Raw genomic sequence first — 144,179 nt, 5'->3', positions numbered from 1 at the left:
GAGGTAGGTGTTTAAGTCAGTCATAGCTTATTAATAGTTTCATTTTAATACTTTTCTTTTGCTTTTTGTTCAAATTTAATCTGAAATGAACTAATTAAGAAAATAACTGTTCTTTTTTTTTATAAATGATTTATGCTGTCATTATCATTTGCTAACATTTACTCTACTAGTAAAAGTTACTGTAATGCTGATTGTGAAGTTTCACTGCACATAACAGATAATTAAATAATCAAGTCTGATATGAAAACACTCCATCAACCACCAGGTAACTGAAATAAATGCACCATTGTTTTGGTTTTATCATACAAACAGGCTCCGACAGTATAATTATTAATGTTAATATGTGTAAATTCAACATTTTTATTCATATTTATTCTTTTCTTATTCCAAATTGGCACTTTCAGCCAGAATGACAGCTGTCCTGTGCCTATCATTCGATTCTGTGGTTTTTATTCCAGATGCCGAATCATTAGGATGAATTGTTCAGCCGCAGCTTTAGTTCATCTCTTACATGTTTTTCATCAATTTATGTTGTTTTTGATTATTCGTTTTGAATAAAATGTTTGGTTTTAAATAAGATCGTCAGCTGGTGCTAAATCTATAAATGCAGAAGGAAATTAATGTATCTACATATGCAGATACAAAAAACGGAAGTTAGCAGGAGTGTGATTTTGATAAAAAGTAGTTTCATTACAGAAGTTTTTGAAACCGGAATTTAATTTGACGCAGGACTAGTAACCTATGAAAGCTCGGGAGTGCGTGAGACGCTCTAAACAGCTGTCACTGTGCATGTGTGTGTGCACATGTGGGTGTCTGTGCATTTTAATAATAAGGTGTTGACTCTGCCCTCTAAGCCTCACCTGTGGGGATTTCCAGTAGTGTGTGCTTGTATGTGTTCTTATTAATGTTTGTGCGTGTGTGGGTGTGTGTGTGTCACTTTGGGAAACACATATCTGTGCACTACAGCGCAACACCTGCCAGAGGCTGTGGCTGTTTATGACAGAGGCTGTGTGAGCTGGAGAGGACACAGTGGAGCTTTGCCAGCTCCATGCGCACACACATGTTCATACACACGCACACGCACACACACACACACACACACAAAACAAGACGCACAAAAACTGTTGTGAATTTTATTGCAATTATTCATATTGTACAAACACAAAATTCACACAAGCAAACACTTCTTAATGGCCAGACATCGCACCTAGACTGTAAAAACTATGGGAAAACACTCTCTTGTACGCACACACACATACACGCAAAACACACACTTGCACACACACACAAACACACACACACACGGGTAAATGTAATAACCACAGGGCCGGTGTGATCTGTGTCTCTCTCCCTAGGTCTTGCTGGCTGTGCAGGTCCCCAGCAGCTCCTATATTACAGCAGTAGGCAGGGGAGCCTGGCAGAGCCACCGGTCTACAAAGTTCAATATAAATGAACAGTGGGATCTCCCAGGGACCTGGCAGGGAAAAGCTTAGCAAAGTTAAAGCCTCACCAGCCCTTCCTGGCTGCTCTAGCTAATGGAACAACACACACACACACACACACACACACACACACACACACACACACACACACACACACACACACACACACAGGACATATGGGCATACAAACCTGCACACACTCAGACATTCACACCAAAGCACACCTATTCTGCCATGGAATGAGTTGCGTGCCATTTATGTGAGGTCGCAGGATGTGCTTTGTGTTAATTTGCAAAACATTGATGGATGATTTTAAAAAATATCTTCTAAAATATAAAATAATAATAACTATGACACGATATTATTCATAATGGACAAAAAACACTGATCCAAGGAGTAAGTTTAAACAGAAGTGGTAGTCAACCGAGTAACTGTACTTGTCCAAAATTAAATTTATTTTTATTTGTTTCTTTGTTATATTGTTTGTCATAATGTGGGGCATCTAAAGTGAGATCCTGAAAGGCAGGATGCTAGAAGCAAATCTTGGTCAGCACTTTATTCTGGCTGAAAAAAGGACAAACAGAAGTTCAAAACAGAAATCAAACTATGCAAAGTATTAAAATCTTGACAATGTAGATAAATGCATGGGGAAACAGCACAATGGGGGGAAAGAACAAATGAAAGACACAGTTAGGGCAGAGGAAATGGGCGGGAAATGAAAAATGCAGAAACTAAGTGAGGGGAAGTACAACAAAACAACAAACAGCTACCAAAATAAAATAAGAAGTCAGAACTTAAACATAGAGAACACTAGCAGCTATAAACAAATAAACTCTGAACACAATTCAAATGGAAATGAAATGAAGCTAAGAACTAAAGACTCAAGATGGATGAAACCAAATAAAAGATCGAATAAATAAAAATAATACAAAGTCCACTAAAACTTTGGGTGCAAGACTGTATTCTCTCAGTCACAATCACTGGAAAGCAGAGGGGGCAAACCCACAATCATTCTGTTATCATTCATAATACAACAGATGAAGAAGTGAAGACTATAAAAATGCAGATAAATAGCATTACCTGCTTTATTTAGCTTTGAATTGATCTTCCTTTCCACTATCTTTCCCCTTTTGTGTTACAGCAATACAAAAATAACTCTCTGACTTGATTTTATCCTCCTTCTCTCCCGCTCTCTGCATGCACTCAGCCTTTGCTTTGCAGGGTTGCTCCCCTGTTCAGATGGCTGCAGATGCAATAATGACCCAACAGATGGGTTTATTAGAGGGCGGTTAAGGCAGCCAGTGGGTGGTTTGTTCAGAAGGAACCAAGAGCCGGGATGCCAGGAGCTCTGGGTGAAAAGGAGACTGACAGGAAACAAGTGACTCTGCCTCTTTCCAGTTGTTGATCCAATTGGCAGAATCTCTTCCTCGTAATGATCTCAACCTGAAGGACTGAGCGCAATTGTCTGTGTCAGTGTGCGCTTTTGTGTCACACCCACACATATGTGCACTCTTGCTTATGTAATGCATTCATGCTTTGGATTTGTACATTTTTGGTACATATGCCTCGCCCCGAAGCATGTGCGTCTCTTTGACATGTAAATGAGATTGAGCTGGCTTTGTTCAGTACCTGCGTGTTAATGCTTGTTTAAGATGTCATCTGTCTCTTTTTGCCTCTCCATTCAGTATCGCTGGTGGCATGCCTTGTGTCCCCAGCCCCAGGTGTCAGGAGAGGTTCTTCGACCCCTCGTTAGTGTCGTAGAGTGGGCGTGTGTGTCTGCATTTGTGTGCGTGTGCGTGCCCTGCTGGAACATGCCTCTCTAGATCACAGGACAATATGGGCCACATCAGATCATACAGAGACCTCATTATTCACTTTGCACTTCAAGGCCTCTCCAACAGTTGTTAGCTTTTACTGGTCAATTGGGCTCAATGCGGTTGATTTAGCAAATAAAAGCAAAAAAGTGCGATGCTAGTTCTGGCGCATGGATAGGATCCAACCATGAATGGAGAGGACATTTGTAAATGAGCTCGTAATTACCAAATTAAAAGAAGATCACAGGTTTTGTTTTGAATGAACTGTAATGAAATGTTAGCAGTATCCGGATTCTTTTTAAATTCAAGATGCAAAAACATTTTCCTTTAAAAAATGTAGAGATGATAGGAATTACAAAGTGTTCCTTAAAAGACTAAAACTGCATCAATAATGCTATTTTGTAATTAAAGTAGCTGTGATGCAATTTTGAACTGCAACTGTGACAGAAGTGCAACAAGCATTGTCACAGATTTTTATAAAAAATGTATAGCATTTTGTGCTCAGTAAAGTTTGATCTATATTTTGTGCATCAGTTTTTCCTCCTGTATCTGAACTGCGTAAACACATGTTTGTGTTTTCTACAGAAGCCTATGCTTGAGTTTTGTTTCATTTTACACTTACTTTTCATGTAGTATGTAAATTTATACTACTTAAAAAAAAAATCGATCATTTTACTAATTCCTAACTTGGAGGAAGTCATTAAATAGATTCCTGAATACTTAATTTTCATTTGAAATTTCTACGCAAAAGTTTTTATAAAGTAATATTTCTTTTGCAGTTCTTTTCAATCTTTCTTAGTATATTAACAATAACAAAATCATAAGCACAATATCAGTAGATTTAGTAACTGTTTCCACTGGCTTCGGCAACGCAGACGAGACCCGTCTTCCGTGGCGTGTAAGGCACACACAACACCTGGAGGGAAAAATCAACCACTTTTTAAGGCTCGGTGGAAGTCCCTTCATGGTCTCTCACCTCCAAAACCTCAGCCCAGGACCAACCACCCCCAACCCCACCCGGATGCTGGTGACCGCCCCCACCCTTCCCACTCTTCTACCGCCCCCCTTCTTCCCTCTTCAAAGGTCATCCAGCCCTCACCGGTGCCCCACACCACCCCCCAAAACCACGGAGAGAAACGGAATGAAGGGTATGAACACTGAGCTTTTAGCCCCTTGTCCTCTCTAGCTCTCCTTTGTTGTCACACTTGAGCAATGTATACTACACCATCACTCCCCATCTGTCATTTATGGAGACCATGATCTTTGACAATCCAGAGTCTCTCTTCGCATAAAGACTGAGAATATGACAGGAAAACAAAAAAAACAAGAGGACTCAATTCCAGGCCCCATATTCAAAACTATACACCTTATGGGCACCCCTGCAAAGACTCAATTCATCCACGTCTGTAATCCTCCTAATCTGTCACTATGACCCAAGGTAATGCGATGTCACCACAAGTGTTTTGGCTTTGGTCTTGACTCAGCCATGTTGACACCTTACGTCTCCTCAGAAACTCTCCCTGACCCTGGCTGTAGCCCTCTGGCCTCCCCTCGGTGACACCATGGCTCCGTCTGCCCTGTCTCAAGCAGCTACATCGTCTCAGGCACAGTTTGGCCTGGAGCCGGCGACACAGTACACAGCAACCCTCGTTCAGGTAGCGTAAATATAGTCTGGCATGACACTGAGTGCACACTACGTGCACCTGAGATGTAAACAAACTTAGGAATCAAACAGCCCCAGCCTACAGCATCGCTCACAAAAGCTTACAATATCCACCCTTGACACAAGACGATGCCAGACTCCCTCTCACACCTCACTTTTGCCTCTTCTTTTTCTTTGCATGACACTAGCGTTTGCACCGAGCACCAATTGGCATGACAGTGTGACCCCCAACCTTTTTTCTGCTTGTACCCAGATCTCATCCCCTCCCATATCTGTTCTCCTTTTCCTCATCCCCTCATCATCCGTGTCTCCCCTCCTCCCGCCTTACCCTCACCCACACCCCTGCTCTTCCCTCAGTGACAATATCCTGGTAATGGTGGCCTTTGTTTTTCTTGGCCCGGGCGCCTGGATTTGTCAGGACGCATTTCCTGCCCGCAGACTGAGGGGGCTGCTGCTGCGTGGCAATCTGGGCTCACTTCTCAGGCAGCTAAACCCTTTGACACTGTGCTTTTTAATTAAAATTACATTATGATTAATCAGGCAGAAGGAGGGGCCCTCCCCCTCACTTGCACTCCCTCCTCATCCTCTTCCACCTCCTCCTCCCCTTCTCTCCTCTGTCCTCCCGCTCAGTTTCCAGGCAGGTTTGATTACAACCTGTGACGGACGCTCCTCACTGCCAAGCCGCTAAAGATGTGCTGGCAGATGCGGTGGACTGGCCAGCTTGTCAAGCCCCGGGGTTGCAGGCGGCTAGGGAGAGTAGGACAGAGTGACAGAGGAAGGGAGTGAATGGAAAAAGAACAGAAGGAGCAGCAATTGAAAGAACATGGAGAAGAGATTGCATTGAAAGACCACTAAAGTGGCAAGAGAAGGAAACAAGGAGAAAAGAGAGAAGACAGCCAGAGACCTAAAATCTTCCAGAAACACTCAGGCTGGTTGACAGGCAGGCTGGCAGGCAGAGCTCCTGGATGGCTATATTGATCTGAAGAGTACATACACTGCTTCCCAGAACAGAGAGCTGAACAAGATGAATGTGTACAAGAGGGTACTTTGGGTTGCTTGTATCACAGGTGGCATGGTAAAATGTACCCTGGGCCAGTGCGTATGGGTATGTGCTTAATCAGGCTGAAATTATCATGTTAGAAGTGTGCGGAGATCTGTAAACAAAAGGTAGAACAATTGAAAACACACCAGTGACAGACCGCAGCAAGACTAAGTGACATACGATGATATGGGGAACGCAACAACCAGGCACCCGTCTAGCCTCGCTTTATTTTACACAATCCTTCAACATTGAATAGTTTTATGATAACGGAAGGTATATTTTTTCTGTTCTCTTCACGTTTATAGCAACTCGTGACATTAGCTGCTTTACGCTCACTGTATTAGGCCATATATCATGTGTGACAATATCACCATGGCACGTACTTTTTGGGCTTTGGGTATTTAGGATAATTTAGGAGGTTCTCATCTTGCACTTGCATCCATGAACGTCTGCGTAATGCTCATTTTAAGGGTTAAGTGAGTGAGATTGGACAGTTCAGTCTCATCATTTAATAGATCTCCAATACTCACTGAAGTCTACCAGTGTGTAAAATTCACACAGGATATTGCAAAGGTCTGAGATGTTATATCCTGTATCACACCAGTGATGCAGTATGCATATAAATTATATTGGAAAGTCTTTTGTAAACAATAATCAAATACAGATGAAGACTTTTAAGCTCCAAGTCTTTAATTCAATTGGTCTAATCACAAGCAAACAATTTGGCTCAGTGTAGGATATTGTTTTTGATATATTCATTGATTTTTATAATTTCATGGTTGCTGTGGAAGGTGATGCTGCATTACAGTTTATTTCCCCCCCCAAAAAAATTATATTAGAATGGCAACTGTTCCTTACAATTAAAAAACAATCAGAAACAATCAGCATCAGAATTCATTAAAAAAATCATATCTGTTTTCTATTTTGTACTATTTTCATGTTGTTTTTCCATTTTTTCTCTCTTTATTTCTCAGCATTCACCTTCTCAGCAACCTGAGCTGAACAGGCCTGTATTGAATGTCCTTTGGCCACACTGACAGGCAGTATTAAAAGCCAGTAGGTGGTCTTTCACTGTCACTGGGCAGAAGCCCCTCGTCACAGCACATTAATTACACACTCTCACCAGCTCAAACTAGGCTCGCCAGTTCGTGCATGAGACAGATTAAGAACATAGCTGAGTGTGTGTTGTTTAAAAATCTGCATTTACTCCCCACGTCGTGCAAATGTTGTTCGAGACACACACCTGGAAGTGAGCAGTCACTATTTTAAAATGTGAAAAGTAGTTCAAACTCAGTGGACCTTGTGACGGTTCTCGATGAGTGGGCTGGAAAGAGAGTACAATCTGGTTGTGTTTGCCATTTTTCGTTAACTCTACAAACACCATGCTGCAGCCGCATGCGCCAAAGTAAACCACAGTGAGGTTTTGCTGAAGAAATCAATCTCCAATGCCTCCTACTTTGGGTCCATGCATATGAACAAATGTCTATATGATCATGTGCATGTAGTTACACTGCTGTTCGTGTGTTAGTTTGTGTACACTGAATATAGGTGGGCGCATGCAGGTGTGCACATCTTTTTGTGCATGCGTGGATTGTCACGTTGCTCCCTCTGACCTGACCCAGCCATGAACTCTGCCGCCCTTGCGATCCATATGTATCATTTACCCGCTGCCCTCCCTGCCGTCTCGCCTAATGCACAGAGGCGTGAAACACCTCGTAATGCTCAATCACAGCAGGGCACAGCATGCTAGGAACCATCCAGAGTGACAGCACGGAACCAGGGAGGCAGCCAACTGAGGGAAGAAATGCCACATCGCCCTCAGGGAAAGGAAGAGAGGGACTGGAGGAGGAAGGGCGAGACAAGTGAAGGACTTGAGGGGTTATGGAGGCTCGGGGAAAGGGGGAATATATAGAAGGGGTACCAGTGGGGTTTAAGGTGGTCTGGGTCCTGAATAGCAGAAGACAGAAACCTTTATAAATGTTGTAGCTTCTATCTGCATGTTTTCTTTGCAACAAAAAAATAATTATTGATTAATTGGAGTGGCTAGACAAGGCCTCTTAAACCTATAGCTGTGGAGCAGCATGTGGCTCTTTTGTCCAACTTCCTATGACTTCAACAAAACAAATTAGATTAATATAAATATAGAAATGAAGAATGGTTAATTTTTAAAAGTTTTTTTGTTCACACCATCAGGTTTCCTGATTTACAGGTGCACTTTATCTGCAACTGTAGCCACAATCAAACTGAAATTGACCAGTTGTTTTTCTTTTGCTATATTTTTTAAAAAGCTATTAGGCTATATATTTGATTTTTTTTTATAATAGTGAGCATGACTCAAACTGGTCTGCATAGCTTTACTCATTTTTGGAGTAGGCTCATCCCAGGGATAGACTTTAGTGACAAGGATGACATTATCAATGTCCAGGCAGGCTCTTTTTTGTTGCCTTTTACATGCACTTTGTCTTTATGTCTTTATGTAGCTGGGTGTAGGTGTTATAACCGACATTACTGACATTATTACAGCTCACTAGGCAACACATGGCATCAAATCAAATTTTAAAATTACAAGTAAGTGGCTATGCACTATTAGATATCCTCATCTAATCATGCATCAATAGTAGGCATCTATAGCAACTACAGTCATGCATACTACCCATTAAAAGTTGATTGCAAAGGAGTGATGACAGACAGCTTTTTAATGCTGCTATGCAGAAGTGCTCAATAACAGATAACAGCTAACGATCTTAAAGCAGCAAAATAATCCTTGTTCCTTTGCTCACACTCCAACCTCGGATCAGCACATTTAAATCCATCCCATCTGGAAATGCAGTTTCTCATTTTGTTTTCCAGGGCTCATATATAAAAATAAATAAAAAAAATATTTCTCTGATTTTCTTCGGTTGACGTGAATATGGTCTGAATTCTGACTCATTCTTTGATGGGCACCATGATGATGTGAATGATGGCTTTCTTGCATAGCCAATGCGGTACTGGAAGTGAAAAACGGTGCTGGAAGGAAAAGAAGAGAAGCAGGAGGGACAGAGAGACAAGATGGAGATAGAGAGAAGCAACAGACGGAAGTCACACTTGTGAACTTGAAGGTGTGACAAACTTTATCATCTTTAAAGGCAGCTTTTTGGACTGCTGTTTTAAAACCCACTCTTTCTGTTCTAAAACAGTTCATATGTGTAAATATTTTACAAACTCTAATGAAGTATTAAAAAAATACAGCACACTTTAAAAATGTGTCAACTTTTAGTGTGGATCTGTGTTAGTCATGATGCCTGAAGGTAATTACTAAAACTGAAAGTCAGCAACATTATTTACAATTCTTATTTACACAAATATCAAACACTGAAACTTAAGAGACATTTTTTAATACTAATTGTTGCATATACACTAAACATGGGAACATGTTAACCATCACCAAGGACCATCATTCTGACTCACCGGCACCTTCTCTACTTGTAAAAACCAGACTAGCTAGCATCTGAAGAATTTTACACATAGATACATAAGCCTCAGAAAGTGTGAGACGCTGATGTTGGCAGAAAGCTCTATCTGATGCAATTGAGAACAAAAATTATTATTTTTTGCCTAAAGTCAGCACAATTTTGCAATGAAATGTAAACGAGAGGGGAGATGTGCTTCCATCCTGGAAAAACCTTGCCTGTCCTTGCCCTGTGGACTCATGCCCAGGCCATGGGCCTCTTCTAGGCCAAGTTGCCCAATGGTCCAGTTAATCATATGCAGTGCCGCGAGGAAGCTTATGCTGGCCTATGCCAGTTTGTGCCTCCATAACAGCAGGATATTGAAGCCAGAACTACAGTAAGAGGGGGGCCCTGACAGACTGGCTTGGCATCTGAGACCTTGGCTTGGATTTGAAGATGAGTGGACCCCTCAGAACCTGAACCCCCTCCCTATGTTTTTCCTAGTGTCCAGGTCCTGCTGTGGGGCCACTAACCCCACTGACTGTGTGTACAGAGACCCTGCTGACCAGCACTAACAGTGACATTACTTCCTCCCAGCAGGGAGACAAAACACTGAAGGACAGTGTGGGTTTATGCGAGTCATGCAAGTGTGCATTCATCAGAAATTGAAAAATGCATCAGCGTGCTAATATTTCCACTACCAGACCCAGCAACACATGCTAGGTTAACTTGTTAAATGCTAAGACTTTCCCTTTAACCCTGAACTAGCTAAGTGGTTAAAAGCAAGCATGGCACTGAAGCTGATACAAATTGTTTTTACAAAGAAGGAAGAAACTTGTTGGGATTCAGCAGAAAAAAGAAGTTTTAAAGTAATAAAGTAAGTCAACATTCAATAAATGTGCTGTAACCTTTTGATTTAGTAAAAAGCTGTTAACACTGTTAGCTCGTTGGTGGACTACTCATGGCTAGAAATAGAGCATAACCCTCGCAGGACAAAGCCAAGCTAAAACACCAGATAACCTTTAGCCTGTTTAAAGTGGGCATGCTAACTAGCTAAAATGGGACATTTTTTTCAGGTGTTATTGCTCCATTTGTTGCGGTTTTGTTTTTTGTTAAAGAGTTTAATTAAATTTTTACTGTAGCATCAAGATTGCAGAGGTCAAAGATTGCCGTTCCAGGTAAGTGCACAACTTGATCTTTATGTGATAGGTCTACCACGCTTCAAAGGGTAGCAGCCTCTCAGTGCTTGTGTCAAAATGATAAAGCTATGATGTATAACTGGTAATGCTTGTCATGATCACTTTACTTTTAATCTAATATCTTTCAAAAGAGAACAGATGAAGCCAGTGCGTATGTAATTAATTTAGTCAGTGTTTTAATTTTGATTTACTGAGTGCACCAAATGAAGCGATATGGTCTCACCGAAGGAATAATTAATTCAAAGTAACAACTTTCTCAAAATGTTCTTTTAATGGTGTTAGGGGACCACAAAAGTTTTTACATAGTACAAAATTTGACACCATCACGCCATATAAAAAAGATCCTGATGTCTTCAAGTTTTGCTTTTGGGAGAGTGCCAATAAGGCCACTGCTTATGTTTATACAAATGCTTTTTGTTCATTTACAACTACCAGATTTGAAAATGGCTAAACTGAACCTGTATGATACTTTACAAAGCACACAGAAAGAAAGACATCTACATTGCGGCAACTGTTGCTTTGATTTGGCGCTACAGAAATAAAATTGAAATGAATTGAATTACCTACTTACAACAAATTAATTTCTGACAGTTAAGAAGAAATTGCTGTATGTGTAAATACTATGGATGTTTCTGGAACTGATACTTACTATTGATTACTATTACTACCTTTTGATACCCAAACCCAAAAAAAAAGCTAAGTTAGGCCTACTTTGGCTAAAGAAAAAACAAAACAAAAAGAAAACCCACCATAGGTACTGTAGGCGGTGTATGTACTTCAGGAAATGAAGCGTACCTGTCTGACTTTTGTAACCCCGAAGACAATTTACAATGTAGCAACTGCTCATGCGCCCCAGGTGACGTACTTCAAGTGCTGATTTTGTGACTGCAGAATTGATTCTGTATTGTTGTAAGGTCTTTACCTTACAACATAAAATGCCTTGAGGCAACTGTTGTTGTGGTTTGAAGCTATATAAATAAAACTGAATCGAACTGAATTTAATTCAATTGAATCTTTGTATGACGTAACCTAAGTGGCGGACATGGAAACAGACAGCGCTGGAGACGATGAATGAGTAGTTAATCCTGGTGTACATCTTTGAATTCAACTTGTAGGGCCTTGGGCACATGTGTAGTTGGTGCATTCTCTGCAGACAAGTCCCCAAAGCCACAAAAAATAAGCAGGCATGCACACACAAAATGTCACGCCTGGTGGACGTGTGGATGGTACAATTGAGGCTTAACAGGAATGACTAATGTCTGATTTAGACTTCTTCCCTTTAATTCAATGCTGTAACTGTCCATGTGATCTGACTACATGTCAGGTGGACGCAGCCGGCAACGGCTGAATGACTTGAAAGATTAGGGCATAGGGTTACACCCTTCCTGGTTATAAGATAAGATAGAGAAAGTATAATCAAGGCTTTAAAAGGGTGGGAAAGGTCAGGTATGGATGTATTTTGGCTTGTTATCTAATTTGCAATTTTTTTTAGACAGTAGGAATTTGCAATTGTGTTCAAAATTGTTTCGTAATGGCTAATATTTTATATGCGTAATTATTAGATATGCATATCTTCAAGCTAAAGTTATGTTGCAAACATTATAACTTTTAGCAACATTTTTACGCTACACAGCAACCTTTTAAAATACATTTTAATAAATAACAGGTTGACCAGCATGTCAGTGATGTAAACACTACATTTTAATAAGTGAATTTATGGTATAATCCATTTAATTAATATTTTTTTATTTTCCTGTGACATCAGATATTACTGAAGAGTCATATAATCCCCCTGGTATTAGTACTAAATTTCAGGTTTGCTTTCATTGTGACCTTCTGAATTCATACATGAATTTTTAAACCACCAGTATCCTGAAAGTGCATTTGAGGTTTTATACATGCATCAGTGATGTGGTGTAAACTAAAGGTGTGGTAAAAATAGAGAGGTATAATAAAACCATGAGTGCATTATATCCGTCTGTTGATGTGTTTTGCATCAATGAACGCTGCAACAAAAGAGCAGCTTGGATTGACAGCGTAGTGGGGCTGGCCTCTGGCCGACTGTGACCTTTGACAAGTCTCTGTCACTTCTCACCTCTGCAAGATAAGCTCTGTCATACCAATGCACACAACATCACATGCTCCTTTCCCCCATCCTACTGTCTCTTCAATTAAAAGCTTAATGGATGTTTTAGCACTCTGCCACTTTGATGACAGCATCCTAATCTGCCACTGTTGGATCACTGAGAAGCTGAAGGAAGGGAGGGAGCGGAGGAGGCAGAGGGGTGGGGATATCTTACAGGTTAGGAGGGGGGCACTGACAATATAATCATGCCGAGACACTGCGGCGTGAGGATTTTTTTTTCCTGTTTTCACACGAGGCAGACCCAAAGGGGTGGTCCTGGTCAGGGCATCTAGCCGGAGAGGCTAGTCTCACCTCACTGACATGGAAGCCACCCTGGCTGTCACTTTACATCTCTGACGCCTAGAGAGGGAGACCATGACCAGGCTGACAGGGGCAGCGGAAGGTGAGGACCCAAAATGCTTGAGACACCCTTGGCTCACAGCCAAACTCCGCTCCTCCCCCTCTTTTTTTCTTCCTGACACCTCACAGTGTATATGCAAACTTTTATACTTTATGATATTTCTAACCTTTACATTTTAGGATTAAATGCAACAAGGATTCGAAAGACTGATTAGTTTCTCTCTTAAGCGCCCATCGTGCTTTTTGAAACCTTGAGAACTGAAAGTTGTTGTTTTTTTAACATTAAATAATACCTGGTATATATAAAGATATAAAGATAAAGATATTGAATCAAACAAACAATTTTTTTAAACACTTTAAAAAAATCTGACTCCCTGAATACTTTTAACTCTGGGTAAAACTACTCTGGGTGTCGTATGAGTCTGGTGTCAAACCCACAATGAAAACTAGCATTATTGGTAGCATGTGACTTATCAGAAATCATATGAGAAAGCCTAAACCTGTGTGAGAGAAAACACACACACACACCAACCCCTACACACGCACACACACAAAGCAAACACTTGTGACACTGGAGCAACCCCTCAGGACTAACAGATGTGACAATGACTAATGTTTTACCATGTGGGTGTTGCAATGCGAACAAGGGATTCCACATTTTCTGCAAGGCAATCGAAATGCTGTAGGTGGACCAGTTTCTGTGGTCTGTTTGATCAACTTTCTTCTGAAAGTACAAAGCTAAACACTTTTTATGACATCAGAATATTTTAGGATAAAATTAAAAAAATTTAAAATTGACTCCACGGCATTTGAAAATGAAAGTCACATAGAAGCTGATTAGCATAAAGATAATTGGCAAACAAAACAGCATTGGGCATGACTGTTTTTTTACTGTTAAAAACATACTTTGAAAGTTAATTTAAATGCACAAGTGAGAAGTGAGACTATTTAATGTGATTTGTTTAAATATTACTCAGACCAAGTAAGAGATGTGAAAACCTATTATCTCAAACAGTAGTAACTTCTAGCAAAAACAACAGCTTAGACTTGTTCATTTCATTTGCAATTTAACAAGCGAAAACCCAAACGGTAACTACTGGGCAGAGGATGATCGCATACTTGAAAGCACCCCTCAGAAACAAAAATTCACCTGACTCAGAGTAAGTCAATACACAGAAAACTGGGGGGAAATTCAGAGAGCGTGAAAAGAGTCAGGTATTCCAGGAAAAGAAAACAGGTACATAACTGATTGTTTGCCACACTTGCAAAGCAAAGGTATAAAGACAACGAAGGAAAGGGAGATGCGCAGTTATACTAGAAAAGGAGTGATGGTAAGACACAGGCCTAACAAGGGCAGGAAACATGGACTCCAAAAAGGCAAAAGAAGAGATTTTATTGAAATAAATCAAGAAATAAAATTGATCAAAAACTTGAAAAAAGGGGGGAAACAGGAAAAAGCAGAATGAGCTGTTCCAGAAAAGTCCCTTGCACCAAAGCTTTAAATTTATTCCACTTTTACTGATTCAAAATTGTTTGCACAGAACACAGGAACTTATTTTTTTAATCATTTATTGCGGAAAAGAAATCCGTTCAACCTCATGTTGAAATCATTAGTCCTGATACCCAAATGACTGTTCTAAAATGATTCATGCGAGAAATGATTCCACCTATACGGTTATGATTTGCAGTCATCATTAAGAGAAACCAGTAATCAGTTATCTGTAACTTTTGGTCATAAACAGCGAAAACGCCCATGTGAAATGTGATAATCCGCTTAACCCACCAACCCAGCTCTACCTCTCATTACTTTAGCCTCAGCCGTGAGACGTGATTTGTACAGTTTCTAGTGAGGGCGTTCTGATTTAAGTTTCAGCATAAGCATGTGTCATAGGGGAAAATTCGCTGAAACAGGTGATACCTTTGTTTGTCTTGGAAATCCATGCTCATCAAAAGAGTGAAAAATTACAACAAATTGCCCAGATTTCACACAAATGCAGTTTTCCCTTATCCATCCATCCACACTTTATTTCATTCATTCATACGTCTCCACTCCTCCATTCCTGATCCCGTCATTCTGTGTTGCACAGTTGAACTTGTGCCCCCCTGCCTTCTTGTTGACCTCCTTGCTAGAGTGCTGTGAACCCTCTGCTGCCCCCTCCCTCCATCCACTCCTCCTCCTCTCCACCCGCTTGTTCGAGCTCTTTCAGTGAGGCAGATTGCTGATCCCGCCTGGCCGCCCCTTGCCGTCTCGCAGAAGTGCGAAAATAAGATGGCATTGGATCTATTAACACATTGGGCTGAGTGTTAGTGAGGGGGTCCCAGCCGAGACCACTCTCTCACAAGGTCCGCCGACCGTCACACTGGCCCTGCTCTGGCCGGGGGCAAGGTGGAAGGTTGTGGAGGGGTGGGGTGAGGTTGGAAGGGTGTGTATTCTGTAGGCAATTAGAGACATCAGAAGGCCATAGGAGGGGGGTTAACGAAGAGCTAGCGGTAGTGCTCGAGTGTTGCGTACGGGGCATGCTGACACTCGTCCACTGGAAATTTCACCTGTTCTTCAACAGCCTACCAGCTGATCGATTGATCACCATAAAATGATAGCTGCATGTCAGGACTTGCGCGGATGAACAATGAGAGAAAAACAGAGTCGCTTACGTTTGTAAAGAAATTCAACAGTGTGACATTTCTATTAATTTCAAGGGGATCCCAGGTGGTTGTCGATGGGGGTGTGCCAAGGTGTATTTGCAGGCATGTATTCATAAGAGTGTGTGTTGTTCACTTGCGAGCGTGTGCGTGCGCGCATGTGCAAAATCCTCCCAATCAGTCAGCATATTTTCTATTCATGAAGGTAAAACATAAACTGCCGTATAAACTGCCATTTCTCAGATAACCTTGTTCCAATGTTATGATGACTTTACATGTGCTCACATCCACAGGATTTCACTCCTGAACTTGTTGGCACGGCGAGATGTAATGTGTGCCTCTCTTCGAGTGTCTCTACCTCGGTGCGATTACACGCCCACAGATCTACCAGCTCCGTCGCAACAGCAACAAAAAATAAATAAACCTCACAACTTTTTGTCACACTTCAATCACATAACATTACCCAACCGCATGTTAGCAATTAATAGATGGTGTTTGCTGCTATTTATTTGACTTTTCGTTTTTAGCAAGTGATGAATGAAAAGACTCGCGGCCACAATTGCTAGACAACGAAACAAAAACAGTTTTTGTGCATGTGTATACATAAATACATACATATATACATATATATATATACAGCTCAAGATCTCTTTTATAATTTAAGCAGTGCTATGTACAAGATAATTGTGTGTTCTGTCTCTTATTCTGGCAGCAGAAGCAAATTCCCCCGTCGCCCCTCTGCTGTACAGCATGTGGCCCTCCTTCAGAGGGGCTGGTTACCAAGCAGATTAGACAAGATATTTACAGGTGTGAAAAGATGCATTTTTCTAATACAGTGTGAAATTCTTCTGTTAAGTGCGCTCTTTCCAATAAGCCTGTTCACAATGGGATGAGAGAGAGTAGGAGAGAGAGAGAGAGAGAGACAGAGAGTGAGGGAGAGACAGAGAGAGAGAATCCAAGAAGCGAGTTGTCTTGTTTTTTGGCTCTGTATTTTAAAAGGAGCTGAGGCGTAGCTGAGCGCAAGTCTTAAGAAAAAGTGATAAAATATACAGTGAGAAAAGCTTTCAAAGTGTCGGGAAATTAAAGCGGAGTGCAGCAGCAGGGCGGGGGACGCGGGGTTTGGGGGGGGGGGGGGGGCGTTGGTTGGTTGTCGGTGGGTGGTAGTAGTGCAGCGTTCAAGATGACGGCAATCTGCTTATGTGACTCCAGAGAGGAGCCGTCCTCTGCGGCCTCCGAGCTCTACATTACTGACATCATGCTGTCTGTACAGTTTGGGTAAAAATAAAAATGTTCTTGATCTCAACAGTTTACTTGCAGCGCGTGATATTGTTTTACAGCGATGCTGAGACCAACAGCAACGGAAAAAGCCTCTCTTTTTTATTAAAGAGCAGAAAGAACAGGGGCTCGATCCAAATTAGAGCGGAAGCGACGAGGATGGGAGGTTGAAGGAGATGCGTTTGGATTTGGGTGAAGGCAATAGAGTGGTGGAGGAGGGTAGGGATGCGGGGCACAGGAGTGTTGTGACCACACACCCTCACCCGTAGAGCATGGCTTGGAGCCCAGACAAGACTATGCTGGGCTTGCCTGTCTCGCTATGGAGAGAGGGCCATTCTGTACAGGAGTCAGGAACAGCAGCGTGGGGATCAAAATGCCGCGGTGCCAACTCTCCACCCTGTGAAAAACAAACAAATTATCCTAGCTGGTAAATTCCTGTGACTACAATTTGCAGCGTGAAGTCTCAAGGTGGAGAAAGTATTAATGTGTAAGCGTGATAAAGATAATACTCATGGCAAATAATGAAGAAAAGTGGGAAAAGCATCAAGAAAATCAAAAAAAGAACAAAAGCGTGTAACTTTAAAACCTTTAAAACAAAACTTGCCCGTTTCCTTGAAGCATCACGTCTTCATCTCCATTCCTACCAACAATTATGAGTTTTTTACCAAAGAGCAGAGTGCACTGAAGCTTGTACAAGCATGCTTTCTTTTGATGCCTTGCTCAATAAAACCCTGGCTCCTCTTTTATCCATTTCTGCCAGTTGTATTAGCAGTTTGTACGGCCGGTGGCCCCCTGTTTCTGCAGCCCTCTCCCACCATTTAAAAGCGGTGACACACGGCTTGGCGGGCAGCGCTACGGGGCAGAGAAACCCCCTAATTAATGGAGGCAATCTTGCAGCTTTCAACCAGCCTTACATTTCTTTTAATGAAAGGATTAACGCAGTGCATTAAGATGTATTTAACCTCCAGCACTAGCTCTGTTTCAATAAGTATTAAACAGGCCATTAAAAGAAGCGGGGGGCTCAGTTAAAGCAGACAAAGGCTAGTGTGCTGAATGTGGTGTAAGGGGTGGATCTGGGGAACAAGGACGGAGTACGCTGTTCACGTTTAGCATCTGCCTAAACAGCTCATGTTGAGCTGAAAGAAAAATGGGAGCTGGCTTGACACGGCCTGCAGATTTATAGCCACAGATTGCTGAAGGCCTACCAGAAGCGACATAGTGGTTAAGAGAAATGTAAATACAAAATCAAAATGTTAATGCAAATTAAAGTCCCTTTTGAGGCTTTTTTTTTCCTGTTAAAGCCATTATTTACTTCCTCTGTGCAGCTTGCGTGGAGAGGTGACATTGTTTTAAAAGATGTATGTAGCCTACTCACTTTGCAAACCAGAGCCAGAAATCTCAGAAATCTATTTTCTAAGTTGTTGATTTTACAAAACAATCAGCCGCCACCATGTAAGCCTGTGCCAGAGCCCCTGCTGAACAATGTTGGTATTGTTCACTTGGAAAAGAAAACTGGCGTGGGCTGCTGCATTTATCAATTTTCCCTTTCTCTTTTCGCCCACTACTTGTTTGTCATGGCATGGCGAAGGCCCATTTTGGGCCCAGCAGGTTGTCCTGTGCGCATGGCATCACCTAAAATTAGTTCAAGTCAGCGGTGGCCATTTTGCAGTTTTTCCACTGCGGATGTTTGCGGATCCAAAAAAACAGCCATGTCTCACTTGCTTTTCGTGTTTGTGGCAAGCCTTCTTTCCTGTTTTTTTTTTTCTTAGAGGGAATACATTGGAGGAAAGTAGTGACAAGTCTGACAAACTATTACAGTACTTATAAACTGCACTTAAATCAAGAACGACAGGAAGTCACTCACGGTATATTTTATATATATGAACCGAAGAAAATGCAAATTGAGAAATCGAGTCAGAACCAAACTGTTAAAGTCCACAACATAACAGACGTGACAGCCTTGTCATGTACTTAAGTGTTAATTAGTTTTCAGATGCGCTGCTCCCTCCCCATCTATGTTCATCATGAGTGTATTGAGAATGACAGGGCTCAGTAGTTAAATAGATTCCCTATCGCATGTCATTAGCCCCCTCCTACTGCAGGATGTAGTGGAACAGCTTTTCTCGGGTTGTCTTCCATTGAGATGATTAGCCTGAAACTATATTTCGAAAGTGTTTGTCAGGGTACCTAGCATGCTGCAGCGAATGTGAGTAACAGATGGATTTGCTCATGGAAGAACAGGATGATCATAGTGTGCCTTAAACGAGCTTAGGCCGTGGCATGAATGCTCGGTCCATATTACATTTATGGTTGCCCGAAGGCACACGTTATGGTGCCTCATCTGGAGCTAGAGGAAATGAGACTGACAAGTAGCAGCGAGAGTGAATTACAAGCGTTATGGATGAGCAGACATTGATCGGATAACCTCCAGTTGTGTTAAATGCCTTGTTTGATAGCTTTTTCATGCTGGTGGGTCATTAGAAATCAGATGAAGAACTTGTTAGCACTGAACAAAATGAATCTATCTATCTATCTATCTATCTATCTATCTATCTATCTATCTATCTATCTATCAGAAATAACAACCAAGTGACTTGATGATAACCTATGAACAAATTTGTTAAGCAAGATTTGTAAAGTGATAAAGGAAATAAGGTTATTTTAAAAAGTACTTAATTTTAAAACATGAACTTCCTGCTAGATCTTGCTATGTTTATTATATTAGACAGCGGTGGTGGATGAGGACTTTGATTAGTTTTCAGGGGAGGATGTGCTTTAGTGTTATGAGAGTATAAACGTAAGTTTTCATTAAGAAAAACATGCTTAAGAGACTGCAGTGTTTGAGTAAAACAGAGAGCATCTTGTGCTAAATCCTGTTAGGTTATTTTCACTAACCCTTTTCCCTTTGCTCAGTGCACCTCTGAACTTTTCTATGTGAGAGAACACGAATATCTGAATTTGTCGAGTCAGGTATTAAACGGACCTTATCCTGCGAGCTCATGAGTGCAGTGTCTGCAATTGGGATCATACTCGAAGCAGGTAATTGTCCAGCGTTTACAGTACATACGGCATGATGACAATGTTACATATTTGATTCCAAATAGAAAATGTAACCTTTTTTCATTATGAATTCAGCTTTCCTATCTAAGATGGTGCTTCTTAAACTTGTTTTCTGGATTATCCCACTTCAAATGCTAAAAAAAAAGAATTGCACCGACAATTTATTTTCAACCATGAACACAAACAAAAATTAAAATTTAATTTCGGTGAAACAAAACAAATCTTTTCCCTGAAAAAAACCCCCCCATATCATATATATCAGTATATCATATAAATGTCTTTTCACCACCTCTTGCTGTATACCTAATTAGTGGTATAGATGTCCGATGACTCAAGATAATATTCAGACATACAGGAGGACTGCATTTATACATTTCAGGATCCATGAAAGAACTCTGTTTTAAAGGGGTTTTCAGAGGCAGTTCAGAATGAGTATATTCAGGCTTTAATGGAGTTGGCTGGGAAAGTGCCAAGACTGGCAAATACCACTCCTGCTGTGTTCTTTGCACCCCGGTCGCAGCTCTCAGAGGTATTCCCAGCCTGTTGAGCTTGTGAGGGAAAGAGAGAGGACCAAACGAGAGGAAAAGGAGGAGAGAGAGAACATATGATATGGGAGAGAGAGTGGGCAAGAGAGAGAAAGGGGAGGAATGGAAGTGTTAAACAAAGAGATGCGTGATGAGGTAAGACACACCTTGTATGCCGCTTGCTACAGCCCGAGCCCTTAGGTCTGAGTTTTAGCTCCCTCCTCCCTCTCTGCTGTTTCTCTCCTTCCCTGAGAACTGTCATTAAGTCATATGATAGTGTAAAGTGTAAAAGTGACCCACTCAGCAGAGTGCCAACCATATGTGTGTGTGAGTGTGTGTTAAAGGCCTCTTCTTCTGCTTAAAAAAAGGGAAAGGACAGAAAAGAGAGAGAAAAAAAGATTTTCTCATCCTTGTACGCATGTGTAAAATTCTCAATATTTCCATCAATTTACCAACAATGCGCCTGTACTGTTAAGCAAACAATTAATCCATTACTATAATAAAAAATTTTGTAGCCTAATACTATTAAGTATTGTAAATTAATGAGTAACACAAATTTTACTAACCAAGCAATTATTACTCACATTAGAGAAGTTCTTTGATTATTTGTATGATGGGTGGATAAACAAAAACAATCAAATGTGCCAGTTTCCTGTATGCATGCTACAGTCATCTGGCTTCAGTTTGTGTAGTGAAAAGAGAAAAGCATTTTAGATATGAACATTACTTTCAGTGTTATTGCATGAAAGGTCAAAAATATGGCACCCGAGTGCAATCTCCACCCAGGCCAGAAAAAACTATCCACTGTTGCTAACACACTGTTGGAAAAGTTGCGTACTGATAGAAAGTAGTAAGTAAGCCTGGCCCCAGGAAGATTTAAGATGTTCTCCACCTCCATGCCAGATACATGAATGGATGAATGAATGCTGTAACATGAAGTGTAACAAATTACCTCGGGGAAGATAGAAGTAAAATAATGTAGTGCTTTTTTTTAAGGAAAAATAAGGCATCATGTAATTGCTTTTTGAATAGTGACTCAAACACTTTTTAGACATCGTTCCTACAAATAATAAAGTCAAACTAGCCTCAGAAGTTACAAGTGTAGTAATTCAAGATTCAAAGCATTTATTGTCATGTGTACAAAGAAAAGCATTTCTCTCATGATCCCTTGCTGGCTTGGTGCTGGCTTAGCACCAACAAATATTGCCACTTATGATTTTTGGCATGCAAAGCCTCAAGCCGCCAGCAGAAAGTGAACCTCACCCTTGCTGGTGATAGGTGATAATTTTTCCCGTGCATCCTATTTATAGCATATTTATAGCACAAGCACACACATATATTCTAGCTGTCAGCTGCACAATTTATGATTATTTCTCAAAAGCTTTGTGATGCGTGTCAATAGGCTGCTACTGATTGACTCGTTACTGACCATCCAGAAGGTAAAGATTTAATCAACACTGTGACTTACTGGGGGAATAAGGGAGAGAGAGATGCAGACAAACATATAGATGTGTGTGTGTGTGAGTGTGTGTATGTGTACTGCAGTGTGCTTGGTTGAACAGAGAATCACACGAATAAAAGGAGTGAAGTAGGGATTTATGTTCTCCTCTATAAAGTTCTATGAACTCTGACAAAGCTGCCCGGCTTCCCATTGTGTCACTGTGCTGAACTGTAACAAAGTTGAAATGGCCGAAGCCAAGACTGGAGGCCTCAGCTGTGGCTGAGCTGAGCCAAAGCATGGTGAAGGCCTTTGCTGGGGTGACAAGAGCAGGGTGCAGGGAGCCAGTGCATGTTAGCTAGCTAGAGCGTTTGGTAAAAGTGCAGACAGCTTGGGAGGTGCTAATGAATGCCGGGCATTGCTAACTGTACTGTACCCAGGCTCCGGGCGCAGCCTGGCAGCCTCCTGTCCCTCCTGCCCGTGCAAAATGTGAAAGATCAACCGGTTGGAGGGAGCAGACGGAAGCAAGCACACACACATACGCACACATACTTGTTCGACTGCACACACGCGTGTGCATGTGTGCACGCGTCTCTATGCGTACACATAGACAAATGCACCCACACTCTGACACAAACACACTCGGGCCTGGCTCACTGTGGTATCACATCATGAGGGCTCCAGCCAGGCCAAGCCATGAGGCCTCAGCTGAGATGATTCAGGACTCCCCGCTGAGTCCTCACTCAATCAGCCAGGTGGAGCTCCACAGCAGAATGGCAGCACAACTCCAACACTCCATGCCGTAGTCGCTAAGTGTGGAAATAAGAACAAGAATAAGAAATACTTTATTTATCACAAAAGTTGGGAAATTACCGAGTTTTAGCAGCCAAAACATAAAAAAGCAAAGCTCATGGAAATAAACAAAATATCATGAAACGAAATAGCTCAAAATACACAAAAGAAGGAGCTTGACTAAATAGAAAATACAAAAAGGGTTAATAAAGGCATATAAATAAGTTTAAAAAAAAATAAAGAAATGCCTATGAAAGTAGATGCGGGGGATATTTTATAATAAACGTATGATATTTCATATCAGGCAGTGCTGGAGTTTGTACTCAGTAATTAATTTCTATAAATTTTAACTCTTGCTTTCATACTGAAAGAACCAAGAACCGACCTCAAACCTGCTCATTTATTTTTGCCATTTATAGAATGAAAATTAAACTAATAGATGACTTTCAGTAAGTAAACAATTATTTCAAAGGCAACACATTGAGGTGTACTCATATTTGTACACTCATATTAGCCAAGAAGCATCCAAGTGTACAAATATTTAAAATTAAAGTCTAAAGACTACACTTGATCCATTACTTGACACATACTGTAAACTTGTGTGATAGTGAATAGGTCATACAGCTGATTCTCCTTATTCTTATGCTGTTGTAAGTGTAACTATCAAAGGAAAACAATCCTCATTTAAAAGACAGGCAGTTAGTGTTGCTCTCCTCTCAGCAAGCTGCGTTAGATTCGACTCAGCTTTGAAGGGGATTACTGCAGAAGCTTTGAACTCTTATCACAAATACATTGTGCTAAAAGAGAGAACAGCAGCTCAAATATGTAAGAACATGGTGATTTTTTTCCATTTTGACAAGCCGACAGGAAGGCTCTGCTCTATTCTACACATTGGCTCTGTGAATAATGGCCAGCTGTATAAGATGAATCATGTTTACCATTTTTTTACTAATGAATATTCATAATGTAATGTTTTGCATATAGCTTTTCTAAATAGAAATGGATGGATGAGGGTTTCAAAATCACAGTTATGATCTATATCCTACCATCTGTAGTGTTCTTTCATATTATTACAAATTACCGGACAAATTTTTTTTAAAACAAACTTTTTATTCAGTGTGAAAAGAAGCGCACGTATAATTTAGTCCAGAGGAAGCAATGAATATGCATGTGGACCACTTTCCGGCAGGTCATCGACTCTGTTATAGTTTAAATGATGTTATTGAATTATCAAGTTTTAATAACTCTCACTTGACTTTCAGGTACAAATTGTAATGCCTCTGATTTTCTTCCTTGACTTTCTTCACAGTAACAAGCATTCTTGAGTAAGTTGGGTCTCATTAAAAGCTCTTTGCGAGTTGTCTGGAGATGTATCTATTCATTAGCTTCAAAAGGGTGTCATGTGTATGAATTATGCTAACAGGATCTAATTAGCAGATGCAAATGAGGTTAGTCAAAATTGTACTGAAAAGACAGAAGAAAAGCTCCATGGGATAGTTGGAGCTCGACAGCTCACCAACCGCCCCCACGCTGGGCACCAAATGTGATGGTTCGCCCCTGCTGCTGAACTATACAGGAGACAGGACTGAACCATAAACACAGACACGGGGAGGACGGCTGTTCAGAGGTGTTGTCATCGAAATCAAAATTTTTCTTTCTTTAAAACGCTCATTTTACTCATATTTAGTTCAGGATTCCCTAAATGACTCATTCACGCTAGCTTAAAGCCGTGACTGTTCTGCGGCTAAATGTCCACTTACACTGCTCAGCGTAGAGCCAAAAGTTAGCCCCCAACTCGTCATGCCTCCCCTCCTCTTGAATGCACAGAGTAACACACACATTCCCCCCCGTCCCCCGTCCCACAAGAAACAAGTTACACAACCAGCTTATGGAACTCCAGAATCCGGCGTGAAGAGGACTCACTAATAGCAGCCGCCTACAAGCTCCTGCCATTCTGACATCAGTGGCCCCAGACTGTGGAGAAGCTGGCAGGACTTGGGGAGCATGCCTTCTGGCCTCGGCAGGGAGGAAGGCCAGCAGGCTGCAGCATCACACACACGTACGCCACACACACACACGCACTCAAAAACACACTCTTTTTTCCTTCAGTAGGAGTTGCGATTAAGCTCGTTACGTTCAGGGTTAGAGCCTAGGAACAAGTGACACAGTGTTTTGAAGGAATCAGAGAGCTGCAAAGAGCAGATTGTGGAACATTGTTAACTGGCATGAGTTGCTTGATGCTTGTTTACCTATTGTGTTGAGCCCCCACTCATGTCAGCTCTGCCAAGACTGGTAAAATGTCACGAGTGCACAATGGCCTTCAGCCTTCTATGCCAGCTGTGAAAGTGTAGCTGCTATTGGTTTAACCTTGTGAGTTTGTGTGGGGATGTGGGGATGCGTAAAATGTTTTCTTTCAGTTATGATGTTGCATTGTTGACAGTTCGGTAGGTGTAGGTTTGCCTTTGTAAACCACTGCAGGGCATTTTAAATTAAACAATCAATTTGCGATTGAAGTGCAGACTTTAAGCTTTAAGAGGTTTAGCAAAGAAAACATTAGCATTAGAAGTTCACGAGTTGCAAACATTTCTGTACACAGTTCCCAGGTATAAAATTTCTTTATTTTGCTTTTTCATTTTGTTTTAGGAAATTATTCGGGTCTAGCCCAGGTTTTTAATCACATATACACAGTGGTGTAAAGAGGCAAAACTATAAATATCAGCTCATTATCCAACAAATAGTAGACCTAAATGTACCTTGCCTCATTATCGTTCAGGTTTAGTAGGTCTTACACCAGTTTCCAGTAAAGATGCTTTCAATTGCTCCCATATAAAAGTTTATAAGAACTTTACAGTTCAGTTTTGTTTGTTTTTTAGCTTTGTAAACTTGGTTAGGTGTGTAATGGCCATGACATGTAAGCTCCAAGTTCAAAGATGTGTTTTGTGTGACCCACGAGCACAGGCCGCTAACTTTCACAGTAGTAATGAGTACAATGATGACACTGCTGGTGTGATACTTCCACGAGAATGTTTCCTATCAACATACTCTCAGAGCTGATAGATAGTCCCAATATTAAATGAAAGGTCAAAGAAGTTACATGGAGACAAATAACCAAACATGAAATAAAATAAATAAATAAAACTTTCCCATTTGCACATTTGATGGACCTGATGATCAAATCAAAGAAAGCTCCTGGGTTTCATTGTTATCATTAAAACCCTCATTTTCCTGGTATCCGGTCGTTAAGTCTGACGTCACTAGCCGTGTCTGGGCCTAAACTCCGCTGCAGGTCCATATATCAAACGATCACTATGGCATTACTGAGAGTTGAAAAACTGTCTAAAGTCTTTCATCTTTAATAAAATGATCAGCGTTCTGCTCTACCAGGTGTAACAATTGAGTTTAACATCCAGGCATCCATGAAAACGGAATTTATGACATTTAACGGAGTTAGAAGTTAGCAGGAAGTTAGCTCGCTAGCTTCTATCTAAATACAATATAGCATGTCCTGACTGCGGGGTTTTGGAAACAAATTAAAATGTACAGCTCTATTATCACTTCCAACATAAATGAAGACAGAAAACTAAACAGCAGTGACGTTTGTAGGGTTACTGAAGTTTGGCTAGCTGGTATATAATGATGTGTTACGTGACCGCTAGCGACACAGCTATGTTAGCATAATATAAACAAGCTAACTTTTTTTCCACTCGATAAAAGTTAACGTGAGTGTTCTCGGTGGTCAGGAGCAAATGTAATCGCATGGCAGGATGCTGTAAAAGGACCAAACTTCAGCCAGGAGAACAACTGAGATAATCCATCCACAATACGAGGTTAGTCATTCATATACTGCTGCATGGGCTGGGCCATAGTTACATCCTAAGGTTTTAAAAACTGAGCTTAAATAAATGATTAGTGGTAATAAAAGCAGAGGGAGGTCAACAGTGATCACTGACTGTTTTAGGAGCTTTTTGAGATTAAATAGAAGAAAATACAAAACATTAAACATGTTAACAACACAAAAGCCATATTAACCACAGACTACTTTAGGCCCGGAAGTAAGATTCGTCACGTCATCACTTAACGACCGGATTCTGACATCTTCTGTGCTACTTATATCAGCAATCACATTATAAACACTACTAGCCCAGGTCTTTTTCTGTTTGAGATTTGAGTTTTACTTATGTTCACCTGGCACACTGTATTCCTGGCAGTCTTGTTTGGAAGAGTTGCGTTTTTGTTGCATCTGTTAAATACAGCGACTAATTTGTAGTTCTTCCCCTTCATGTTTCTGCTATTTACTATGGTCCCAGAGCCAACTCATGAGGAAAAAAAAAGATACATTGTTATGCTTTACATCCTTCTTGACACTGTTTAAATTACTGCATTCTGCTAGCTCTGAGCATTTTGACAGAAATGAGTGTGAAATCTTGTGAAATGCGCTTCAGTAGTCTTTCTCACAGACTGATGAGACGTCAAATTCAGCCTCGAAGCATGCACCTGAAGCAGGGATCTTTTAGCAAGCCAGACAATGACGTAAATCCACTAGAGTTGCAAGAAATTTAGGTTTTCCTGCTGTAACTCACATAAACACTGCAACAAATGACAAAAAAGCAATGCAAACGATAAATCATTATTTCAATTTGATGTATTTGGCGTGCCTTAGTAGAAGAATCACAGGTTTCAGTCAGCTTTTCTTACAGTGCTGATGATTCTGCCTACGCAATATAATTCTGTATAAAAAATTATGATTAAGAGTAGATCAGACTGCCTTAAATGCTCATGTAACAAAGTTATGGCTTTGTTTTGCAGTACGGTGCAACAGTCAACTCATTACATTCTGACACACCACTGGAGCCAAACACAAAAGGGGAATTAAACATACTGTGCTGTGCAAAAGTCTCGAACCGCCCCTTATCTCTGGTGTAGCAATTTATTAAAACATGTGCAAATATACATATATAGTATCTAAGGCAAAAACAGAGCTTGTACAATTATAATGAGCTTGAAATTCAATATTTTGTGTGACATTCAAGGACATTCAAAGCTCTTCTTTGGAGGATGGCTGCTTTTTGTTTCATTCCCTGTCAAGATGATGCTACTTTAATAATGTTGAGGTCGGGGCTCTGGGGAGGCCGATCTATGACTAAGGCGTGGATATGGACAGTACTTTTATTTTTATTGCACAAAAGGATGAGATGGTAAAAAATGGTGCAAACTGCATTCAGAACAGAAACAGCTGTATTATGCTGCTAACACAACTGAAGCTCTTTGCAGGCATCTGCACAAACAGCATGCTAACGCTATGCTAGCCAAGATCCCAGAGTGATGTTAAAGCTGAGTGAATGCCAACCGCAGCCCAGCAACCAGACCCTAAACTTCAACAGGTAACAAAAGCAGTGCTAAGCAGTCAGGCCGAAGCCTCCGTTTCTACCTGTTCGTGTTTTTAAAGCAGAATCACTGTGGGATCACTTTAAAGTCTCTTTATGTTAGTTTTCATCTTTTCTTTGTGCTGTTGGCTTTGTGTTTATACTTAAATACTAAGAGAAAGATCATATTTATGGGATACATATGATCATAGGATAGGGATATGTGTTTGTGTTTGTGCATGGGACTGTAGCTTATAGGTTTATATTCTCTCATTGTCGCATAAATTATGACACATTACGTCTTAGTACATTTCACAGAGAAATGTAAAAGCAATGCAAAGAGCAGTATAACGAAGTACTTTCTCCTGGGAGTAATTAAGTAAGCTCCTGCATTACTTTTAAAAAAGTGTTCTGTGTAATACGTGACTTTTTTTGAGTAATGACCCCAATAATGATCACAGCAGAGAGGGGAAGTACCTCCATCTTGCACAAACATTTGAGCATTCAATTAACTGGCATGGATATAATCTCTTTGATATGTTGTTTAGTGATGGTGGTGATGCTCGAAGCGGAGCCAGTGAGAAACTAATGAGAATCGATAAGAATATCAATAAGGAATTGAACTGAAAAGTGATATTGATAATGGAATCTGAATGGCTAAATTCCTATCCTACCATCCCTAACGATGGGTCAAGATCTAATGCTACTTTTTTGTGTTCATATTTCCATCATTTTGACAATATCCCAACAGTACTGACGGAAATGTAGTCCCAAACCAAGACAGAGCCTCCATCGTGTTACAGTTGTAACTCTCTCCTGGCCTACTCAATAGATATTGATGACAATGTGAACCAAATATTTCAAATTTTGATTAATCAGACCCGTTGCAATTGACTTTCAGTGCAGCTCTTGTGTTTTTGGCATGCATCTGCCTTCTTATACCCTGCCTTAAGAATGACTTCTTGGCAGCCAGCCTTTCACTGACCATTTCTGATGAGACTTTGGCAAACAGTTGACGGATCGACAGAAGAGTCCGGACGCCTACACTTATTCAGTTTCCTCATTTTTTAAGAACACACTGCACACCGTACTGAGATATGACAAGTTTTCAGCTATGGAAAATGAAAATGGAAGTGAAAACTATGTTATCTTTGGTGTTTTTCAGAGATTAAACTGTGTTTTTGCAACAGACTGCTAGTAATAAAGTGCCTAAATATATCATTTCAAAGTGGTTTTTTGCTAAATTGTTTTTTATATGTAGACACTGGTCCATTCCTTGAGTTAGCTGGAATTTTATGCTTGAAAGACTGGAAGACTTGGAAAAAAAAAAAATATAAGCAATAAAGAAATGAGGGCTGGGTAATGACTTTTGTTTAGTACTTTAAAAAGAAAGCATGTTTTAAGATTGTGGATGAGAAAAAAGGATCTTAGCGAGTTTGCAGAGCTGTTTGCTTGCCTTTGGTAGTCAGTACTGAAAGTTGACCCCAGGCCTTGCTCAAAATGTTTGTATATATATTCATATACATTTTAATTTCAAAATGCATCTCCACCTCAGTTGGGTTGAATTAAATTTAGTGAAAACCACTTGAGAAAGTTAAAGAAAAAAATTGCTTTACCATCGTACGAGCCCACCCACTCATATCCTCCCCCTGCTCTGGGTGAGTCACTACCAACCACCGCTAACCACACAGGTGAAACAAACCATAGCTCCATCCCACCAACGCCTACGCTGCTCACTTCAAAAGAATAACTGAAAAGGTCAAAGTTGTCAGGCGTATGACACTGATTTGTCCTCTGTCACTTGCACCTCTTTTTTGTTAGGCATTTTATTAGGCTGAGATTCTTTTTTAGGGGGGGTTGTTGAAGCATTAGTAAAAGGGTTGCAATACACTGCGACTAGTTGATCAGCCCCTTAACATTTCTGACAGCTCAACAGGCAAACAGCAAAACCCCCAAAAGCCTAACAAAAAACATAATTAATTGCAACTGCACAAAACACAAAAACAAGGAAAAAAGCAGCTCTCTTCTTTGTTCATTTTGACTGCAGCAGATCCCCTGTCTTCACACCTCCCACATTGGTTTAACGTGTTGCATTGTCCCCCACACAGCTATTCTCATACACACACACACACACACACACACACACCAGAAACACACGTAGACCCACACTCACACATATATATATATGAAGACCACATCAGCCTGGGGCTCCCCTTTTGTCTGCCTCTGCGCTAAAGGTGTGATCGTTGGTTGCACTGCTGAGGAGGTGGGGGGACATTCTTTTACCAGGGGTGGAAGGTATTAGTCCAGTGTCCTCGTCTGGCATATCATTTCATTTTGAATCAAACATTAGCCCCGATTGGGGATCCCCTTTGTGCGCTCGTCACAGATGTCTAGGACAGTTAGTGGGTTTTGCCAACCAAAAATGTGTTTCCCTGGAGTGTTGTGTGTTTGTGTCTGCTTGATTACATTTGTGATCTCATTATCTGATAATTAAAAGACAAAGACAATGAAGTAGGTAAAAACATTCGAAGAAAAATTATTACTTACTGTGTAGTCATATTTGTTGCAGCTCACCACTTGGGGGAAATCTGATTATTCACTTTCTTGCTGAGATGTTGATGAAACCATTATAAGTGTAGTTAGAAACTGTGTCAAGTTAGCGAAGCTTTGCTCCGGCAGAAAGTAATAAAACCAGCTTTCAGCACTTCTAAAGCTAACTAATTAACATTTAGTGGACCCACTCTCCATTCTATATACAGCTGGGTAGGTTTCAGCAAGCAATCTGTCATGGTCCCTGTGCCTCCCCGGCCAGCCCAGTGTGGCCACAAGTGTTTGTTGTTTTACTCTCTCTGCTCCCTTCGCCTTGCTCTCTCTCTCTCTCCTACCTGTCTGCCTGGGCGGAGCTCTGATTGGGCTCCCGCCTTTGGCCCACGCACCTGCAGCTGATTTGCAGCTCTTCTTAAGGCAGGGGCTCTGAGCGACTCGTCGCTGGAATATTGAGTAACTCTTGTTAGTATTGCCTGGCTTCATTGCGATTCTGTTGTTCCCGTGCTTTCCTCCGACTTACCCTCGTCTGTGTTAATAAGTTTACCTGGATCAGCCCTTTTGTGACCCCTGGACCCCGTGAGTGTGCTGCTTGTGTGGAGATTGTTTGGACAAGGAGCCGAGCAAGTGCGAAGAAGTGTGTTTCCCCAGCCTATTGATCCCCGGAACCCTGGTGTTTCCCCCCCTTCACGTGTACATATCGCACCAGTGTGATTAATAAAGTATTGTTGAACCGTGCTTTCTCAGTCTGCGCCTGAGTCCGTTCCACCACCGTGACACAATCTCAAGAAATGTCACATTTTTTTATTTCTTAAAGCACATCAAATGCTCAAAGACAGTGAAATTAAATGGGATTCGTTTCTGTCGACCACTGTCACCGTGTTTTCTGTCGCATGAACAACCCAGTATCACGGCAAAACGCCAGTCCACCGAGTCCATTTCACATTTTGGACACGGTGGACCGGTGTCTATTACACCTTATGCTGTGATATGGGGTTGGCATGAAAGTAGGTGCATGCCTTCTCAGAGTAGGTACTCAGTTGAATCACTAAATATTTGCAAACTAAGTCAGAAACACTGCTTCCTTTTCTTTTTTTTAAACTGTTGCAAGATAAGGGTTTCTCCATTCACTTTACTGCTAATTCATTGAACACTGATAAAAGAAAGAAGAGCTAAAAGTCTGCATTTACTTGGGGCTCCATTCGCTCAGCAGACACCAGATTTTTCAAACAAAGTCTGGACCATTAACACTGGGTTTGGGTCCAGCCTGTCTCGGCTGGTCTGTTCTATCAAGGTCTACAACAGTCAGATGAACCTCGAAACAAGCGCTCCCCGTCAGACAGAATGTTTGGTCCATGTGTCTAGACCTCCACCATATCTGACCCGCCAGCACAGAAGGACACGCAAACACTCGACAGACGATCATAAGGAACAAATACAGGCAGGCTCCTTCCCACCACCATGTGACTTGGATATTCATGCACACTGCTGTTCGTAATTTCTTATCATTGACACCCACCCCTCCACATCCACTTATACACTTGTCAAATATGACACCTCTACCCACAAGAAAGAGACCAGGTTCTGAGTCCTTTTCTAGAATACCTGTATTCACTGTCCCAGCTACGTTTTGGGAGTTTTATCCCCCAGAAACTACAGTACCTTTCTCAAACGTAAAAGACACCTACCCTGGTCTTTAGTTCAAGAACATGACGGGCTTTTTTTGTTTTGTTTTGGGGTTTTTTGCTTTCGTACTTCATGTCACTCCCCTGTTTTCCAGTAAGAGAAGGAGACCAGACCATGGACCACTTCCATGCTATGTGGGAGTCCCTGCTGTTTCAGTGGCTGCCAGGCAGGCAGCCTTTTCCCTCTCTCTTTGGAGCGTTTGGCTCCATAACCACGGGAGCCCATCTGATGTGGTCCCCCCATCTGACTAGCAGCTCTCTTCCCTAGGCCCAGACGGCTGTAGGGACAGAGCAGACGAACAGGGCCGCAGATTGTTGTAGACCATTTACATGTAAATACAGAGACCGGGCCTGGGTCTGGGTTCAATATTGAAGGTGTCCGCTGCACTGAGGTCCCTCTGTGTGTGCATATATGAGCGTGTGCGCCTACACGCCGGCGAGTGTATATGATTGTGTGAGCATGCACGCTTGTGTGTTTTCATGTATGTACATGGCATGATCCAGTACATCTAAATTATACAGCTGCCAAATTGCTGCAAATGTTTTAATACAAAACCATTCTGTGGTCCGTAATTACATCTAATGGCTGCTGGATGCTTTTCTCCAGAGCAGAGATAGGAGGCTTTTCGCTGAATAATTTGGCAATTTATCAGTTAGTTTTTGTAGACAGATCAATAAAAAGAAATCATGATACTGACTTATATTCATAAAAATATGCTTTAAGGAGGGATAGAATAATGTTTTTGGATTTGTTTTTGGTTTTTTATTGACACACAGGGGGATCTGAGGGGCTTCGAGCACTGTGAATGTAGCCCCTAACCCCAAGAGAAGATAGAAGATGCCAAGGCAACATGCCTGTTTCACTGGGGGGGTCAACTTTAAACCATTATTCATGTCTCCATAACCCCCCCCCCCCCCTCCCACTAGCATATGCCTCCGGTTGGTAGACAGTAAGTCAGTTAGGGCTTTCCTCTGTGTCGCTCTAGAAGCTTTCATACCGGGAGAGAGAAGTGTTAAAACTCTTCTCACTTCTGACTCACTGATTTAACCACATTGAGGCAGGAACAGCAGCAGAATACTCCTGTGGTGTAAATCTGTTTGTGTTCCCTGTCCAAAAAAAAAAAAAAAAAAAAAAAAAAAATCAAGATGAGAAAAAAATACAGAGTCCTCCTGAAATGTAGTTTCTGAGTCAGGGTTAGCAATGTGATAAAAGCCCAGCTTGTTTGGCAGTAATAGTGCTATGGGAAAGGACAGAGAACCACGGGGTGAGCAGGGTGGAGTGGCTCCGTCTTGGTGGCCGTTCGCTGGTTGGTTGATGAAGCTCAAGTGTGGAACAGTCTTCCCCTCCCTACCCCAGCGCACCCCAGCCTCGGCCAGGAGAGCACGTCTGTCAGAGAGGGCGTGTTGTCTTGGAAGCTTAACGCAGAGTCGATACAACTCCACCACCCTCCCTTACACCTCACGTTCTAGGGAACGCATATATCCAGTCTACGCTGTCAGACTTTTAGCACCTGCTATTTGCTTTGGGTCCCTTATGTCAATTCCTCTAGTGTTTCAGGAGGATGGGCTCCGAGAAGTGGGTCAACAAAGGTTGATGCTAAAATGGGGCTGAGGGTGAGACTAGGGCCAGTGGACTGCCGTCCACTTTTGGTGTTGCTGGCTGCATGTTCTGCCCGTGATGACGCAGTGAGTGAAAGTGAAAAGGGTGGATGTGTCAAATTCACTTCAGTGATTCATAGTAAACTGAGTGTTGGTGGTAATTACTTTAGTGACATTAAAAAAAACTCCAGACATGAAAGAAATATAAACATATGTCTTAAAAAAACAACAACTTTGAGTCTTTGTGCCAGCTGCTACAAATAAGATAGAGACGATTTGTTTGAAAAGTCAGATATATACACACCAATACTTTAAACTCACCCTGCCTCCATAATTGTACCTGCTGCATTCCCCACAGGCCCTGGGCGACACTTCCTATAATGCAGTAATCCAAAAATCATGTTATCATACCTTGGGGGATCATATGTAGCAGAGCAGCTTCAATCCTATTTCCCTGAATGTAACCAGTATACCTTATTTCTCTAAGATTTGTCTTAACACAGTGGATTATCATTGCCCCCTGAAAACCTGCACAACACATAAGTATCGGGCCCACATCTCCCTAGATACATTTGTGCAGTAATCCACCGCTCCTTCAGCAGGACGGTCACACACAAAACAGGCACACGCATATATGCATGCATGCATGCATGCATGCATGCACTTACATCGGGACTGATCTGTCGAGATGACGCAAAGTGGCATCCGATGGTTATATGCAGTCTATTTTAATGCATTTTGAGGAATTCAAACATGCTGTATACAAAGACGGGAGTCCCATGGGTCATCACTCTGACTGGTTACAGCTGGAGAAAATTTCCATTTCACAATCATTTGTTCTGCCGGAATGGCATCAAACATGAATATATTTTACATATTGACTCCGAGGTTCTTTTGTGTGCATACAAAAATGCAAAGCTCTTGTTTCATACAAATGTTTCTCAAACTGAAGGGCTGTTTAAATGTTGAAGAAAAAGGGCCAAGGCAGCAAAATAAGGAAGAGACAAAGTAATTGATGAGCGCAATATGCGGCCAAATGGAAATTCATGAAGCTGTCACCTTTGCATCTTTGAAGACAGCAGCGTGTCTGTAACATAAGCTGTCCCTGCGTAAAGACTACTGCTTTGATTAAATGTTCGCAATCCCTGGACGCTGGAAAATATACTGGAGGACATCTTTGATAAACTTGTGAAATAAATTCTTTCCAATAAAAATGTTCTTGAGGATGATGATTTGCGGAGGAGCGCAGCACTGGCATGGTGCACATTGCAGTCGGTTCTTTTCCCAGCACCCCTCCCTCCAGGGGTCTCGGTAGCGAGGATCTCTAATGAGACTTGCGTTATTAATCCTTGCAATGGGGTACATGAATTCACTCCTGAGCAAAGGCTTCAGCAGCCACCTTAGCCCATAAAACCTGGAATGTATTCCTTTCATGTGCTGTGTTGATGATCTACTCTGACAACAATATGGTAGGACTTCCCTTCCCCTGTCGCGCGGGCCCTGGCCTGAGGCCAAAGAGGGTCATCTCAGACACACTTGGACTTTTATAGGTAGTCAAGAAACATGCTGACAGGTCACAAGTGGGAGCTCCTTTATGAGTAAGATCTACACATCCACCTCATTTGGCATTAGTTTATTTATAGGCGGCCTATAAATCAAGTTTATTTTGTTTTCTAGTTTTCAAATGGCAACCACGTCTTTGGGGTCACGTAGGAAAAACCGACATGCTTTAGAAAAACGGCCATTAAAACAATAAGATCGTGGCTGTTTTACCAGGATTTTCTCTCAACGGGCTTGTAATCATCTCTGAAATAAAGCTGTAAAGTGCAATGACTGGCTGTGAAGAAATTAATACAAAGGAGATTTCACGTATTTTAATGACAGACTATAAAGGATCGAGAGTCTGGGCTTGTGCAGGTGCCATGAAAACAAAATTTCATACTAAATCAGTTTAACCCTTAACAGTAATCAGTAATTTGCTGACTATAGAAATGCTATGGCAAGGCTTTAGCAATGAGGTGTTGACAGCTCAGCTATAAAATGCTGGACAATGTTTCAAATACAAATGCAGCTTCCTCTGAACCAGAACTCTCTAACTATTGCATTAACCTCCAGCAGCAGTGCATCAGGGCAGCAGGAAACACAGAGACCAAGGACATAGACTTAAAAGTGTTTCATTCTGGATAAATGATCCTCAAGCCGCATCCAACTGGCTTCAGTTCAGCTCTGTGGAAAAAACACATAACTGAACATTCACGACTGATTTCTGTTCACGTGAAATTAACGACTTACAGTAAACGCGTTTCTCAAAACCCCCAAATATTCACTGCCATCTTTTTTTTTTCTTTTTTTTTTAACAGGTTTCCCAGAGGTATTTTATTTGTTGCAGAGAGAATAAAAAGGAAGGTGAAAATCAGGAGTTACTTATGCTGATAAGTGAGATTCTCTGTTGGGAAACAGGTCAGAATAAATAATAAAAACGCTTTCAGCATCATTCATCAGTTGAGAAATGTTTGATCTCAGTTGTCAATTTTTTTTCTTGCTGTTTCTGTCTCAGTCCGGGAAAGGCTCTCAATCTTGATTGACAGATTGTGCGCTGTATGCATGTAGCTCTGGTCCCCTGATGGACCAGTAGCCAGCTTTACTGTCCCATTTATGACACGAGCCAATCTGCCTCCAGCCGAGATTCTCCCTCAGCTTTTCACAGATTTGTATCCCCATTTTCCCCAAATTCATCTCACCCCATACTCCCCCTCCAGCTTTCTTTAAGACTCACACATGCACAAACTGCCGGCACACGAGCAGAAACACACGCACGCACTCACACACACAAACAGAGAGACAGATGCAAACACCGAGCTGATGTAAAGTGAGAAACAAGTGGAAAATCCGAGAGTTAGCGGCCTGCATACCAATCTGCGTTGTTTTACTTCAATATGAGGAGTCGTGTAGCCGTTGCCCAGTGTTTTGATCGGTCACTAGAGAGCGCTGTCCCCGTGACACTGCTCAGATCCCCCTTTATCATTAGGCCTGGATACAGTACGGCGTTTGTTGTGCGACACGTTTCTTTGATTATTTCTGGTTTCGGGAGATTTTCGTGTCTCACACTCATATGTTTCAGTGTGTGTGTGTGTGTGTGTGAGAGAGAGAGAGAGAGAGAGAGCGTGAGAGAGAGACTTTCACAATTTTAAGTCACTTTATATTTGAAAAAAAGTTTCGTTTTTCACTTGTTTATTATTATTTGTCACCAAACAAGTGCGGTTCTACTGTTTTCATTTTGTTGGTTTCGTCTCCTTATGTATTTTGCAAGCATGCATGCAGATTTTCTTTCTTCTTTTTTGCAGTATTTTGTGTTAGTCCTCCATTTGGGCATTCCCTGCTGGAACTGGAGGTTATTGGAGTTAGGAGAGATTTATCACCATTTTAAACACTGCTTCATCTGTGCTGAACTCTAGCAACAGATGCAAGAAGTAAGAAAAAAAAGACGTTTTTTGTTTTGGGGTTGCTTTAATAAATCCTGCACTCTGTCACTATGAATGTGTATTTCAATATTCAAAATCAACAGAACCTGATTGGAGCAATTTAATTTTTTTAAATTGCAGATCAAATTAAGCAACCGACTTATTTTTCCTTCCTGTTTTCTCATTTGCTATTTAGCAGACTGCTTTAATGCATGAAATAAAATGGGCCTCATTGTTGTTTGATGCATGCAATTATGCAACTACTGAACTATAATTTTAAACCTGCTGTAGTTCATGAAAAAAAAACAAGCACAAAAACAGTAAAGGTTTTAAATGATGCTTTTTAAAAATGTGTTTACGTTTATTTATTTTAGATTTGTGAAGGTGTCTAAAGCTACAGCACCATAATTTTATTTTTCGCATAATCTAATAAAAAGGAGGCGCTTATCTGCAGTAAATGCTCACTGATAATACTCGAAACGTTTAAAAAACGTTTTTTTCTCTCTTGTTTTTCAGTTGGTTTTCACAGTTTTTTTAAACCAACTGAAGAGGCACCGGTTGAAGGGGCGCAGGAGTCCAATTGTAGTTGATATGGTGCACATACGATTTCTTTTTTCTCATTAGGGTTGTTTTCACGGGCAGTTGATTTGTATTTACATATAACTACAATTGACCGTAACGTGACTCTTTATATCTGAATGCGTATTTTGTCTCTGTGCTGATCGGTGATGGCTGATCAGAAGCGATTTTCCGCGAGTGACTGGAGATGCAAAACGTGTGAAATGCGACCAAACGCTGTCAGTTTCGTGTTTGTGCAGAAATTACGCTTCTCCTCTTTAGCGTTGTTAGTACAGCAAACAATATGTTTTTGTGCACTGATTTTTATTATTGTTTTTATAGTGAAACGACACGAAATTGCGCGAAGACATTGTTCCGTATAAGTCATATCTACTGCCGCGAAGGAATAAAAGACAAATAAACAAATAAAATAAACTTTCTCTTCTTTCTCTCGTATTCTTCCTGCCGCACACTTTCTAATTGAATTAGAGTTGTGCGGCTATTGGCTATGGAGAGGGCTGGTGCCCCCTCATGCTTTCTCAAGAGCTCCTCCCCTAACAGAGAGGTTCAGCTCTCTTATAAGTCGTCTTATAAGAGGCGCTGAACATCCCCTACCCAGGCAATAATCTCATCTGAAAATCTGTAGGTGCGGAGAGGGTTCAACCTCCCGTCATTCGTAAGGGAGGGAGGCTGCAGAGACAGAGACAACCAGGGCGACTGTGGCACCTCCTTGGCTGAGATTCACCCTGGACTCTTGAAATTCTTTATTTATTGCAAGATTTGAAAACAATGCAGTTAGAGAACATCCTTCCCAGCGCTAATATCAACTTGCCCAAGACCTTTTACAATCTGTCCTCGTCGGACAGCGCTAACAACAGCCCCAGGCCATCGTCGCAGCTTGAATATCAAGACGTAGACCGGACGGAATCAGAGTCCAGCAACGCTCCTAAGAAGTATCTGAGCGGGGTGGGAAACGGGATGCTTGGCGAGGGAGAGGGGGACACTTTCACTAAAGCCGGGCCCGATGGGAGAAAAGGCTCCCCGGTGCTGGGTGAGGACGATTTGACGAACGGTCGCCGGTACAACATAGATGAACTTGGCTCTGACAGATACTTCATCTCGTCATCCCAGGCGAGTTCAGACATGGCAAGCCCCTGTTCACTCTTTCCTTACGCAGGACAGACCGGGTCAGTGTACACCGGGTCAAGCAGCTCCAGGTACCCGGCTTCACTACATTACGGATCCGTCCTGCCGCCGACAGGCTTCTCCTCTTCCTCCGTGTGTACCGGTCGGAGCCAGTTTAGCAGCGGAGGGTATCAGTTCAGTCAGGGTCCGGGCTGTTTGTATCCCTCCTATCCCGGGACAGGGACGGGTATTGGCTCCATGTCTCTGCCGGGGTCTGCCGCCGGAGCCAGAGCGCAGGTCTATCTGTGCAACAGACCTCTGTGGTTGAAATTCCACCGGCACCAGACCGAGATGATCATCACCAAGCAGGGCAGGTAAGCACGTTTGGTTAAAAAGGACGGATTTAACAATACAGTAAATTAAACATTAAAGTCATATTTACTTGCATCTGCTCCATAATGTATTTTATTATAATTTATTTTATTTTATTTACAAGAATGGCTGTTCATTTTATGCAAAATTTTAATTATTCTGCCACCCCCGACCCAACACGTCGGGGGTGGCAGGGTTTCAGTTTTAGTTTGGGGGGAGTTTTAATGCCCAATTACGCTAACATGACATGATCATGACACTAACAAAAAATGTGTACATTTAAATCTGCAAAAAAAAACATCAGCAAGAACGATTAAATAATTCTGGCAAATTCAACCCGTGAAGACGTTTATCAATAAAGTTTTGCTTTGCAATTTTGTGTCTTTTGCACTGAAAGCTAACGGATTTTTCCTGTTGTTATATTTTTTTTGCCCCCAGACGGATGTTTCCATTCCTCAGTTTCAACATCACTGGACTCAACCTCACAGCGCATTACAATGTCTTCGTGGAAATTGTTTTGGCTGACCCGAATCACTGGCGCTTTCAGGGCGGAAAGTGGGTCACTTGTGGAAAAGCAGACAATAATATGCAAGGTGAGTAATGCAATTAACACAGTTTTACGAGTATTAAAATTGTACTTTGTTTTAGTGAATATTTTCTTTAAAGCTTTTTAGAAACGATGCAACAGATGCTATTTAGTCGCAAGTGTTTTTTTAAAAAATTTAAACAAACAAACAAACAAACAAGCAAACCCTTATATTAAAAAAAATAAATAAGTTTTTACTGACAAGAAAAAAAAACGATCGTTTTTGTGAAGCCTATTTTTTAAAGGGAGTTTCCAGTGTTTTAACGCAGCAACATATCAACTTCGGTGCAGTTTTATTTAAATGGCCACGTCCTTGCCACGAGCCTGTAAGGCGTGAAATTACTCGATAAATGTGGCTTTTAAATAAGTGCTATATTTAACAATTACAACTTTTAAATACATGAAAAAATAGCACCTTCATTTTAAAATGTAAAAGTCGAGTAGAGATGTGAGAAAATATGAGGGAAGCATTCATTTTTCAAGTGTCCATTTTGGTTCAAATAAATGGGGAAGGATTCATAAAATCATCCTCATCATCAGAACTACTGTCAGTTTTTGTAGGTTATTTAATATTTCTAAATTACAGTTACAGGCATGTTTTCATTTTAGTCATATTTTATGGATTTATTTGATTTTACTGTAACACAGGCCTAATATGATCAGAAGAATTATTGCTTCTGAAAAAATAAACAAATATTAAAAAGCTGCATGTGCTTTTTAATATTTTTTGCAGTTTGCACAGACCCGTGTTTATATTCTTTCAGTTAGTCATGCTACTAAAAGTCTATTGATTTTTACATTTTTTTAATTTTAGGTAACAAGGTGTATGTTCATCCTGAATCCCCAAATACCGGTGCTCACTGGATGAGGCAAGAAATCTCTTTTAGCAAGTTGAAGCTGACCAACAATAAAGGAGCCAACAACAACAACACACAGGTTAGATATAGTTTTTAGATATGGCTGAATTTCTCTTTTACTTCTTCTTTTTTTTGTGAAATAGTGTTTCAAATACTCTTGCTTCATTTATTTATATATTTTTATCATCAGCTGCAAATGCTTGGATACATTTCCAGAATATTTCCAGTCTTTGACTAATATTTGTGAACAGTGCCCATTTCCACTGAATCCTAAAGACTTGCAGCTGCAGTCGTACGTATCAGCATGCATAGCTTTGCACTTATCAACCACTTCTCATTTTCAGATGATAGTCTTGCAGTCACTTCATAAATATCAGCCGCGGTTGCACATTGTGGAGGTGACAGAAGATGGAGTGGAGGACATGAGCAATGAGGCCAGAACTCAGACCTTCACCTTCCCAGAAAACCAGTTTATAGCTGTCACAGCTTATCAGAACACAGATGTAAGCACATGATTAGTCTCTTTATTTTTTTCCCTTTCAGATACAACAAATTAAAATTATTTGATTCTAAATTTTGTTTTAAAAAACGCAATCTTTAATATTGTTTTTCAGTCTTTAATGTAATAGTTTACCCAAAGATGCATATTATTAATACAAGCTTTCGTCTTTGTTTCAGATTACACAGCTAAAGATAGATCACAACCCATTTGCAAAAGGCTTCCGGGACAACTATGACTCGTACGTGTTCTGCATTCAAAGCAATGTGGTTTTTGGTTTTCTTTGTGTGGTGCCCTTATTTGTTTGTTCAAAACCAGTAGTAGCCTATTGCAATTCATTTTTGTATTTGTTTTCTTTCTTTGCTAAACAGGATGTACACAGCTCCAGAGAGTGACAGGCTGACTCCATCTCCTACAGACTCGCCGCGCTCTACCCAGATTGTGCCCGGAGCCCGCTATGCCATGCAGCCTTTCTTTCAGGACCAGTTTGTCAACAACCTGCCTCAGAACCGATTCTACCCTGGCGAACGCGCCGTTCCCCAAACCAACAGCCTTCTCTCCCCGCAGAGTGAGGATGCCAGTGCAGCTGCTTCTGCCCAGCGCTGGTTTGTCCCCCCAGTTCAGCAGCCGGGCTCCAACAAGTTGGATCTGTCATACGAGAATGACTATTCCACAAGTAGCCTGCTGTCGTACGGCATTAAGCCCCTGTCCTTGCAGACATCCCATGCTCTCAGCTACTACCCAGACTCGGCCTTCGCTTCCATGGCTGCAGGCTGGGGAACCAGAAGCTCTTACCAGCGCAAAATGACCACAGGCCTTCCCTGGTCCCCTCGTCCAAGCCCCCCAGCCTTCCCGGAGGACCAGCTGGGGGCAACTAAGGAAAAGCTGTCTGAGGAGAACGCGCCACCCACCTCAACCTGGATTGAAACGTCCCACTCACTGAAATCAGTGGACTCTGCTGATTCTGGTGTGTACTCCATGGTGTGCAAGAGGCGCAGGATGTCCCCAGGGGGCTCAAGCACAGAGAACTCCCCAACCATCAAGTGTGAGGACTTGACCACGGAGGAGTACAACAAGGACAACCCAAAAGGCATGGGTTATTATGCATTCTACACAAGCCCCTAAGACTCTATTTATTTAAACTAAATATAAATCTTTCGTTTTTATTGAGTGATCTCCATTCCTTGTTAATGTCTTTTTTCTCTTTTCTCTAAAGGTGCCAAAGCTTAGTGTTCCCCCCAAGCAAGCTGCACAAGGTTTTTTTCCCAGGCCAGCCCCTCCCACATACCTGAGCAGAAACATGCATAGTGATTGTTGTTTTTTAAAAATAAAAGCATGTACCAATTAATTCCTTTATTTTTGCAACTTTTTTTGACAGATGTGATTTTTTTCCCCCTCCCGTCCCCCATGCATATTTAAGTCATTTTTGTTGTACAGTATTTGTGCACTTTAGAATGTGATGTATCTTGTACAAATTGTCTTCATGGAGGTGTTATTAAATGGATAATAAAACAGCTTTTCATGAAGCACTGTTCAAATGTCTGAGTATGTTGTATTTATATGAAGAGCGATCAGTAACAGCTCTCGGATGTTCACCAGCCGCAAATACAAATCTATGCCTGCATTTTAAGACGAAACAGCTCCCGCGTTTGATAAAAACACTGCATTTAAGACATTTTAGTACAATTGAAGAGCAAGTTTCTCATTTTTTACAATCTACTGCCTTTTATGGCTGGGAAATTCTGGCCTTCAAAATAAAGCACGCCTAATGATCGTTGACTTTGCAACAAAATAAAGTGTGTAAAATCCACAAGGAATCTAAACATGCTGGTTCTCTCAAACTGAGCAAAAATCAGTGAAAGACAATTCTGCCTTATTTTGTGTTCGTATAGATGGAGGTCAGAAGTTTTAACCAAGCGAATAAGGCACACAATGAACACCATTTCCAGCTGTACTTTGTATGTTTCAACTGATTAAAATTTGACCCATCTCACTAATAAACTATATTTAGTCTTGTTTATTTAAAAAAATATGGATTTTAATTATTCTTTATTATTTCACATGCAGACAACTGGGACCATAAATAGGAATAATCAGAGGAAACAACACTAAATATTAATGACATCGGATGGTATATAGATTAGAGGTTGTTTTAAGGCAACAGTAATGTATTTTTTTGCGCTTCACCCATGGAAATGTAAAGCTGAAATTCTCAGAATCCACGGCGCGTATGCATAAAAGCGCTGCGCCATCCTTTTCATGCCACAAATAAGTGTTACAAGGTAACACAGCGGCTCACAATTCAAGTGAGCAACGTGCAATTTAAGTATAAGTTTTACATGACATGATTCACAACATAGACTCAATTAGGTGAAAAGCACACAAAGCGGGGAGGGAGTACTACCATTTCCACTGTTGTTGCCATGGCGTTTTCACACATTTTATCATTTACCTAAGAATGCAACTGCATGTGAGGCATGTGTATACTTAGAAAACACGAAGAAGAAAAAAACTAAATGGAAAACAGTCCATAAACCATCCATCTAAGGGCAGCGTTCAGCTTAACACCTCTATTTATACTGTGCATCTATGGCCTCTCCAAAAGTGGATTGGTGAAACTAAAATCCGCAAAAAGAGAAGTCATAATATTCACACCGAGACTTCTTGGCTCATGTTCTCAGCGCCTGTTTTTTCTTCGGTGAAAATACTTCATATCCATCCCCATAAGGACCCCAATTTGAATTGATTTACATACTTGAATTCTAATTAATTCTGTTGTCAGACTCCTTGACAAAGTGAGGAGTCTGACTAACTCCAATTAACACCTCCTAACAAGGTAGAGTGCTTGATTGCCCCGGCCTCTCAGGAAAGCTGTAAGAAAAAGGCTCTTCGGGGGGGAGGGGTTTGGGCCTAGAGAATAAAAATGTTTGCACTTGTGCGTGTCAGCAAATTGTATTTCAGTGCATCTGATGATGTTTTTCGTCTCCTTTTCATGTTGTCTTGACCTCTGTTCATCAGTTGTCACGATGTGGAGAATAGCTGTCAAGATTAGAGCCGTATGACCACAGTTTCCACACTCTCTCGAAAGGATAGTTGCCGAGATGTGAGAGTAACCGATACACTGACAACAGAAGAGGAAGGCAGTACATTTGTAACTCATTGGAAACAGCAGTTACTTCAGCCATCGCATTCCCCTCTTATAGAAGCCACAGAGTAACTTCTTATGTCAGCAAAGTTTAGCGTATTCTCTTAAATTTGCAAGGCCTGACATAATGGTGCTTTCATAGTAAAAAAAAGAAAGAATTTGACTCGAACTAAAAATAATACGATGGCTCGAAACATTGCGCGCATATTTTAGGTGCCAAAAGGGAAGTCGAGACGATGCAAGACTCCTTTTGTGTTGCTGAAGATTGCTTTTCATGACACTGGCTGTGCACTTGGAGTGATGTTACAGAATAAACTTGGGAGTGATCAGACACATTTTTGATGGTGATTGATGCCTTTCTAAGACTTTTGCACTACACCACACCCATTTTAACTATTGTCGTGACCAACACACCATCTCCAAGGTGAGTGCTTCGTTTGTCAAGATATGTCGCCATGTTCAGCAGTTACTGCCCAATCTCTGCCATCATCACTCAGAAATAAAACCTCCTGTCCATGATGTATATAAACAGCAGCGGAATGATACACAGACACTTTGACCGAGTCTAAACTACACGTATAATCTTAAGCTGAAGCTTTATAAAGATCCTCTCACAGTTTGTTTCACAAGTTAATAGGAGGGGATTCTTGTGAGCTCCCTGCAACTCTAAAAAACAACAAGTCAATAGATTGTGTCTTTCTCAACCATTCAAGCAAGAAGTACAGTAATCAATAGACACCTCTGCAGCATGCTTGCAGCAATTCAACTCGTGTTAACTTAGAGATATGCGCATTGGGATAAGGCCTGAACAATCGACTGCTCTGCTCTACAGCTGTTAACACTGCTAGCTACATTCCCAGTAATTGACTGTGTTTTGTTGAAGTGTCAGTAATACAGGCCTAGGAGGACCAGAGTCTTGCAGTGAACGTGTAAAACTTGTGTGTTTGTGTCTGTTTGTGTGTGTGTAGGTGAACAGTCGCATGTCTGTGCCCTTCCCTCAGGCTGTCCTTTGGTGACCATGTTGAGAGTCCATGTAAGAAAGGCCAAGGAGGCTATGGAGATATTGTACCCAAGGAGGGCTGACATCTAAACACAGATGAAGGCCTCAGGCTGTTTCCTCACCTTCAGTCACACTCTATTACTGCTCTCACTGACTAAATGCAGCCACGGGCAGACGCGTGTCTGGGTCAAGATTTTATATCCGCCCCTTTTAAAAAGTAACAGTCATGGCTGAGACAGAAGCAATTTTGATTCCTCTTCACACTATATTTCCTCTTTTGATGTGTTGATAAATGTCACCTCTGTTAAATGATTATCAAGCCACTTAGAATTACTGCAGAATTATTCCTCGGGGACTCTTTGAGTCTCATATGGCCACTCTGTTGTTTTGTGATGCTTTCACTCATGATCTAGTTAATCACTCTTATTTTACAAAAGGTTTTGGTTTAAATATCTTGAGGTTAATGTCATTTGTCTAAGGGAGTCACATCTACTTCTTGTAATTGTTTCTGAAATGATGCAACACAGTTTTCTTTCTGATTACTCCACGAACACAAAGGCAAGGAAACAAACTGTACTAGATTATACTGTGACACCTTTATACACCAATGTCTGTCCTGTAATTTGTTTTATGTATAACAACCATATGCATTGTTAAGTGGAGTGCATTGACAGTATTTGAGTGTTCTTTTGTCTTTCCCAGGATGTTTTATGTACACAACATCAGGCTTTATTTAGTTCATTGCTTTCTTTTGGACTGGTTCACCAACAGTGGATGTGGGGTTGGAGGGTAGGTTGACTACAGTATGAATGTAATGCTCACAGGTCTGCTGGAGTGAGACCCTGGTGTGAGATGAGTCTCAAGTTAGCAGGGCCACAACTGTTTGGAGAAGACCGTTGAGTGTTGGCAGAGAGCATGGAGGTGAAAAGAACCGGAGGCGTAGAAGGGCCTCCTGTTGGTGCCCATAGACTGCATATGCAGCACACAAGCAGGGCCTTGACTCATTGGTGCATGGATAATGCTGGAAAGAGTATCCCGCAGCTAAGCTGCACTTAACAGCACATTGATTTCAAACCCCTGTGTTCCCTCTGGAGGGCAGTGGAACGCACCTCGACGGGCCAGACCCCCACCCTTTTCCCTCTTCCCACCTTCTCCTTCTGATCACCAACACCATTTACCCTCTCCACAACCTACCCCTCCCACTATCTGCCCATCCCTGTGTCGATTTGGGTACACCATGCTGGTCACTGGCCTCTACTCCTCCTTCCCCCGAATGTCCCACAGGAGTTGAACAGGATTTAGGGGCACTAACGCTCCCGCAAGACATTGGTCTTGAGAGCAGTGTTTGGGGTAGGGCACATAGATGCAGCTGGGTGGAAAAGATCTGTGGTCAAAATCAATGCATTGGCACTTTGATGGAGCGCTCAGGCAGATTTGGGAATTTCACATTCTCTTCTTTTTTTCTCCTGGAACCCTCAGAAGGCCTCACCACTGGAGAAAAACAACATCCACCAACCCTTCTGGGGAAAAGGGACTCTTCATTTCTACAGCTTCTGAGACAAAACATGACACAATCAATATTCATTTGGTGGGTTTTACTTAACATTTTACACTCTCCAATGTGTCACCTTTTGCAGCTCACTACCAATTGAGAACTATCTTTGTGACCTCTGTAAGGATTCAACAAGTTAGATATTTTCTAAAGATTTATTTATGATTTTTTTTTTGCAAATATGGCATCAAGTCTCCAGTTTTTTTCAAGCACTACAAGTTTTTAGCATTGTTTTCTCCCTTTCTTCTTTCCCGAAGCTGCGAAAGGAGAAAACTTTCTTTCCCATCATCACCACACCTTGCAATCTGCATCTTTTTCTGCGAGTCCCAGCACAGGTGGATGCCAGTGTGGTGATTCTTCCACTTGTCTAACTTCTGACTCATCTCCCAGCTGCATTATACTGATGCATGTTTAAGGAGCAGTACACAGCACACTTCTTTGTGCGCTAATGGGCTCTCAGCATCTTTAAGACTCAGGCTACAATTAAGAGGTGATAGTTTGATCTCCCACCTCGCAGTTCTATTTCTGAGCTGCCGCGTGATTATGCCGGAGGTTGATGGGTGGGTGAGGATTGGGCTCTATTTAAAGGAAAACGCCCCTGAACACTTCTGAACGAGCAGACTTCTTTGGCTGTTTGCACCTGTCTGGTTTATCTTTGAAGTGCATTTTGTGCCACACCTATGAAAGAGAACCAGGAGATTATGTAATAATGCACATGACTGAGGGTGTTCACTGGAATAACAATAAAAGTTTTGGTGGTTTAGTGGGGCTGAAGATGGGCTTCCTGGGCTGGATCATTTAGATAAACTGCAATAGTGAAAATTATTATGATAATTTGGGCACATCAACTTTACATAGTAAATTTAAACTGTGGCTTTCTTTGTGGTCCACCATACACTATTTTCAGTCGTTTGTCATGATCTAGAAATAAGTGAATATGTACCTCAAATCATAAGAGAAGGGAGAGGAATAACAGACAGAAGAGAAAGCAGTGTATCTATAGAGTGAATGAAATATCTTCATTTCTGGCTGTGTTGACTTGTATTAACAGAAGGAATTGTTTAATACGACATTGCCATCTGCTGGTGAAGATGAATAATTACAGAAAAGTGGTACCCAGGATGAGTTTTACAAAGATTCTGTAGAAGTATATAGATTTAGATGCAAATACTTCAGATGATTAGCCAGCATCATCAAGCATCTTACTTATAAGAAAGCCCTCCGCAAAGCCAGAACATCTTACTATTCATCACTGATTGAAGAAAATAAGAACAACCCCAGGTTTCTCTTCAGCACTGTAGCCAGGCTGACAAAGAGTCAGAGCTCTGTTGAGCCAACCATCCCTTTAACGTTAACTAGTAATGACTTCATGAACTTCTTCACAAATAAAATTTTTATCATTAGAGAAAAAATTACCAGTAATCATCCCACAGATGTAATATTATCTACAGCTACTCTTAGTACCATTGATGTTAAGTTAGACTCTTTTTCTCCAATTAATCTTTCTGAGTTAACTTCAATAATTACTTCCTCCAAACCATCAACGTGTCTTTTAGACCCCATTCCTACAAAACTGCTCAAAGAAGTCCTGCCATTGATTAATTCTTCGATCTTAAATATGATCAACCTATCTCTAATGGTCGGCTATGTACCACAGGCCTTCAAGCTGGCTGTGGTTAAACCTTTACTCAAAAAGCCATCTCTAGACCCAGCAGTCTTAGCTAATTATAGGCCAATCTCCAACCTTCCTTTCATATCAAAAATCCTTGAAAGAGTAGTTGTCAAACAGCTAACAGATCATCTGCAGAGGAATGGTTTATTTGAAGAGTTTCAGTCAGGTTTCAGAGCTCATCACAGCACAGAAACAGCTTTAGTGAAGGTTACAAATGATCTTCTTATGGCCTCTGACAGTGGACTCATCTCTGTGCTTGTCCTGCTAGACCTCAGTGCAGCGTTCGATACTGTCGACCATAATATCCTATTAGAGCGATTAGAACATGCTGTAGGTATTACAGGTACTGCACTGCAGTGGTTTGTATCATATCTATCTAATAGACTCCAATTTGTGCATGTAAATGGAGAGTCCTCTTCACACACTGAGGTTAATTATGGAGTTCCACAGGGTTCAGTGCTAGGACCAATTCTGTTTACATTATACATGCTTCCCTTAGGCAGCATCATTAGAAGACATAGCATACATTTTCACTGCTATGCAGATGACACCCAGCTCTATCTGTCCATGAAGCCAGATAACACACACCAATTAGTTAAACTGCAGGAATGTCTTAAAGACATAAAGACCTGGATGGCCGCTAACTTTCTGCTTCTTAATTCAGATAAAACTGAGGTTATTGTACTCGGCCCTGAAAATCTTAGAAATATGGTATCTAACCAGATTCATACTCTGGATGGCATTACCTTGGCCTCCAGTAACGCTGTGAGGAACCTTGGAGTCATTTTTGACCAGGACATGTCCTTCAACGCACATATTAAACAAATATGTAAGACTGCTTTCTTCCATTTGCGCAACATCTCTAAAATTAGAAATATCCTGTCTCAGAGTGACGCTGAAAAACTAGTTCATGCATTTATTACTTCCAGGCTGGACTACTGTAATTCATTATTATCAGGATGGCCAAAAAACTCACTGAAAAGCCTTCAGCTAATCCAAAATGCTGCAGCAAGAGTACTGACAGGGACTAGAAGGAGAGAGCATATTTCTCCTGTTTTGGCTTCCCTTCATTGGCTTCCTGTTAAATCCAGAATTGAATTCAAAATCCTGCTCCTCACATACAAGGTCTTAAATAATCAGGCCCCATCTTATCTTAATGACCTTGTAGTACCATATCACCCTATTAGAGCACTTCGCTCTCGCTCTGCAGGCCTACTTGTTGTTCCTAGAGTATTTAAAAGTAGAATGGGAGGCAGAGCCTTCAGTTTTCAGGCCCCTCTTCTGTGGAACCAGCTTCCAGTTTGGATTCGGGAGACAGAAACTATCTCTACTTTCAAGATTAGGCTTAAAACTTTCCTTTTTGCTAAAGCATATAGTTAGGGCTGGACCAGGTGACCCTGAATCCTCCCTTAGTTATGCTGCAATAGACGTAGGCTGCCGGGGGATTCCCAAGATGCATTGAGTTTTTCCTTTCCAGTCACCTTTCTCACTCACTATGTATTAATAGACCTCTCTGCATTGAATCATATCTGTTATTAACCTCTGTCTCTCTTCCACAGCATGTCTTTTATCCTGTCTTCCTTCTCTCACCCCAACCGGTCGCAGCAGATGGCCGCCCCTCCCTGAGCCTGGTTCTGCCGGAGGTTTCTTCCTGTTAAAAGGGAGTTTTTCCTTCCCACTGTCGCCAAAGTGCTTGCTCATAAGGGGTCATATGATTGTTGGGTTTTTCTCTGTATCTATGAAGCGCCTTGAGGCGACTTTTGTTGTGATTTGGCGCTATATAAATAAAATTGAATTGAATTGAATTGAATTATAGGTGGTATAACTTCTACTTATAGGGCCGTTCAGTTTTTATCTCAACAAGAACATTGGTGTTGTTGGTCACTCAGCTCATGACCAACTGAGGTTTAAGTGATAAAACATGAATGTTTCCACATTAGTTTTAGGATGAAACTCTTGAGGAAAAGATGTGGGGAGAAAAGCCTGAAGGATGCCAAATAACACAAGGCCAGGGCTGAAAATCAGCAGCAACAAGTCTTACGGCGTGATGAATCTAAGTTAGAAATTTTTGGTTGAAACTATCATTAGTACAGAGGTACGACATTGAGTGTTTATAGCCATCTGTAAAACATGATGCAGCTGCATTTCACCCACTGTTATCTTCAAAATTAATGGAATTATGGAGACAAAAAGTAGCATTACAGCTTGAGCCAGCATGCAGTACCACCCAGAATATGTCTGAGAAGCAACAATCTATTTTTTCAGTATGACAATGGTCCCAAACACACCACCAGTGCAGTAAAACTATACATGGATTAAAAAACAAGAGAATGGAACACAGTGAGCGTCCCTAGAGCCTGAACCTCAAAATGATTGAAGCAGTGTGGGATCATCTTGACAGAGAACAGAACAAAAGGCAGCCAACATCCAAAGAAGAGCTTTGAATGTCCTTCAAGAAGCCTGAAAAACTTTTCCTGAAGACTTAAAGAAATGACAAGAAAACACGAGTAAGAGAGTTCAGGCTGTGGTAAAGAATGAAGGTGGTCATATCAGATATTGACTTTCAAGCTTGATAGAACTACAGAAACTCTGTTTTTGCTTTACAGGGAGTGCAGAATTATTAGGCAAATGAGTATTTTGTCCACATCATCCTCTTCATGCATGTTGTCTTACTCCAAGCTGTATAGGCTCGAAAGCCTACTACCAATTAAGCATATTAGGTGATGTGCATCTCTGTAATGAGAAGGGGTGTGGTCTAATGACATCAACACCCTATATCAGGTGTGCATAATTATTAGGCAACGTCCTTTCCTTTGGCAAAATGGGTCAAAAGAAGGACTTGACAGGCTCAGAAAAGTCAAAAATAGTGAGATATCTTGCAGAGGGATGCAGCAGTCTCAAAATTGCAAAGCTTCTGAAGCGTGATCATCGAACAATCAAGCGTTTCATTCAAAATAGTCAACAGGGTCGCAAGAAGCGTGTGGAAAAACCAAGGCGCCAAATAACTGCCCATGAACTGAGAAAAGTCAAGCGTGCAGCTGCCAAGATGCCACTTGCCACCAGTTTGGCCATATTTCAGAGCTGCAACATCACTGGAGTGCCCAAAAGCACAAGGTGTGCAATACTCAGAGACATGGCCAAGGTAAGAAAGGCTGAAAGACGACCACCACTGAACAAGACACACAAGCTGAAACGTCAAGACTGGGCCAAGAAATATCTCAAGACTGGTTTTTCTAAGGTTTTATAGACTGATGAAATGAGAGTGAGTCTTGATGGGCCAGATGGATGGGCCCGTGGCTGGATTGGTAAAGGGCAGAGAGATCCAGTCCGACTCAGACGCTAGCAAGGTGGAGGTGGAGTACTGGTTTGGGCTGGTATCATCAAAGATGAGCTTGTGGGGCCTTTTCGGGTTGAGGATGGAGTCAAGCTCAACTCCCAGTCCTACTGCCAGTTTCTGGAAGACACCTTCTTCAAGCAGTGGTACAGGAAGAAGTCTGCATCCTTCAAGAAAAACATGATTTTCATGCAGGACAATGCTCCATCACACGCGTCCAAGTACTCCACAGCGTGGCTGGCAAGAAAGGGTATAAAAGAAGAAAAACTAATGACATGGCCACCTTGTTCACCTGATCTGAACCCCATTGAGAACCTGTGGTCCATCATCAAATGTGAGATTTACAAAGAGGGAAAACAGTACACCTCTCTGAACAGTGTCTGGGAGGCTGTGGTTGCTGCTGCACGCAATGTTGATGGTGAACAGATCAAAACACTGACAGAATCCATGGATGGCAGGCTTTTGAGTGTCCTTGCAAAGAAAGGTGGCTATATTGGTCACTGATTTGTTTTTGTTTTGTTTTTGAATGTCAGAAATGTTTATTTGTGAATGTGGAGATGTTATATTGGTTTCACTGGTAAAAATAAATAATTGAAATGGGTATATATTTGTTTTTTGTTAAGTTGCCTAATAATTATGCACAGTAATAGTCACCTGCACACACAGATATCCCCCTAAAATAGCTAAAACTAAAAACAAACTAAAAACTACTTCCAAAAACATTCAGCTTTGATATTAATGAGTTTTTTGGGTTCATTGAGAACATGGTTGTTGTTCAATAATAACATTATTCCTCAAAAATACAACTTGCCTAATAATTCTGCACTCCCTGTATATACTACTGTATTTCCATGTATATTTGCATGTTTCAATAAGTAACTGCACATATTTACCATTTTCTTAGCAAAATAATGAGACATGAGGTGAGGCTCAAGACTTCTGCACAACAGTTCCCTTTTGTTCCTCTGTTCCCTTTTGTGTCGTTTGTTTGTTTTGCTCCAGAAGTGAACATGAGAGTGTAATGAGCTGACAGTTGTGTTTGATAGCAGGCTACTGTTGTGCCTTTTGTTTAGGGGGAAATTCTGCTTTGAGGCTTGTGTGTCACCTGTTCATATCAATAATTAATCAACCCTTGCACACAAATAGCTCTGACACTCACACATTCAATATATATCACACATTTCTGTGTTTAACGTTTTTTGCAGGGATGATTTTCAGGAATCATTCTCGTCCAAGCTGTGCTGCTGAAGCTGAGGTGGCATGACCTTAAGATTAGTCTGGAGGGCAAAAAAAAAAAAAAGTCAGCATTTCAGACCTCCTCTTTCCTCCTTCATGCTGACATTCACACCTAGAGCCAAATTAAAATCACTAGTTTACTTTACATGCATGTCTTTGGACTATAGGAGGACATCGGTGTGACTGGAGACAATCCAAGCAGGCACAGGGAGGAAAATGCAAGCTCTGCAAAGAAAGGACTCTGCTAACCGGCAGACACAGCTCAGCTGAACCTGCGAGGATGTGAACTACACCTGTGCATGAATCATTATAAAACATAAAGAAGGTTTAAATTAATACAGTGATCTAAGCGTATCTGTCTCTACCTGTACTGAACTTGCTAAAGATAAAAATTATTTTAAAAAAAAGACAGTCTCTCTGTAGATGTTTGGATGATTCAGCCAACCGGTTCTTACTAAATCACTGGTGCAGATATAACTAGAGTTTCAAGAAACAGCAATGGGTTTTAAGTAATCGCATTACTTACATTTCAACCCCCTGACACTTTATCGCCACACTTCTATTCATCTGAAACCTGTAACTCCTTGATGCTGTTCTTCAATAGGAAAATTAATAACATTCACCAGCAACTCAGTTCGAATGCTGTTTCTACCCCCTCTTCAGAACCTCTTCTCCAATTTGAGCCCTTTTCTACCTTTCATGTTCCTGATATAGTTGATATTTCCATGTCCATATGTAAATCGAAGCCCGCTACATGTCATCTTGAACCTATGCCTACAGGACTGTTGAAATCTTGCCTGTCTTCCTTACTCCCACTCATCACCGGTATTGTTCCTTCTTTATTCAAGATTGCTTCAGTCACTCCTATACTGAAAAAACCTGCCTTAGATCCTAACAACCTTCGTCTGTTTAACAATCAACCCTTTATTTCTAAAATACTTGAAAAGTCGCAGCTCAACTTCATTTACACCTGGTTCATAATAATATATACGAGAGATTTCAATCTTCCACTCATGTCACTGACAGCACAGAAACCACTTTATTTAAAGTCACTGATGATCTTCTACTCAGAACTGGCTCTTCTCAACATTGTCGTCCTTTTGGATCGGAGTTCAGCCTTTGACACTGTCTCTCACTCCATCAAATCATTTCAGATTAAGAGCCTTGGTGTCATCCCTGAAGATTACGTCCTTTTCTTTCCATCCAGTTTGCGTCCAGTCTTGTTCATAGCCTCGTTACCTCCTGCATTGACTACTGTAATTCTCTTTTACATGGTCTTCCCCAAAAATCCCTCCATAAGCTTCAATTGGTTCAAAACTCAGTTGCTGGCATTATTACCAGAACCCCCTCCCACCTGTCATGGGTTGCACGGGCAGACCGTGTGGAGGGAGGAGGAGAACCAAAATGCAGACACTTGGAACAAAACTATAATTTAACAAAGGGTGAGCCGTTTATTTTTGGCTGGGAAAAGATAGAAAACAAAAGGCAGATGAACACTATTGGAAAACTCAAATCTAAACACAAGGGACAAAGAACAAAACCTTGAACATGATTAAAAAAACTGAACACGAGGACAGAACTCAACAGACAACCTGACTCAAAACAAAGGAAGACAGAGAACTTAAATACACAGAACGTTAATGAGGGAAGTGGAAACACATGGGGAACACAGCGGACACAAATGAACATGGCGCCACAGAGAAAGCAAAACACACTGAACACAGAAACACGAGACTGTCAAAATAAAATAGGAAACATAATGAGAGGAAGACTATGACAACACGAGATTGACGATATGACATGGCAAACGGAGACATGAAACACATAACAGACTGGGGACACGGAATGATAGACAAGGAGAGGAACATGGAAACAGATAAGGGGAACAAGGGACAGACATAACTGAAAATCATACATAGGGGACAAGAGACTTACACAGGAAACAAAAGGATACATAAACAAGGGAGCATGGATGAAACTTTAAACAAAACCTAATTAAGACATTGTAATAATAACACTAGAACTTACCATTAGTCTAATACATCACAAGAAATCAGACAGACAAAATAAACTCAAGACACTGGGTCACAGACCTCTGTCCTTCAGGAACTTCACTGGCTCCATGTGAAATTCCCTGGCTAGCCCGGAGAAGGCTGCATCCCTCGCTCAAAACACACAGTCAAATTTTATATGTAAGAGGATGGTACAGATTTAAACTTTTTCTTAGTCTTTACTACATGACCCGTCTTACAGATTAATGTTTTTAGAAGCCTGAGCTAATGTTATTTAATCAGAAAAATATCGGCTTGTTCTTGTCTCTTTTTATTCTTGTACTCTTAGAATGATCAGAAACATACAGGTGATGACATCTTTCTTTTAATTAAAAAAAAAAGTAATAAGAAATGTCCACAGTTTTTTTTTAGAGAGACATTAACCTCTTTCAAGGTTTACTTCTGAAAGATCCAGCCTATCCAGGATTCTCTTTTTATACACATTCATGTAACTAACCAGTTAAGTAGTAAACTGTTTGACTTTGTGTTTTCCCAAGCATGTTTAGTTTTATAAATCGGCGTGCACTTCAAACACTATTTCTTTGAATATTTTTTTCTATGAGATACGATAGTAGTAAGATAAGCCTGATTCTTAATTAGGAAATTCACATTATTAAAGCGGCATAACCTATAAAAATAACAATATATAACAAAAGGAAAAAACACTTTAAAACTGGAAGAAATATAATTTAAATATTATCATGTATATAATACAACAATACAACTGAATTTACTTTACATGTTTTTTGTTTGTCCAACTTAGACCCAGTACAAAAGAAAATGTCAAATTGGAAATGCCAAATTTAAAAAATGGATCCATCTCACCTTTTAACCAATCAAATATAGGCTGCTTGACTTATACTGCGTCAGTTTCTCTCTTCTGTCTTTCAGTGCCCTTATTAAGTCTAATTCTGAGTATAATCATCCTCTACTCTCCAGCAGGGTTGACGAGGTAAAACATAAGAAAAGGTCCGTTTGGGACTTCACGCGTCAGAGGAGTAGACCCCACCCTTGTTGTTTCGTTTTGGATTTTAATTGGTCGAGAATGCCGGGCGTTGAAAGTCAATTGGAAACACGTCGCTGTCGATCACTTCAGAGGCGTTTCTTACCCAGTTCATAGGAAAACGACAAAGGCTGCCACTTACCGCAACTATCAGCTGGGCCGGGCACTTCTGTACATCAGCTGGCAGAAACCGCTAACCGCTCGCAGGGCAGGTGAAATGGACTATCCTTCGGAACAAATGAAGCCCCTATTGAGAGCAGTGAGTACCCGCACAGCACGACCCAGACGTCCGTTGTAACTGTGCGGCTCTTTTGTACGTATTTGCCCCTCGTTTGTCAGGTAGCGGTAAAGTATCAGGGATGCGTGGGAGTCAGTGAGGCACCATCCGGCGACTGCTATTGTTAGCCGGCTTTCTATTTGTGTCACATGCTGTAGCTGCAAGTTCTCTTAGAAATTTATTTACCATCCCGGTTGTTATTCGCATAGCTGGAATTGGTTTGCTTTGACATAATTGGCCTGCTCGGTTAACTTATTACCGTTATTAAGAACAAATGATGTAAAAAAAATTGACTAAATCAGTTACTTTGTTGCCAAAGTGGCTTACTTTAAGAAACAGAATATTTATATGGTTACAAGCATAAGGCTACTTATTATGCTTGTAATTGATGACGGGTGACTGTACAGGCAGTTGTGCATTTTTCTTCTCACGTTCAACAAGTTAACCTGTCCGTTAAAATTAAGCTATGTGCCCCAGCTCCGCAAGCGAGGACATCTGCCGCTAGCACGTCTACAGAAATAAAACCTCGTTTGCATATCAAATGCCCCCAGAATAGAAAGCCGCTTTCTGCCGTGACGTTTCCGTGTCAGGAAATGCAGCTAAAACTTACTGTAAAGGTGCAGCTCGACAGGAAAAAATAAACACGTAAGTGAAAGGGAAAAAAAATGCACAGCGTCAAAAGAGTCAGGACCACCTCTCGACTATTTGATGTTTAAACGCAGTTGTGGGCGAGAACAGGCTAAAGTCGCACATCTGTTGGTGTTAAAGATAGGAGGATGATAAGCGCATCAAACACAGTGCTGCTTACAAGACCCCCTCCCAAAAAGAGCTAAGTTTAAAATGCAGGCAGGGTGACTGACGTCATGGCTGGTGTAGGGTTATACACTTCTGTCTTTATGTGGCATGCATGTTTGTGCGCGTGAGAAAGTGTGCATGCAAGTGAGGAAGCTCAACCACACTAGCCGTACAGTGAGAATGACTTGTCAGCTATCTGCGCACTTCTTTCCTAGACACGGAGGTCAGAATGTGCTCTGACACTAGGCCCCTTTGTGTGCTTACATATTTACATGACCAATCTCAAGAACATACCATTGGTGAGCTTTGAGTCGGGCAGTGTGTTCGGTTCAGCTACCATCTGTATGATTAAATGCATGAATCTGTTTCAACAAGCTGCTCATGGTATCATCAGGCTTGCTGTTTGACCACTGCTATTGTTGGGAGGCTTATTGAAATGTGCTTAAGCAGCGATAATCTCATTTAACTGCGACTGAAGACTTAGCAATTGTTTAGTTTGGCCCTGGCTCTTGTTCATTTAAAACGACTTGCTGTTAGAGTCCCACAAAGTATGCACTGCATGCTATGTTCTGGCACAGAGCGGTCGTTATTCTCTTGGGTTTATGCCATATACAGTAGACTTGGGAATAACAAGACACCCCACGATATGATGCTATCACAATGCTTCACTCACGATACGATATTATTGCGATTTTAAACATTTTGCAATATGAGGATTATTGCAGTGATATATACTGCAATCAACTTTTTTTTAACTGCAAATTATGTCTTCAAAGTTAGACTTTGTCAGTATGTTTTATCCAGTTGGATGAGTTCGTCTCACTTCAGTTATTTATTTACTTTTGCTGAAAAGAGAGATTGTCCTGCAAGCAAACACTGTCACTAAAACCAGCCATAAATGTTGCCTTAGGACAGCCAGTCTGCTACCAGTCTGACATCAGTGTGATTGAATACGGTCAAGTTGGCAATTACATGCATTCTACTTCTGATAAAACAGCAAAAAGTGTGTAATACCATTAAGGCTGCCACGATTAGTCGACTAATCACGATTACGTCGACTATCAAAATCGTCGACGACTGATTTAATAGTCGACACGTCGTTTGAAGCTTTGTAAGATCCCAAAAGACGCAGGAATAAGTAGTAGGATTTAAGAGTGTAATGACGGACTGAAACAGAAGATGGCAGCACTGCATGTACAAGGATGCCAGCTGCCGTTAAACCCCGAAGAAGAAGTAGCGCTGTCCCAGAATTCATAGCGCAGCCCAGCTCAGTTTCCAACAATGGCGGCAACTAGTTAGTTTTAATATTGCTCTTATTATTCTTTCTGGGTCACAAAATAAACGTTTAATATATTTTCAGGCGAGAATGTAGCTGTGTAAACCTCAAATATCTGCTCAGTTTATCAAGACACCACATATTTTCAAAAGCGCTCCGACGTTTTTGGAGACGTCTGTTACCCACTAGCTCGATAGCTAGCCGGGAGCAAGGCTCACTAGAGCCGTGAGAACACCGGACTCCCGGCAAATCGTTTTCAAACCCACCGCCGTCTTTCGCTACTCAGGTTAAACATACATGAGTCACTTAGATAACTTCAAAATGTTATTGTTTGGCTTTTTTTTAGTATTTTATTTGTTCCTGAGTAAATCGGTTTGGCTGAGATTAAAGTTATAGTTTTTACACAGCTGAATAAACGTCAAGCAGACAGCTGATTATCAGAAGTGTGAGATGCTGGAGAATTTACTCCGGTGTCCTGTTATATTTTAGATAGCAAGGAGTTTATTAAACTTCACCGAAACAATCTGCAGATTTCATTAAAATTTAATAAACTATCATCTTGCCTTTATTTTTAGTTAGCACAAACCTTAAACACTTACAGCTGTAAGCTAATGATAGTTATATAAGAGCAGATGCTGCTGGTGCAATAAGCTGTACGTTTTACGTACAATGGATGATGATCTGATTAGTCGACTAATCGCAAAAATAATCGGTGACTAGTCGACTATCAAAATAATCGTTTGTGGCAGCCCTAAATACCATCAAACTTCAGTCAGCACAAGTTGAAATTGTTTCTTTGTAAGGAGTTTGCTGTCCTATTATTACTTGTGTGACTTAGCCGTTAGCTTCCTCTGAATGAGGAGGTAGCTTTGTCGTGCTAAGTCTGTCCAGAGTTGGATGGTTTTTTTGGTTGAACCAATTGAACTTACGTTTGCTAGGCTAACGTCTAAGGATCTTGGAAAGAAAAGCGTATGGACTTCTCCAAGTTTCCTTAAAGACATTTCACCTCTCATCTGAGAAGCTTCTTCAGTTCTAAGAGCAATTCCAGATTTTAAGGCCTATGGGAGTGTCCCATTGATCCTCTACCTAATCACATGAGCCAAGGTGTGAAAACAGGTGCGGGGGATGGGGGTGCATGAGATGAGCCCTGTTCAGAGTATTTCTAGAGTATTTGAATTTATTTAATAAAATATCAATATTTGGTAATATAACGCAATATGTTGTGATGCAAAATATATATATTCTGCCGATAAGCTAGTTTCTTCTCAGGCAGTGTTTGTGGTATTTATAGGGAGGCCTTTGCATGGGTTTTACTTCATGTTTAATTGACCAGCCTCAGTGCTAGAGAATGTTTTTATTTTTATGGCAGAATAATTTTATGGTTGGCTATATTTTGCATGTTTGATCTTTATCATGAGTATATAGCCTTGAGTCTATTTCACCTGTCATTGGGTGAAAGATGTGGTACACCCTGGACAGTAGAGCAGGGTGATGTGACCAAAAATATTTATCACGATATTAGGGCTGCCACGATTAGTCGACTAGTCACGATTACGTCGACTATCAAAATCGTCGACGACTGATTTAATAGTCGACGCATCGTTTGAAGCTTTGTAAGATCCCAAAAGACGCAGGAATAAGTAGTAGGATTTAAGAGTGTAATAACGGACTGAAACAGAAGATGGCAGCACTGCATGTACAAGGATGCCAGCTGCCGTTAAACCCCGAAGAAGAAGAAGCTGTGTCCCAGAATTCACAGCGCGGCTCAGCGCAGTTGTCAACAATGGCGGCAGCTAGTTAGTTTTAATATTACTCTTATTATTCTTTCTGGGTCACAAAATAAACGTTTAACATATTTTCAGGCGAGAATGTAGCTGTGTAAACCTCAAATATCTGCTCAGTTTATCAAGACACCACATATTTTCAAAAGCGCTCCGACATTTTCGGAGACGTCTGTTACCCACTAGCTCGATAGCTAGCCGGGGGCGAGGCTCACTAGAGCCCGTGAGAACACCGGACTCCCGGCAAATCGTTTTCAAACCCACCGCCGTCTTTCGCTACTCAGGTTAAACATACATAAGTCACTTAGATAACTTAAAAATGTTATTGTTTGGCTTTTTTTAGTATTTTATTTGTTCCTGAGTAAATCGGTTTGGCTGAGATTAAAGTTATAGTTTTTACACAGCTGAATAAACGTCAAGCAGACAACTGATTATCAGAAATGTGAGATGCTCGAGAATATACTCCGGTGTCCTGTTATATTTTAGATAGCAAGGAGTTTATTAAACTTCACTGAAGCAATCTGCAAATTTCATTAAAATTCAATAAACTATCATCTTGTCTTTATTTTTAGTTAGCACATACCTTAAACACTTAAAGCTGTAAGCTAATGATAGTTATATAAGAGCAGATGCTGCTGGTGCAATAAGCTGTACGTTTTACGTCTAATGGATGCATGATCTGATTAGTCGACTAATCGCAAAAATAATCGGTGACTAGTCGACTATCAAAATAATCGTTTGTGGCAGCCCTACACGATATACATTTGAAAATTTGCGATAACGATATAACTGACAATATAATTGACACTAGACAAAATACTTTACAACTCCACAACTTTATTAGTGCAAAAACACCATCAATGTATTTTCACTTAAACAAGCAACTGTTTTTTCCATTAAAGTTATATAAAAATTTAACAGTGCAAATGCAAATTCCTTGCTGACAGTTTAACCAAAAGGCATTTCCAGTGGAAATTGGCCGACATATCCTCAGCATAACCATGTATAATATCCACAAAACTTAAAAAGAGGTTATACACACACAATACGGTAATATTATGTTGAAGCACAGTACGTATCACTCCGCGAGGCTCCTGCCTACGGTAGCCGTAATGCTCCGGCAATCCACCAAGCGGTGCGGGTTCGTATCTTAGTAAAGTCGTACTAAAACATTTGACAGATTTTTGAGCGCCATGTATCACATAAAATCGTTTCGAGGTCAGTAAACACAACCCGAATTCATACATAAGGCACACGGGATTATAAGGGACACTGTCGATTTTCAGAAAAATCAAAGGATTGATTTTAAGTGTGCCGTATTAATTCATTAACATGGTAATAATGACGGCCCGCTAGCATGCGCTACCAAAAATAGTGCTTTGTTGTGTATCTGACGGACGAAAGCTAAACCAGTTCCACACCACTGAACTTGCAGCATTTTTACAAACCAATTCTGGTTCATCCGTTTCATTCAATGATCCGCTTTCGCCCTTCTCATTTTTCGTCGCCACCATGCTTTTTCCGCCATGTGCGTATAAAAGCAAAGGCACTGCGCATGCGCGTTTTACCCATATTCTATCGCAATATTTCATTTTCTTATCGTTGCCCAACATTATACCGGTATTACCATGAACGCTATGATATGGCCCAGCCCTACTGGACAGGTTGCCAGTTAGTCTATCACAGGGAGGATATCTCAGGATAGATAATCATTCACACTCACATTCACACCTAGGGCTGCCACGATTAGTCGACTAGTCACGATTACGTCGACTATTAAGATCGTCGACGACTAATTTAATAGTCAACGCGTCGTTTGAGGCTTTGTAAGATCCCAAAAGACACAGGAATAAGTAGTAGGATTTAAGAGTGTAATAATGGACGAAACAGAAGATGTCAGCACTGCATGTACAAGGATGCCAGCTGCCGTTAAACCCTGAAGAGAAGAAGCTGTGTCCCAGAATTCATAGCGCGGCCCAGCGCACTTGTCAACAATGGCGGCAGCTAGTTAGTTTTAATATTACTCTTATTATTCTTTCTGGGTCACAAAATAAAGTTTAACATATTTTCAGGCGAGAATGTAGCTGTGTAAACCTCAAATATCTGCTCAGTTTATCAAGGCACCACATATTTTCAAAAGCGCTCCGACATTTTTGGAGACGTCTGTTACCCACTAGCTCGATAGCTAGCCGGGGGCAAGGCTCACTAGAGCCCGTGAGAACACCGGACTCCCGGCTAATCGTTTTCAAACCCACCGCCGTCTTTCACTACTCAGGTTAAACATGTAATATAAGTCACTTAGATAACTTAAAAATGTTATTGTTTGGCTTTTTTTAGTATTTTATTTGTTCCTGAGTAAATCAGTTTGGCTGAGAAATAAAGTTATAGTTTTTACACAGCTGAATAAACCTCAAGCAGACAACTGATTATCAGAAGTGTGAGATGCTCGAGAATATACTCCGGTGTCCTGTTATATTTTAGATAGCAAGGAGCAGAGTTTATTAAACTTCACCGAAACAATCTGCAAATGTCATTAAAATTTAATAAACTATCAACTTGTCTTTATTTTTAATTAGCACATATCTTAAACACTTCAAGCTGTAAGCTAATGATAGTTATATAAGAGCAGATGCGTGCTGGTGCAATAAGCTGTACGTTTTACGTCCAATGGATGCATGATCTGATTAGTCGACTAATCTCAAAAATAATCGGTGACTAGTCGACTATCAAAATAATAGTTTGTGGCAGCCCTATTCACACCTATGGCCTATTTAGGGCTGCCAAATTAAAATAACTCATGCATGTTTTTGGACTGTGAGAAGAAGCCAGAATACCTGTAGAGAGCATGCAAACTCTACACAGAAACGCAAACTCTACACAGAAACACAAACTCTACACAGCTGGTGGATTTAAACAGAGGATCTCTTGCTGTAAGGCAGCAGTGCTAAGTCCTTTGTGTCATAGCAGAGCTATAAATACTATACCAATAGTTTAAATGTCTTGAAGTGTATAAACATATTTATTGAGGAAAAAAAAACAACAACAAAAAAACATCAACCACAAATTGTCTACAAACTAAACTTAGACCATTGGGGTTTCTCTTTTTTGTATCTCGTCCATTTTGAATATTGGGCCTAATAAATCCAAATGTGCTATTATTACCACCCCGATTTCGGTTTTTGTTTATTGTCTGCACTGATCAACTTCAAAACTACTGATAGATGAAGTTATTAATATTGATCACCTGTTAGATCTGTTGTAATGCAGTGTTCTGCTTGGAAACCTTGGGTCCTGGCATTCATGTAGATTTTACTTGTACAGTCCACCTAAATAATGTTTCAGACCAAGCACCCTGTGATGACAGGGGTGTTTGCCATCCTGTTATAGTTAGAAGGAAAGAATGAAGAATGAAAGAAAAAAGAATTGCCTGCTTGGGTCAGGATCACAAAGACTTGTTCCACTGGTCTTGAGTGGTAGACTGGTCTAAAATTGGCTCTTAGATCAGCTTGATCCAGCTAAGCTTCCTGATCCAGCACTACCCTGGGTTGAGTAAATTCTGTGTCTCAGAGGTTCTTTCTTTCTTAGAAGCAGAAATCATAGAAAAGCTTAAAGAAATTAGGTGATTCCATAACAAACCGACAAGAAAATGAATAATTTTAATGGATAGTAAACCTGAAGATTTCCAAGAAAAACAGTCCCAAATATTCCTTTGATTTAGTCAGTATGGGGAGTTGATTTTTTTTAATTACTTTTCTCTTTTAGTAAGCAGTATGCTTAGACTTTGTAGTGTTGATTAGCATAGGAATTAATTGATGCCTTTTGCATTTATTTGTAGTAGAAAATCAAATTCTTTCACATTTTGTGTTTTTAAACTGACACAAAAAAGCAGCATTTTAAGCACTGAAAACTTTATGTTATTGGGTAAATGAGGCTTGTAGTAAAAAGTGATTTTAGTCCCCAGTTCCAGGAGAAAAGCAGTATATAGGCACCACTCCATTTGGCAATCTAATCTAGGGTGAACAGGAACACAAAAATGAAAGTTGGGCAGGCTGTCTTGAATGTCTCCTCGACAACTTTCTAGCAAGGAAAGTAACTGTTTTATATGATAATTTTATGCATTTAAATAGAATTGAAAAAAACAAAACAAAAACATGTTCTCACACTTGAAAAGAGTAAGAAGCTATTTTTTCTTAATTCAATGAGATAAGTGATTAAGAGACGGACCTTACAGTTGTAAAGCTGACATGGGGGTAGAAAGCAATGTCATGACAGGCAGAAATGTTCAACATTTGACATGTGACACAGAAATGACAAATACAGCTGGAGAATTTATTAGGTACACCTTTAATTCTTCGTGGCACAGATTCAATCAGATGCTGAAAACACAGATTCCTCAGAGAATTCCCATGATTTGAATCTCCTGTTACACGTCTTCTGTGCTCTCTTGGATTGAGATCTCATGACTGTGGAGGCCATTTGAGTACAGTGAACTCATTATGTTCAAGAAATAAGTTTAAGATCGTTTGATTTGTGACATGGTGAGTTATCCTCCTGGAAGCAGTGGGTACACTGTGGCAAAAAAGGAATGGACATAGTTAACTAAAATACTCAGGTAGGCTGTTGTGTTTAGTACTAATTGACCACCTTTTAAGGGGCTCAAAATGTGCCAAAAAAATATAACCGAGGCCATTACACTAACAGCAGCAGCCTGATCTGTTGACTTACCATCTAGATTTCAGTAAGTTTTTCACATCTTCTATTGTTAAGCTTTTGTAAGCCCATGTGAACTGTGAAGCCTCAGTTTCCTGTTCTTAGTTGTGGTGTGGTCTTCTGCTGCCTTCTTCCCATCTGCCTGAAGTTTTAACAGAAATGCTATTCTGCATACCTTGGTTGTAATGAGTGGTTATTTGAGTTACTTCGTCTTCCTATCACCTCAAAGCAATCTGGCCACTCTTGTCTGACCTCTGCCATGAACAAATAATTGTCAACTCGCTCACTGGATATTTTCTTTTTTACGATCACTACCTGTTAACCTTTAGAAATGGTTGTGAAGGAAGATCCCAGCAGATTAGCAGCTTCTGAAAATGCTCAGCTCAGAATGTCACCAACAATCATGCCACGTTCAAAGTCACTTAAATGACCTTTCTTCCCCGTTCTGATGCTCTACATCTAGACCACATCTTCATGCCTATATTCTTAAATGCATTGACCTGCTGCTATATAATTGGCTAATTAGGTGTTTACCTTAAAAAGAAATTGAACAGGTGACCTAAATGTCATAAATGTGCTGTTTATATTTCCTCAAGAACTGGGAACTGGTGGGTGTTTTTCTTTTTGTTTTTCGCAGGTACCAAACAGTTAAATAATTATGGCAACTCTAATATAAGAATATATGTTACTTGTTGCCCGATTTTAAGCTTATGCCTCTCCTAAAAACGATTATGCTGCGCGACACTGCTGGATGTTGCTGTGAGTTCAGTTTTGCAAAATCTCATGTTCTCATTTCCCTTAACATCAACTCAGTGTAGGTTCAGCCATTAGATGTCACTCTTTCTATTTGCTTTCATGTGTACTTTAAATCCCTTTTTATGATACATAATTAAATTTTAAGTTTGGCTTCACTTTGCCATTATGGTTTTGTGGTTAGTCTAGTTTAAACTTTTAATAGGGTATCTCTGGTGTGGATAGGCTTCCTTGAATTAAAAAATAGACCCTTTTATTGCTGCTCAGGTTTCAGAATTATGGTCTTTTGCCCTGATCATAAGCACGTTTGTTATATACAAGGAACAAATGGGTCACAGTTCCTTGCTAAATTACAGGTTGTTGAAAAACATGACCAACCTTGAAGCTATGATAAGGATTTTGAATGTCAAAGGCATTTGGAATCTCGATGATTTGAATACACAGCAGTTTGCCCTTTTTCAGTCCGTTGCACCCAGTGAGGAATGCCGAGCCCACACGTGTGCTTGTTTCTATTTATCTGTGTTGGTGGTGTCTCCTAATTTGTGACCTGAATACCTCAGCGGGTGAGCATTTGTATGTCCTCGAAATGTGTGTATGTGTCCTCTGTGTGATGGTGTGTGAGTGTGTTTTTAAGCTCTTGGCTGGGCAAATAAAATATTCATAGAGGCATGGTGGGATTGGCTGCTGTGCAAAGAGCGGGCTGACAGGGTAGAGCAGAGCACTGTGTGTTCTGAAGCAGCTCGCTCCCTCTCTCCCTTCCTCCCTCTGTATAAAGAGATGAGCCGAGGAAGAGGGAACAGACGAGTGCGACACCGCCGCGCGTAGCTCCTTCTATAGCATAGATAACGTCAGACAGAACTGGTGAACATCCCTGGTGCCTTTGCTTTGTGGATGTTTTAGTCTAAATGGATGAACAGAACGAAGGGGAACATGTGCTCACGGTACGTCTGATCCTGTGTGTATTTGTGTTTGTGTTCCTTACTGTCACGGTATGCTCTTGATCCAGCAGCTCTGAATTTGCTGCATTTATGCTGTGTGTTTGTATTGATGTTGGTTTTTCTGGTTGTGTTCTTCTGCGGTGCAGCGGTGTAGTGGTCTGTGCAAATGAATGGGGCAGGTGGTCCGTACATTTGACCAGAATGAGAAAGGCAGAGGTGTGAGGATGACGGGGATAAGGTGTTTGAGGGGGCAAGCGGCTGTTATCTCATGGGATATGCCTCTTGAAATGGAATTATTTCCTTCCTACTGTTTTAATGGCCTCAAGCAGCACGAATGAGAGAAAGACAGACAGTCATGGCTGCTTTAAGGAGCGGGACAAGGAGAATAGGAAGCAAGAGAGGAGAGAGGAAAAGTACTGTCAGGGAAAGGAGGAGGTAGCAGGATCCAAACAAGGAGCATGTTGTCAATAGAGATAATGTTTATTGACTGAAGGGAAATTAATTGAAATGCTGGTTTTCCGCAATCTGGATAAAAGAATATATTGCAAAAAATGATACTCTGAGCAATTAGTAAAAAGGGGGTCGTTAAACTGGGTTGGATGCACAGAGGGAGGAAAGCATTTATGATACAGAGAGAGACTATATTTACATTAATTTTTATTTATTTATTTTTTTAATGTGTCTGTGTTTGCAGGCTCTGCATAAATGGGGGTGTTTGTTCCATCCATAAAAGCTGTTGGTTTTTCAATTTACTATCCATCCAGGGCTTCAAATAACATGATTTAACTAGAGGTGTTAGGAAATATTAGGTGTCTATTAATAAACATTAATGGATGTTAAGGTATGGAATATCCTTTTAAATATTCATATTCAGTGAACATTGACAAATTGGGATGTGAAAACAAGACATTTTAAGGTTTAAAAAGCAAATTTTTAATCTCCAGTGACCAAGTCAAATAATCTTTGAAATAAAAAAGTTTGTGAGATGATCCTAATCAAGATTGGAGTTGCCTGCAGATAGTGGTTCACTGAGGAACATGCCAAGTACAAGCAACTGAGATCTATGGAGCTGCCATCATGTAACTAAAGAGATCTAAGGATTTGCTGTTGATGTCTTGGCGCTATGCAAAACCACCAAGTCTTACAGTTAATCAGTCATATTTGTTCCTACTGTATAAAACTCTTCATGTAAACATTTCTGAAATGACTGACACTTTACAAGATTCTCCGGTTGTTTCTTTGTGAACCTTGTGATAAGAGCTGGGTCTCTAACTACCACCCAAATAGCAGTTTTAGGTAGACAGGTCCACAGTGTTAAAGTCCGAAAGCGTCTATTTCTTACTATTTAGAGGGTTGCTATGAATTTTTCCCTCATGGTAAGATGATCATTGTATAATTCTAGAGGTCATTCATTTCAAACTACTTGTACTGTGGCCCATGTCACTCTTCATTGTGCATTGAAAAGGTGGCAATTTTTGGCTGCCAACGCAATCTTCACCCGTCACATGACCAATATGACTTTTTGTCAACTTGCAGTCTTGCTTTGTGTTTAAGTTAGTTGAATGGTTGTGATTTTTACATAGCACACAAGATCCAGTACACATAGCAGATGTATAAGTGAGAGTAATCAGAATGGGACTTTAAAGGAGATGTCTGAAGATGGCAGCACCACTGGAAGGAGCCAAGAAGTGAACAAGGAGGTGACCTTGAAGTAGATACTGGCCAAATGTAAATCGTGCATTCTTTTTTTTCAATGGTCACTGAACTTTGTGATCGGACTTCATGCGTGCACTCACTGAAAAGACCACTAGAGGGTCCCTTATCCTCCCTTATCTCTACTCTCGCAAAGAGAAAAGAGAACAATGTATAAGGTAGTGGTCTATGGTTACATTAGTTTTCATCAAAACATTTGGGGGGCAAATGGAAATTCAGGACTTTTTTTAAAAAACTAAAAGAAACCAAGTACAAGAATAAATAAATTAATAAATATATATATATATATACATACACATACATACATGCATACATGCACAATATCAGTGTGTATAAATACAGGAGGTACTGGCCAAAATAACATCACTACTGTTAGAGATATATCAAGTTAAATACTTACACTATTAAAAACCTGTTAGGCAGACAGGGTCACAATGTTGTGCCTCATTGGCATACTGTATCATGGAGCCCACTTTTTTTTAAGCAGCCATCTGTCTCAATTTTATGCGTCTCTAATTTTATTATCCCAATCAGAATATATTTATTTATATTTAATATTTGTGCTATGGTGTTATAATTTGAGACAAATCGGCAGTATACATTGTCATCTATAAGCTGCATTTGTAAGACAGAGATAGTATTCTGGGGACAGGTTTCTCACTATGTACTCTTGCGTCATTTCCTCTTCTTTGGATCAGATCCCAGTACAGCAGGGTTGGCAAAGAACTAAGATTAGACGGAACAAGGTCTGTTGTGTTGTTGGGTTGTTGTTTCATTCACTGTCTGTTTTGCTGAAGAGGTGTTTGGCAGCTGAGCCGTTATTTTACTCCCTCACAAACACAGTAAAAGAAATGAGGTCAGCCTACACGTTGTTAATGATGAAATTAGCTTAAATTTGTTGACGGCTTAAAGTGAAGCAATGAATCAAATAGAATGAGAAGACTTCTTTTTTTTAGTAATCTGTTAATTAGATTAATTTGTTTGCTAGTTCCATTGGTGTTTTGTTACTGAGGAGTTTAGTTTTTAAACTCGTGCTACTTTTAATAAGTTTCAAGGATTAAAAAGATATTTTTTTTGTCATTAGTCACATTAGTAACATTTGCACAAAACAAATGCAGTGTGTTAGTTCAAACAATGTGTCCAATATTCTAATTCAACTGAGGCTGGAAGTGCAATTTAAGGTAAACATTACAGTAAAATATTAATATAGAGCACAACTAACCAATGTTTAGCAAATGCTGTTGTATTGTATTTACATCTTGATCGCGTGTGTGTGCGCGCGCGCGTGTGTGTGTGTGTGTGTGTGTGTGTAAGTCACCCTAATTTCCTAAAAGAAAATCTTGAACAATAAATGAATATTTGCTGGTACATTTCGCCTTTATTTTACCTTTTGATAAATCCCCTTCTAAATGGTGAGTTCATACAGATTGTGTGCCTAGCTTATTGAATCGACACAAATGGCTTTTGTTTACTCTTAAAACATCATGTGAGCTGTAAATCTCCACTCGTCCATAAAACTGACTGCACATTGGTGATATTACCATGTAAACACACAACACACCATACCAGCCTTTTATTGTTAAGAGTTAGAAATGGTAAAATGCGATTTGATAGATATTCATAACCGATAAATCATCAAATCTTTACTAGCAGCTTTGTTAATTATTGAGCTGGATGATGACCAGCATCACCTAGCTGGATGAAATATTGGATTTATATTGTTTATTGTTTCAAAACTGAAGCAAAAGAAGCTGAAGTTGCTTTGCTTTTAGACTCTTATAGACTGCACACATTTTTATTTTAATGATAAAGAACTTTACGCTATAGTATGGTGGCCAGATGCAGCCAGAAACACATCTGTCTTCTGTTAACACCCCTACACTGATGACATTATATAGTGGCTTTTTTCACTCAGCTGTCTACTCTTCTGGTCTCTGAGTCCTCCTCAGTGACACTGGTCATTATGGCTACAAAGCACAGCTGTGGTTGAGCTGGAGGAGGAATAAACCCCCTCGCCTCCCAGCCTGGGGATTGTGATTGACAGTGTGGGGTTTATTTTCGAGAAAGCTATGTGACATGTTGCATCATGGGTTCTTAAATTGTACCAAGCAACGCAAGGTCGAGGGCACCAAAGACATGTTTAACACACTAACATGCATGTAACAGTAAACAACATACTCTGAATGCATGACAAAGTGGGTTTGTATACAAACTGTAGTTTATGCAGTAAAATTAACAGATTTTATTATAATGTATGAGCCAAATAGCTTCACATGCCTTGCTTGTAAACATTGGTTCATGTGATTCCTGAAGACAGTGGCATCCATAGTGTTAACTAGACTGCTACCATAATTATTTAATATAATTTTTGAGACAGTTCTTCATAAATTAATATCTCACATTTTATGCTAGTTAGATTTCATATTCAATCTGAAAAATATCTTTTCATTTGCTTTGAAAATTTATAGTAATTCTAAATACAGAAGTGGAGTGCCTTTTATTGTATTACAAGATTTGGATTTTTTAAATGAAGCTCACTGTTGAAATGAATTGCAATGTAGCTCTTGACCTTTAAAAGGTGACTTTAAGGTCTTTTACACTACAGATTTATCATCTAGTTTGGTTGTTACACCAAAATGTTAGCCGTCTTTTGTTTGCTAAGCATAAGCCTCTGGGGATGAAAAATTAAGCCATCACACATATGTACTAACATGAAAGGTTCCACAAATGGTCTTTAGTGGCCTCAAATGGCCACAAGAGACTAATTGGCATCCCTTTAGGCAGTTATTACACTTGGTTGTAGACACGAACAGCTGCAGACCCATGCACGGGTATTGTGCCCAGTTATAGTTCTCTGACATCCGTTTGAAGTCTGCCTGAAGGGCTCATGTGTAGGTGTGGAGTAAAGTAAAGTCTCTCAAGGCAAGTCTGCAATAGGGACGCCATTTTACAGAAATTCTAAATTCAAAATATAATTATTAAAAGGTCATATTAAATCACTGACATAGCAGTGGAAGACTATTTGTTAATGTATATCTAAAGATATTTTGTTGAAAGACTGAAGGGGTTTCTTAATACTCTTCTATAATTTCCATGAGGTATAGCATATATAACATTATGCTAGCTTAAGCATTTTAAAAATGTTAGCTGTTATAAACATATTGGCCTTTGGAACATGCTGATTGTATAACAGTAATGTCAGCTTTGTCAAAAGAAAAAAAGTAAGATGATTTTTAGGATAACATAAGAAGGATAATACTGAAAATATAATAATATTAAAAATGTTGTTGGAAGTTAAATCAAACCTCATTTACCTTGAATACTTTGATCCTTTCAGGGTGCTGGTTATTTAGCCGGCTTATTAAACTGAAAGGTTTTCTTCCTTTGTCCAAAAAGCACAGTACCATCATATTATGGTATCAAGTTTTTAATTGGAGCGCCTTTTTTTTGCAAGATGCTAAAAATTCTAGCGACACTATCAGATAGAGACCCTCACTTCCACGCTGATCACTGCATATAGTGCTTTTTTTTTTTTTTCAGGTAATTAACAGCTATAAAGTTTTTGACACAAACAAACAAATAGACAGCTGATCTGTGTGCAACCTATAAAATTGCTGAATCTGATTCAGTAAAAGGACTAGATGTTACAGTCCCTGATAATGCATTGCTTTAAATGGAGAGAATCTTGAAGGATGGCTGTTATGAGGAAAGACAGCCCAGAAACTTACCAGCAGCACACATTGTTGTATGTCTCAACTTTTGGTCTTTTGCCCAAGCTAATCTGCCATCTTTTTTTCCCCTTGATTAGGTTTAGGGATTAGAGATCTGATCTAGATTATCATATTGAAATTTGGACACATCGTCAGTAGTGGACCTTGGATTCATTGGGTGCTTCGACAATTATCACTAGACACCCTCATCCAAGGAGGCCCTGCCAGGGTTGATCAGGCCCCGGAGTGTGTCACTGGTTTATATTAAATTGTTATTTCTCTTCTTCTTTCTTCTGTTTAGTTTTGTACAGTTTATTTTCTCCTATCTATTCACTGCAACTGAGAAATAATACTTAGGCTCTATAAATGCTAAAGAGGTAACTTCCTCAAAGGGATAGAAAAGGTGATAGAGAGAAGTAAAACAAAAGGACAAGATAGGAGAGAGCAGAGGGGAGAGCCGGAAGGGGGGCGCCCAATCTGGCGTCCCACACCTCCCCGCCGGATCAGGAGGTACGCTCTACCTTCCCACTCCCTCCCAGAAAAGGGAACAAGAGCAGAGGGGAGAAGAGCGGAATATATATATATATATATTTTTTTCTCTCGCGGTTAGCTTACTGCCTTAGCTGCCCAAATGATGTCAGCCCTTTTTAGCCAGTGACTGGTCCTCTCAGCAGTGTTAGCTAATTCTCTTATAGCCTGCCGTTGCGCCTGTCCTCTGATCCCAATCTCTCTTACCAATTTTGCTGTTGTACTGGCAACAAAGCCCCTGCACCCCACTTCCACCGGGCGCACCTTGATCCTCCAGCCTCTGTCCATCCTCCTCAGCTGCCAAGTTGTCATACCATAGCTTCTTACGCTCAAATGCTTCCTCAATTGCTTCCTCCCATGGTACCGTCAGCTCAATGATGTATGCAAGTTTTTGGGCGCTAGACCAAAGGACGAGGTCTGGTCGCAGAGTAGTTGTTACAATCCCTGTGGGAAAAATTTGCCTCTGATCCAAGTCCACTTGCATCTGCCAATCCCTGGCAACCTTCAGCAGGCCCAGGTCCGGGGTTGAGGGGCTTGCCCTTGACTTGTCTCCCTCCCGGACAAATGTTGATGAAAGCCGACGATCCTCTTGGTTCCTGAAAGGTTGAGCGTTGATGACGAAACTTAGTCTATTAGACTCCATTCCCCAGATTTCCTCTTTTCCACACTCTCCCAATTCATCCAGTGGCCCTGCTTGGCCAGGGCTACGGCTCTCGCATGTCTGGCTGTTTCCTCCTGTCGACGCACCTCCTTCACCACCATTTTTCAATGTTCAGTTGCCACTGAGGTGTTACTGCTCCAAGACCAAATCCTCCTCTGCCCTGTTGGACGTGACCTACCATGTCACGATGCCAGAGAGCAATTGGTTCTCCACCGATACAGAATTGCTCGGCTGTCAGCTTTCCTTTTATGATGCAGATGCTGTGAGATTTACTTGGCTTAAACTCCATTCCTGCCCATTCTATGTTTTCCTGGAGCTTCTGTAGCAATGGCCTAGTACATGGTTTTGTTGTTGTAATGATGGTCATGTCATCCATGTAGGCTCCAATGGGAGGAAGACAAAGGCCACTCTTGAGTCTTTCACCTCCCACTACCCACCGAGATTCCCGCATGATCAACTCCATTGCCATGATAAATCCCAGAGGGGAAATCGTGCAGCCTACCATAACTCCAATTCCCAGGTGCTGCCAGACTGTGGTGGTGTTCTCAGCTGTCACACAAAACTGTAAATCCTGAAAGTAGGTCTTGACCAGTCCTGTGATATGGTTTGGTACGCTGAAATAGTTGAAAGCCGTCCACAAGATCTTGTGCGGAACTGACCCAAAGGCGTTGGCAAGTTCTAAAAAGACCACATGAAGGTCTCTTTGTTCTTTCTTGGCAGTTTGAATCTGGTGCCAGATGATGCTGGCATATTCCAGATATCCCGAGAAGCCCCGGATGCCAGCCTTCTGCACTGATGTGTCAATATAGTTGTTTCTTTGTAGGAAAGTAGATAATCTTTGGGCCAAGACACTGAAGATCTTTCCCTCTAAGTTCTGCAGGCTGATCTGCAAAACTGGCTGATGGATGAGGAGTTCTTCTCCTTAGGGATCAGAATACCTCGTGCTTTTCGCCAAGCCTTTGGAATCACTCCTTTCTGCCACACTACCTTCATCAGCTTCCACAGGTATTTGAGAACTTGTGGGGTGTTTTTATTTAGCCTATATGAGATGCCATTAGGTCCTGGGGCTGATGCTGCTCTTGCCTGCTTCACTACCTTCTCCACTTCACTCCATGTAGGCGGTCTTATGTCCATTTGGTGTTCAGGTGCCTGGATAGGCGGCATATCACTTGGAATGGTAACTGGCTCATGCCTCCGATCCTCAGAGTAAGTTTTCCTCAGATGATCTTCCAGGTCTTTTATGGGCATTTTGAGGCACCCGCTCTTCTCTTCGACAAAAAGGCCCTTAACAAAGTTGTATGGGTTGCTGTAGAAAAGGGTCCTTGTCCGTTCTTTCTTCTTACGTTGTCATCTGAGTGTTCTGCTCTTCGCAGCTTAGTAAGTTGTTGCCTTATTTCCTCCTGCAGGGCAGTGAGTTCCTCCCATTCTGTCTCATAGGCCCTCCTCCACTGTTTCCTCAGTTGTCTTCTCTCTTTCACTAATCTGTCAATTTCCCGCTGTCTCCTGGACTTTACCTGGTTTAAAGGGCCTTTCTGCTGTCTCTGAGTCTTGTTCTTTACCCCAAATCGCTCGGCCCCATAGCTGTAGATGATGGTTCCCAGGTTCTCCAACTTCCTTTAAACTGGACCCATTTGTTCATCTAGTATAAGAGCCAGTTCCGAGTCAATGGTTTCCCACTTTCTTTTCTCACTGGATCTGGGCCACAGAATCTGATCTTTCCTACCTTCCATCTTCCTTTCCCTTGCTGGCAGTGCTTGGCTAGACTCAGTGTTCAAAGATTCTGTTGGCTGCTTCTGGATGAGCTCTGGGCTGGAACATGGTGTTGATTGTGGCTGGCTTACATCTGTACACAAATGTGTTGCTAGCTGTTGGTGGCTAAACTCTAAGCTAGGGGCTGATATTAAATGGCCGGGCCCTGTGCTAGAATCTAATATTGGATGTGGCTGGTGTTGTGGAAGTTTTCCACTTAAATAAAGCCTGCAGACGAGCGGTGAGCGGTAGCTAACATTCTTTAATCAAAGCACACAAAGAACAGACAACCAAGCTTGATGGAGCCCCTGCATGACCGCGGGGCAGGGTCAGCAGAGTCTCTCTGAGCCTAGCATGGCTCTCAGTTAAATACCTTCTCCAGGAACAAAAGGCAGTACACAGCTGTTTCACACCTTAAGGTTCACACTCCCTTGCTACTTCCCAGAGTCCTCGAAGAGACAAAAGACTGGTCCTCTGGAGTTCCTGTTTCCCCCAACATCCTTACTACACCCCCTACCATTTGTCTTAAGTATGAGTGTCAGACATGTTAAAATCCAGTGGCACCAAGGCATTACAATAACGTGATTAATACATAAGTGAAAGAAATTCCTATACAATCCCACCCTTTGATTCTTAAATCAAGAATCACATTAAAACCAGAATTTCTTTCCTGACATTGTGTATATCACATCAACATTATTGTACACTTAAAGGAGTTTCACACTGTGTATCCTCACTGTTCTGTTCTCTCACCACCCTTTGTTCATCTTTAATCTTCCCCACAATCTTAAGCTCTCACATGCAAATGGCAACAACAATGATACAGAGGAAAGGTCTTCTCCAGAGTGTCAAAGTACTTAGCATGGCAAAGTGAAACAGCATTAGGTGGTCATTCTCAGTCACAGTCATGGCTCCTGGTGTCTGTGCCATTTACAGAGTCATAATTCCAACGCTGATCTTCCTTGCGCTGTCACTTTTGGAGCTTGGCACGCTCTCTTCATTCCTCGATTTCTGTTCCAACGCGGCTGTAGATTTAAGGCAGAGCACGTCGTACACCTTAGTTGTCTTCCTCAGCGTCAACGGCGAAACTCTTTCATTTTATTTTAAGATTTTGCTGTTCAAAATCTCCTCGTGACAATCCTTTGGAAGCCCAGTGGTGCAGCCCACTGTCGTTTGTCAGTTGTCCTGCAGATGGTCCCTGCTTCTCACTGGTCTTGTTGAAGTGTTCTCTCCTGGTCATGGTCTGCATCTGCGCCTCAATCCTTTCATATCCCTCATGTCACGGTTCCTGCAATTTAAAAATGAAAACTTTCCCGGAAAACCCTCTTTTGCCCTATGTTAGCTTATCACAATTGGACATGCACAATGAAGTTGTGCACTGTCTCTTAAAAATTCCCAGGGCTTCTCCCCTGGAGTAGCTTCACTCCAGGCCCTGTTGTAAGAAAAAACATTAGCCAGTGGTGTGTCCTGCTGTAAATCATGTGATTAGATCATATGATTAACCCTTTGCTGTGGAAAAAGTGATATAGATGTTAGCGCAGCGCATCTGTATGCACACTTTCTCACAGTGACCTCTGCACTGTAAACAATACAAGGTCATGAATAACACACCGCTGGTAAATTCACAAAGACACAGAAAGTGGCATTTAAAAGGTTAAGTCAGCACGGCCCAAAAGCCCATGCAACCCAGGATGTTGCTGTCACCTTTCTGCTCCTGTAAAAAGAAACATACATACATCCACCCTTTTGTCACTCTGGGTGGAGGTGCAATCTTACATAGTCAGTCCCCATTTTTTATTTGCTGACAGTAGAACCTCTCGTGACGCAATAAGTTTCTACTGCCAGCAATGTCTAAAAAGAATTTAGACTGGATTACCTCGCTGAATCCGTTTGGCAAGGACTTGTTTTCTGATTGTCCCAAATAAGTCGCTTTCTCCCGAGCCCATTTTAATTTTGGAGAAGCTCACTTGCGATTGATCAACATGTTGTGTAGCGCTTTCGATTCCGATCTTGCAGGCCTGCTTGAGAAAGAGAAAATTGCCAAACAAAAAATCTCAGTGCACTGTTAAAAATAAAAATGTGAAGGCCTCTTTTTAGAAGTTGTCTAAGCGTACTCTCTTAGAATGATAGATCAAAACACAACTAATTGGCAGGTTTAAAGTGGTACCAAAAGAAAATGCATCAGTAAATCTCCAAAACTTTCATCCACCAGTCACACACCTCACACAACAGCAATATTCTATTAGATAATGAGTTTTTGTTTTTCCCCATGTACCCAGATGTGTGTCATGATAAGACCTCCCCCACACATCAGAAACAAGAAACTCAATAATCTATTAGTCCCCACTCATCCGACACTCCTGCAGCATTCTGTTCACCCCTGCAATGATTCAATCATCCTTCCCCAAAAATAATACTAGTTCACTAGTCTATGTATCACTTCTTAACCTACTAAGTGAACCGGACAAGATGATGGTAACAGAAATGCATGCTTAAAATGCTATTTGGTCTTCATGAGCTTCATTGCATGTGTGTTTGTGTTAGTAGGATTAATGCATTTTTCTGTTTGTGTAATTTTTGTGTACCTCTCCTCTTTGCGGTGCTCCAGACACTTTTCAATTCTCCACGCAAGGCAGTCGTTTTTTCTTTCCAGTTTCCTAAACCCAAATTTCATTTCCCACACTAAAACCGCCTTCCTCCATGTTGTCCCCTTCTCCTTCCACTGTGGTCTCATCTCATCTCTCCCCCTTGCAGCAGTCCAGTGAGAGTCAGTTGTCTTTCAGCTTTGTCCTGTGTTTTCCACTGTCTCATTTTGCCATTTTTGCGCCAAAAGTGGCAAATGTCCAACTCAAGCAGTCTTTTCAAAGGTCTATTCACACACAGTGAAGTTGCAGCTCGTTGGAAATGCACATCCATCCATCCATCCAGTCATGATGATGCCATTTTTCTCCTTGCTGCCGCTGTCTTGCACAGCTGCTGCTGCTGGACCTTTTCTCAGGATACTGCTGTGAGCTCTTGATATCCATCTCGTTGTTCTGGAACTGCATTTCTTGTCTTCAGGGAGAGATTCTTGGAGCTTGTGTTCTCAGGGTGACAAACACATGGAAGTTAAGCTGTAAAATAATTCAGCCAAAACTTGGCTTGAGTGTTTCTAATGGTGTTAACCTATAATTTTCTTCCGACTGCTGCACGTGGAAAATTGATCCGGGTCTGCTCTTCACCTGCAAGTGACACACTGAGACATTTTGATCATTGTTCTCACTGCTTAAAACCACACGTCTCCCCTCTCTGGTTCTAAACTCTCCTTTCTTAAAAACCCAGAGACATTTTAGTTGTTCTACGTTGAAAAAAAAAAACACCAAACCCTCTTCCTATTTTTTTTTTGTTTATTTTTATCAACAATTCTGCTTAAAAAGAAAATTTTCGTGTGTCCACCCTAGGGGAGCTGGCGGCCTGCAGTACCACCCTCTCCCACTCGTTGGAAACAACTTTTACACACATTTCTACAATTCTTTCTCTTTTTTTTTTTCCCTTGTTTTTGTTCCCCATTTTCAACATTTTGAACCCCATTTTTCACTGTTTTTACACACACACATCAACTTTTCCCACACAACCATTCTCTGCAATCTTACACACCACACATTTACTCAATTCTTACCATACAGTCACGTATTGAGTTTTGTCTCTGGCCGCCTGGTGGAAGGCCTGCCGCTTTACTGGATCCAGCTTCTCATTACTACACGAGGCGTCCCCCATGAGGTTCCTTGCCTTCTACGGACCAAGGAACGAACACCGCCACTCTGCGCACTGTAGTACGCAGAAATGGACTCCGACAGTGTACCCGAACCGCTGTCCCTGTGACGTACTTGGACCGAACACAGGTCTGGGCCGGCTTCTCCCCAACAACGTGCGCGAGCCACTGTCCTTGTGATGGACCGTACCCAACACAAGCCTGGGGCCTCAAACCGCCAGGATTTTTCCTCCGGAGACTCGAACTCCGGAGTCAGCCAGCGTTCTCCCCTCGGCCAGACAAAAAACTCTCCATGACGGTATACAAGTTAGCTACAACTCACCCATCTGCAGGAGTCCCCTCAAAGTCGATAGTCTCTGTGGTGGCTAAAACACACGGCTCCGTGACTCCTCCATTTCCTTTGCTTCAACAGCTGGTAGGACAAAGGTACCTTTTCCCTCAGGGGTGATCAGCCCGTCCACGGAACCATTGTTCAGCGACCACACGGACCATCCCATCCTCGTCGCCATTTTGTTGTGGAAGTTTTCCACTTAAATAAAGCCTGCAGACGAGCGGTGAGCGGTAGCTAACATTCTTTAATCAAAGCACACAAAGAACAGACAACCAAGCTTGATGGAGCCCCTGCATGACCGCGGGGCAGGGTCAGCAGAGTCTCTCTGAGCCTAGCATGGCTCTCAGTTAAATACCTTCTCCAGGAACAAAAGGCAGTACACAGCTGTTTCACACCTTAAGGTTCACACTAGGGCTGGGCTATATCATACCGGTCACGGTAATACCGGTATAATGTTGGACAACGATAAGAAAATGAAATATCGCGATAGAATATGGGTAAAACGTGCATGCGCAGTGCCTTTGTTTACATACGCACATGGCGGCGACGCAGAATGAGAAGAGAGAAAGCGGATCGTTAAATGAAACTGATGAACCAGAATTGGTTTGTAAAAATGCTGCAACTTCAGTGGTGTGGAACTGGTTTGGCTTTCATCTTTTAGATACACAACAAAGCACTATTTTTGGTAGCGCATGCTAGCGGGCTGTCGTTATTACTTTTTTTGAAAATACGGCACAAAAATCAATCCTTTGATTTTTCTGAAAATCGACAGTGCCCCTTATAATCCCGTGTGTCTTATGTATGAATTCTGGTTGTCTTTACTGACCTCAAAATGATTTTATGTGGTACACGGCGCTCGAAAATCTGTCAAATGTTTTAGTACGACTTTGCTAAGCTACAAACCCGCACCGCTGGATGGATTGCCGGAGCATTACGGCTGTCGTAGGCAGGCGCCTCGCGGAGTGATACGTACTGTGCTTCAAAATAATATTACCGTATTGTGTGTGTATAACCTCTTTTTAAGTTTTGTGGATATTATACATGGTTATGCTGAGGATATGTCGGCCAATTTCCACTGGAAATGCCTTTTGGTTAAACTGTCAGCAAGGATTTTGCATTTGCACTGTTAAATTTTTATATAACTTTAATGCACATACAAAAACAGCTGCTTGTTTAAGTGAAAATACATTGATGGGTTTTGGGTTTTTTTTTTTTTTTTTTTTTTTTTGCACCAATAAAGTTGAGGAGTTGTAAAGTATTTTGTCTAGTGTCAATTATATCGTCAGTTATATCGTTATCGCAAATTTTGAAATGTATATCATGATAAATATTTTTGGTCATATCGCCCTGCTCTAGTTCACACTCCCTTGCTACTTCCCAGAGTCCTCGAAGAGACAAAAGACTGGTCCTCTGGAGTTCCTGTTTCCCCCAACATCCTTACTACAGCCCCCTACCATTTGTCTTAAGTATGAGTGTCAGACATGTTAAAATCCAGTGGCACCAAGGCATTACAATAACGTGATTAATACATAAGTGAAAGAAATTCCTATACACTGGCTAAGCTCTAGTCTGGGAACTGCTACTGGCTGGATTTGACTGAGTTCCAATCAGGAGACTATGGGGGGGGGGGGGTCTGTATGACAATGAACTTCGAACGGGGTGCTGATACCCTGAGGACTGTGGGGATTCTCCTGCCTCTGGACTTCAATTTGACTTACTTCTTAAAAAGTATGTGTCAATGTGAGACCCCTAGGGGTATCTTTTCCTTTGAGATTTCTGTAGTAATATTGGGTGTACCCAAGTACGCTAAAAAGCACTGGGTCCTGCTGGTATGAGGTGCTAACCCACACCAGCCCCATTAGGGTCTATTCCCTCCTGTCAGCAGTCTTTCCAGTCTGTCATCTGGTCTTTCCCTGATTGTCAGCTGCTCTTTCGCAGCGGTCACTGGATCACCCCAGAGTTCTGATTCAGTAAAAGGACTAGATGTTACAGTATGGGACAAGAACAATATGGGAGAATTGGATATGGCTACTCTCTAGTGTCCATACCTGTAACAAATGATATCCGCAGACAAGATAATACTGATGAGAAAAATAATGCTTGGAGGATCATTGTCTTTGCTCCTGGCTGATCAGATATTTGCAACACCTTAGTTTCGTTGATATTCTTTACCATGGCAACCAAAGTGCCTCACCCACGGTTCCCAGTTGGGGGTTTTCTGCACCTGGCAAAAAACAGTTAGCTGTCCAATTTCTCCAGGAGGTATTGGGTACATATATTTAGCCTGCTTTTTGCTATCCAAAATCAGCCTTCCATTTAATATCACAATAAATTATAGATGCAACTTGTCTAGGCCGGCTAGCATTAGCTAATCTCCTTAGCTGTACCTTTTCCTCCAAATAGTCACATCTGAATAAAACAAATAAATATAAAAACAGGATGTCAACAGCTAAATGCCAAACTTCCGTCTTGGATCTGTGGCACCCACTTAGTTATATTTCTTGGCACTTTTTGATCACGACTGACAAGGAGAAACCCGTTCCAGTTTAGTCACTGTTGGTCACTTTTACTGAACCTTCATGCTGTGCTGTTTGGAAAGAACAGCAGTTACTAGAGAGACACAGATTAATTTCTTGCTGTGCTTCTCCCTACGCTGAATCATTACTGCTCCCCATCAAGGCACTGCCAGAGAGCAGTGTGCCTCATTATCATATAAATTCACCAACAACTGAGAAACACGCAAGCTCCCAAACTTATAAGTGCTCACACAAGCTCAGTCACAGATGGCATCATTCATTGTAGGTGGAAACGTGTGTCGATATCTGAATGTCATTAAAGACGCATTCATACAAGTAGGCCAATAACGGACGAGGGAGAGCAGAAGGGTATGTGCTTTCCATCAAAATGAAAGAAACTAAGTGTGAATAGCAGAGATGACTGAGATGCTGTGGCACACAAGGCCGTGATATCATTCAGGTGTCGTGTATCTTTCCAGCATATGTCTAGCATCACCTTTTGTTTCCACTCACTCCTGCATGGCAGCTGTGCCTCTCTGTGATTGGCTGAAGGGGTTGAAAGGCTCCTCCAATTGGGAATTGTATTGCGTCAAAGTGTTTGTCCTTAAGGCATGAGAGCAGATGATTTGTATTTGTTGAAATGTTTTCTTGTTATGCGTGACTTACATAAGATACTGAAGGTCACATATTTGTGAAGTTGCAGAAAAATAATTATATTACAAATATAATAAGGAATTAGATTAACTTAAGAGTTTTGGTTGCTATAGTCTGCATCCTTTGCTCAACCTTATTTGTATAAAAAAAACCTGAAAGAAAATATATTATCCTAGCTACAAGGATTGGTTTATCTCAGACCTAATACTGGGTATCTCTGGTTTGTATCAGCCTGACAGTCAGAGCTAGGATTAGCTCACTCTTTGAGTCTATATGCATGTCTGGCTAAAAAAAGCTGTTCCTTCCTGATCACGATACCTTTTTATAGTTAATGTTAGTTTTGTCAAAAGTGAAACTGATTGAAAGTGTTTGAAACTGTTTCAATATTTGCGTAGCGTCAAACCACTGACAGAAGCTGCTCTTTCTTACTTTCACCTCTCACTCAGCGAGTTGACACATACAACAGCACTCAGGAACCTGTGCCACATTGTGATGTTGAAGTCTTTTTATATCTATTGTTAAATTTAAATCAGCTATTTAATAGCCTTAAATGTAATATTTATGTAATGTTTTATGTAATATGTAAAATGTAATATTTTCCTGTTATGACGGGACAACCCCATCTTCTGTTGATTTTCTCCCTTGCAAATAAGCTGAAGTTATTGAAATTGTCGGAGGTGCCCCCTTCACAAATGCAGTGTCTCAGAGGTGTAATGGTTAAAGTAAATTGATCTGCCTAGTTTGATTTGCCGAATAGATTCACAGTGACACTGGGGGTTTGATTTGAGAATCAATTGACAAATTGCTGTTTTTTTTCCCCCTTATTGTTGTGGTTGTTGCCTCAGTACAATGTGTGTGACCTGGTATTTTCCAGTGTTAGACACACCCAGTCTTTTTCCAGCAAAGCATCTCTCAAGTCTGTTGTTTTTGTCTATTTAGGTGTGAATTTGTCTTGTTACACCTGTGCACTTGTGAGAGCATTTCACATTTTTTGAGGTGCGGTTTGGTTTAAAGTTAGTGTAAAGATTGGGCCGCCTTCACATTGAAGGTTCAGGTTATGCCTATACTGGTAAATGATTAATGCTCTGGGCGATCAATGGGGCAGTTGTGTCCTCACCAGTATAGCACATGTGTGATAATGTGTGCTGCTGTGCTATAATCCTGATTTTATGGGTGCTATTATTTGATAAAGAAATGTTAATGATATGTGGCTTGGTTTTTATGTGTCCTGACAGCTTTATGTCCTCACTGTTGCAAAATCCTTATCTCTAGTTGTGTCCATGCTAGTGATATCAAGCTAATTATGTTCACTAAGGTCATGTTCTCTTTTTATTAAAATGACTCCAGCCAGCCTCTTGATGTTGCTGTGAAACATAACCTTAATTGCATGGACTACAACAATTAATATATTGTATAATACAGACTAATTAGTTTGAGGAAAATGGCACATAGATAATAAAACAGCAAGTGATACCGTCCTGCATTATACAGTGGACAGGGTTGTTAAAGACTTGGTCTTTAAATTTAACCTGTTTGACTATGTTATTTCATTGAGGGAAAATGAGATGTGTTATCTGTCTACTGCTCATTAAGTGCCCTTAATTGCACTTTTGTGCAGATCATTGGCAAAGTTAATTCTCTTGACTGCCATGTTAAGTGGTCTGGAAATGAGCTATTAGCTGTGTGTAAAACCAAAAAGCTTGTTGTACTTATGAGCTTAAATGCAAAGCTGCAGCATTATTGACCATGGGGTATATATACAAATCCAAAAACAACTTGTTCACCCACCTCACAGGTGATTTTCTGACATTGTTATTTCTGCTTTAAAACCCTGCAAGGTGTCCCTTGATCATCTATCAAAGCATAAAAGCTTTTAGGGTCCAGTTTTCTAAAAAAATCATAAAAGATGGGGAAAATAAAACACAAAAAATGCATAACTAATGTGAAAATACACATTTTTCGTATGCAAACCATGAGTCCTTCTCTTTTAGCTTCTTATCTCTTCTTTTTTTGTCAGGGTCTAGATGAGGAGGCGATTGTTGACCATGGAAAGACGAGCTTCGCCACTCTCTCAAACTATGAGAAAGACGATTTTGAAAGTAAGTTTAAAACTGCCAGACCACAAGTATTTTTCTTGCAACTTGGATTAAGCCAGCACTCATCAGGTGGAAACACTTTCAAGATTCAAGTAAAAGCCTCTTTCTTCAAGTGGATCCATAACTATAACTTCCTTTCAGTATTATCTCAGTTTTAAGGCACCGCTGGAGCCCTCTGCTTTCTGTCCACCTAAGCTGTCCATTTTTTTTCCCTTCTCTTCATGCTCTTTCATCTCCTGCGCCTTTTTTCTGTTGTCTTTGCTCTCGGTGTTTGTCTCCATCTGTTAGACTTGTGCTTGTGTCCCCTACGCTCAATCCTCTTCTCTTAATTTTAATCCTCCTCCCATTCAGATCAAAGAATGATGACTCATCTACAAAGAAAAGGGTATTGGTAGCAAATGCAGGGTGAAAATGGGGTGCTGTCTTTTTGCAATATGGCTCCTTTGTCGCAGTAACAATAATGAGGAGAAGATAAAACTGGGGGTGGGGTGTCACGTTTATGGTTTTCCTCCATATTCTCTCAAAAGAATAAGAAAGAAATTAATTGCCTTTTTTCTTGAATGTGTGTGTCCCTGGAAATATGATACTGCTTTCACAGTGTAAACCTTTTTCAACATAGTTTACTGTTTTTTAATATTAGTGTTTAATTCCACTTATATCCCTATATAAGCTCGGCAACTTGCAGATGTGAAGCAGGAGCCTGATAGGAGCGTAGAGCTTTAAAAGCCAACAATAAAATCTTAAAATCACTTGGCTGATGCAAGAGAATCACTCCTTTTGCTATGTTTTTAACGCTTGGCAGCTAAATTTTTAATTAACTCTAGCCTGTACATTTTATAGTAACTGATGGTTGGTGTAAAGTGCATTATTGTAGTGAAGTCTGAAATGAGAGCATGGATGACCTTTTCAAGTCAGAACTTGAATGGTAAATGTGCCGTGAGATCTGCTCCACAATCTAATGAATTTTTTTCTATAAGTTACAAATTTAAGCTACCGACATGCAGGAAATGACTATAGCATTTCCACTCTGCACAGTTGCAGTGTCAGGATTGTCCACGAAAAAATGCACGAAATAATGTTGCTGCACATGTGGTTTGTGAGCTGTATGCTGTCGTTATACCCGAGGAGTTATACCTGGAATCTGTCAGGTTTGCTAGATATAGAATCTTTACTTCTTTATCCGAAGAGAAAAAAAGTGCAAATTTTATGTAGATCCATTATAACAAGATGTATAGCAGTTGTGGTCATTTAAACTTGAGCTAGGATTTAAAAATCAAATCCTCATATATTGAACAATATTTTCTTTCCTTTCAGATACACAAAATATAAACAGATTTCTATAATATTTGTTATGTGTAGTTATTTATTCACTCATTTAGGTGTGTTGGGAACAGGTAAGTTGCACCGTGTCCTCTGGCAGACAAATGATTATGTTAACATGCATAAGGAGGTTGAATGGCGTTTCTCCCCTCCTTTTATTTCCTATACAAGCAGACAATAATTAATTAATAAAATTTCAATGAATCTCCTTTTTCACATCCAATTATTGGTGCTGGTAAAGTGTTTGCAGATTAGAAGCTGTGTCACAGTGTAATACAGTGTGTCAATAGATATTGCATCTTTACTTGTCCTAGGCCACAGAGCAGTGTACGTGGGTGTCCATGTTCCTCTTGGGAGGGAGAGTAAGCGGAGGCATCGCCACAGAGGACACAAGCAAAGAAAGAAGAAGAATAGAGATTCCGAGGAGGGGAAGGAAGATGGCAGGGATTCTCCTACTTATGGTTGGCGACTATTTTGAACTTATAATTGCAATTTCATCCATATCACACGCCATTTTTTTTTAACTTTTCTTTCTCTAGTCTGCTCTGTTTTCTTATATCCCATCCCACAGTATTGTAGCTTGCAGCTAGTGTGTACCTTTGAACCTTAAAATATATCTGTTACCACACACTAATGGGCTTCCTTCACATATTAAATAGAATCTCCTATAATCTAGAATAGGTAGAATCTGGTAATATAATGAATGCAAGAAAAACTCCACATAAAATCTTTAAGTAAAGCATCCACAAAAAGCTTAAGTGCTCTAAAAGGCATTAAAGGCCGCTGTGAACGGCCTCTGACAGACTGAAGGCTCTGGCATTTTAAGCGACGTGCGTACGCATTTGTGATTGAAGTTGCTGCGTCATTCCAGCTGTAAGACTCGTAAGCAACCAAGCAGTACTTTGAACTCGATGAAAGACTGAATTGAGCCTTGTAACAGTGCAACTAACAAAAGATACTTTTATTTTTAAAGCACGGTTTTATCATTTATAGTGTCAATATTCTGAGGTAGACTTTTTGGGATGCGTTTTATAAAAACAGTTTATCACAGTGATACAGAGATGACAAACTAAAACACTTCATTGTGTTCAGGAAGTTTAAAAAAAATGTTTCAGTATTTGCTTTTGCTCCAGAAAATAAATGTTTTTCAGTTGGAACTGAAGTGTTAATATTGAGTGCGTAATAGACACCAAATCACCACACAATGTACCCTTGTGTTAACAGAAAGTAACTCTCCCGTTTTCACTCCAACTATTTAATTTCTTCCTCCCTGTGGAGTTTAGTCTTCTAATCTACTTTATCTATTTCCTTCTTCTCTGTGGTTTCAGATATCCTAATACTGTATCTCTCAATTCAATCAGACATGAAAAGGAAGATGCTAAAGCGTCCGAGTTTTATTATTCTCTTTAGCACACTTCTTGGTAGCGACCATGCAGATGTATTCTTCCTCAAAGAAAAGCAATTACATAGATGGTTGTCGTGACCAGCTACACATAGACGCAATCCATCCGCCTTTATAATTGTAGATTTAATCTCTGCTTTCCCAGAGCATTTTCCCATATCATCCTTTAGAGTTGAAATAAACATTTCAGAATAAGACATCTTCCCTGTGCAATTTTCTTGTGAAGTAAGAAAAGTTGTTTACATTGGGCCACTAACCAAAATGCGTTTATACTTTATTTTGGAAACTTCTGTCTTCCCTGCATTTCCTGACAGTTTGTTCAGTTTCTTAAATTTTATTGTTATTGTTATAATTATTGCAAAAATGAACCTTGGCCTTTTGTTCCACTCTGTTTAGACACGCCATCCCAGAGGGTACAGTTCATCTTGGGTACGGAGGATGATGACCTGGAGCACGTCCCTCACGACCTCTTCACCGAAATGGATGAGCTGTCCTTTAGAGATGGCACTGCCACTGAGTGGAGAGAGACTGCCAGGTTAGGAGGCAGATGAAAGTGTGAACAGCATAACAACCATATGAAGTTTAAAAAAAACAAAACAGAACAGAAGCCCACAGCACAGATCTATTGGCTTTTTAAAGAAAAAAGAAAACCATTAGTTTTCAGTTAGATTTAAAAGGGAAGGTGTTACCTAAGGTCTTTTTGACAAATAATCACAGCTATCAGCTTAAGTGGCTTATTTTTCAGTAAAAATCATTGTGAACTTTAGAATTTTTCTACTGTGAAGTACTTTAAATGACAATTGAATAATTTCATAATGCCTTCACAGCATTTTTAATGCTCCCAGAATCTGCAGCAATCCTGAAACATTTCTTTCATTGAACAATCTCAATTTTAATTTGATATTAAAATAAAACTAATATCATACATAAACATTTCCAGGGTTGTTTGCTGTGGTTTGAAATAAACTTGGCAAAAAAAAAAAGTAAATAAATTTGCTTGATGATTCCTTTGTTGTTACAATGCTTCTTGGCAACCGTTTAAATGGTCCCACATTTGTAAGGAAAATGTATTTATCGGTTGAGCCGCAGAGTTGAGTATGTGGATTGTGCCCATGAAAAACTTGCCGAATCTTCTCTGCCAATGCCAAACGCCTTATTCTGCTTTTTGCCTGGATTATTTATTGGATTGAGTGATTGACGTCTGAAGAAACAAGACATATTGGCAATTTAACAATTCATTGAACAAACAGGGGCCTCAGTAGCATGTGGAAGAACCATACACTGCCACAATAGCCTGACATCTCCTCATGCTGGTCACCAGCTTAGTCACACACGGCTGTGGGATGGCATCACATTCTTCAACCAGCATTTGTCGCAAGTCAGTGTGGTTGTCTTGGTCAGAGAATAAACTGTTTGGCATTTGGCAAGTTTCTTATGTGTGCAACCCACATACCCAACTCTCAACCTAGATTGTCGGTTGAGCAGATTTATTGACAAAAAGCATTTTTACAACAAAGAAATAATCAACCAAATACAAACTTTTGTGCTACGTTTACTAATGACGACCTAGCTTCCCTGGCATCTCAAAGACTCACATAATTTGAACTAAAACTTAATTTGCAGTGCTTTAGAAAAAAAAATGCATCTTGACTGACAAGTTGCTGCTCTAAGTGGAGGAGTTTAAGTAGCTTGGGCTCCTGTTCATAAGTGAAGGGAGAAGAGAGTGGGAGATTCGAAGATAGATTGGGCCTGTGGCAGTAATCCTGATGCTGCATTGGTTCATTGTTGTAAGGAAAGGGATCAGAAGAAAGGCAAAGCTCTTGATAGTGACCAAAAGAATGAGATCACTGATACAAGCAGTGGAAATGAGCTATCTCTGAAGGCTGGCCTCTCTCTTAGAGATGGGGTAAGGAGTTCAGTCATCTGAGAGAGACTCAGAGTATACCCGCTAGCCCTCCACATTGAAAGGAGCCAATGAGGTGGCTAGGGCATCTGACGAGGATGCCTCCTGGGCACCTCACGGGTGAGGTGTTTTCCAGGACACACTGGAAAGACTACATCTCTTGGTTGGCCTGGGAACGTCTTCCCCTGTATAAGCTCTGGAGGAGGTGGCTGGGAAGAGGGAGGTGTGGGCATCCTTGCCTCAGGCTGCTCCCCCCCCGAACCTGTTCCTGATAAGCAGAAGAAAATGGATGGATGTATAGCATCTTGGCTTTGCAAGCCAGCGCAGACTCTTACTGAATTGCAATACAGCTTGTATGTGGGTACAAATAAAACATTGTCGTCTTTCTGTACATGTCTGTTTTTTGGCGCTTACCTACAGATGGCTGAAGTTTGAAGAGGATGTGGAAGATGGTGGTGAGAGGTGGAGTAAGCCTTACGTGGCCACATTGTCCTTACACAGCTTATTTGAACTGCGTAGCTGCATACTTAACGGCACAGTTTTGCTGGATATGAGGGCCAGTAGTATCGAGGAAATCGCAGGTAAATTTACAATAGAGGACTTTTACATATCACTGTTATATTTTTAGGTAGCATTGCGATTACTATGAAATGCATTGAATTTATTACAATAATAATTACATGTTTAATGGTCTATATATAACCTTCTTTGTGTGTTCTTGTGTGTTTGTGTTTTTGCCGCTGCCACTGTGTGACAGACATGGTGATAGACAGCATGGTGGCGTCAGGGCAGCTGAAGGAGGATTTGCGTGACAAGGTGCGGGAAGCAATGCTGAAGAAACACCATCATCAGAATGAGAGAAAGCTCAGCAATCGCATCCCACTTGTGCGCTCCATTGCTGACATAGGCAAGAAACATTCTGACCCACTCTTGCTTGAAAAGAACGGTGAGATCCTACGGCGCACTCACATTTCTTTTTCTCCGATGTTTTCCACCACTGGGGAACTGTTCTTAAAAATCCACTGTTCAAATCCCTCAAAGCCAGCGTAGAAGGTGGATGGTTTAAAGTGAGTAAAATTGTTGAAGCACTCAGTCCCCTTAGTGAAAAAGAAATTTGAGTGCTAATTTATGTGCTAACCCGTATGGCTGGCCTGGCTTTGGGGTTTGAATTAATTGTTTTCACTCCTCAGGGTGTGACATTCAGGAAATAACGCTTTACCTGCAACTGGAGTCAGCATTGTGTGCATCTTTTGTTTTTTGACTAGGCATGGCCACAGTGGTGTTGCACATTTTAGGATCTTGGGTTAGATGCCTGAGGTTTTAACAATGAATGAAATATCCCATTCTCCACTTCTCTGCCTGTGGTTTTTGTTGGGCTTGCATTTTCACATCATTAAAACTGAAATGCAAATGTGAGAGATCAGAATTCTCTCACGTTGTAGGTTTGTGATGGTAACAGCTGCAGTCTGAAATATGTATGTTTATATGAATGTGTTGTGTAGGATTTATGAGTGGTCTGTGTGTGACAGAGCACATTTCCTCGCAGTGCACCGACATCGCGCTAACTCATCCTCGCCTGCATGCAAGCTTCTCTGAACTCGGAGCTTTGCCTCACTCATAGTGTGTGACCGGCTTATTTGGAGTTGAGTATAACACATTGTTTGTCCCTTGTAGAGCCTCCCACATGCCTCACTGAATCATTCTTGGCTTCTTCTGCACACAGCCATGCTTTTAGCTCACGTTTATGCAAGCACGAATCTCTAACTACACCTCTGTCACCCTATCGTTGCCCACCCTTTCTTGCTGTCTCCTTCAGATACCATTTCTGTGATGTACTGCAACTTCACATGTTTTTCTTCTGTTCCGTTCCTTATTCCTTGTCCCACCCCATCCCTCCCTCAATCCCCTCTTTCCCCTATTTTCTTTCCCTCTCCTCCTCCCCCCCTCCCTTATTTTTTTTTTTTTTTTTTTTTTTTTTTGCCATTGTCTCCTCTGTTAGGAGAGGGCCTGTCCTCTTCACGTCTTTCTCTCCACAAGCCAGGGACAGCATCCTCTGTATCCAACCTGTCCCAGAGACGAGAGTCCAGAGTCTCCGTTCTGCTCAACCACCTGCTGCCCTCTTCTTCTTCCAACACTGGGCTTTTCCCAGGTCCTTCTCCCTTTACCACCCCTCAGGCTTTACGCCGTTCTCAGAGCCCATCACACAGACAGGGCGTAGTCCTCGGCCCACAAGGCATCCCTGAGGTTGTGGTATCTCCTCCAGAGGATGAGGACCCACCAGAAGAAGAGGCGGTATCACCACAGCTCAGCCGGCGAGCATCCTCAGCATCCCAGAGCGTTGAGCTGCTGCCCTTAGAAGGCAAATATCTGTGTAGCCTGCCAGTGTGAGTCACAGCTTGAACAGAGAACACTAGCACTAGCATGAAAGCTCTGCTCACTGTTAACTTCCAACCTTGCGTCCATCTCATAATTAATCCACAGCAAGGCTCACTCACTGAATACTGTATATATATCAATAAACGTTTTGACATTACTCACTGATGAAACCTCTGCTTGTTTCCCTTCTCTGTTCATCTCTTCCACCAACCTGTTCCTTTCTGCTATCTCTCATCCCTGTTTTGCCCCTTAAACTTTGCTCCACACATTTTCTAAGCATCTACGCCTTGCTTAGCTGAGTCCATCTTCACACCTTCCCCTTGTTGTGTTTGCATAGCTACCCCCAAAATCTTGTGCCGATACTTCGTCATCTGTCTTTTCATGTTTTGTTTACACATTCTGCTCACCATGACTCACATTTATTAGTTTAAAAACTTGTTTGAAGGGGTTTTGTTATTGGGTTTATTTCACCTTATTAATGAGCAGTTTATCAGCCCAATAGGTCATTCAGTCCATCTTCGTTTTCTGCAGTTCAGAGTTGCACAGCATTAATTACGTAGGCTAGATATGTTTAAAAAACAAACAAATGTATTAACAGGGAAAGTGTAACTCTTATCACTGGTGTCACATAAATCTTTTGATAGTGTGTTCTGTATGATTTCTGTGGTGGTACAGCTGAAAAATGCTGCCTAGTTTTTGTAACCCACTTTAGCCATTCTTAGTGTGGGCATCATTAACTGGAGCTGCTGGTCTTTATTTTTTGTGCTGTCCTGCTGTTGTCAGTGACTCACAGCACTGTATAAAGAATACATTCCCATCAATTAATTAGGATATATTGGGGACTTTTGCACAGTTAGAGCAGCACTTATTGATTGTTGTTTGATGCAAATCTTGCAGAAGCCTTGGGACATTTCTTTTGCTTTTGCAGTGGTGTTTTGTAACTAACAAAACTAGCAATACATCCTAAATCCTTTTAGCTATGAGCATTTGCCCTCAGGCGACTGCTCCTTTGATTTCACCGAAATGTCATTCAACTTGTGCTTTTCCCATTGCATCATTTGGCACCCATTCTCATCATTTGGCATCAGTTCCAAAGATAAACGTTCTTTTACCCGTCTAAGAGTGTAGAGAGAGCAATGTGTGCCAGCAGCATGGCCAAAAATAAGCCTGTGATTAGAGCTGGTGTGTTGGTACTGTATGTACCAACACACTGGCACCTACTGTGACTTTTTGTTCTTCCCGAACCAAGCGGTTTTAATTTATTATTAGACTCTGTGTGCATGTGTGTACGTACGTCTGTGTTTGTTTCATTCTGGGAATGGCTCCATTTCAAAGTATGGGCTGTTAGAATCCGCATTCAGTTGATGGGAGCTGAATCTGAAAGGTTAGGGAGGTCTTATTATAGCTGACAAGCTTCTGTAATTGTACCCCCTCCTGGGGAAATACATAGAATTAAGAGCAGGCTTCAGAGGAGGCTTTCAGGCCTTTCCACTTTCAAATCATTAAATTTAATAATGTCATCTGGTGTTGGCTGGAGGTTGTAGAAACTGTACCGTTGAGCTAAATGGCTAACACTCTAACAGCTGTATAAGTGTATATGCCATGTCTGGAGGCTATTTGAAGTCTAGCTTACATGTTACAAATACATACAGTGAAGGTATTGTAGATATTGAGTTGACAAGAGGCTATTTATGTGTAAATGTCATGCACCCATTGAGTGTGCTCGTGTCATGTGTAAAATACCTTTACACGGGCCATTCAGGGACTCACTGCACTCCACTTGTTACACGTTAAAAGAGAGAGTTGTTGTTATTATTACAGTAGTTGCATTTAATACTCCTTCATGCATATAACAAATTATATTATTTTAGATCTGTACATGTATTCCTACAGGTGCTATAAATGTACCCTCTAATCTTCTTTTTGGCTTTTATTGGAATTTCCGCCAGTCGGTAATTTCAGACATCTATGCTACTTTTTTGCATATGAATGAGGTAGTGCTGTGACACCACTGTTTAAAAGGCTGGTGTGGTGGAGCATTCCAGGGCTTAGCCTTCCTGAATGAAGTGTGCTGGCAGACACAACCTAAACTAATCCCTCCCATATTTCAAGAGGCTTTGTCAGGTATGTGAGCAATCACGTTTCTGTTCAGCAGTCCCAGCTACCCAGCATTCACTGGGGTTACTCCAGGGTACAGTTCAAGGGTATGAATCAATGGCCAGAAATCACTGGCAGAAATGATACGTTTTCACTTTGACTTGTGGTGTGTTTTGTTTTTTATGTTTGCTTAATTATTTCTTGATGACTTTTATTTTTTTGTGGAAGTGGAAATGAAGAAAAAGCTGGTAAAAGAATTTCAGAGGACCGTATGCATATGTAGTCCTTCGCTTTATATGCAGTACTCCCTCATTTCATCTCCCTCTCTCATCTCGCATAAAGTGCTAGCGGTTCCTGTACCTGGTATGGCTCAGATCGCATAAAGTGTGCAACCAGTCGTCCACAGAAATGACAGTTTTAACATTTGATCTGCCAGGACATCAAACACTTCCATTCACCTTTAGAGCAAAGCCGACATGAATTCAAGCCAAGCAGGAGTAACTTCAGTGCCAGAGCATGAGCTCAACAGACTGGGAGCATTCAGGAATACTGTAGTGTCAAATATCATCTTCCCTCTGAAGAGCTGTCACATCGTTGCTGCTCTGTATCACATCATCACATTTAGCAAGTAATGGATTTAGTGGAAGAAATCATTTCACTTGACAGAAAAATAACGTAATAAAATAGATTCAACTAAGCTTTAATCAGCTCCAGCATATGTTTTTTTTTTTTTTTTATTTAAACAGTTTAAATGAATGCACATGTAATATAAAGTTTTTCATTTGGTGCAGTATGTTGGAGCCAAAAAACTGCAGAACTGATCTGGTTGAACATTTAAAGCAAATTTCCTTAAGCCACTTAGCTAAGAGCACATACTGTGAAGTGCAGTGTTTAATTTTCCCTTTAAAACTGAATATATAAATATGAAGTTGAAACACTTATTTAAATTGTAATACTAAATTTAAAAAAAAATGTGTGATTCGCTTTGTATCAGGTTTGTTTGCCTAGAGTGATTAAATTCCACAGTTGCCTCACGTTTGTTGAGCCCATGCTGTAAAGTAGAAGAAGTACTCATGTCATTATATAATCTTCTTCATAATTAGACAGGCAAATTAATGGCACTTACTTTAATTATTAAAAGTTGTTATTATCATTATTAATCTTATTACTAATCACATAACAGATAGCGTTCATGGCAGACCTCACAGCTGGTCTCCTGCCGTCATTTCCTGCCTTGTACTTACACGTTTTCTACCCCCCCTTTGTCTTTTTCTCTCCTCTTTTGCATCCCAGGACCACTGGTGTCTCAGAACTCCGTCCCAAACAATCTGGATAGCAACAAGGCAATGGATAGGCGGCCATCCAAAGTAGGGGTCAGTAGAGAAAGCAGCAGTGTCGACTTCAGCAAGGTAACCTATCCCCAGTACTGAGCACAGAAACAGTCCGTGGTGGTGGAGGGACCCATGACTGAGCCATCAGTGTTTTTTTTCTTCAGTTTCTGGATGTTCACAGTCATTTCAATGGCCTCCATTGAAAACAGCCTCTATGAGCGACAACATCACATACCTGTCAGCCTTTTTCTTCTGGGCTCAGTAAAAGGCATTAATCATTGCTCCTCCTGTAATGGATGCAGAATAAGCATCAAAGTAAAAGTTACATAACTGTTTAGTTTTGGAAATCCGTAGCATGGCTCCCATTCATCCTACCATTTTCTAGGTCTGCATCCATTAAGTAAAATGGCAGGTCGCCATAAGCACTTGTCAATATGAAAACATCCATAATTGCCAAAAAATAAGGTGCTGTGTTTGCATGAGTCATAGGAGATGAAGGCACAGACCCTTTTACACAGAGATGAACAAAACGTTGCCATGCTCGGGTCTATTTTTATTTAGCGTAGCAGTAAAAGCCATTTATCTGAGGAACATAATAAGAAATGGATAAAATCAATGGACAATCTTTGCTCAGTACTATGTAGTTCTATAGGCTGCTCTCAAATCCCCTTATAATTCATTTATTATCATAGCATCCAACTGACCTGCTGCCATTCCTTTCATTCCCATATCTTCATCTTTTTTCGCATGTGTGTACTTCCACTGGCTCCAAGTTTGTTATACCTTTTTTAAGCTCTTTCTTCTGTGTAGATCTGTATGTATGATTTTACTATTTCACTGACTTCAGGTGGACATGAATTTCATGAAAAAGATTCCCCCGGGTGCTGAGGCTTCCAATGTGCTAGTGGGAGAAGTGGACTTCCTGGAGAAGCCCATAATTGCATTTGTTCGACTGTCACCTGCAGTCCTTATCACAGGCCTTACTGAGGTGCCTGTGCCCACAAGGTAAGTTATTAAGAATTGGATCACATAAGGTCTTTTCTTTGCCTAAAGTTTTGTCATTAAAAAAACACAACAAATATGACAAGTTAGTTTTGTTTTTTTTTAAAGCAGACTTTTTAAATAATTTGTTAATGCTGCTATCACGTCGACCTACTATAACCTGTGGATTTACCATGGCTGTGATCATACACAACCCTTTGCAATGCCTGGATACAAATCTTGAAACATATAATTGGGCAAAAAATTAGTAGCATGGTGTGCAAAAATGTAGGCAACGCTTAGTTTTTTTTCTAATCAACACGGGAAGAAGTAAAGCGATCAAAAGAAGAAACAACAAGGCTGATGGCTTAACAAACATAAACAATGCAAATGTGAAAAGATGAACTAGTAGGGCTGGGCTATATAGCCCCGAAATGATATCATACTTCGCAATAAAGACGTTAATGATGATGTAGAAAAACATACTGAACGTTTTATGGGAGATTGCAGTATGTAAGTAGCAGCTAGTGCAGACAAAATGAAGGGCATTTTCCACCCTTATTTTTGTCACTGGTGTCAGACTGTCTAATTTGAAGTGTGAATCTATTGCTGCAAGACTCTTGCAGTGCCATTGTAGTGATGCAACATAAGTCAATTGCAAATAAAAAAATGTACCCTAGGTTTTTTAGGTGTTTTCGTTGTTTTCTGTTATTTTTATTACTCGTACTTAACTGCTGTGTGGATTTAATTTATTCAACTTATGATAAACTGATTCTTTACTAGGACACGCTATTTTAATCTCGAGTCATATTTTTTCCTGGTTAAATAAAAATAAACAGAAAAAACTTTGACCAGTTTCTTAAAGCCGTGCTCATCTGCTGCTGTGGACTGCAAACAAAAGTTAACCACATCAGTAATTTCTATCCACTGTCTGCTCTCTCTGTCATATGGAGGGCAAATAGCCAGAGCTCCAGCATTGCTCGGTTGAGTCATTTGTTTATGTTTGGGTCGCACCTCACCAGCTGTCGGTATCTCCTCCTCATGTGGCTTCTTAGCTTGGATGCAATCAACAGTGTATTTTTACCTCAAGTGATGAAACAAATTTGCTTCCACCTTTAATTATTTTTCTTGCACATTTTTCAAAGTGTTGCGCTTTGTTGGTGGTGTGATAGCCAAAGTACTTCCATACTTGTAAAGTAGCTCCCTTAGGTGAGGTTAGCTGAGGTTCTGCTCTTGATCTCACATGTCTGGGCTTGTGCTGTTGTTGTGCCCTCTAGGGAGCATAAATACATAGCATGAGATGACACCTTTTTTCTTTTTTTATTTCGGAGCTACAAACCAGCTCCTCAAAAATTTAAGAAAGACTGAATGCAGTTTGTATCACTTTCATCAGTTTAAGTGTATTTAATTAATCTGTTTCTTGTTGAAAGGTTTCTTTTCCTGCTTTTGGGTCCTCACGGTAAAGGACCACAGTACCATGAAATTGGCAGATCCATGGCCACGCTAATGACAGACGAGGTGAGAAGGACACTGCCATTTATTTGAATTTTATCATATTTTATGTTTTTCAAATTTTAATTGAATTGTGCAACCGTTCTCCAAATATATTTCATTTTCTAGATTTTCCATGACGTTGCATACAAGGCCAAAGACCGAACTGATCTACTCTCTGGGATAGATGAGTTCCTTGATCAGGTGACTGTCCTTCCTCCTGGAGAGTGGGATCCCACAATTCGAATTGAGCCACCCAAGAATGTCCCATCTCAGGTAAGTTAGGATCTCTACCACATTTTATATCCGGTGTATCTACTGAATATACATTTAAGTGTCCATTTTCATTTTAAACCTAGCCAAAAATGACATGACTGTAACAAAAAATATAGAGAAAATTGCCTGGGATACACTGATGCATTAATGATTCTAAAACTGGCCATAGGTGTAGATCTCTTTGTTAGTCTTGTGATAGACTGGCAGCCTGTCTAGAGTTCAGCTTGGGGTAAACAGTTGGATAAGTCATTAAGAATACAACATCTGCCATACTGTACTTCCATATATACAAGTCTTATAAACAGTAACCTATTGTTTATATGTCACATTTAGCTTTATATCATTATAATCACAGTAAGAGAGGCACCTTAAACGAAGAGAGAGACCTTAAAAGAATTAAAACATATGGAACATATTGTTTTAAACTGTCCTACCTGCAGATAAAGAGGAAAAGACCACTGCAGCCCAATGGCAGTGCACCTCCAGCTGGAGAACTGGAAAAGGAGGAGGACCATCATGCAGGGCCTGAGCTGCAGAGGACTGGGAGGTGAGTATGTTATGGTGACATTATTAAACATCTATCCAGTCAGCTGCTGTTCCCTGTATGGAAGTGACTTGTTCTGTTTATTGTTCTGTTTATCATCTTGAGTTGCAGGGGTTTATTTATGGTTATAGGATGCTCTAAAATGAAATTTCTGTGAATTCGAAGCTATCATCCAAATCATTTTTCCTAACAGAGCTTATATTAAAATTTGAAATGGTATGAAATGTGAAATTTTAGAAGCACGACATTAGTTTGTTTGAGCAGATACATTACTCTGTTAAACTGAAATGTCGACATTTATGGATAACTGATACCACCTATCCACGGGCCACACACTGAGGACAATGTGTTTATTGGCAACCTCAGACTGACACACACTCATGTCTGTTGGAAGGCACTGTATTATTTACAGAGTCACGCTCCCTTTCACTGCAACTATAAAAGGCTTGTGCTATGAGCGAGCTACTCAGGGAAAGCTGAGCGTAAGAAAGTACAAGAAGCTAATGTTAAGGAAAAAAATGAAAACACGGGCTTTGTGAAAGAATCATCAGGGGCTGTGAAGGACAGCAAGAGAGGTTATTTCAGAGGTGTGAGAGAAAGTAAATATAAAAAAAAGACCTCACAGGAAGGCTTTTGGATTGGTGTTTGAGAAAAGAGAGGAGACGATATACAAGGTGAGAAATGGATTTGAGAAATAGAAAGGCAAAGGAAAAACAGGCAGAAAGAGGCGGAGTGGTCAGTAAGTAACATCAGACAGCATCTCAGTGAAGCCAGAAACATTAAATTAGTACATTTTAAGAACATCGGTTTACAGCTGCCACTGTTACAGTAAGAGTCTTTTCTTTAGTGCTAATAAGCTCTGAACCAGATGGTCACATGATCCAGCACAGACACTTAGATACTTAGCTTCATATTAATTGAGTTTTTGTGACAGTAATACTCTTGAAGCTTCCACTCTTCACATTTCCTGATTGAAAATATGTTGAAGTTTGCATTTTTTTTTCTTACGGTAATTGTAATTACATTACATTCAATTTGAAAATTTCAAGCACTAAAATCTGCTCTGGTAATCTTCTAGAATTTTCGGAGGTCTGGTCCTGGATGTCAAGCGGAAAGCGCCCTTTTACTGGAGCGACATCAGGGACGCTCTCAGTCTACAGTGTCTCGCTTCTGTCCTTTTCCTTTACTGCGCCTGCATGTCTCCTGTCATCACATTCGGGGGTCTGCTTGGGGAGGCGACAAAAGGCAACATAGTGAGTCATAAAGCTTGGCACTTAAAAGTCAGTATTTGATCGCTTCATGGGTTCCAGTGGGCGTAAAAGCCCTAATCCCTTAGTCGTGTTATAGAGGAACGTTTGGGACTATTGCTACTACATATTGTGATTTTTGCACTGGCACTTCAGATGGGTTCTGTGAGGGTATTGTGAATGACGGAAAGCAAATACCCCAGTTCCACAGGATCTTAAAAATGGCCTGTATTTATATAGCGCTTTACTAGTCCCTAAGGACCCCAAAGCGCTTTACATCCTAAACGCTCCATCCTAAAGTTGTAAAGTGCAAAAATCTGTTCTTTCTACCATCCATAATAGTGTTATCAGTGTTTTCAAATAAGAAATCCATTCCACGGTTTGAACAATTTTAGCGAAATAATGCGACACTCTTACACTAGACAATAAGATGGGATCAAATGCACACATGTTACACACAACATGTTTCTGACCTCTTTAAAACACGTGTATGAGAAATCAAAATAAAAAACATGTTACATAAAATCAAACTATTAATACATTTCACTTCTTTCTTTTTGTTACCATACAAACTGTTTAGTGTAGTGTCTCTTTTTGTGGTTCTCTCTGTTCTCTCTCACTGTCTGCTTCTCTTTCATCCAGATGTCTGTGCTAGGCCAGGGACTGTTGGCACAGACAGAGTCTGTGTGCTGGTGTGTGTGTAATGTGTCTAAATAAACTCACACGCTGCACAGAGATATGACTTCGGACAAGTCGGCAGTGTGGGAACATTTGAACAGTTTATCTAGCCTCTCAGACGCAGCCCATAATGTCTGTTTAATCAAAGCTTTATGTTCTGGTCTGTGGTCTCCTCCTCATCTGTTGCTTTTCTCCTTCAGCCTTTCCCTCTGTATCCTCCTTTGTGCAATTTCACCTCCCCAATCCCTCCTTTCTTATTCCCTCACTCCACTCCTCTCCTCTGTCTCTACAGAGCGCCATCGAGTCTCTATTTGGGGCATCACTGACAGGAGTAGCATACTCCCTCTTTGCAGGCCAGCCCCTCACTATTCTTGGCAGCACGGGGCCTGTTTTAGTATTTGAGAAGATCCTCTTTAAGTTCTGCAAGTGAGTTTGAGCAAGTTTGCATTGTAGTAAAAACGCTCAACAGTGTTTTATGTTGATTCCCATTGTCTAATAGAAATTCTTTGTCTTTCCCAGGGACTATAGCTTGTCCTACCTGTCTCTACGGACCAGCATTGGTCTGTGGACTGCCTTCCTGTGTATCATCCTCGTGGCCACAGATGCAAGCTCTCTGGTTTGCTACATTACCCGCTTCACAGAGGAAGCCTTTGCAGCATTGATCTGCATCATCTTCATCTACGAAGCTCTAGAGAAGCTCTTTCATCTGGGAGAATTGTACCCTGTCAATATGCATAACAGCTTGGACAACCTTACTCTGTATTCGTAAGTACTGAGATTTAAGTTACATGAATGATTAAAGGTCCATTTGTTTATTATTGTTTGCTCAGTATTATATTTTTTGAATTGTTTGCACGGGTTGCATTAAATTTAGCTCTTCAAATTGCTGTCTCTGCAAGAGTGCGTTAACTGATAATGAGAGAGGTTAAAATTTATATTATCTTCTTCTACGACTACTTCAGCTGACTGGTTTACTGGGAAAACCCTAAAGTCTTATTAAATTTTCATTTAATTTCTGATTTGTAACGGGCTTTGACACAACCTCAGAGGGACTTGTCTGCCCCTGGTCTCAAAGTAGGGACTTTCCACATTTTCTATTACAGTTTTTAGATTAAATTCCAAAGCATCACATAAAGTAGTTCCCTCTTAAGGAAAATATAATTTTACCCGGCAGATACACTGTAGCATGTACTTAAAGTTTGCTTTAATTGAACCTTAAACATTATTTCTCACAGAAGGCTCAAGGTACAGACTTTGCTTAGTTTTGGATCCTTTGTCCCCAGGTGTCAGTGCTCTCCACCAGCAAATGCTACAGATGAGGTCATGCAGAAGTGGAACCAGTCCGGATATAGTCAAGACTCTATCGAATGGAGCAGCCTCAGTGTTTCAGTAAGACTAGCGCACAGTGACCTCTAGTGTAAAAAGCAGAAATTACAAACACAGTTTTAAAATTGGAGAGCAAACAGTGAAGCTTAATGTTGACTTCATGCATTGAATCTATGTAGAGCACATGCCATAGCTTCCCCAAGTAGCTTTTATACCTGTGTGTGGTGTGTCTCCATTGCTCTACAATTTTCCCACCTAAACACTTGCTAGCAGTGGAGTTTCTCTCTTCGAGTTGCTCCATTGTCTTCTAGCTGATTTCAAAAATGGCACCAAAAGAAGTAGCCAGAAATGCATGGAAGGAAAAGGTGGTGCTTTTGTACTGGGAAGTTACATCACTAGAGAGGTGTGTGTCAGGTTACGGTGTAAGTTACTGCATAAGGTTTCAGAAAGGTTTGCCATTACATACCTACAGCGTAGATTTAACACAGAAGTTCAATTCCACTGTAAGCCAATAGTCTACATTATACAGACATTTACGTTTATTCGGTAATTCACAGTTTTAGTCATAAGCACAACCCCCAGCAATACATCTACCTCTGTAATACAGATGATTCATAAAATTTTTATCCTTTTTCTTCTTCTTTAAAGACGTGCAAATTGCTCCATGGAGACTTTGTGGGTCCTGCCTGTGGTCACCATGGGCCGTACATCCCAGATGTTCTCTTTTGGTCTGTTATCCTCTTCTTCACAACCTTCTTTTTGTCATCATTCCTCAAGCAGTTTAAAACAGAAAGATACTTCCCCACCAGGGTGAGATGTTGGGCTTAATTTGTTTATGTATGTTATTTCTTTTGTAAAACGTAACAAAAAGAAGCTTTAAAAAGACAAAAGAAAGCACAGTTTAATCCCTAATCATGTAAAATGATGTTTAAATAGTACTATTTGAAATATGAAGCATCAGATCTGTAACATCACATGTCATTCATTATATGTTTTGTACACCTGGTGCACGCAAGTATGGGCAGATTAACCTAAAAGGTTCTGACACTATGTAAATGTTTGCATTGAGTCATTATTACAGGAGCAGACTCATGTGCAGAAAGAAGAGATCTTCCTGCATCCTCCCACATAGTACCATCTACAGTGTTATCACTCGGTGTAGGCCGGTGTTGGTATTGTGTAAACTGTAAAATGTGTAACAATTACTTTGATGGAGCTGTACCTACAGAAGGAAATGATATGAAGTTAAGCAGCTTCGCTTCTTTGTTTTAGGAATACATTTATAAAGGGTGGCTGAAGGAACATGTCAAATCCCTAAATAAATTAATCTATTTTGTATATGTGTGTGTTACATAGGTGCGATCCACTATTAGTGACTTTGCAGTGTTTATAACCATCATGATTATGGTGCTAGTGGACTACCTAATGGGGATCCCGTCTCCTAAACTGAATGTTCCTGACCGCTTTGAGGTAGGCATATTGTTCATCTGCATTGCTCCATTTATTACTATTGAGTACATTTTTACGGATCGTAGCTATTATCTTCTGTAAGCTTTAAACAAAGTATATAATCTGTAGATAAAGTAAAGGTTTTGTAATTCTATTGTATTTTACTCGAGGGTTTCTTTACAGTGTTAGCAGTCTCTTCTCAGAGATGTAAAAGTACAGATTGTGTGTGCTTAAGGCTTTCATATACAAAAGCTCTTTCTGGAATAGTCTAGATTCTGACCAACACATTACAAGTAATGTGTAAGATAAATATTCTCAGTTAGTTCATACCGTATATACTTAATGTGGCTTGCACTTTCCCCCTCAGCCAACTTCAAAGAACAGAGGCTGGCTAATGGATCCGTTAGGAGAAAACCCTTGGTGGACACTGCTGGTGGCAGTACTTCCTGCCATGCTCTGCACCATCCTCATTTTTATGGATCAGCAGATCACGGCAGTCATCATCAACCGCAAAGAGCACAAGCTGAAGGTCTGACTTTTATCTGAAAGTATTTTGAGAAAGCTTGTGATAGGGTGCCAAGGGAGGAACTGTGGTACTGTATGAAGACGTCCGGAGTGAGAGAAGTATGCTAGGGTACTGCAGCATATGTATGAGTACAGCGAGACAGTGATGAGGTTTTGCTGTAGAAGTGACAGATTGGTTCAAGGTGGGGGTGGGATTACATCAGAGATTGGCTCTGAACCCCTTCTTGTTTGCAGTGGTGATGGACAGGTTTGACTGATGAAGTCAGGCAGGAGTCTCCGTGGGGAGCAGGTGGAAAGGTAAAGATGTAAGGAGTAGAGTTAGTGAAAGTGGATGAGTTTAAATACTTGGGGTCAGCATCCAAAGGAATGGACAGTGCAAGAGGTGAAGAAGAGCGTGAACACAAGTGTCAAGGGTGATTTGTGACAGAAGGACAGCAGCAAGAGTGAAATGGAAGGTTTACAAGATAGAGAAGAGCAGTGAGAGGGTTTATGGATGTAGAGAAGGAGGACATGCAGAGGGACGGTAGAGAAAGGGTGAGACAGACGATTCAGTGTGGTCACTTCTAAAGGGAGGAGCTGGAGGAAGTATAAAAAGTTTCACAAAATTTATTTTTAATTTTAATTTTTTATTTTTTTTACAGAAAAAGGCAAATAGCTGATTGATCACAGTGAATGAATCTGTCACAAAGATTTTTTTCTTCAGTCTTGAAAGTTTGTGTATGTCCATGCCTCTACTTCTCATATCTTACAGAAAGGATGTGGCTATCACCTGGACTTGCTCCTCGTGGCAATAATGCTGGGCGTGTGCTCCATTATGGGCTTGCCGTGGTTTGTGGCTGCAACCGTCCTCTCCATTTCCCACGTTAACAGCCTGAAGGTGGAGTCTGGCTGCTCCGCACCGGGAGAACAGCCCAAGTTTTTGGGAATCCGGGAACAGCGAGTCACGGGATTTATGATCTTTGTCCTGATGGGTTGTTCTGTCTTCATGACATCAGTGCTCAAGGTGCGATGGGGGTTGTCAGTGAAATAATATTTGCTTCTTCATGAGGATTTGCTTCCCCCTGTAAATCACTGTACATAATAATGTCTTTTGATTATTTGACACAAGTTGCGTTAATTCCGTGTAAACTAACTAATGTGTTGTCACCTGGCACAAGTGTGTCATAGATGTTTTCAGCTTTTTCCTTCATGTACCGTAAGTTAAATATTTTCTAATATGTTGTTTGATTTGTGCTTTCGACAGTTTATTCCAATGCCGGTTCTGTACGGAGTCTTTCTCTACATGGGTGTCTCTTCCCTCAAAGGCATTCAAGTAAGTCTCTGCCCTGCTGTCTTTGAAGATAGTGCTGCCCTTCTATTCAGAACAGAGCAGGAGTCTGGAGCTGTTAGTAAAGATAGGTTTGCCCCCTGCTGTTGCAAACCTTTAATGGTAATTCAGAGTCCTTGGGAGCTTCTCTTAAATGTGTTTCCTCCTCTGAATAATCTATTAAGTGGTACTTTCATGCATTTGTATTTCTTAACTGTTTCACTGACTCTCTTTACTCTATAGTTCTTTGACAGAATCAAACTGTTTGGCATGCCTGCAAAGCACCAGCCTGACCTGATCTACCTGCGCTATGTGCCACTGTGGAAGGTCCATATCTTCACCCTGATACAGCTCAGCTGTTTGGTGCTGCTCTGGGTAATCAAGGTGTCTGCAGCAGCTGTTGTATTCCCCATGATGGTAATGACTCAGCCTTACTTATTTTATCACTTCATTTTTACTGGAGAAGAGTTATAGAAATGTTTTTAATGTCACAGTTATTGATCATTCATCTGTATGTTGTGCCAAATAACAGTATAGCAGAGGGTTTCTTTTATTAGTAGATATGATTTTATTGTGTCATTCCTTTACTTTATGTTTGGTTTCATCTGTAATTCTAGGTTCTGGCGCTGGTCTTTATCCGAAAGCTTCTAGACTTTTTCTTTACCAAGAGAGAGCTGAGCTGGCTCGATGACTTGATGCCAGAAAGCAAAAAGAAGACGGAGGATGATAAGAAAAAGAAAGCGCGTGAAAAGCTGGTAAAACTCATCTGTTTTCCATAAGTGAACATCACAAGTTTATTTGTAATTTGAATTTGAAAGAAGTTTTTGCTTTTCTTTGCATTAACAGAAAGTTGGCTGTAGCAGATTTTGTGTCAAAAATGGGGTAGGCGGTATTTTACTGGGATCACTGGACAGAAAAAAAAATCATTAACTTTTGAGCATGATGTTAATGATAGGAAGCAAGATCTAAACCATGACAGGAAATGTATCCAATCACAAGCCTTTTCCAATGATAGTAACTAGTATACAGAACTAATAAATAAAAATATTAGTTCTGTATACTCAAGGTTTCAAGGTTTGGTAGGATTAAGGATTAAGGATTAAGCAGACAGCCTTGACCCTGAGAGTGGAGTTCAGAGCATCTGTGAAGAGTTCATGCCTGTGCTCCTTCTGTGGAAAGATCTTAAAAGTAAGAGGAAAGAGCTGGAGGATGACAGCTGACTGTTTTCAATATCTACTTGAAGGTCACATCCACTTCTGCTTCCAAATGATACAAAATTAAAACTGCTCCTCAGTTACAAAAATTTACTAAATGAGATTTTTTTTCTTCCTACTGTACTTCAAGACATGCACTGAATGACAAAAATGTAGTTATCCTTTGTTTTTCTTCCTAATTTGCATTTAAACAGTAATACTGCAAAATCTCTCCAAATGCTCCATCTGTCTTTGTTGTAAACAACAGCTTTCCAGATCGTGTAAATCCTTCTGAAGCTCAGATTGGAAGACAGTTTAATTATACTACAATTCGAGTGGGTGACTTAACAGTGGATCGAATCAAATTGCTATATAATTGTGGCAACTAGGCAAAATCAAATGGGTATATTGGTCTTGCAAGCATGGCTGTTACGGAAGAAGAGAGGTTTTGAATCAAGTACTTTCAGTGCTACACAGCCACAGGAGACCAAAACCCAATATAATATAAGCCCGGGCCAATAAGCCAGATGTTAAAGGTGATTTGAATATGAATAAAACTGTGAGACTCAATTGTTGGAGGATGAACCTCACTGCAGTAATAACTAGTTTTTAAAGTATAGATGCATTTGAATCTAGGATGAAGAGTCCGGACTGGAGGAAGAAGAAGAGATGGGGATTAAGGACACTTATGAAGACTCAAACCGGCTCAAGATCCCAGTGAAGGAACTCTCAGGGAGGTGAGTAATGCACTCCATAAAGCATCCTTTAAATGTCACATTGTGGGATGGAGAGCTGAATCTTCTGTAAATTTTCACTTGGGAGTGAAGTGTATTCATGTTAGTGACCGTAAATCTCACATACTACTATAATATTTTTATCTTATGGCCTCATGGCTAAATATATTTAAATTTTTTTGATCCAGATAAATAAAGATTTCACAAATTTCGTATGTCTTGACTTCTGCTGTGTCTAAACTTAAAAAATATGTTTTTATCTACAGCTTGAAATGACAATTTAAAGACTGGTCATCAGCTGTGTGTTATGTCCATCTTAACAGATCATACAGAATAGAAGTAGTGACCCACAGCGTCCCATTGTAAGAAGAGGTAGCATGGCTGTGTGTACAATGACGATGATGATAATAATAATAATAATAATAATAATAATAATAATAATAATAATAATAATAATAACAATAATAATAAATAATAATAATAATCTCTGACCCACATTGCTGCATATTAATAATAATAATGATAATAATAATAATAATGGATTGCATTTATATAGCGCTTTTCGGGGCCCTCAAAGCGCTTTACAATTCCACTATTCATTCACTCTCACATTCACACACTGGTGGAGGCAGCTACAGTTGTAGCCACAGCTGCCTGGGGCAGACTGACAGAAGCGAGGCTGCCATATCGCGCCATCGGCCCCTCTGGCCAACACCAGTAGGCGGTAGGTGAAGTGTCTTGCCCAAGGACACAACGACCGAGACTGTCCGAGCCAGGGCTCGAAGCGGCAACCTTCCAGTTACAAGACGAACTGCCAACTCTTTGAGCCACGATCACCCACGATTAACCCTGCTGATAGTTTGTGCATGGGTGAAATTTTCAGACCATAAAAAACAGATTTTCAAAACAGATGGTTTTAAACACACTGCTTTGTGTATTCCTGTCTTTTTGTTTTTATTATTATTATTTGTTTTAAGGTAAAAAGGTCTATGATAGAATGATTGCCTTATCTAACTAACAATATGCATACAGTCAACTCTCAGGATACCCCTTTGCCTAAAAAGCAAACAGCTCTTAATACATGTTAACACAGAAGTTTGTTTGTGGTCTGTCTGGTCAGCCATACTGTGTTGTTAACTTGGTTTAATCTCTAATATATGCATGTTTGCGTCTGCCTCTCCTGCACTGATCCTGTCCTGCTGTCTTGATGTCTACATGCCTGTCTTCTCTTTTTGTTTCTGTTTGTGTGTGTGTGTTTTCATTTTGGCATGTAGTTCTGACACTGACCCCTTGGTTGTAAATATCTCTGATGAGATGGCCAAAACCGCAGTCTGGAAAGCAGTGAACTCGAGTGCAGAGTCTTGTGTCCAACCTGTGAAGCTTAGCGGAAGGTAGCTATGCCATCTCCTGGAGTCTTCCAGAGCCCCTGCACCCAACTCTGTTACTTCAATATGATATTATGCTCGCTAAAAACAAGAGGGACTGCTTGATAGTGCTATCTTAACGTACGCTGTAGTCAGAAACTGAAGCTAGTTACTGCCTGGAAGTCCACAGCGATTGCAGTTTTGAGTGTCGGGAATCAGTTTAAACCTGTAAAAGAAAAGATAATAGTTCCTGTTCCTTTTAGATCCCATAGCTGTTAACCTGACTTGAGTTGACAGGAATATATTTGCAGCAAAATGGCATTCCTCAATAACAGTTTGACATAGTTTGCACAGTAATGCATGTCAAACTCTGATTCGGTTTCCTTGGAAAGGCAAAGGGTAGGAAACACTTAGAAATAATTACTATTTATCACCTGGTTCCATCGGACTGGATTCTGATTGGTCCCACATTCAGACTGCACCCTGTTTCATTTATCCTAAACATACTTGCTGTCATGTGTATCTCCTAAAGTCACAAAGATTTTTACAATTTGTTTTAGGTATCTTGAAAAACTGAGTAGGTGTGTTGATGCAAAGAGGAAAAACACAGTACTGTGCAAAGGTCTTGTGCTACCCCTCATTTCCTTATTTCAAGGAGACAGACTTCCTTGTTATTTTTTGAAGTGGAATTGAGCAATAGTTTTGCAGACTTTCCAAAGGAATTTCAATGTTTGTATTTTTTTTTCTGCTTTCAGTCCAGTCCTCGTATCTGCATTCTTTCCAGAAGAATGTTTCTTTTGTTGTTTGTTTGTTTGTTTTTAATCCATTTATCACTGATCTATGAATCACCAAAGCATAAAAAGGTACCTAATTGAAGGGATGAACCAGTGTTGTGTTGATGTGAATCAATTTTGAGCTTTATAGTTAGACTGCCGGTGACAAAGAACCTATTACATAAACACATAATTTGCTTTCATTCATTTATTTAGTTCATTTTGAAAAAGAACCCAAAGATTATCACAGTTTTCTACATCTATTTCCCATCTTACTACCAAAATATGCAAAAATATGTGGTGGTTGAAGACGTTTGCATTGCACTGTAAACAGCCTTTTTGAGTTACATGCATATTAATTTCACTAGATTTATTTGGGATAAAATAATGTAATGGTGGACAGAACAAAGTCCACTCACCCACCCACCCATCCATCCATCCACCCATAGATGTCTTCAGATTTAGGCACAAATCTAAGTTTCAAACATCTAGGGACAAAGACAATCAGACACAGAATAAAGACAGGTAGCCTCCCAAGATTTATCCACTATGTCTGCTGTCTTCTTGCCTTGAATATAAGTCCTTACCCTGTGGGCCACTTCCTTGTTTTTTGTGTTGTTTAGTTTTGATTTTTAAAAACAGATCCTAACTTGAAGTTCCGTCTCTAAAACCTTTGCACAGTGCTTTGTGTTGACAAATCTTTTGCCACAGTTCTCTCATTAAGTCCCATCCTTACCAAGTTGTACTAAAGCTGGAAAAGTCTTGTAAGTGTTTGTAATTAAGAACTATCACTCCTCTACCTGATAGAAATCACACATTTGTAGTCGCTCACAACCCTTAACACCTCCATAAATCTGCCTACACACTCATTTTCTCTCTATTTGTTAATCCCTGAACAGCCAGGAAAAGGTGGCCTGCGTTAGAGTCGACGTCAGCCCAGACACACCTGGAAGAGACTCCGCTACCGAGACGTTCCTGTAATAAATTGTGCAGACCTCCTTTTGTCCTCAATACCTTCTCCTTCACAACACTTTTACAACACCGATGGACGCAATCTTAGAAGGAAAGGGGACACACTGAACTGGAGCAGCACAACCTCTCTGCAGAGCTCCTTCAGGGCAGCAGACGAGCTCCCTTAAGGATGCGAGTCCTTCTTCAACACACGTCTTGAAGTCCTTCATGTACAGAATGTGTACGAATGGTTGCCAAGATGTACTATAAAGGATAAAACTCAAAGAAACAAAGGAATTCTGCTGTAACTGCCCACCGATGTTCACTGTTCAGAAAGTCTCTCTGTCTAGCAGCCATTTATTACTCATTTGAAGCACAGACACCAAAGGAAGGGGCCTCACTGGTGGGGGTGTTCAACTGTGTGAATTTTACTTTTAAACCATCAAAACTTTTATTTATATTTATATTTTACTTTTGTTATTTTAGCTGTTCATTTTACTCTACTGGTTCTTTCTTGTTAGCATTCTCCATTTCTATATATTTAAGGTGGAACTGAGACCTTTCACTAAAGTACACCAGCTTTGAAACCTTTTTGATTAAAGCCATTCAGGTACTGTCAGCACCAGATATTTGGTCTGGCACAATAAATGACACAAACCAAAACAGAGGTACATTCAGATACTACTACTACTGCACCACACTAATATTACTGCATACATCTTTGTCAGATTTGCTCATGAATAATCTCTCCTGTCTCTAGGGGAACACTCAGTATTGATACTGCTGCTCAAAATTAGTTTTTACTGTAAAGCCTCACTGGTCATAGTGTATGTGATCTTACTGAAATATCACGCGTATGTGTACTGTGTTCTTTTCGTTTGTAATATTGTAGAAATCTACTTCAGAGGCCATACGAAGTCTGTACTGTATAGTAAGCACTTTGCCAGTATAGTTTCTTACCTAAGATGAATTATGGTGTGTTAATAAAAAGGTTACTCCTCCTCCCTCTGTATTTATACATCAGTCATTCAAATGTTAATTATACAACTCAGGAATCTTGAGTGATTTCTGACTGTCGTCATTTGATATTTTAACCGTCTGGCCACTGTGTTTCTCTCCTGGCTGTCATCACAACCATTTTACCTAATGCTGTAAATCATGACATGTACAAAGGTGCGAAAAAATGAGAGAATATTTGTGACCCCCAGATAGCAGCACCTGTTTTTATACTGTCTATATTATTGTATTATTATTACTGTATGTGTGGGTGTGTGAGTACGAGCGAGCGTGTGGTATAAAGAGAATTTGTTTAGCGTTGCAAATCATAAATCATTTTATGCAAAATATTTCTACTGTATATGTAAAAGAATATATTATATTCTAGGAATTCTTATTTTGCTGACAGCAGTCCTGTTTTAGCAATAAGTGTTCCATACTGTGCAACGGACGGACTCCCGAACTTGGCTAATATTCAGGCAAGGAATTATTCATCAAACGACTTCTGTGTATGTTTAATCTGCTCTGTCTGTGTGTAGCTACAGTGACTATACGGACAATAGCTTATGTGCCTTGTTGAAGCTCTTTGTGTACAAGTCTAGTACTGATAGTTTAAGTGTTCAGAAGAGAGGTACGGGCATACGCGGTGGCACCCAAAGACGGATCGTAGAGTGAACGAGGACACGGCTCTTCCTGTCGTAGTGTAATGCCATGTCTGTGTGAAGGTTGTAGCCTGAGCCATTGACTCAAAACAGTGTAGTTCAATTTATTCTTCCATTTAGAAATGTAACTAAATACTGTTTGTCAGTGTGTTTGTGTGTTCTACTATCACAGCTAGTGTTTGCTCACAACATAAAAGCTCTGTAATCAATTTTGAGGTACTGTTTCTTTTCTAAGTGATTAGTGTGTGTCAAAGTGTTGTGCCGTCAACATCCAGAAAGAAGTGATATCTATATTAATTTATATATTTGATTAGTGGGGAAAATGATTCATGTGTGGTTATTTCACTACATATGTGGACGTTAAAATGAAATGTAAAATGTTGTATCATCAGAGACGGTTAACGTCCACCAACCAGCTAAGAATTTACGATTCCTGTTGTTTATCTTGTTTTTCCACATTACGAGGTTCGATTTAAGATGCATGAATCTGGATAAACGATCAATAACATGAAGGAGTTTCTGGCCTCTATTGTCACACCAACAACACAGAGTAGAAAATGCATTTGTTTTGTACAGACATCAGTGAAGCACACAGCGTCCAGTTGTTAACTTGAACGATGACTCTTCTGTCATGGCTGATTGTTGAAAAGCAATAAAAACGAATACAAGGTGATTTTTCTTCTGTCTTCATTTTTAAAAAAAAAATACAAATTTTTTCATTAGTTTAGGATTTACGGGTCACATTTTACCTTATGTTGTATTGATAAATAACTTTCAGTCAACATGATTTAAAACCCAGAACTGTGACGTGCACTCACTAGGAGCTATATTAGGTACATCTGTTAGCAGTCACTTATTTCTCATTTAAACCATAGTTAGGACAAGTTTTAAATGAAGGAAAAACTGTGACTTTTCTGCACAACCATCTCTGAGGTTTACAGAGAATAATCTGAAAAAGAGAAAATATTGTTTGAGTGAAAATGTTCAGTTGATACCAGAGGTCAGAGGAGGCAGACTGCTTCAAGGTGACAAGAAGGCAAAAAGCAACTCCTCGTTACAGCCAGGGTACACAGAATCTTTGAATGAACAGCAGGTAAACCTTGAAACAGAGGCCATAGTAGATGAGGGTCCACGATGAGTGTTACTCCTGTCAGCTGAAAACAGTAAACTGAGACAACATTTCACACAGGCTCACCAAATTGTTGCTTGTCTGATGTGTCTCGATTTCTGCTGCAACACTCGGTTAGTAGGATCAAAATTTGGCACAAACAACATCAAAGCATGGATCCATAATGCTTTGTATTAATGGTTTAAGCTGCTGTTGGTGGTATAATGGTGTAGTGGATATTGTTTTGCACACTTTTGTACCAACTGAGCATTAAATGACAAAGCTTGTTACTGACCAGTTTTGCCCCCGTTTTGACCAGAATGCCTCCATCCAGCAGGAAAAGGCGTCACAGTGCTCAAACGAGCTCAAACTGCTTTCTCGATCATCAACACAATAGTCTTTTTTTTTTTTAGTTTTTGAAGACAACCGGATGTTTTTCATTCTGAAGACAAAAGGTGGCAGCAGAGATCTGTTATAAACCACTGCAGACAAATACAGCAGGCACTTTTTCAGTTTTATAGTTCACACAGCAGTGGGTTCACCACTTAATTGGTCAATTAAACCTCTTCTGGGGACTAATAAGCTCCTTTTTCTCCACTTAGTTTCTAGGAGCCTGTTAGAATAGAAATAAAATGCATTTTTGTTTTCTTGGACTTAAACTATAAATTCATGTGCAAGGTCAGCATAAAGAGAGGTCCAATCCAGAATAGGTGGAGATATTTATATTATATGCACATTTATTATGGCCTAATAATTTGGTTTGAATAAAACTTGGCCTTATGTGACATTTCAGCTGTGCACGTTCTCCTTCATGATAAAGTACAAGTCAACGTGAATACACTCTATATGCATCTGTGCCCGCTAAATGAAGGAGGACGCGCAATAAGCCTGTTTTTAATGTTACAAAGAAAGAAAAGAGACACGGAGGAAAGAGGTTAAACCTCTTGAAGATGTGTCATTGAACAGCACAAGAACTAAGCAAAGGACACGGTTTGATAATATGTTTTGACGACAGAAGGGCAAATGCGTATTATTAGTTCAGGACTTTATTTTTAATCATGTTCTTTCATGAGTGTACATCAGCTTTAATGTCTTACTCAAGAAACCATGTCATGGAAAAGATTTCGGATACTTCACTTTGAAGTACTGCCAGAAATGAAATCACAGTCCCAGCAGTTTATTCGGGTTATTAAATGAATGGTTACAGTAATTTTAATTCTCCTAATCGAGCATTATATTTGAGCAGCATGTGCCCAGCACTGTTTCAGGCCCATGCATCCGGACCAGAGCTTGCACAGCAGACGCTACAATAAATCATTCCAGTAAGTATTCACTTCAAGTTTTCTCTTTATTAAAAAAAAAAAAGAAAAAAAGGATCTTCCGGCTACAAAGTGTATTGCAATTTGTAGCCCAGTGAAAAATAAATTCAGGATATGCTTCTCATAAGAGAATTAAAGCAGAAATCCTGCTCAGCACGAACAATTCAGTCATTATTTGTGTTCCTGTGTTGACCTGGTAGAAACGAATAACCACGTGATTAAATTACAATAAAAAGGATTTTAATAAACGTTAGAATTAGTCATTTTCAGAAAATCCAGAGACGCACAGCAATCAAAAAACAGTGAGATTTTTTTATTGTCTTCTCAACAGCCAGAACTTCAGTCAAAATAATAATTTCTTCTGTCATTCAGTAATCTGAGACTGTCTGACAGCATCTGTTGTACATCGTTTCTCCTTAAAAAACAAACAAACAAGAAAATCACACGTTACCAGCCAGCATCACTGGGTTTCACTTAAACACAGTACAAATGTGTTTCATAAAGTCTTGGGCCAAAATAACTCATGTATTACAGGCGCTACATGATTCACTATTAATCACTGAAATTCAGCTTTTACACTAACGTGGCTCTTTTAAAATGTCTTATTGTAATATAACGACAATTACAAATAATTCATTACAATTCGAGCAAAACAACTATTTCAACAATGGCTTCTTACAAAGAAAAAATAAAGATTTAGGTGCCAAAAACGCAGCAGTTAATTGTCGTCCCTATGTTTACATGCCGTCGATAGCAATCAATTCGTACACCGTGAACAAAATTCTCGTTGGTTAGTTTAAAATATTTGTCTTTGTGCAGACAAACAAAACAACTTCACGTAAAATTGCCTTTTTTTCCTTTTTTAAATCGGCCTGCTGTGGTTCTGCTCAAAGTTTCATGTAGACTATTGGGAAACTGTAACACTGCATTGTCAAAGAAAGAGTTTCCCTAACCTGGAGAGATATTCACCCTCCTCTTAAAGAAAATGCTTCGGTGGGGAACTGTGGCAGCACATAGTGCTTGTGGTTCAGTTAGCGCCGTTTGGTGGCCCCTCTGGGATGAGTGACATGAAAAAGGTTATGATGAATGACCACGTGGAGGACAAGAAGCCTGTGTGGGGGGCGCTGTTAGGATCTTCCGCTCCTTCCTCTCCGCTATCCCCATCCTCATCATCAGAACCGTCATCCAACACTCCTTCCTATACGAGGGAAGTCAAATTACAAGAATCAAGTGAGATTATAGTTCTCCCTGACGCTCAGTGCACAAGATTAGGCAAGAATATATGAGTCATATTTGACTGTGAAATGAGATATCCACTAAATTAGCTTCAGGCATAACGCCCCACACTTTATCTGCATACTTAAAAAAAAACATTTCTTCATTCCCCTATGAAGTCAAAACGCCATTTTAGTGTTTTTAGCTCATCTTTCCCTTCCACTAGACTGGCAAATTAAATTTTTTCTAACCTAATTAAAACAACAACATAAATAACAGACCATCTGAAATCACGTAAATGTCAAAAAACTGATTGACCCCAATTGACCTCATTTTCATGATCTTTGTTGTTTTCTTAAATTGGGCAATCTACAATACAATACCACTGTTATGAGTTATTAAAGACAAGTGGTGTACTATATCCTTCAGCTTAGGGCTGCTCAATTAATCGAATTTTAATCTCGATTACGATCTGGGCTTTCAACGATCATTAAAAAGGACTGAGCCGATTATTAGCCCCTCCCTCGTGCTTTACTCTCGCGCTGCTCCGTGTGGCAAATCGAGCGCACCTCTCTGCATTTTGAACACGTGTCACAACAATTAAGAGCAGCGGTCCCCAACCTTTTTTGCGCCACGGACCGGTTTATGCCCGACAATATTTTCACGGACCGGCCTTTAAGGTGTCGCGGATAAATACAACAAAATAAAACTAGTACCGGTACCGAAAAAAAGAAAATTTATTCATAACACACGTGAAAAGACCCAGGAAAACAGAGTCAACGACAAAAACGATAACAAAATAACGCTGAAAACCGATAAAAACCCTGAAAACTATACATTTCACACCTGAGCCTCAACTCTCGCGGCCCGGTACCAAACGACTCACGGACCGGTACCGGTCCGAGGCCCGGGGGTTGGGGACCGCTGATTAAGAGGACCCGAGGGAAGCTCGGAAAGCTAAGCAGAAGTTATTTGGAGAGGAGAGTGACTGCCGTTGGCTGAAAAGAGAGGTAAAAAAAACTTCAGTGGTGTGGAAACATTATGGGTTCGCGGAGTCAGACGTGGATCAAGTAGACATAGTGTGTAAACTTTGCTACAGTGTCATAGCTGCACCACAGAGCAACACTGCAAAGTTCACTAAACATAGATGTTTACATTTTTCATTTATTTTTTATATTGCAAACATTTGCACTGTTATCAGTATTTGCACACTATTTTATATTATTTTTTGACAATCTTTAAAGTCATTATTCAATACATTGTTATTGATAAATATCGTCAAATAATCGAGATCTCAATTTCAGTGAAAATAATCGTGATTATCATTTTTGCCATAATCGAGCAGCCCTACTTCAGCTATCTGGAAACTGGTACTTCATTTCACAGCTTGTACAGCAGATAAAAAAATAAATGGTATTGATAACAATCCAATCAGTTCTGAGTAAAGCACCCGTGGATGAGAGAGGCAGTTACCATTTCTTGTAAGTCTTGGTTTTGTGGCTCTCCCTCGGCATCATCCTGATTGCCTCCGTCTCCGGGAAGCTGAAGTTCGTTCTCCAGGTTAAACGGAAACCAGCCGGCCTGATGCCTGCAGGCAGAAACAACAAGAAAAGAAATTACTCTAGAGTATAATGAATAATAAGTTGATATGACCAACACTGTGAAACATTTGTAATCTTTGAGGTACTTATAGTGTGGTATGAAAATGACAAATCCCTGTCGTGTCTACAAAATATGTTTTATAAAAATTCTAAAAGCCTTTAATGTTAAGATAAAGGCAAAATATATAAAAGTAATGCATTATAAAAATCTAAACTTCTGTTGAGTCTTAACTTTAAAATTCAGGTACTTCTTTCCAGTTATATTAGGGGAAATACAACAGGGAATCTTCAATGCAGCGCCGCGTGAAGACACAGGAAATCGCTCTAATCAGAGAGCATTCAACCATTGTGGCCTTCACTGTAAAGGCAACCATTTTTTAAAGATAAATGCTTTCCGGAGAAAAGCATTTATCTATTGTTGTGAATTTCGATGTGAGATGAGACCGAGTATCACCCACAATTAGTGCCTTTTGTTAAAGTACAAATCCGAAAAGGCACTTACAAAATCATGAGACCCAACAATGCAGTAACAGAACAAACACTACTGTAAGTACAGACAGGCAGGATTTTCGAGTATTTGTTAGAGTATATAGAAAATAAATTTGATATTTTACGTGACTGTTTCTTAAAATATCCATTTTCTTGTTTTTCCCTACGCCTGGAACGATGTAACATTCTGGTACCACAAGAAAGTAGCGATAAAAGCACCTTTGAGTCATTTGCCAGCCACTATATTAAACAATACCAAAATCCAACAAGATGTAAACTCTCCCAGTTAAAGCTAGCGTGTCACCGTGCATGCTGCAAATACGCTTTATTTCAGTTTCAGAGTTTGAAGAGTGTTTTAGTGTAGTTCTGGTCACTGTATTGTAATGACGGGCATTTAAAACACATGCGTAAAGTAAACTCACAGGTAAAGCACCAGCATGGCCATCATCACCATGACAAAGCGGCTGAAGGACGAGTAGAAGTAGACTATACTGAGTAAGATGGCAGCGCGTGAAAATGTGTACACCCAATCCAGCCAGTCCCGATTGAGCTCTTCCTCGTTCAGGATCTCCCCTCCTTGGGCATTCATCTGGACTTCTGGGTTGCCGTGGCGACCCACTTGGGGTCGTTGACTCTGGGGATGGGACTGGTTAGACTGGGTCGAGGGCTGGTCGGGCCTGAGGTGCTGAGAGGAGGCGGCAAGTAACTGACTAGAGGACGAGAGACAGATGGTGGTAACACTGTTTGAACACGGCCCTAAAAACGTTTTTGTTTTTAAATTGAGAGACTAAAACACAAATGGACTTACTAATGCATGTAGTACTGCCTGGCATACAGCTGCTGCCACCACATGAGTGTCATGGGGTTGTAATAAGCGGGCATATTTGCGGGAGGCATCGACTGAGCAGAGTGTTGGTTCCAGCTGGAAAAAGAGGGTGCAATATAGTGACATTCTCCATTTTTGGAGAAGAGGTTTTAGTCAGAGCCAAAGGAAAAACATCAGCATTGTAATCAAATTATTACTGTTAATACTGTTTATTCAGTCAAATATAACCAATGCTTTTGTTTATCACATGGCCAGACTTAACAGGAAAACACACTCACCTCACTAAACCAGAACAACTCATCCATGTGTAAACAACCTCACTAGGATTGTTGGGAGAAGTTTTTATACACTCAACATGACAACATTATATATCAGTAAATTTGGGTTTTTACTGATTTCTGCATAAGTTTTAATTTATTTGGGATTTTTTCAAATCTATACAGGCTCCAATATATACACACACTCAATAAGCCTTTTTATAAGTGGTGCTGAAGGTTCTACAGTGTCTTTTACTTTGGCGGGGTCTGATTAATCATCATAAATGAGTAAAGCTAGTATGTCTGTGAAGGTTCTCAGTCATCCAGGTCATCGTAGTCAAAGGAGCTTGCAAAGAAAAGCGTCTGGACTTCTTTAAGTTGCTTGAAGACGTTTCACCTCTCATCCGAGAAGCTTCTTCAGTTCTAAGGTCAAATGGTGGGGAGTCCCACACCCTGTTTCACACCTTGGCTCAGGCAATTAGAGGATCATCAGGGGGTCCTTTTGTCCCTCTGTGGGGGGATACTCCCACTAGGTTTATATCTGGGACTCCCCACCATTTGACCTTAGAACTGAAGAAGCTTCTCGGATGAGAGGTGAAACGTCTTCAAGCAACTTAAAGAAGTCCAGACGCTTTTCTTTGCAAGCTCCTTTGAGTACAGCTAGTAGTTTCTCTTTGCCAGCATAAAAAGGATTAGGATGCGAGCACTAATTTGATTGACAAAATGCACATTTGTAAAGTCCAAGGAACTCAGTGAAGATCTGAGAAGATGAACTATATATTTACACAAGCTGGAAAAAGTCTGGGAAAAGATCCAGACTGTCAGCTTCAGGAGAGATTGGTTTGGTTGGTCCTGATGCTCAGGAAAATACCCAATCAGTAAACTGGAATCTGGAGCAGCCAGGAATGAAACCATCAACCTTCACATAACACATAGCAAGTTGTTGGTGTTTTTGTCTTCTTTGGATTTAAGTAAAATCTCTTTGTGTTTTTTTGTTTCAGCTCATTCTCAGTTTATCACCATTAAATAGTCTAACTTTACAGTTGTTAAGCAGAGGTAAATAGCTCTTTGTCATTATATGTTAGCTTCTGCTGCTGTAGCACACGCTAAAACTGCATATATTTAAGACGCAATGTGCATAAAGTTGCCAAGTCCAAATCAGTAAGATTGTTATGTAAAGTGTCTTGAGTAACATGTTAAAACTACTTAATAAAGCAGGTGTATTTGCATTGTTTTTCTATTTTCATCATTAGTTGGTCTAGTGAAACAGTTTCCTGAACTACCCTTCACACCTGCACTGCAGTTCAGTAGTTTACCTGTACATAAATTGTGGATACATCTGGTGATAAGGGAAGGATCCAGCTCGGTGTCTGAGTCCATCACTGCTCCCTCCCGTAGAGGAGTGGCTATCCTGACCAACTCCATTAGAGTTCTGAGGGACCTGTAACCAGGGAGGGGGAAAAAAAAGTTCTAGTTTCTTGCTCGTTCAAAAACAAAGGCAAGTGACGTTTTTAAATCTCCAGAGATTTGCAAATTACAGCAGTTAGGTAGCTGATGAAAGAAAATATGGCGATGATGAAATGAAATGCAAAGTCTAAGAAGCACACGGCTGACCCACCGTGGGACGGGCTGTGCTCTCCTGGGGCTTGTTACTGCAGCTGCGGGTGGGCTTTGGGGAGCTGGGAGGGGTTCGTGAGGCGCACACCAGATGGAGCATATGGTACTCGTCCTGCTGTAGAAGCCAATAAGAGCTCATTATTAAACACAGCTTAAGTGCAGCATGTTCTTTGGACTTGTTATTTTTAAATCTCAAGAACACTTCAAAGCGCTTCTAAATCTATTTTGTGGACATTTGCTTTATTAGATTAATGCAAAGACAAGAATACTATACATTAAGCTTTTCTATAAGGCTACAGATCTAAATCCTTCAAAAGAGTTTTCCAAGTTACTATCTTTGTTAATTACTTATCTGGATATACCTTAATCAGGTGCTGAAAAACTTTTAAAATGTTGCTTTCAGCTTTAAACAAGACAAAATTAACACGAGGGAAGCGATTGTTTCTAAACAAATCAGCAGTAACTCAGCATCCCTGCTTAACCTGTGATAACTGAAACAAATACACGATTGTTTTTTTTGTATGCCATTCCCCATTTATGTACACATTATATGTATGCATGTTTTGTATGCTGTTTATTTACTGCTGCATAACTATTGCCAACTGAGCTGCTGCCTATTTTGGCTAAGGACAACTTCCCAAAAGAGACAGGACATTTAAGATTTTCAATGTTCCTGCTCAAACACAAACATATTAATAATACCTACATAATATTTGAACATATTGAGTTTCTTTACAAAACAGCATGCAATTATAAGAAAGCCCATTATAAAATGCATTACTTTAATAGTGGCCTAGAGATGAAGAAGAGAAAAAAAGTGGAACACTGGGTAATAAAACATATTAAAAAATCAATTAAAAGAGAACAACATAAAAAGAAGGAACAAAATAAACTCTCATTAGAGCTGCAATATACCTGTACACACTGTCTTGCTTTGCCCCCTCCTCCATTCTACTCTCTTTTTAGTGGTGATATGTCGGCCAGTTTTTCGTTTTCAAAAATCAATTCACTAGACTTGAATTTACCTAAAAAAGATCAACATGAACATTAAAACTTTTTTCCCTCAAGACTTTGTCATTGCTGTGCCACCTATGGTTGCATAATCATTGTTGCAGGTTACACAAAGAAAACCAGGAGGAAAAGTCCTTCACAGCAACAAATACAAAAGTGAAGTCACTCCGTGCCGATAGCAGAAAAATGGGTCAACCTAAGAGTTGCCTAATTTTGCAGGAATCAACATGACTCATTGACATCCAGTAATTGTGTATAAGGTGGCTTTGTTTGCACAAGCACCGAATGTTCCAGTGAAATAAATAAAGATTACATAAGCATGACAAACTACATTCACTGGACACTTTATTAGGTACAGATCTTTGTTAATGCAAATATCTGACCAACCAATCACACGGCAGCAAATCTGTGTATTTAGGCATGTAATCATGCTTTAGTTCAAACTGAGCATCAGAATGGGAAAGAAAGGTTTTTTTCCCGCTTTTTAATCAGCAGTTCCGGCTAATGCTGGTGGTAGCGTAGTGGTGTGGGTGACACTTTGGGAACCTTAGTACCAACTGAGCATCATTTAAACACCACAGCCAACCTGAGTATTAGTACTGATCATATCCATCCAATCACAGTGTACCCATACTCTGATGGCTTTTTCCACCAAGATTAATGTGCCATGTCACAAAGCCCAAATCATCTTAAATTGGTTTCTTAGACAGGACAGCACAGTGACACTGTACTCAAATGGCCTCCACAGTCATTGTATCTCAGTCCAATAGAGGGCGGTAGTGGTAGAATGGGAGGTTCACATCATGGATGTAAAGCCGACAATTCTGCAGCACCCGTTTGATGCCATCATGTCAACATGGACAAAAAAAAAAAATCTCTGAGGAATGTTTCCAGTACCTTGTTGAATCTATGCTGCAAAGAGTTATGCAAGTTCTGAATGCCAAAGCGTGTCCAACCCAGTACTAGCAAGGTGTACCTAATAAAGTGTCCTTTGAGTGCAATTCCAGTTTATCTCAGATGTGTGGGAAGGTGTTTCTGTGTAGGCTACATAAGTTCTTCCACACCAGACTCCATTCTACTTTGAGTGCAGAGAGACTCTTGTTGAAATTGTAAACACAGTAAGCAACAATTGCCTGATACAGTTTTGTAAATCAGGCAGTTAAAATCTTGTGAGCTCTAGACTTACTAAACTACATGGACTTTAATAAATCCTATGCCTATAACTACACAAACTTACCTTTCTGAGCACATCTTTTAAGGTAAAATGATCCAGCAGGAGCTTTCCAGAATACACCAGCCTCTGGTCTTTGGAGCTCTAAAAATAAAAAAAGGATAAGGATAACTGGGTCAAAGAAGGAAGCCTATGTATAATGAACAACACCAAGAATCTAGGTTGCTCAGTTTTGTTTTACATTTTTAAAAGGGTAAAGATGCCAGAAATACAATCATACACTGAAAGAAAACAGAGTTAACTGTTAAATGTACATGATCACAGCATTAAAGGGCAGAAACTTTCTGTGAATGAGTAATAAGGATTGGTTTGTAGTAACCTCAATTGGGATAAGTGGGTCTTAAGAGTGGATTTAGCTCTCCTGACTACAACAAGGTCAGAGTGTGATCCTCTTACAGCTTGCATTCACTTTACAGTTGTTAAAAAACACATTTTCTCTTTTAGATCCTGGCCATCTTACAACTGGAAGTGGAAGTATTTTCTTGTTTTTTGAGATTTCCAGAAATAACTTCCCCCGAGTTACACAAAAATGTACAGGCATTTGGATGAACACTCTACAGCTTTATCAGATTGCAGTTTGCTCCCATGTATTTAATTTGATTGCATCAAAACAAGCCGAGAGCACAGAGGAAGCAGAGCAAAGTCAGATTAGCAGCACAATAAAGCAGGAATACAAACGCCTTCCCTTCATTGTGACGTCAAATCTACAGCCTCCAAGGCTCTTTCAGTTACAAAGACTCAAGGAACCTCATTTCTTTCCCCTTCAGAAAAAACATCAAGGTTAATGATCTATGTCACTCAGTGATTATTCAACTGAGTGACATAATATGACTCATGAGGGAACTCAGCAGAACTCACAAAGCAAAAGTTAGCAAAGCGAAATGAAGGTTGAGACTGTGTGAGAGCTAAAAATCAAAACACAGTTAAAGGCTACAGAAACAACAAAAAATGCAATTCATTCTCAAAACTGTGTAACTGTGAAGCTCATATGTAACAACATGTACACATAGGGGTATGCAGGCCATTTCCTGCCTGATATGTGTAGCATAATGCAGAAAAAAATCTGGTAATGATATCAATACACAGTTTGTCCAGCAGAGCGGCTTTCACTGCAGTGTTTGCAATACTGTCACTGTCTGCAGCATATGGAGCAGAATACATGTCACAGCACCATTATGTATCAGTGTGTTCGCTGATTTTGTAACTCCAACATATTGCGTGTGTCATTCATATTACTATTAACTGAAAAAGGCAAGAAAACACTTGTTACACTTGTTACATGTTATGAGTATCTTTCTAACCACATAACTATCTCCCAACACTGCAGTGTTTCTCAAACTGTGGGGCATGAACGACCAGAAGAAAAATGTGAAGTTGAATGAGTGTAATGATTTTTTTTTTATCATTACAAGGGAAGAACAAAAATAACAAAAACGAGTTTGCTGATGCAATAGTTTCCATTTAATTAAAATTCAATTTTAATCGTTCTTTTTAAATTGTAAATTTTTGATTAAAATAGCCAGAAATAAAATTCTGCTAACCTCAGAAGTGAAGCATACCAAAAAAAAGTTTGAGAACTACTGCATTACCGTATGCCATCAAAACAAATACAGTAGTAGTATTACAACAGCAGCTGCTGCTCCTACTTCAATAACAGTGATCAGCTGGTTTGGATAACAAAAGCAAAGTAGGAAAGTGTTACCATGATCAGAGGGAATTAACACGCAAGTCAACCTCTTACACCAACAGCTTTGATTAAATAAGGGTGAGATACTCACAGGTTTACTCGGGTACACATCAGACAGGTGAGCTTTGAGTTTCTCCACAGTCCAGTTCTGGTAGCAGTTGATTGTCTGGTCATCATATTTCTGGTTGGGAGCCCTGATCACAAGGGTAACAGGATTGTCCACAACAGCCTGGTCCATGACTCATTTGTCTTCAGTGGAAAACAAGAGAGAAAGGAGATCTGGACTACGAAGTGTGTGTCCTTGTTCCAGCTCTGTTAGTTTTCAAATAGGTTCCTGGCACCATCGAGGGGAAAAAAATCTCACAGCTGGAAGAAACAGAAATGACAACATGAGTTTAGGGTTGCCCAGGTGGCATAGTGACATATTACGTAGTAAAATGAAGCAAATAATAACAGCACGGGAAAAACGGTTCAATATTTTCCGACAGAGAAAGAAGAGTTATTCGTTTTTATCCTGTATTCGCACTGACACACATTGAACCACACATATATTTCATTACAGCTACAACACTCGCGACAACACTGTAACAAGCTCCCGAAGTAAACAATAGCGCTAAGGACAAAGTGATATGCTCTAACAGAAAACTAACGCTACATTTTGTCAGGGGTAATTAATGGATGGCTAAGCTAACGTTAGCTTTAGTAGGTTCTCTGCTACTAACAGCAGTCAAGTCAAGCTAAAAAAGTTCTCGCCTTGGATAACTACCCGCCCAAATTACAATGATCTAGTTGTAGAACGGTGTTCTTGTAAAACTAAGCTATGATGTACCTGGTTAACGTACCTGGTTTACCTCCGGACAGCAAAATGTTGTCTAGTTGGCTGAACGGACTGAACCTGGTTGTCATACTTCTTTGATGGATTTCGGAAGGTTGTCAACATTCGACGTTATACTTATTACTGCCACCTGCTGGACTTTAGTGTGAATTACAACAAAGACACGCTAAAAAAGACTGTGGAGATGTACGTTTAATATACATTTCAAAGGAGTCTCTGCAGTCCTTTGAAACAGCTTGTAGAACCTCTTGAGCAGCAATTCTTCAAGTAGTATTTTCTGTATGGCCCTATCAGTCTCTGATATTGCTGAAGAGGAATTTTGGCCCTCTCTTCTTTTACAAATCTTCTTGAGCTCACTGAAGTTTGCAAGCCTTTGTTAATATACTAATGTCTTAAGATCCTGCGACATGGCCTCACGTTTGACTCTAAATACTTTGGTATACAGAGGAGTTCATGGTTAACCCAATGACTGCAAGTTGCCCAGGTCTTGTGGCTGCAAAACAACCCCAAATCATCAATCCTCCTCCACCATGTTGTTGATATGAGGTATTTGTGGTGATATGCTGTGTTTGGTTTCTGGCATATGTGGTGCTGTGCTATAAGCCCAGATGCCTCTTTGGTGTCATCTGTTCAAAGGACATTGTTTCAGAAATCTTGTGATTTGTTAAGGAACTGTTAATGAAATTTGTGACAATAAGCCATTCTACAATGTTCATTTTAAAGTTTATATTCTTTTCTGGCAACCTTTCCAAACCAGCCATACTTGTTCAGTCTTTTGTAACTGCACTGTCATGAACTGTCGCCTTTAGCTTGCAAACTGAAGCCTGTAGATTCAGACGTGAAACTCTTGTATTTTTTTTTTTTTTTATCATTTTGTCCTTTGCAGGGATGTCCAATCAAATGCAAATTAACTCATTTAATTAGCAGCACACAGCTGCTAATTCCCTCTTAATACCCATGGAAGCAGTAAGGGTGTACTTTTCTACTGCAGTTAATTAAAATTTCTAATAGATGTGGACTTCATAATAAAATACTATAGAAAACGACATTGTTGTGCAAGAAAGAAATGATAAAGAAAATGGAAAAATTATTTGCCTACACTAAAGATCATTTGATAAGCACAACCATTTATTGCACAGCATGTTACCTGCATTAAATCTATTAAGTCAGGACAATTTGCATATTAATGATGAAGGAACTGAGCTCACAGCCCATTATTTATTCAGTGGGCTAGTTTCAGTCATTGTGATCAAAGGTACTGTTTATAAGGTTGGGGAAACTTGCAGAAGGCTGAGCCTGAAGAAGTCACTTAGATGTGTGACGAAATGTTTCGCTGAAAACGCTCTGACCAGACGAACAGAATCAACTTTTTGGGGTAAATCTACTAGGTTTACCAAAAAAGCTTACATTCAATGCAGTATATAGATATTTACAATTATCCTATTTTGATGAATATGCTGCTGATGATTTACCTGTTTTATGCCGTCCGCCAACATGACAACAAACAGTCAGAAATAACTGACTGTTTTTTCACTATCAGTAATTAAAACAATCGACTGATTGATAACAAACAGAAAAAGAGAAAAAGAAACGGAAGCCCAAACATTATTACATTTATCAGAGTTGGGTCTAAAACAGTTGAAAGCCTTCTCACTGCCATCTACTGGTAGCATGATGAAACAGCCTAGTCTCTTTCTCATTACATCAACGGTTATTGTGTTTGGTGTCCTTGGACAGCTTTTATCTAAATTATATTCAGCACAGTTGTGGAATCAAGGCTGGGACTATGCAACAGTGAGATTAGTCTGAAGAAAAATGATGGACGTGTAAGAACTGAATTCATAGTGGTCTGTTAAGTCGGGTGCTGCAGTGACAGGAGAGCTTAAGATAGCCAAGACAGCATTTATGCATATTCAAACACAGCAATAAATAAACACTTGAATGGAAATTAAATATGTAAAATAAAACAAAACTTACCGAAGCTTAGTGAGTTCCTGTTGTGCAAAGAGATTATAGTTGACTGACCAGGTAATGTAAAGATGAATATTCTACTTAATGTTGCAGATTATTGTTTAAATCCTCAGTTCTTTGGGAAGTGCACTCAGAGGCAGGAACTGGAAAAATACAGCACATTTTCCTCATAGTTACTACATGCAGCCTAAAGTCACCTAAAGTAAGTAATCACCTTAACACGTTTGGTACACAAACAAACAAAATGATCAGACCTCTATTATAGCATGCAGTTCTGCATGTAATAATAACCATAATAACTTTGGGTTACTTCGACCTTCACTGAAAACCTGAAAATAAACGTGCTCTGGAAATGGGTCAGCCTACTTCCGATTGACTCAGCCAACTCAAGAGACCCTTCCAGTCCCCTGACGAGAACAAGTCTCATGCTATTACTTTTATGAGTAGCAGAGAACATCACATTATTCATCCCGTGCTAATGTCCCAGCTTATTGGTTCCTTTTGTATGGGGTAAAAATACATTGTTGTCTTTGTATCAGTTGCAGTCACATAAAAGCACGGCAAACTGCAATGCACTTTTTAACTGCCCCATGCATCAAGTCAAAGTCTTTGAGTAGTAAACCCCTGCATGGTCAATATTGCCTCAAGTATCTCCATTTTATTTGCATGAGTAAAAATGAGCATACTGAACTAGAAAGTAGTTACAGTATAAATGTGAATTTTGATCATCTGTCAGCCCTGTGACAGACTGACATTCTCAGCGTATACATGACCTCACACAGCTTCACAGAACCACATGATGGATGAGAGGTCTGTCGGCTCCACCTGTAATGACCTGAAAGCAGGTTGGATGGATAAATGAATTTCTCTTTTGTTGTTATTTTGCAATTTGTGTTATTTTCTTTAGAATAAATGAAGATTTTCTTAAGGAAAAATAATAATTTGCAAAACAATAATTTAATGAATGATTATTTCAGCAACTGTTCATTTACTTACTCTGAGTTACGCAACCAGACACTTCTGACAATTAACACATACCTCATCGGGGCAGGTGATGCACTTTTTGTGACGTCCATCATGTTTGTCTTCACGTTTTAATTCACTCTCAGTGGATGCAGCATGTTGACAAGGTGGTGTTCAGTATAGCAGCAGTCAGCGGGGTCTCCTTTTTTAAGGGCACTACATTAGAGATATCCAATTTCTTTCATTTCCCCTCTTCCTGTGTGTGTGTCCATCTATTAGCGCTGTCACAAAGGACTGTTTTTCACACCATGCCTCAATTTAGCAGTGGGTGATAATATGGGACACCAACCTGTTCCCACTGTTTGTGTGATTTCAAAAGTGGAAGGGATTGAAATTACGTCTGCTTTAACCTAAATTCTGATTTTCCATCCCATTAGAAAAGAATATTTTACATTTTCTAATTAGGTGACATGCGTCATTTGATACACTAGTGCGCATCAACAGCTTTGAAGATATTTCCCTCGTCCTTTATTGATTTTGTACCTGCACTGCTGTTGCCATTGTGTTTACACTCTGTCTGTTCAGTGGGTGTTTATGCTGCAGAAACAAAATCCTCATTGGAATAAATTTAGCCAAGCTGAATTTTATGCTCGAGTAACAATTTGATTGGGTGTTTGCATAAGAAAGGGAGTTGATGGAACATTACTGATCCCTCTTTACAGTGATTTCTTCCATTTAGAAACTAAAGGTTACACCTTGAAGAAACAAAGCTTATTTATTCATTTCATTTTGCAAATGACAAAGTATTGAGAGCGCTATTTAAGATTCATAAGCAGTAAAAAAAAAGTTAAATATCACATATACAGGGAGTGCAGAATTATTAGGCAAATGAGTATTTTGTCCACATCATCCTCTTCATGCATGTTGTCTTACTCCAAGCTGTATAGGCTCGAAAGCCTACTACCAATTAAGCATATTAGGTGATGTGCATCTCTGTAATGAGAAGGGGTGTGGTCTAATGACATCAACACCCTATATCAGGTGTGCATAATTATTAGGCAACTTCCTTTCCTTTGGCAAAATAGGTCAAAAGTAGGACTTGACAGGCTCAGAAAAGTCAAAAATAGTGAGATATCTTGCAGAGGGATGCAGCAGTCTCAAAATTGCAAAGCTTCTGAAGCGTGATCATCGAACAATCAAGCGTTTCATTCAAAATAGTCAACAGGGTCGCAAGAAGCGTGTGGAAAAACCAAGGCGCAAAATAACTGCCCATGAACTGAGAAAAGTCAAGCGTGCAGCTGCCAAGATGCCACTTGCCACCAGTTTGGCCATATTTCAGAGCTGCAACATCACTGGAGTGCCCAAAAGCACAAGGTGTGCAATACTCAGAGACATGGCCAAGGTAAGAAAGGCTGAAAGACGACCACCACTGAACAAGACACACAAGCTGAAACGTCAAGACTGGGCCAAGAAATATCTCAAGACTGATTTTTCTAAGGTTTTATGGACTGATGAAATGAGAGTGAGTCTTGATGGGCCAGATGGATGGGCCCGTGGCTGGATTGGTAAAGGGCAGAGAGCTCCAGTCCGACTCAGACGCCAGCAAGGTGGAGTTGGAGTACTGGTTTGGGCTGGTATCATCAAAGATGAGCTTGTGGGGCCTTTTCGGGTTGAGGATGGAGTCAAGCTCAACTCCCAGTCCTACTGCCAGTTTCTGGAAGACACCTTCTTCAAGCAGTGGTACAGGAAGAAGTCTGCATCCTTCAAGAAAAACATGATTTTCATGCAGGACAATGCTCCATCACACGCGTCCAAGTACTCCACAGCGTGGCTGGCAAGAAAGGGTATAAAAGAAGAAAAACTAATGACATGGCCTCCTTGTTCACCTGATCTGGACCCCATTGAGAACCTGTGGTCCATCATCAAATGTGAGATTTACAAGGAGGGAAAACAGTACACCTCTCTGAACAGTGTCTGGGAGGCTGTGGTTGCTGCTGCACGCAATGTTGATGGTGAAGAGATCAAAGCACTGACAGAATCCATGGATGGCAGGCTTTTGAGTGTCCTTGCAAAGAAAGGTGGCTATATTGGTCGCTGATTTGTTTTTGTTTTGTTTTTGAATGTCAGAAATGTATATTTGTGAATGTGGAGATGTTATATTGGTTTCACTGGTAAAAATAAATAATTGAAATGGGTATATATTTGTTTTTTGTTAAGTTGCCTAATAATTATGCACAGTAATAGTCACCTGCACACACAGATATCCCCCTAAAATAGCTAAAACTGAAAACAAACTAAAAACTACTTCCAAAAACATTCAGCTTTGATATTAATGAGTTTTTTGGGTTCATTGAGAACATGGTTGTTGTTCAATAATAAAATTATTCCTCAAAAATACAACTTGCCTAATAATTCTGCACTCCCTGTAAATGAATATCAAATATTTGTTTCTCTCTCTCTAAACTCTATTTGCTTATCTCTATTTCTACACCTCATTTTATGTGATTGCATTGTTGTCTGTTGTATGTATGCTGCTATGAAAGTTTTGTAGTAGTGAGTCAGTAGACACTGATGTTTCTGCAGTTTCATGAACAGAAATTATGCAAGAGAATTCATATTAATTATAGTAAAAATACCAAGAATGGAAAAGGATTCAAAAAAAAAGTAGTAACCCACTAAGTAATTACTACAATGTAATAAATGTATTCACCTATGACAAGTATTCTTTTTCTGCTTTTTTGACAACACTGACTGCATTTTATGCTGTCCTGACATGTCAAGAGATGAGCAGACCCTGTTTTCTTGAGTCAGCCAAAAATGCCTTCTTTGCATTTATTTTTCCATTTTGTTCATCCCAGAAAATGTCAACCTGCACTCAGAGGTCTCGAAGAGCTTCCTGTGTCCTATTTCTGGTGCTGGAGGATGCCACTTAATGGAGGTTACCCCTAATGTCATGCTACTCTTAATATCGGGATTCCTTTTGCAAAGTGGAAAATGCAATAAAAAGAAAAAGAAATTGAAAAGATCTTAGGGACAAGTAACTAGTGACAGGTCTATCACAGGGCTATTCTCATTCATTTTCACACCTATGGTCAATTTAGAATATCAGATTAATCAGCCTAACAAACATGTCCTTAGAAACATGACAACTATGGTGTGAAAAACTGAAATAAACTGCATGGTACATTTTTTATCAATAAATTGCACCCCCCAAAATGTCTGATGTAGCAAATATGATAGAAAAAAGGTACACTCACATATGTAAATTAATATGTTTTTAACATTTTGTCAGAAGTTTTACAAAACAATTTTCTGGCAGTTATTTCATGGTTCAGGCATAAAAGGGTTAAACAGGCTAATGGACCTCAGCACATGAGAAAATATAGTCTATAGGGTTAAGGAATAATGGTGCAGATTGGCACTGCCTCTTTCTCCTGTGGAGCCAGTGGGCAACAATCAACACTGCTTTAAAAGCTGCTCATGCTCTCAGTGGGTCAGCCTTGGTTGTGTGAAGAGGGTAAATGGTGTGCTTTTCATTGTGCTGCATTGTGCTTTTTAAGCAGCACCTGTTAAATTTTTATCTTCAGACTGGCGGACATCTGTGTGGAAATTTGTGTGTCTGGCAGTTTCTTTGTAATTGAGTGGACTCATCTGAGGATTTTACACTCCATTGCACCAACGATAGATGTAGTCCAGGTAGTGAATTTCAAAGAAACTTGAGTGAGTACTTGGCCGTGGTGTTGTCAGATTTCTATAATAGAAGCCCAGTCAAACAGGCTTTGAGACTAGTCTGTGACCATCTGGCAACCACTGGTCATGAGGGGAAAAATGAATATTCCCTGACTGGCTGCTTTAGGTGGGTAAAGCGCCAGTCACACAGGCTTGGAGAACGGCCACTGAACCCCATTTTACTCAAGCGACGTAACTATATCCAGGGAAAATGCACACTTGTTAAAATATGACAGAAACCACAAATGGAGGCCATTTTCCTCTTAAAGTGACGGTTGCATTTCTGGTTTGCATCACACTTTTTTCAAGTTTTACTATCATTTTCTGAGTTAGCAACTATTTGCAGAAAAAACTGTATTTTTTGTATCAACTTCTTTGCAACTGATTTCACCCAGTGACAGCCAGCAGCCACTTATAACCAGAGACAGCCAATTGGGGAATGCTGTACACATTTCTTTTCTTAGCAACAGTGTCTGTAATACTCACATGGGAAACCTCAAGGTGTGCTTCTTTACATATATTGTGAATTCAGCTGAGTTAAGTTATTGGAAATAAAGTTTTTCGTTTTTGGTTGTAACTCACCTTTTATCTTTATTTTGCGAGATATGCCTTCTTTTTATGACTACTTCTTCTTTAATGTGAATCTGCACACTGGAGTTTTCCTGAGCAACAAATGCAGCCGCTGGAACACTCTGAAACATTTTCCCTTTATTCATATTCACACGATGTTTCGCATGAAATAAATAAAATGGAAAAACAAAAATGCACCATCACAAATCCTGACAGTTTAATTCAATATTGTCCGCTCATTCTTGCCTTCTGACAAATCCCACAAATCTAACAACTGAGAGGCTGTTATTTACTCAACAATGCAATTCGTTTTCATTTTCTATTGAAATAAACAGATTCATTATAAACAGAGGGGGTACCCCGCCCCCTTTTTTCATAATGAGCAACTACACTAGTGATTCAAAAGTGTGAAAAGGGCAGCGACTGGAGGAGGTTTTAATTATGCAGTAACAAGTAAAGGTGTGACGCAGTTTGATTTGGAGGTCAGTGTTATTTAGCTTTCTTTGTGTGTCAGATTGCTTTCACATTACAGAGCGCTCTCTCTCTCACTGTTGGGAGGTCAGAAAAATGAATCATTTACTCAGTGAAAAGATGTGTAAATGACAGATATTAAATCTAGTAAATCCATTGTAGAAGCAATATCTTTTAACCTGCACAGCAATATGAATGTTGACTACACTGAGAGCCAAGGTTGTAGCCAGTGTATATTTTTTCCCAATTAGCCAACAGCATGAAATTTTCTATAACCTGTTTTCAGGGTGTTTTGATTATGCTACGTTGTATTTTTAATATTTTAAAAACTCACAGAGACAGATAGTTTTGATGCTGAATAATATCATTCGCACTGCATTTTTTTTTACATTTAATAACCTGAAGGGACTTTACAAAAAAGTAAAACTTACTGAATGTTCTAATACAACACTGTATATTAGAGTTTTAGCACAAACTAAAAATAGACGCCGTTTTTAATGATTAAAGCTTCTCAAGTGCAGGGTTAATGTTGCAAAAAGGCATATTTTAACCCCAAAAATACCAAAACAACAGTAGAAGTGGGAAGCCTAAAAACATCTACAACAGATTAATAAGTCATATCCTAAAAAACTGAAGAAAAAAAATCTGACACAGGACCTGAGAGATGCATCTGGACCTTCAGTTGATCCATCTACCATTGAGAAACGTTTCCAGTGGAAGGGTGGTTGTCAAGAAGCCATTATGCAATGTAGTGAAAAGGCTGAGGTACGCCAAATTACACAAGAACTTGACATCACATCAGTATGTCTGGAGGAATATAGGCTCAAAATGTGGTCATAAATATTTTGTACTTGTAAAAAAGATTTGTATGTGTAAAAAAGATTTGTATGTGTAAAAAAGATTTGTGTGTGCGTAAAAAAGATTTGTATGTGTAAAAAGAATTTGTGTGTGCGTAAAAAAGATTTGTATGTGTAAAAAAGATTTGTGTGTGCGTAAAAAAGATTTGTGTGTGGACTTAGAAAAAAAAACCCTGCAAGTTACAAGTACGAATTTTGACCCTATTTTTCTTCCTTTCATCTGATTGGTCAATGTCATGTCAATCACAAATGTAACAATCCAATCAGAGAACAGATGGGTTTGGCTGTCGGAGGGGCGCTTTTTTGAACTGCAGGTCCTTGAAGGGTGATACAGTTTGAAGCTGGAGGATCTCTATATAAATATCCGATAGCAGCTAGGTCCCCTAACTTTCAGTAGCTGTTGAAAGGAAAAAGTTGTGGTATATCAGTGGTTAGAAATACCATTATTACTTTAGGATTAGTTTAACACAAAGTCAGGGCTGACCCAGGACCATTGCTGTGAGTCACAGTGCGCAGCATAAAAGTCCTTTCACATCAGAAGCAGGATGTGCTGCTAATGCTAACTGCTAACTAAAAGCAAAGGATCCAGAATTTGTTACGCTGGCTGCTCTGTGGGTTTTTGCAGCAGCTCTACCTGTACTAGATGCACCTGCTCCTTGTCTTTTCTATCTCTGACTTTATGTCCTCTACAAGAGTTTCTGTTTTTTTTGCTGGTTCTTCAAATGTTCAATAAAAACATGTATGCTAATTCATAACGAAGAAAGCTTTGTAATGAAGACTGTCATTTCCAAAACACTGCCCGCCCCCACCCCGCGGTCCGCAGCGCTGTTGAAAAGGCTGTGGAAGTCCCTATATTAAACACGTAGACCTGTGACACAAAAATCACCAAACTCGGACGACCACAGACTGTTTTCCTTCGTGGTGATGAAGGAAAACGCTGGGTTGGCATGTAAAAGGAAATTTATTCCCTTCAAAGACCTGCAGTTCAAAAAAAGCACCCCTCCAACAGCCAAACCCATCTGTTCTCTGATTGGATTGTTACATTTGTGATTGACATGACATTGACCAATCAGATGAAAGGAAGAAAAATAGGGTCAAAATTCGTACTTGTAACTTGCAGGGTTTTTTTTTTCTAAGTCCACACACAAATCTTTTTTACGCACACACAAATCTTTTTTACACATACAAATCTTTTTTACGCACACACAAATCTTTTTTACACATACAAATCTTTTTTACGCACACACAAATCTTTTTTACACATACAAATCTTTTTTACGCACACACAAATCTTTTTTACACATACAAATCTTTTTTACAAGTACAAAATATTTATGACCACATTTTGAGCCCATAGAGGAATTCAGGAGAAAGCTACAACACTGAATGTCTACAGCCAACACGGTCATGGTTTTTGGCTTCATATCAGCCGGAGGTGGTCGGATCTTGTCAGAACTGATGGAAATTGTGGGATCAACTTGACAGAGAACAGAACTAAAGGGTGCCAACATCCAATGAAGAGCTTTAAATGTCCTTCAAGAAGCCTGGAGAACTATTTAAGGAAATTACAAGAAAGCTTGCCTACTAGAGTTCAGGCTGTGTTTAAGAATAAAAGTGGTCATACCAAATATTGACTCTCAAGCTCGCTCAAATTCTAGTTTTGTATTATATATTGTGTTTAAATGTATATTTACATGCTTCAGTAAATCTCTGCTCCTATTTCCCATTTTCCCAGCAAAATATGATGAATTGAGGGGTGACTCAAGACTTTTAGCACATTACTATATGGAGAAATATGGACACAGCTATTTTGGTTCTTACAGTCTTTTAATAATAAGTTCTCCAAATGACAAAAATGTTGTTTTTGTTGCATCCTCTAGGACAATTCAGAATCAAAAATACTTAAGGTGATGCTCCTCCAGGAAGGCTGATATAATTTTCTTGTGAAAATAACAAATTAAAACAAGGTTTGGTACATTTGAGTACAAAAGTATCTTTGTTTTGTATAGAGAATGGTGATAGTTAGGTATTTAATGTTCTTGGTGCATTACAAATTAAGAAAATGCCAGAAATTTGGCCGATAAAATATTTGCCACTTGTTTCACAGCTTTCTTACTTTCTACACTCTAGGTATTCTACCTGCACCTCAGCGCTCTCGGTACATCCCATAAAACTTTAAAGAAGTATCCTTTACTTACGCAGAAGCATTCGTTAAATCTCTACCAGCAGTATGAGCATAAAAATTTAAACATCGTAGTCATCATTGGAGAGCAGACAGCCGTTGATATTCATGTAGTAGTTCATTGCCCTAAAACGTGGACTCAGAGGAACTCGCTCAGACGTCACTTTCACAAGAGTTCATCGGTTGTCAAGGTCTGCCAGTCTCAGACTTATGCAGCTCATCTCTGGCGTAGGAATGAAGGTAAAATTCAAAAAGTTAGTCATCAAAGTTTGACTGTAGCTCTGTATTCTGTGAATGGATAACGTCAGACTGAGATGGATTCTTCTCTACTACTGACGACTGAATAAAGTAATTAGATTTTAACAAGTTTATCTATTTGTGACCTTTAATGAAACTAAGCCAAAAAAATGTTTATGTTTATCAAATGTTGTAGCTTTGTTATTTTCTTGTCTTCTTTGCCCTTTGCACAAATAATGAAAATCAATTATCTTTAGGACAGTGCTGTCTGACTGTGTTTCCTTTTTGTATTGAGCTGAAAAGACTCTGAAGCGCTTGTGCCCCCTCTGTGTTACTCATGACGGTGCCTACAATTAGTGACTCACCAGTGTGGGAAAAGTCAAACGCTGAACAAACGCGGGGCATTTGACTACAGTTTTAACTGATGTTGACTAGTTTAAAAAATTACATCAGTATTGTGAAGAAGCACCACTTATTAGTATGGCATAACCTTTAATTATGTCATACTAATGAGTAGTGCTTCTTCTCTGTTTGTGGCTGTTAACATGATATCCTCCAGCCTGAATAACTCAGTGTTATTTAACTTTGCCTTGACATGCACACGGTGTAATTATGTGTGTTGTTTGCTTAGAAGAATGTCAACTTAAATAAACATATTGTATCTGGATATATTTGACAGCAAACACATGCAGTCCGATTTATATATCCTCACAATGATGCCACACGTTTCAAACATGGAGGTAGGAGAATTTCTGATCCCATGTGTTGTGTTTTTTGTTTGTTAGTTTTTGTTTGTTTTTAATAAACATAAAACTTGAATTTCTGAGTCATACTTTTGTCACTTTTACACAAACTTGCTGCCTACACTGGGTGGCAGTATGCAATCACTTTTATACTAAATCCAAACAACCTCAATAGCGTGCATGAGTACTTCTATGTTCCCTGCACCTATGTGATAACAGTAATGTTTACAAAAGATTACTTTCATAATCACAGGGTTTGAATTATGCAACTTTGCATTGATTGTTATAGTCATCTGTGCACAAGAGCGTAAGCAGAGTACGAAAAAAATGCTGTAACCTTTGCAGAAAACAATGCTTCTGGACTGATGAAGATGAAAAAGCAATGGTCACTTGAGTCCACATTGGTCATGCAAAGTGCACGTGTATACGTGAATATGCAAACCCTAATCTAACATCACAGGCTTTAAAGAGTGGATGCTTCCATTCCTGATTTTAAAGAAGAGCATCATTTACTCTTGAACCAGTGTTACTGTTAACCATGAAACCATGCGCTGTATATCTGATGCAACAGATACTTAACCTTGTGCACTATGATCTGCTGTGCACACTCTGTGTGCTGCACCTATTGCACCATATTGAGTAATTGATTAACTGGAGCGAAATTTTAAGACCGCTCCCAGCAATTTTATTTTACGTCAATGGCTAAGTATAACATTAAATATCAAACTGAAAACTTTTCTTTTCAAGCTGCATGACTGTCTTACGCACACACATCCAGCCAGTCTGAAAGACAGCAGTCCCCATGGAAACAGGTTTCCTATCTGCAGGAGCTCCATAAAGAGATTTCCTGATAATAAAATAAAAAAAAAAAAAAAAAAACATTCAAAAGAAGGATGGAGAGAGAGAAATGACAGACAGGGCTCGGTTTATGAGTTCTGCAACACTGATGCATAAACATCTGCACACACTGAGTGTATCATATTGAGAGGTCATGCCTTTTGTACCGGCTTCACGTGGTTACGTATTCTTATGACTCATCTGCCAACTTGACGCAACTCAGGTATTTTCTGATTGTGCTTTTAGCATTAGTCTTAAGTTTTCTTTGTGTACGAGCAGGAACCAGCAATTGTGTATAAAAGCACCTGTAATTAGAGTGAGCAGGCATTTTACTGTATGTAAGTGCTTTCTGCCTGCAGGAAGGAAAGACGTGCAAATTAAGAAAGGTCAATTGTCTGGTATTTTGTTGAAGAAATCCCTCCCACTAGTGGTGAAAATGGACATGATGACTGAAGAAGACTGGAGGGGGGGGGCGTAAATTGCCCATAAAAGCTTATTTGTTGTAGTGGTATTTGTCTATCAAATCAATTTGTTGTGGGTCATTAGGTTGCATCATCAGGTTGACCCTGTGCCATGTCTCCGCAATAGGCCTGCCAATGATGCATGTGCCACCTGTGGGTTCCTGTAATGCTGACTTATTTCTGGTGGGCTCCTAATAGCCCTATGCAAACCATGAATAGCATACTTAGCACACACTGGGTGTGCAGCCCTCAGGCAAGAACATCTTGACAGAAGCATTGTGTTCAAAAATAGTTCCCCGCTCGGGTAAATTATTAGTTGCAGGAACTACAAATAGTTCCTGAAATTCAATCCCGGGCATTACAGATAACTAGTAGTGTGCAGCTAATGGCTCATTTTCAAGACATGTATTTATAGGGCAGTGTGACCTAAAACGGAGCTTTGGAAAGCTGAAAATAGTACTTTTGGAAATTAGTAGGTTAAAAAAAAACCCGTTTGCATCACAAGATTGTCTGTAAAGTAATAATTAAAAAAAAAACAAAAAAAAAACAACAACCCAAAACGGTACAGTTCATGTCGTATTCAAATTCAGCAACTATAAAACGAAATAAAATGAAATAATATTGACTTCTTTAATATATAGCATAATATTATATGATCTGATATGAAGCAAAGATACATTGGATTAAAGTAGAGGTCGCCCTGCTCAATTTTATTACTCAATATGAATACATACTGGACAGCTGTGAGACTGGGATGCTGGGGACATTATTAACTTTATTAGGTTTTTAAAGAAAACAAGTTTAGTTGACTTCTCTAAACAACTTCCTTGGGACTTCAGGAATAGATAAAGCAAATTTGACAAAGACTCCATCCATTTCCTGTCCCATCTATCTTAGGTTGAAAGGTGGCTTACAACCTGTACAGGGGGCCAGTTTATTGCATGGCTTTAACACAGACATTGATTCATGCTCACACAGCCAGTTAACCTAACAGCTTTTGTAAGGCTGGAGTCCCCAGAGAGAACCACTGCAGGCACAGAGAAAACGCACAAACTCCACAGGGAAAGCCAGAGGATTCAAACCCAAGATCCTCTGGCAGCGGATCACATCATCTTTTCCTTTTCCTTTTTAAAAATTGGCTACTTTCTGTAACCCTGAGTTTGAACATTGTCTAAGAATAAAAGTTGTGTTTATTTAAGTATTTAGAAAAGTTTCAGTAAGGGCTTGGCTTACTTTTAAAGACTTAAACTGGGAGGAAATTTGACAGCTCAGCCCACTTAAATACAATAAATGTTCTGTTCTACTTGATATCTGCCAGTATTTGTTTTACCACCCACCTTTAAATCCTTAACCAGCAACAAAACCCCAGTTTTGACAAGCTTAATTATAGCTTAGATATTAATTTTGAGAGCAAATCATAAAATAAACTTTTTTGGCTAACATAAATATGCCATCACAGACTCACTAAAACAGCATATCAAAGCCAGTGTTGTGCTGTAACTTGTACAGAAAAGCAAGTAGAGACAATGACATCCCACCACCATCACCAAAACAGTCTACCCCCCTTTTCTATCACAAGACAAACTGGACCGAATTGAAAGATACTGTGTAGTCCTCACCTTTATTCATCTGTATATGCTGACAGCCTAATATTGCCCTCGTCCTGGACTTCTTCATTTTCTACACTCCTTCCTGGCTGAAGAATTAATAAAATATTATTACTTATTTAGCAATCTGTGAAATATTGACAATGATGAGTGGTGGAGGAGATTCTTTTGGGGACCATTCCTTTTGCAAATGTAGCCATAAAGCACTATAAAAAACCCAATCTACACATAAAACCGTGCATAAATTATTAAAAGCACAAGTAATTATTTTGCAAAAAAATGTTCTCAGTGAGTGTTATTGGATCAATATTACTCCCACCAGATCTTGAATAGCTGGGACTCTCCACTATTTTATCTTAGAGCTGAAGAATCTTCTCGGATGAGAGGTGAAACGTCTTCAAGAAACTTAAAGAAGTCAAGTCGCTTTTCTTTCCAAGCTCCTTAGATTACAATGCCTTGGATGACTGAGAACCTACGCAGACATGTTTAAGGATGGGCTCATCTTAAATACTTTAGATTTCATTAGAGAAGCACTGCTTGTTTTGCTTTTACATTTTTTCATAAAAAAAACACCTTTTTTCAACAGAGTTAGAAGCCATTTGGGGTGTGATGTTTCCTGATTATGTGTATGAATGCCTTCTGTATACAACTCAGTCTTCCAGTTGAGGAGCAATTTCTCTGAACTACCTACTACTGCAGTGACATCGTGGCAATTCCCTAACTGTAATCATGAAAGCTAGACTGCTGTTCAGTTTAGAGTATTTTTTGTTATCAGCCCTCATCAGTCATCAGCATGAAGCAAATATCAGCAGTTCCTCAGGCGCCTGTGGTCCTCCATATGGGAAGCAAAAATCATAAACAGACAGTTCGATTCTTAGTATAAAGTGCATTTACACCTTTTTAATAGAAGGATTCTGTAATTAGTGACAGATTACATAAACATATACATTTTTAAAAAGTTGTCAAGTTTATTTGAGGGTTGTCATGACCTGGGTTCTCAAATAACCATCCTGTCCCAGATCCCATTCCCCTTCTTGTTATCCTCCTCCTTCAGCTAAATTTAATGAATAACAATAAACTGAGAAAAAGTATTTACAGCCATCCCACGGAAAGGCAAAAATAAAATAAGCAACAAGTGCGTTGGCAGAGAAAAGCATGACAACTAGTAAACCTCCTTTTTCTTTCTTTCTTTGCGCTCCTTTCCACAAGCCAAGAAACAAAAATATGAATGGAGACTGCAGCATGTCAGCACTGTCAATGGGTCTGACTACTCATTCAGAAAAAAAGCCCTGCTGTGTATCCAAGAAGGGAAAAAAAAAAGACTGTCTATCATTTTCTTGTCGATCAACATTGGGATAATGGGTGCAAGGCCTCTGCAATAAGCTATCAAGCGGAAAACTGCACTTAAGTGAAAGTGCTGTGTAGCGCTCAAAGTGTGTTTTATTGAACAAGTTAGCACTCCAGAATGAGTTTCCATAGCTACAGGTTCATCAGAACGCAGAACACGTATAGTCTAACAACACTTGAGATGTGAGAAAGGGGACAAGCGGCTTAAATTGATGCACTCTGCAGAGTCACAAATGGTACCATTAAGTTGCATTAGCAGGCATCCATCCAGTAACTTCTCTGTGGTCTGGAGAGTTACTTCTAATGGTCTTTCTGCCACAGGAGATCACTATATGACTTTGTTCATCTGACATGTTATACAAGTGACACACATGTGACTTCAATAAATGGGTGCTGGTTGTAGACCTCTTAATCACACTGGGGCATAATGGGTTTCAATGATTCAAGTTTTAAAAAGAGTTTATTACACGCCAACCTGTGGTTACTTTGTGAGGCAGCTGGAGAATTAAGAGTGCATTATCATGAGAGAATCTAGTTTGGCAGGCTTCAGACTTATAGGAGAGCCACAGTTACTTTGGACCAGTAAGGTCAAACCTGCAAATATATTTTATTATTTATGTTTGACAATATTTTTGTGCACATTGATAATAACAAAATTAGTTATACTAGCTACTTTCTAGCTTTTAAGACTCATTCGACATTTTTGCACGTTCGAATCCACCAACTGGACGGGTTCTCCCTGTGTTTCTATCTGGGTATTCTGGCTACAGTCCCATGACTTGCAGTTAGTGGGGTTAGGTTAAAATAGTTCATGTGAGTGCAAATGGCTGTCTGTCTCTTTGTGTTAGCCCAGCGATAGATTGGCAATCTGTCCAGGGTGTACCCTGCCTCTCTCTCTTTGACAGCTGGGTTAGGTCCAGCCCCCACACCCGTGACCCTGATAAGTGAACTTAAATGAACTTAAAATAATCATGGACAGGATATCCACGATAATTAATGTCCTTCTATTAACATTAAGTACTTCTGTTGGACTAACGTAATTTGCATGGGTTAGATTAACTCAATTAAATTAAGTTGACTCAACTGCACTAAATAAGTTGATTCATTATGAATTAATTAAGTTGGTCCAACTCGAGTACATTAAGTTGAAATAACAGAATTGCATAATGCTAAAATAAAGCAATTTAATCACATGGAAATCCTTTCTATGATTTCCTTATGTTTATTCAAATTTTTATTGCTTTGAGTGTTTGTTAATCTGATTGGTTGAAATATGACCAATGTCCACAGTAAATGATATATTGTTTATCCCAAGCCTTTTTTCTTTTGTTATGCTTGCCCTTTCCAAAATTGTTTTGCGTATGCAGAAATCTCATTAAAATCCAGTCCCATTTGCAAAAATTTAATTTCATGTGGTTTTTGGTGTACGTCCATCCATTTTCATTTGTGTGGCTGATGGGAGCCGAAGCCTAAACCAAAAAAGAGGCAGAAATGGACAAATCAAAAGACACTGGGAGAACAATCTATGCAAAATCCACACAGAAAGACAGTCAGGTTCAAATGTAGAAAATATTTCTTGAGTCCACTTCTTTTTTTTTTTTACATATGAGTCACAAAAACACCATTGCCGTTCATATGAGTAACAGCTAAAAAAAAAAAAAAAGGATGACAAGAATAACCTGTATGGTAGACCTGTACTTTGGATCGCTTAAAATATTTCAACGTTTTTGTGTTTTGCTCAGTTAAGGACATTATAAAATTCCACTGTGGCCATAAATTCTGTTTAATTATAAAATGAGCCATATTACTGAATCTAACTGGTGCCCCACTGAGACTTTTATTATACGGGAGTAATTATTGTGTCTACAAATAAAAATCACACATCATCTGCAGATCCTTGACAGGAAGCAACAGTTGGTTTGTTTTTCCTGAAGTCAGACTCTGTAGTAGCTTCACCAATACTTTTCTGTATCTGCAAAACAAAATTGCTCACTCTAGGTTTTTTTTTTTTTTTTTTTAACTTTTCTTCTTGTCAGATTACATATTCTAAACTCAAAGACAGGATCATGACCTATTGGGCAGCCTTTCAACAGAAGCAGGAACATTTGGAAATGGCTTTTTTCTCAGTTGTCATGAAGGCTTAACTGTATTGAACCTGTAGTACTTGACCTTGACATGGCCCTTAAACCTCTCCCTCATTGCAGCCATGTCAACTCGAGCATTCCTCTGCAGTGAACTACTGTTCTAGACTTCCTCCCAGGTCTAAGCAAAGAGCATAAGCCACCTGACAGCAGCCACTAGAGCTTGTCAGTATCAGAGCGATGTATTCAGCTCCATTCTCTTGCCTCCCCTCAAGGGCAGCCAACTTCCTGTTGCTGGGTTACACTAATTGCAGCATTAGTATTCTGCATTGAGCTCCTGCCGGAAGCTGAGGCTCCAGCAGACACCGATGGCCAGTGCAAGCCTTTGTAATTACAACACCGCAGAGACCCTCCCTGCTCCACATCTGTGTTTCTAAAACCCAAGCAGCTTCCGTTCTGACTCTGTACAATTTGCTTTTAAAGTTTTTTAGTTAAACCTTTGACTTAAAGTGGTGCACCAACAAAAAAAAAAGTCAGTTATCAGTCACAGTGTGAGCGTGCAGCAGTGAATAACTGCATTTTCTGCAGTATGAAATCAGATGCAGTTGCAGATCTTATATATATAATATATACGTAGATAAGGTAAGATAATCAATTAAATGGTTTGCACATTTACAACATGCATGTGCATTTTATCATGTAATAGCATCATAAGCCCGCTTGCACTGACATTTTGTGCCTGTGCATTGGCGTTGCTCAGGTTTTCTACCTAATGTTAATAGATTTTTATGTGAACACCCTACTGCCTTCACAGTTCACACTCGTCATGTCAGATTCATTTAATGTATTCGGAGGAAAGGCGTCACCACAGCAACACGGCAATGAGAAGCTGAGGGTTCTCCCATATGTCAGGCTTCGTTACCCTGACAACATGTTTTGCAGTGAAGTTCCAGCACAGAGGAGCTCCCTGCATCTCGATGTGAAACAATTATATTAGAGAGCGAAAAGAGCAATTGCTTTAGGTTTGACAAACACTATTCCATATTCGGTGTTTCCTTCCGGCAGCACTCTGTGTCAAAAAGATCATGCATGTGCTGATGGATGCTTTGCTCAGACTGCGTGTTTGTATGCATATGCAGTGTGCAGAGAATATTGTTATTGTGTTCACTCAGTGACGCAGAAGCTTTTTTGCAGCTTGTGCTTATCTGTGATCTGGCCAAAAGCAAACAGGATTTGTGTCATTGTGCAAATGAAGCATTTATTGGATATAAACAAAACAGATTTTTTTTAAACATTATTTATTTTAAAAAGCA

General features: G+C 40.1%; 3 protein-coding genes across 11 annotated transcripts; 2 read left to right on the top strand and 1 right to left on the bottom strand.

Moving 5' to 3' along the window:
• Positions 1-38,610: 38,610 nt before the first annotated feature.
• On the top strand, positions 38,611-42,983 carry eomesa (eomesodermin homolog a). Of its 2 annotated transcripts, XM_084919611.1 has the most exons (7): positions 38,611-39,517; positions 39,954-40,108; positions 40,916-41,037; positions 41,303-41,461; positions 41,637-41,698; positions 41,829-42,547; positions 42,674-42,983. In XM_084919611.1, the coding sequence occupies exons 1-7, from the start codon at positions 38,808-38,810 to the stop codon at positions 42,685-42,687; spliced, it is 1,941 nt and encodes a 646-aa protein (XP_084775737.1). In that variant the 5' UTR covers positions 38,611-38,807; the 3' UTR covers positions 42,688-42,983. The 2 variants fall into 2 exon arrangements, with proteins under 2 accessions (XP_084775737.1, XP_084775736.1); XM_084919610.1 differs by having other exon boundaries at positions 41,829-42,983.
• Positions 42,984-56,567: 13,584 nt separating this feature from the next.
• LOC146363083 (sodium bicarbonate cotransporter 3-like) lies at positions 56,568-112,287 on the top strand. 7 transcript variants are annotated; one of them, XM_084919606.1, is made up of 26 exons: positions 56,568-56,709; positions 84,611-84,692; positions 86,324-86,470; positions 87,808-87,946; positions 89,735-89,895; positions 90,072-90,221; positions 91,314-91,673; positions 95,081-95,196; positions 95,966-96,123; positions 97,530-97,617; positions 97,720-97,866; positions 98,307-98,413; positions 99,489-99,663; positions 100,628-100,761; positions 100,855-101,100; positions 101,619-101,724; positions 102,310-102,471; positions 103,018-103,131; positions 103,478-103,639; positions 104,387-104,638; positions 104,879-104,947; positions 105,185-105,358; positions 105,559-105,696; positions 106,771-106,871; positions 108,143-108,259; positions 109,905-112,287. In XM_084919606.1, the coding sequence occupies exons 1-26, from the start codon at positions 56,668-56,670 to the stop codon at positions 109,984-109,986; spliced, it is 3,729 nt and encodes a 1,242-aa protein (XP_084775732.1). In that variant the 5' UTR covers positions 56,568-56,667; the 3' UTR covers positions 109,987-112,287. The 7 variants fall into 7 exon arrangements, with proteins under 7 accessions (XP_084775732.1, XP_084775731.1, XP_084775729.1 ...); XM_084919605.1 differs by having other exon boundaries at positions 90,072-90,260; positions 95,081-95,160; XM_084919603.1 differs by having other exon boundaries at positions 90,072-90,260.
• A 2,046-nt stretch (positions 112,288-114,333) lies between these two features.
• On the bottom strand, positions 114,334-124,931 carry LOC146363082 (homocysteine-responsive endoplasmic reticulum-resident ubiquitin-like domain member 2 protein). 2 transcript variants are annotated; one of them, XM_084919612.1, is made up of 9 exons: positions 124,818-124,931; positions 124,067-124,341; positions 122,295-122,372; positions 120,048-120,161; positions 119,746-119,870; positions 118,155-118,268; positions 117,769-118,056; positions 116,730-116,844; positions 114,334-115,239 (listed from the first exon to the last, which is right to left on the bottom strand). In XM_084919612.1, the coding sequence occupies exons 2-9, from the start codon at positions 124,211-124,213 to the stop codon at positions 115,069-115,071; spliced, it is 1,152 nt and encodes a 383-aa protein (XP_084775738.1). In that variant the 5' UTR covers positions 124,214-124,341; positions 124,818-124,931; the 3' UTR covers positions 114,334-115,068. The 2 variants fall into 2 exon arrangements, with proteins under 2 accessions (XP_084775738.1, XP_084775739.1); XM_084919613.1 differs by having other exon boundaries at positions 124,805-124,913.
• Positions 124,932-144,179: the final 19,248 nt, after the last annotated feature.

Source organism: Perissodus microlepis, chromosome 22 (genome assembly GCF_051167445.1).
Source record: "Perissodus microlepis isolate ML-2025 ecotype Zambia chromosome 22, ASM5116744v1, whole genome shotgun sequence".
Taxonomy (NCBI): domain Eukaryota; kingdom Metazoa; phylum Chordata; class Actinopteri; order Cichliformes; family Cichlidae; genus Perissodus; species Perissodus microlepis.
The sequence above is the reverse complement of the archived record's forward strand: the minus strand, read 5'-3'. Positions and strand labels throughout refer to the sequence as shown.

What these genes read in the sequence shown, in the direction of transcription:
- LOC146363082 (XM_084919612.1), bottom strand. Translation starts at nt 124,213, where the DNA reads ATGGACCAGGCTGTTGTGGACAATCCTGTTACCCTTGTGATCAGGGCT. An exon ending in TAAAAGATGTGCTCAGAAAG is followed by an intron (nt 120,162 to 122,294) that starts GTAAGTTTGTGT and finishes TGGCTTCTACAG; the next exon opens with CAGGACGAGTACCATATGCT. An exon ending in ACCAAGACTTACAAGAAATG is followed by an intron (nt 115,240 to 116,729) that starts GTAACTGCCTCT and finishes TCCCTCGTATAG; the next exon opens with GAAGGAGTGTTGGATGACGG.
- LOC146363083 (XM_084919603.1), top strand. Translation starts at nt 56,668, where the DNA reads ATGGACTATCCTTCGGAACAAATGAAGCCCCTATTGAGAGCA. An exon ending in TCATGACATCAGTGCTCAAG is followed by an intron (nt 104,639 to 104,878) that starts GTGCGATGGGGG and finishes TGCTTTCGACAG; the next exon opens with TTTATTCCAATGCCGGTTCT. An exon ending in GTGAAGGAACTCTCAGGGAG is followed by an intron (nt 106,872 to 108,142) that starts GTGAGTAATGCA and finishes TTTGGCATGTAG; the next exon opens with TTCTGACACTGACCCCTTGG.
- eomesa (XM_084919610.1), top strand. Translation starts at nt 38,808, where the DNA reads ATGCAGTTAGAGAACATCCTTCCCAGCGCTAATATCAACTTGCCCAAG. An exon ending in ATCATCACCAAGCAGGGCAG is followed by an intron (nt 39,518 to 39,953) that starts GTAAGCACGTTT and finishes TTTTGCCCCCAG; the next exon opens with ACGGATGTTTCCATTCCTCA. An exon ending in TTCCGGGACAACTATGACTC is followed by an intron (nt 41,699 to 41,828) that starts GTACGTGTTCTG and finishes TTTGCTAAACAG; the next exon opens with GATGTACACAGCTCCAGAGA.